At 52.9% G+C, this 142,556-nt stretch overlaps 1 protein-coding gene across 1 annotated transcript; it reads right to left on the bottom strand.

Annotated features, from left to right (window-relative positions):
• Positions 1 to 64,005: 64,005 nt before the first annotated feature.
• On the bottom strand, positions 64,006 to 141,555 carry MGAT5B (alpha-1,6-mannosylglycoprotein 6-beta-N-acetylglucosaminyltransferase B). Its single transcript, XM_058561731.1, has 17 exons — positions 140,977 to 141,555; positions 136,913 to 137,025; positions 127,552 to 127,699; positions 109,379 to 109,488; positions 108,884 to 108,957; positions 107,733 to 107,903; positions 106,792 to 106,956; positions 105,912 to 106,081; positions 89,536 to 89,667; positions 87,995 to 88,128; positions 83,478 to 83,608; positions 74,107 to 74,262; positions 72,945 to 73,091; positions 72,653 to 72,769; positions 67,662 to 67,736; positions 66,237 to 66,493; positions 64,006 to 65,281 (listed from the first exon to the last, which is right to left on the bottom strand). Exons 1-17 carry the CDS (start codon positions 141,042 to 141,044, stop codon positions 65,083 to 65,085), a joined length of 2,367 nt encoding a protein of 788 aa, XP_058417714.1. The 5' UTR covers positions 141,045 to 141,555; the 3' UTR covers positions 64,006 to 65,082.
• Positions 141,556 to 142,556: the final 1,001 nt, after the last annotated feature.

The raw sequence follows: 142,556 nt of genomic DNA, 5'->3' as shown, positions 1-142,556 counted from the left end.
TGGGCAATAGAAGCTTGTACCAGTCAGCTCAGGCTGCTACAACAAAATACCGTAGGCTGCATGGCTTCAACTCAGACATTTATTTCTCACAGTTCTGGAGGCTGGGAAGTCTAAGATAAATGTTCTGGCTGATTCAGTTCCTGGTAAGAGCCACCTTCCTGGCTTGCAGAAGGTGGTTCTCCTCCACCTTCTTACTGTCTCCTCACACGGTAGAGAGAGAGAGAGAGCAAGCTCCCTGGTGTTACTTCTTAAGAGGGCACTAATCTCATCAAGAGAGCCACCCGACCCGGTGGCCTAGCAGTTAAGTTCTCGTGCTCCGCTTCAGCAGCCCAGGTTCCCAGCAGCTGGTTCAGATCCTGGGCACAGACCTACTCACCGCTCATCAAGCCGTGCTGAGGCGGCGTCCCATATAGAGCAACTAGAAGGACGTACAACTATGACATACAACTATATACTGAGGCTTTGGGGGGGAAAAGGGAAACAAAAAGGAGGAAGATTGGCAACAGATGTTAGCTCAGGGCCAATCTTCCTCAAAAAAAGAAAAGAGAGAGAGAGAGAGCCCCATTCTTATGATGTCATCTAAACCCAATCACCTTCCCCAAGCTTCATCTCCAATGCCATCACACTGGGGGCTAGAGCTTCAACAGAGGAATTTTGGGGGCACACGATTCAGTCCATAGCAGAGCCTGTGAAGGATGTTGAGCTGCACTGTGACACGACCGGGTTTGTGTTTTGGAAAGTTGCCCTACTGACTATGCAGGAGAGGTTTGAAGCGGTAAGACTGGCTGCGATACTGTGTGTGTGCGCGTGTGCGCGTGCGCCTCTCTCCTCCTATTCGAGCAGGTGTGAACCAGCCTGTGGTCATAAAAAAGGGCAGGAAGGCAGAAGACAGTTTTGAGAAAATGTTGGTAGTAAAAGCAGGAAATGGCAACCAGAGGGGGTGGCAGATCGGGCGACGTGAGCAGCCAGGGCAGACCTCCTGGGTTTCCAGCTAGGGGACTGCGGGCACCAAACCCCTCCCGAGACTTCAGGAGCGGATGTTGATTTGAGAAGGAGGAACAAGAATGTGCATTTTAGTGTGAGCACGCCCAGGCATCACAAACATCCTTCTGGTGAGCCAAACCATTGGAAGAGGAGCGCCGGGGGCAGGCCCTTCTCAGGTTTATTCACTGCTGGACCCTCAGTGCCTCCAGCTGTGTCTGGTCCCCCACAGGCACTCAGGAAATGAACGATTGGTTGAGATCTGCTTGGGCATCTGCGTCTGGAATTCAGGGAGCCACAATTTGGGGGTCATCCGGATCCGGGTGGACACTGCAACATCTGGGGACCACCTTCTCTGTAATATCCCTTCATGGTCTGGGGGACCATTACGGCTGTTGCTGCTGGTTGTTGTTTTTCTTCTGTCTTTTCTTCTCCATGTTGAAGAATCCCCACTCCTCCAGCGTGGCCCTCCTGGACCTCTATAATCTGCTCCCTCCCACCTACCAGCCCCTCACTCCCATCCCCTCTCTGCACTTCATGTCCTTTCCTCACTGTGGACTTTCCATCCCTCTTTCAAGCTCTGCATTTTCCTGCCTCCTCCAGGCCTTCACTCACGTAGTTCTCACAGCTTTGCATGCCCCTGTTCTCATTTTTCACGTCCTGAAATGCTACGCATCATTCAAGGCCAACCTTGAATGCCACCTCCTCTGTGAAGCCTTCAGCACCTCACCACTCAGAAGGAAGTGCCCCACCTCACCTGCACCTCCTGTGGTGTGAGACCCGAAGTTAAGACGCAAAATTAAATGCTGCTTCACATCTTTGAGCCTCCCAAGGCCCCAAAGGCCTAACTGAGTTCCGCTACTCTCACCAGTTATCCCCCACCCCCACCTGACCGGTTCCCCGACCAGCCAGACCAGGCTGATCCCACCCAATCCCCAGCCTTGTGGGATTATTCAAATAAGCCAGTGTGTCCTCCCGTGGGAACCAGGGGTCACCTCACCCTCTTGTTACTACAAAGCCTGCCTCCCACAGGCCCCAGTTCCTCACTCTGCTCCCGAGTACAGCCCCGTCAGGTCCTACATGGCGTATGGTGGCCTCCTCCCCAGGCTGTGAGTATCTGTTACTAATAAACTGCTGACAGTCTTGTGTGTCACGTGTTGGGTGTTGTGTGTTCAGCCGTCTCATGCTATTTAGGGTAGGGTCCCTCCCTCACGAATGGGGTGAGCGGGAAGAGCTCAGAATGCCCCCCGCCCTGCTCCCGTCAGGCCTGTGCTTGGTCACGTGCATTTGTGCCCCTGCCCCTCTTTCCCTCCAGTTCAGGGAGAGTGTGACCCCAGCACTTGCTTGGCCCATGGAGTCGGCTCAGGAAACGTGTGGGGGCTAGACGGTTCCTTTACCCCCTGCCCCACCCCTACCCTCAGCTCCAGCTCTCCCAATGCCTCTCCTCCACGTTCCCCGTCCCTCTAAGACTCATGGCACCAAATAAAAGCTTTTAACTGGGGGCTATGTCTTGCTTTCTAAGTCTTCTCTGTCCACTCCTCGGCTGAGTTTGGGAATTCTGGACAAACATTTATGGACCACCATGAGTCCTTGCAAAGACTTCCTCCAGAATCAATCCCCGGAGGCCATTTAAATATTGTCTGAAACCAAGCCAGTCCCCACTCATCTCCCTTGCTCAGCTCCAAATGGTGTTTAATTTTTCTATAAAATTAACTTGCACAGTGTCACACCACATTACTGCACCTTGGAACACTCCTACTCTGATCTGTGAGCAGCTGACACGCCGAGTAACGCCACGGTTTTCTCCAGGGACATTTTCCCGTAATGTAGCTGATTAAAATATAGCTGACTGGGAGAGACGCAGCGGCGCTCCAGCCGGCAGCGGGTGAGCCAGCGAAACCCAGAGATAATGAATAATGGTTTGTGGCAAAACTGATAATGCACCCGCTATTGTATTGACTGGGGCTGCGGTTCCAGTTAATCGCGCTAAATTGCTAGGCTGGAGCTGTGTTCCGCTGGAGGCCTGGCTGCCACCTTCCTCTTTTGAAAACGTCCATTTGTCTGAAGTTGGGTTCTTGTTTCTTTCTCCAATAACTCCATTCAAATGAGATGGCTATTTTTGCTGGCGGCCGCCCGTGGGAGTGTGAGTTTAGAATGTATTAGAGCTATGGACTCCATCTGTTGGCATGTGCACACACCCTCCCATTGGGGTGTATACCACGTGCGCTGGGAGCCAGGCATATAAACGGGGAGCTGCAGGGCCCCCTAGAAGCTTGTGGTCCAGGAGACAGACACCCCACCCATAGCTTTGGGGCTGCCTGTTAAGGGCTGCGTATGGGGCTCTGGAGTCAGTCTAGGAGTTGGTTCGAATCCTGCCTCCTCCACTTTCTAACCCTGTGACTTTGAACCTCAGCCCCTTGTCTATAAAGTGGTGATAGTCCTGTACCCACTTCAGAGCCTTGTGGCATTAAATGGGCCACAGAAGTAGACTGTTTAGCACTATATTTGACACAAAGTGAGCTCCTGCTAAATGGTCCTTGTCATTGTAAAGGGCCACAGGGTGCAGAGGAAGGGGTGACCGGCTGCCTGGAAGGTCAGGCAGCTTCACAGAGGAGGTGACTGGGAGTGAAGTTTTGCAGAGGAGAGTAGGCTATGGGGCCAGTCCTCGCCCACCGCCAGGGGCTGCCCTGACCCATCTCATCCATCAGCTCACGCTCAGAGCAGCCTCGAAATGCAGAGGTGCCTGTGCGCCCGAAGACAGTGCTCCAGCACTGGGCCTGGAGTGGCAGCCTCCTGTCTCGTGGTGGGTGAGTCTGAGGCCCAGCCCACACAGGATCCCAGCACATCTTTCACTGGCTTGTCCTTTCCTCCTGCTTCCTGGGGTCACCCTCAAATAAACTATCCACATCCACGCCCCTGACTCAGGTTTGGGGAACCCAGCTGAGGGAGAAGAGCACACTTCTCGCCATCCTGTCCCCACTGAGTCAGCCCTCCTCCCTGCCAAAGCTCGAGCAGAGGGAACTTGGAAACAAGGCCCCCTGTGACACCCACAGGGGTGGGAAGCTGTGCCCAAGAGGGTCATTGGGCATAAAGGGTGGGGTATGTCCTGCCCACCCTTCCACTCCCACCCTAAAGAAGCCTGGCTGGGAGCTCGGAGCTGCCCACATGCAGCTAGACCCGCTGACTTGGCTGTCGCAGATTCTAGTTCAAATCCGAGTGTATCAGTTAGCTATTGCCACAGTAACACTGCAGAACAACCCCGCCCTCAGTGGCATTCAGCATGGAACAATTTATTTTTGCTCACAAGGAGTCTATAGGTTGGCAGGATGGTTCTGCTGCTCTCGGCTGGGCCTGGCCCACCTTGGCTGGGCCTTGCATGCACCTGCTGTCAGCTGCCAGGTTGGCCGGGGGGCTGGCTGGTCTAGGACAAACACAACTGTCCGTCCACATCACTGCCATCCTCCCCCTGGCCAGCCTGGGCTTGTGCTCACAGTGGTGGCGGGGTCACAGGACAAAGTGGAGGCCTAGGCTTGGAGCTGGCATGCCGTCACTTTTGCCCCATCCTTGTGGCCAAAGCAAGTCATGCAGCCAGCCCAGACTCAAAGGGCGGGGAACAGGCTCCACGTTGTCACAAAGGGCTTGGCAGAGGGGAGGGTGGAGGATAGCAGCCATTTTTGCAATCAATCGACCCCACCAAAGTGTGAGGCAGCCTCTTGTGGGGAAAGAACCAGGTCTAGTCCTTGCTCTGCTCCTCTGAGCTCTGTGTCCTTGGGCTGGAGGCTGAACTCGGAGTTTCGGTTTCATTTGCAGAAGGAGACAAGCACACTGTGAGGCTTCTTGTGTGGCTTGGGGACAATTCATTCTTTTAACCAGTGTTTATTGAGCGTACACGGTGCAGGAAGTATTCTCCAGGTACCAGGATATATCAGCGAGTGCAACAAAGATGCTAGTCCTTGTGTAGCTTGCTGTGGCAGAGTAAGGCAGAGAGGAGCAGAGGGTGGAGGAGTGTGGGGCGTTTGGGGGGGAGGATGCAGTCTGAAATAGGGTATCAGAGCAGGCTTCACTGAGAAAGTGACATTCGATCCAGGCATAAAGATGACGAGGAAGTTAGCCATGCGGATATCTGGAGAAAGAGCATTCCGGGCAGAGGGACCAGCCAGTGCAAAGATCCTGGGGCAAGAGTGTGGCTGGTGGGTCTGAAAAACAAAAGGAGGCCATTGTGGCTGGAGCAGAGTGAGTGAGGAGATGAGGGCACGGAGGTGACACAGCCAGAACGTGTAGAGCTTGGATGCCCCTGTAAGGACATTTATTTGGTGACATAGGAGACCATAGAGAACACCAAGCATCTGATTGCCATGCATGAGAAGGCTCCTCTTGCTTCCGTGTGGAGAACGCACTATGGGGGGCGGTGGTGGTAAGAAAGAAAGAAACAAGATCAGTTAGGAGGCAACATCAGTAATCCAAGATGGTGGTGGCTGGGTGGCGGCAGAAGTGGGAGTTGGGGAAGTGGAGGTCGCACTCGGGGTGTATTTTGAAGGTGGAGTAATGGGATTTCCTATGGGTTGGATGGGGCAGGGGAGGGGAAAGGGAGCCGGGGCAGACTCCACGCCTCTTAACGTGCTGTACCCGGAACAGGCGAGTGCGGAGAGAGAGGAGGTAGAAGACGCGCGAGAGGCCTCAGGACAGGAGAGTGAGGTGACTGTGAGCACAGGCACTGAGTCATGTGGGCCTAGGTTCAAGTCCCACCTTCACCACTTACTAGCTGTGTGGCCTTGGTCACGTCGCTGCCTTCTCTGTGCCTCTTTGTAAAATGAGGGATTAATAATGGCGTCTCCTCACAGGTTGTCATGAGGACAAAAGAAGCTCAAGTCTGAAGCACCAAGTAGAGGACTGGGTGCCTGGTAGATGTTCAAGACATGGGACTTAGAATTGGGGACAAAGATGATGCTGTGACACGTGGCACTGAGGCCCCCAGTGGGGGTGCTGACTGACACCCCTCCCGGCCTCTGCTGCCTCCACCTCTGCACCGGCGCAGGGATCAGGAGGCCCGTGCAGTGGGCTCCCCATCAGTCTTCTCCCAGCCCCGCCCGCGGGATAAGGGCTTGGAGAGAAAGACCAGCTGCTGAGCTGCGGACATCCCTCCCCCTCGGTCTTGGGCAATTATCTATCACCTTCACAGCCTGGAGCGATTCATTCTTCACAGTCAGCTCTGTCTTTGCAAAGCCCAGTCCTGAACTCTCTGACCTCAGGGCTGGTGGGTGCGCCTGGAAGGTGCTGGCGCCCCAGGAACTGCCCCTTCAGAACCTCATCCCCACCCTCTCTTCCCTGCCCTCCACTCCGCCGTCCAGGCCAGATGTCACCCCCCAATGGTCGAGGCTTAATCCTGCTCATTATAGGTGATTCAATAAATGTACAATCAAACGTCAATTGGTGTGCACACTTTTGGTAAGGCTTTTATATAAGTAAATGGCTAAGTCAGGAAAACATCTTTGTGCAGACCATCTGTCTCAATTTGAGCTCTGAAAAATATGGTCACCCAGCAATGTTCCTGTGTCAGACTCTAAAAACAAAAAACCGGGCAGGCAAGCGAACATTACTCATGTTTGGAAACTGGATTGTCTGCCTCGGCGTCATGAACCACTGAAAACCTCCTTCCAGCCACAGTCGGCAGGGTCTGGGGCTGCCCGGAGCGGGGCCGGCTGGGGCCATTGGTGGGACCAGGGGTGGTGAGCAGCCGCACATCTGCCTCTGGGGCCTCCGTCTGGCCACAGCTGGCCTCACTAAGAGGTGCATACACAGTTTTATCAGTGCTCTGCCATTGTATATTTTCCACATCTCTGTGGCTCTCCCTGTGGCCAAACAGGGATGGCCTTTGGGGCACTCACCTTCCCAACCCGCCTGGCCCTTGTGGTGCAGAAATCAGGTGCAGCAGCTGGGCAGTCTCCAGAGAAGATGGAGGCATCTCAGCACTGGAAGGAGTTGAGGGGTGTGGGGGAGATGGGGTGGGTCCGAACGGGGGAGCTGAGTTTCAGGTATGTAGTAGAGAAGCATAAGAGGACGGCCCCTTCATGATTATGCTACAGAGGAGATTCGAGGCTCGAGCACAGACTGGACCAAGATTTACTTCTATGAGCTTCTTCTTTTGGTTATTATATTATTTGAATAGCAGTGGGGGCCCAAGGAGGAATATAGAAAACACTCTGGGTGTTTAAACCAGAGGGAATTCAATATAGGGAATGTTAGAGAAAGGCAGTCCCCGTGTGCAGGGTCACAGAAGAAAGGGCCTTGGGCCCGGAACGTGTCCTCGCAGAGAGATAAGAGCCCTCCCGACCCACGCAGGGCATCTCTCTTTCTTTGGGAATATCTTGCCCTGTTTTGGGCTTGACTGTATTTCCTTGTTCTGCTTAAGCATGTGCGTCATCCAGCACCGGCCAACCCCACTGCTAGATCCGTTCCGGTGGGGAGGGGCCGGGGCCTTCACCCGCAGCAGGAGAGGGGTGCGTGCACCAGCTGCAGGGTGAGACCCTGGCTGTGGGGACCGACGCTCACTCTTGAAGCTGGTCTTGCCTTGTCTCTTCTCTGTGTGAGGAAAGCACTGTTCCATCCGGTGCCCGCGTGAATCGTGTCTTTCTTGGCAACTTGGACACCTGCGGACCCTGCAGGGGGCTGACATCCGGGGACTGCTGCTCTTGGTGGCAGGTCCTCTAGCAGCGGGCCCCTCCCCTGGGGATGGTCACAGGTGTCACCTGTTCGAGAGTTAATGGTTGCAGGGTTGCTGGAAGAGTTGAGGATCTAAAGGGTTCAGTGAGGCCACCTAGAGGTTGGCAGCAATAAAAAGCTGCTACCACCCTTAGGGCTGGAAGGACGAAGGGCAGACATGGAGCTACCCGCACCTCAGGACGGGGGTCGCTGGTGGGACTACTCAGAGGAGACACAGCCACGGTGGCGGTGCAGCCCACGGCAGAGGAAGAGGGAGAAGCTGTCTGGTTCTCCCACCTTCCCTTTTCCCACCAGTGCCTCTCCCTGCCTGAAACCAGTCAGAAGTCTGCTGACATGGAAGCCCAGAATCAGCCAGCTGGGCTCGGAGCCCGAAGCTGGACCACGGCAGGCGAGGACTGGATCTGAGGACAAACAGGGCCAGGGCCAGCCGGTAACAGATTTACTCAGGACCAAACTCAGACGCTGTTGGGATGGTTTCCTATGGCTGCTGTAACGAACTTCACAAACCTGCTGGCTTAAAGCAACACACGTTGATTCTCTCACAGTTCTGAGGTCAGAAAACCAAAATCAGTCTCAGTGGGCTGGATTGAGGAGTCGGCAGGGCTGCACTCCCTCCGGAGACTGGAGGGGACAATCTGTTTCCTTGCTTTTTCTGGCTTCTAGAGCTGCGTGCCTGTGACCCCATTTCCCCATCTTCAAAGCCAGCAGTGTAGCATCTTCAAATCTGTCTCACATCACCTTCTCTTTTCCTTATGGCCAAATCTCCCTCTGCCTCCCTCTTATAAGGACGCTTGTGATCCAGATAATCCAGGATAATTTCCCCATCTCAAGATCCTTAGCTTAATCACATCAGCCAAATCCCTTGTGCCATGTATGGTTAAATTCACGGGATCCAGGGATGAGGAACCGGATATCCGTGGAGGCCATTATTCAGTCTTCCACAAGTACAAAAGTGTACAACCCTTGTGATATTATCTATTGCTGTGTAACAAATTATCCCCAAAATCAGCAACTCAAAACAATGAACATTTATTATCTCACGTAATTTCTGTGGCTCAGGTATTTTGGAGTAGTTTAGCTGGGTGGTTCTGGCTCAGAGTCTCTTATGATGTTGTGGTCAAACGCCAGCCGGGGTTGGAGTCATCTCAAGGCTTGACGGGGACAGAGAATCCACTCCAAGGTGGCCCGCTCACATGGCTGTCGGCAGGAGGTCCTCACCAAGAGGGCTCCTCCGTGGCTCTTTCATAGGAAGGCTCCTCCACAGGCTGCTTGCGTGTCTGCACAACATGGCGGGGGGCTGCCTTGCCCCAGACTGAGTGTTGTGAGAGAGAGAGCAGGCTGGAAGCCACATTGCCTTCTATGACTTAGCCTGTATTAGTTTGTGGGGCTGCCATGACAAAGTACCACAGACTGAGTGGCTTAAACAACAGAAATATCTTTTTTCACAATTCTAGAGGCTAGAAGTCTGAGATCAGGGTGTCCTCAAGGTTGGTTTCTTCTGAGACCTCTGTCTTTGGCTTGCAGATGCCGCCTTCTTCCCGTGTCCTCACGTGGTCTTCTTTCTGTGTGCGTCTGTGTCCAGATCTCCTCTTCTTATAAGGACACCAGTCATACTGGATTAGGGCCCACCCTAAAGACCTCATATTACCTTAACGACCTCTTTAAAGGCCCTGTCTCCAAATGCAGTCACATTCTGAGGCACTGGGGTTAGGATTCCAACATATGAATTTGGGAGGGGACACAATTCAGCCCACAACACACCCTCAGGAGCGATAGACTTCTGCTGTATTCTCTTGGTCCCACAGACCAATCCTGCTACAGTGAAGGACAGGCTACACTAGGGCGTGAGTGCCAGGAGGTGGGGCTCACTGGGGGCCGTGTGGAGGCCTCTCCCTTCACCTCCAAGGGTAACTCTTACTAATTCTTGTGCGTGTTTCTGGGATACTCTATGGATATACAGCCATGTGTGCATGTTTTGTGTATATGCATATGTATATGTACGTATATACACAAATGAAGCCTGTAAACCCGTTGTTCTGCAGCTCGCTTTCTTCCCTCAGCCAGTTCCTGCAGAGCTGCCTTATTCTCTGTGGGATCCCACCGTAGGAGTTGCTGCCATGTGTTTAACCGGCACTCTGGATATTCACGTTGTTTCCAGTATTTTGCTATTGTTCAAAAGGCTGCAACAAATATTCGTGCACCTGTGTCATCGCTCGTGTGTGCTGGTGTGTTTACAGGATAGACGGCTGCTGTGGGATTGCTGGGTCAGAGGCTACGAGCCTGGGAGAGATGTCGTCTGATCACTAAGCTGCTGTCTTGGAGGTTTTCCCGTTTACTCTCCCACGAACAATGTACACAGGGCCTGTTTCCTGATAGCCTGGGTGACTGATGCAGGTTGGGATCAACCCTGTTTCTCTTTCCATTCTGATGGGTGAAAAATGGTATCTCAGTGTATGTGTTTTTTAATTGAGATAAAATTCACATAACATAAAATTAACCATTTTTTTAAGAAAGACTTTATTTTTTTTAAAAATTTTTTTGAGGAAGATTGGCCCTGCGCTAACATCTGTTACCAATCTTCCTCTTTTTCTTTTTCCTCTCCAAAGCCCCAGTACATAGTTGTGTATCATAGTTGTAGAGCTGTAGCTCTTCTATGTGGGCCGCCGCCGCAGCATGGCTTGATGAGCGGTGAGTATGTCCGCGCCCAGGATCCCAACCTCCAGGCCGCCAAAGCAGAACACCAAAGTGAACTTAATGGCTATGCCACCGGGCCAGCCCCCAGGCTTTATTTTTTTAGAGCAGTTTAGGTTCATAACAACATGGAACAGAAGGTACAGAGATTTCCCATGTACCCCCTGGCCCCACACATACATAGCCTCCCCCATTATCAACATCCTGCACCAGAGGGTGCCTTTGTTACCATTGTTGAGCGTACACTGACACATCATGTCACCCAGAGTCCACAGTTTAGACTGGGGTTCATCCTGGTGTTGTACATTCTGTGGGTTTGGACAAATGTGTAATGACACGGATCCACCACTGTAGTGTCACACAGAGTAGTTTTACTGTCTTAAAAATCCTCTGTGCTTCTTATTCATCCCTCCCCCCTCCACTCCCTGGCAACCACTGATCTTTTTACTGTCTCCATTGCTTTGCCAAAATTAACCATTTTAAAGCGAACAATTCGGAGGCATTTAGTACATTCACAATGTTGTGCAACTGCTACCTCTATCTAATTCCAAAGCGTTCTCATCACCTCAGAACAAATTCCAGACCCATTAAGCATCGCTCCCCATTTCCCCCTCCCCTAGCCCCAGCAACCACCAATCTGCTTTCTGTCTCTACAGATTTACCTATTCTGGGCATTTCATATAAATGGAATCATATAGCATGTGGCCCTTTTAAAATGGTTTCTTCCATTTAGCATAAAGTTTTCAAGATTCATCCACGTTGTAGCATATGTCAGTACTTTATTCCTTTGCATGGCTGAGCAATAGTCCATGGTATGGAGAGACCACATCGTGTTTATCCATCATCTGTTGGTGGATGCGTGGGTCGTCTCCATCTCAGTGTGGTTCTCACTTGCATTTCTCTAATTATGGGTGAGGTTGAGCTTCTTCTTACGTGTCAGATGCTCTTAAGGGCGCCTTCCAAACCAGGGGCAGGATGAAGCTCAGGGATTGAATTGGAGTTGCACTGAACTCTCTCGTCCCCATTCTGGTGCTCCCTTGGGGCTCCAGGGCCTTCTGGGTGTCAGAGGAGAGTGGGCCTCCCTTGGGGACGGCCATGCCTGGGTGTATGGCCTGGGAGGACCCAGTGAGTTCACTGCTGAGAGCCGCCATTTACTGAGCCTGTATGGTGTGTCTAGCACTCTCATGTGCACTGCGTATACAACCTCCTTGAACCCTTGCAGCAGCCATAGGTTGATTTATTACTCTCCCTTGTAGCTGAGGAGACTGACACCAGAGGTGTTATGTAACATGCCCTCAGACAGTGGGAGACAAGCGAGTGCAGGGTCATCAGCAGGCCTGTTTGGTGTGTGCACTGATTATGTGCCCCCGCACCCTGGGAGGTCTCTCCCTCCAAAGGGCTGCCTCAGAGAAATTCAGTCCTGCCCTCCCTTCCCCAGCACCTCACCCGCCAGGCGCCTAGAGAGGAATGGCATTTCTCCCTTTCATACTTCTTATGTTCGTAATCTATTACTGCTTAACAAAATGCTCCAACACTCAACAACTTAAAACAACAAATAGTTATTATCTCACAGTTTCTGAGGGTCAGGAATGTGGAGGTGGCCTAGCTGGGGTAGGTTCTGGCTCAGGTTCTCTCCTGAGCTTGTGGTCAGGCTATCAGCCAAGGCTACGGTCGTCTGAAGGATCGACTGGGGCTGGAGGATCTGTTTCCAAGTTGGCCCCTCACACGGCTGTTGACCGGAGGCCTCAATTCCTCCCTGGTTGTCGGTGGGATGTCTCAGTCCCTTGCCATGTGGAACTCTCCGTGGGCTCCGCTAATTGAGTGGCCTCACAGCGTGGCAGCTGACTTCCCCAGAGTGAGTGATCCAGGGGAGAGTGCAAGAAGGAAGCCCCAGCGCCTTTTTTGACTGATCTTGGAGGAGACGCATCATCACTTCTGCCATATTCTTTTTTTTTTTTTGAGGAAGATTGGCCCTACGCTAACATCTGTTGCCAATCTTCCTCTTTTTTCTTTCTCCCCAAAGCCCCAGTACATAGTTGTATATCCTACTTGTAGAGTTGTAGCTCTTCTGTATGGGACACTGCCTCAGCAGGGCTTGATGAGCGGTGAGTAGGTCCACGCCCAGGATCTGAAATGGTGAACTTAACCACTATGCCACCGGGCTGGCCCCCCTTGTTGTTTTCCCATATTCTGTGGTTAGAAAGGAGTCTCTAAATCCAGCCCATACGCAAAGGGAGGAGAATTAAGGTCCACCTCTGGAAGAGAGGGTATCAAAGGACTTGGCATATTTTAAACTACCACACTTCTCTGTCCCTGGGTCTCTTTGGCCAGGTGTCCAGGGTTCAGTTTTGTGCTGAGGTGGTGACCATGGCCTGAGTGAGGGTAGTGGGTCCAGGCCTCGGACTCCAGGATGGGGTGAGACAGTCAAACATCACCTCAGTTATCTGGAATTGGGGGCGGCTGACAAATCTTCCTCCATCTCAGCACACTCTCTTCCTTGTTCTGTTTTCTGTGGAAGGAAGCAGAAGCCCACGACAGACAGACGGAGGCCACCCTCCTGTTCCCAGCTCCCTCGTCTGAGGACAGCCTGGGGAGAGCCACAGGAAAGGGGCGGGCGTTAATAGTGTACATCTGGGGTTTTGAACCTGGTGTGCAGGGACCCCATGGGGGTTGTGGATAGAATTTAGGGGGTCCATGAACTTGGATGGGGAAAAAGTTTATCCTTTATTTTCACAAAACTCTACCTGAAATTGAAAATTTCCTCCCTTTACAAATGTGGTCAATAGAACCACAGCAATATTAGACACACCCGTGACTACGTCATCGATAACAATTACAGATATCTTCCTATCCCATCACAGCTGTTGCAGAAATCTTGAAATATCATTTATGCTTATCACTATTATGAAATTACAGTGGTTATTAGGCATCTACTGGATAGTGCTATTTAATGTGCAAATAAAAAAGTACATATCTTTCTACTGTTTTTTAAATATTTTGATAACTATATTTTAATATAGTTGGAAGTTGCCTGCCTCATGGGCACAGTAAATAGTTCATTCCCACTCCCCCTCAGTATGGGTCCAGGTGTCCATCTACCTACCACCACTCTCTCTCCCTCTGTGAGCATGATGCCCAAGAAACTCAACTCACCTTCCACCGCATCCACCCCTTGACTCACCCACTCCATTCTCCCTTTCCCAGCAATGACGTTTTCCTCTTTCCTACCAGGAAACTCCTACTCATCCTTCAAAACCTAGCTCACATATGACTGACAGTGCCCCCAGACAGTGTTGGCCACTCCCACGACTCCCTCCTCTGTAGGTACATTGTGAGGGTTGTTTCACAGCCATGCCATCTCCCTCAGGAGGCTGGGAGCTCCCCAGGTGCCTCAATTTATGAAGTTTCGAAATTCTAATTCTTGGCACACCATTTGACACCTACAGAATAAATGTAATACATGTGTGGAGTTGGTTGAATAGTAAATGAACACAATGCAGCCTGCAGAAGGCAAACAGTCTGCTCTTCTTCCCCGTAAATGTACCCTCTGTGACTCACATGTCACTCATTCGGAACTTGAGGGAGATAAGAGGAGCCTAGACAGGTGATTACTTTAGCACGTGCATAATAAATGACTTAACCTTTCTACCCTCCATCTGTAAAATGGGAATCATAACCCTCTGCACAGAGGTGGTGTGAGGAGTGAAAGGGATCATGTGTGCAGAGTGCCTGGTACAGAGTAAGTGCTCAATGCAGAGGAGTTGTTATTAATCCTACAAGACAGCAAGAATCACTGACAGAAAGATGATGTAAATGAGTTCTGTGAGAGTCCAGAGGAGGGAGAAATCACATCCAATGGAGGGAAGGGAAGACGTGGGAACAGGCATTGGATCTGGGTCCTGGGAGGTGCCAGGTGGAAACAGCAAGGCCGTTTTTAGCGAAAGACCGAGCGCTCTGTCGGGTTGGGCTGGTGCGTGTGGTACGACCGAGTGGAATAAGCATTAACTTTTCCACCATCTTCAAGCACTTCATTCATACATAATGGAAATGCTGATTGCAATTTGTTTCTTTCCATTCATTCCAGAAGCCAGTGAGAAATTTGACTAGGCAAATTCTATTTTGTTAGCTATGTTGCTGTGCCTAATTTTAAAAAAGTTCTTTCAAAAATCGTCCAACAGTCTATAATGCAGTCTTTTCCCTTAGCAAGACGGAGCTCGACCCCAGTTAGTCTAAATTAGGGCAGATTTTGGAAGATGGAAGCCGACAGCCACCTAGGGGGACCACCTGCTGTTCCTGTTCCCTTCTCAGAGATTATCTGGGGAGCATGCGGGGTGATGTCCACCTCTCTCCGGGTGTAGACGCCAAGACTCTCTGAAAAACACTGATTTCTCTAGACAAATGGCTATTCCTAAGGCTCAATTATTTGTCTTTATTCCTTTTACAAGCCACAATTCCAGGTATGGGGATATAAAGGTGTCGGTGGTTTGGACCTTGCCTGCTGGGCTGGTGGTCTGTGACTGACCCAGTCCTCAGAGGGACTGCCTTTTTCCCCCTCACGCCTCCCCTGCCCACTGCCTCCATCTGCGTTCCTCCTCCTGCCCCAGGGGGTGGGACGCTGCAGCCATCCTCAGGCTCACTGGGCGGGCGGAACATGGTGGTGAGAGCCCATCAGCAGCCTACCTCTAGTCCTGGCCTCTGCCCCCTTTTGGCTGTGGGACCTTGAACAAGTCACTTAGCCTCCGTGCCTCAGTTTCCTTATCTATGAAATGGAGATAATAATGGCACCAGCTTCACTAGGTGGTTATGAGCATTTGTTGAATTAATAATTGTAAAGTTCTTAGAACAGTGCCTGGCCCAGAGCAAGCTCCACCTAAATGTTCGTTAAATTATATTCAATTTTTCGTTCCTCATTTATTATGACCCCATTCTTCCATTATTATTATTTTTTCCCTTATTATTTGTTTGGGCATTATACTTCATTTCTCCCGGGGCACTGAGCGCCTGCTGAAGCCCAGGCCCTGACTTCAGTAACGAGCACGCGAGGACGAACGAGGCAGGTATGGCTCTTGCCTGGAGAACATGATCAGGGCCGCTTCACGCATTTCATCCACCCTCTCGCAGGAAGTATTGCTCCTACATTTTCACGCTTGAGAGCGCTGGGCCTTTTCAAGGTTAAGTGATAGGCCTGGATTTCACAGCTGGCAGTGGCAGAGGAAGGTCTGGTCCTTAGTATAGTCTACCTTGTTAACCTCCCAGACTCCCGGAGACCCCCCAACCTGGGGGTTGGCAGGAGGCCTCAGAGTGAATCTGACACGTTCCCGTCAAGTGGCAGCCAGAGGGAGCAACCATCTGACAGACTCGGCACTCAGCCCAGTGCCTGGGAACGCCCCCGACCCCCCCCCCCCCCCCCGCACCCACCTGCAGGGCTGAGATGTCTTTGCCCCGTCAGGGCTGCCCAGGGCAAATGGAAATCCTGCGAAGGTCGCAGGGAGGCTGGACCGGCACAGCTCCTGGTTCCAGAGAGGTGGCTGAGAAAGCCATCCACAGCACACTTCTGGGGCGCCCTGCTGAGTGTTAATGGTGGAGACACTTGACAGTGTTGGGAGATTAGCCACCCTCCCCTTGATATTCAACACTGTAATTGCTTTGCCAAATCTTCCCTCCATGGAGAGCAGGGAGCTGACATCCATCAGAATCCTCCAAATCCCCAATGAGTGGGTAGTCCTCACGGGGGTCCCTTGCCCCCAAATCCTTCCTCCCCACCAAGCTGGCTGGGCTCCCAGGTTTCCGGAAGACTCCTGTCCTGGGTGGATGCGAATGCCACTGGGAGGCAAAGCTGCTCAAACTCCGAGTCATGTGAGTAGGGGGCGTGTGCAAGCCCCTCCTGGGAGCCGGGTTTGAGGAGGACAGAATACGGGCCCTGGGGCTCAGCAGCAGAAGGGTGGAAGGGTCAAGGTTGAGGACACTGGGGACAGTGGGTCTGGTTCTCAGGCCTGCTGGCCCCAGCCTCTCCTTAGCGTGGGAGGCTCTGCATCTTGGCTGAGAGTCTCAGGGGCCTGGGGAAGCCGGCCCCTCATCACACGGAATGTTGAGGCTTTGAGTTCTGTCTCAATTCTCTTCAGACTGACCGGAGAGGCAGACAATCTTACGATCCCATTCTGCAGACAAGAAAAATGAGCCTTAGAAAGATAGTGACCATCCCAAGATGACACAGAGCAAGGGGGGAGTGCTGGACCCCGTGCTTGGCTCCCTCACCCCCAGTACTATGTGCGAGGGGCTGTGCTGGCCCTGCAGGGGCTCCAGAAACAGGGCATGTTCCCTGCTCCCCAGAAACCCCTGCTCGTGTGTTCAGCTTGGGACAAGCGTGATGTTTCTAGGGACTAAGGTAAGATCATATAAGAAAGAAATGAGGAGGGAAAGGCAGAGTCTACAGAAGCTCAGGGAAGGGGGGCAGCTTCCAGGAAGCTGTGGCACTTAAGTGGCCTTGATGGATGGGCAGGATTCAGGAAGACAGACCTGGAAGAATGTGGAGGGTGAAGGGGGCAGTGTGAAGGGTAAAGGATTCGCATCTGGAAGCAGAGGGAGGCAAAGAGATGTGAAGTCAGAGAGGTGCGGAGGGGGCTCGTTGGGACAAGTTACATCCATACTTCAAGCCTGGTAGCTGGCCAGACAGAGCTGGGGACATTAGGCAGTGGGCAGACTTGGGGACCAGGAGGCGCTGGAAGACAGGGTCCTCAGTCCCCTTCATTCCCGCAGAGGGTTCAATAGTGTCCCCCTAAAATTTGTGTCCACTCAGAACCTCAGAATGTGACTATTATGGACTGAATTGTGTCCCCTCAGAATTCACATGTTGAGGCTCTAACCCCCAATGTGACTGTATTTGGAGATGGGGCCTTTCTGGAGGTAATTAAGGTGAAATGAGATCATGAGGGTGGGGCCCTGCTCCATTAGGATTAGTGTCCTCGCAAGAAGAGGAAGAGACGTTAGAGCACTCTCCCCAAGCACGCACAGAGGAAAGGCCACGTGAGGACAGAGCTAGAAGGCAGCTGTCTGCAGGCCAGGAGGAGACATCTCACCAGAAACCAATCCTGATCTCGGACTTCTGGCCTCCAGAACTGTGAGCAAGTTAGTTAATGTCTGTTGTTTAAGCCGCCCAGCCTGTGGTCTTCTGCTACAGCTGCCCAAGCTGACTAACACAGGGAATTTATTTGGAAAGTCTTTGCAGATGTAATTAAGTTTCAGACATGGCCATACTGGATTAAAGTGGGCCCTAATCCAATATGACTGATGTCCTTCTAAGAAGGGGAGAGGACACACAGACAGAGAAGAAGGCCGTGTGACAACAGAGGCAGAGACTGGAGTGATGCTGGCCCAAGCCAGGGATTGCCAATGAATCCCAGAAGCCAGGAGAGAGGAATGGGACAGAGTCTCCCCAGAGCCCCGAAAGGAACCAACTCTGCCCACCCCTTGATTTCAGACTCCTGGCCTCCAGAACTGGGAGAGACTAGATTTCTGTTGTGTTAAGCCCCTAGTTTGTGGTACTCTGCTACAGCAGCTCTGGGAAATGAATACAGCTCATTTCCCCTCCTGCATCTCACAGCATGAAGTTGTGCTGGCGAGGCAAGTGGTGTTGGCTAAAGAGGGGCCTGTTTGTCCTATGGACACTCTGCTCTGAAGAATGAGCCCATCGGGGTGGACCAGACTTGCAGCCCAGAGCACAGGGCTTTTTGTGGCATGGGGTGGGGTGGGGTGGAGGCGGGAGGCAACCCTCTGGGTGCTGGGGGAGATGGCTGGTTCCCTCTGGCCGTGAACAGAGCCCGTGCCCCCTGGACATCACTGAGCCTCAGAACAGATGCCAGTCCCGGGGCCGTTGAAGGTGAGGCTGTGGTTCTGCAGGAGGGGTCAGGACTGGAGCACCACACACAGGTAGGATACATGTAGGATTCTGTCCACCTGCAGCGCCTCACTTCCTGGGGAAAGGATTTCTGTTTTGAGATCCAGCAAAGAAGAGAGCAGTCTCATATCTGTTTCAGCCACTGTCAGGAAAATATCTTTCCGTAAATTTGATATTTCTTTTCATTAGCCCCTGAACAAATGTGGGAACCTCCTCAGCACTGATTTCTACGTGATTTAAAGCCCTCGGGTTCTTGCCATTTTGGTTGATGTGCATCTGTACACTTTAACAATAAGTGAGATTAGAAGGTGCACATTCCTGGCTTGTAAATAAAAGCAGAGTATAGATTATTTTATCTAAATATTCCTGTGTGCATGTTGTGATTTCTGATCGCTGTGCCTCCTTCCAGCATGCTGAAATTCCAGAATTTGCTTAGCTGTGGCCCAAGTTTGGACTAATGCCTTTTTCCAAAGGCCTTTCTGAGGGCATTGCCCGGAACATTAATCCTGGAAGAATGTGCACAAAGACAGTAGGACATGCAGCGCCCCAGGCAAAGACTGGCCTGGAACTGCGTTAACCAGTTAGTGCCCAGAAGGAGTTCCAATGAGAAATGGCAAACTGGACTTCCCAGACAAACACTGGCATACAATAGCTTCAAAATACCAAGCACTCTGAATTAACTAGCACGCGCTTTCCACAATTACTTCTGCACAATCCGGCATTTCAGCTTGTTTTGACTGAGCCTGCCCAGCCTACCATCTTGCATCTGGGCACTCAGACCACAGTCAGTGGTGGGCAGTAAATGGTTAACAGGGGACTGAGCAGCCAGCCTGGGGCCTCTGCCATCAGAGCACCAGAAGGCACTGTTAAAGGGTAAAGGCCACTAGTTAGGACACAGGACAGACCCTGGTAAAGTACCCAAATGCCACTGTTGGTGGGGTAGGTAAGAGTGGTCCCAGGGAGGGAGCCTGGGGCCAGGAGGGAACCGTGTGAAGGTCAAAAACAGTCTTTGGGGCTTCTCTGTGCAATCTATAACCAGCTGCTGGAGAAGACCCAGGTATGGTGATCCAATGACGTGGACCCCTTGATATAAACGTCTGCGAGACTGGGGGGCCGCCAAGGTATGCTCTGAACCCCCTCCTTCCTTCAACAAGCTCCCTGGCTTCCGGATGGCTCAGCCTCCCTGTGGCCAGTGCTTCCCCTCAACCCAGCCAGTGAACAGCACCCTAACCTAGGCCTCCATGGCAGGGCCAGCTTCATGGGAGGCCCTGTGCGTGGTTTAATGCTGTACTCTCACTGACTTGAAATCCTTAATAATTTTTGCACAAGAGGCCCCCATTTTCCTTTGGCACCAGGGGCCACAAATTATGTAGCTGATCCTGCTCTTTCTATATCACAATTTTTTGCTTTCTTACTTGTCTCTCCTTCTGGACTACAGGCACATAACACTCTGAGTCTCTTATTTACACCTGGGTTCCCAGAAAGTGCCTGATCTATAACAGGGACGTATAGTGTGGTCGAATGGATAAGGTTTCCAAGCAGCAGAGACTGACCATCAGAGACTGGTCAGGTGTGTTCAAAACCAGCCCTCTCCCCCATTTGAGGCCTGAGAAGAACCCTACCTTCTGGCCCCAGGTCAGCTCCTCTCTCAGTGGCTTCTGGAGGGTGGCGCATCTGTTAGCTGGTCTGGGGCTGCATTTCACGGGCAGCTAGAGTGAGTATCTGGTTCAAAACTCCACTCCCAGGGAGGGGAGAGTGTAACAGCTGGGTTGGCATTTAAATATCCTAAATTCTCTACTAAGACATTAGCCTAGGGTAGATTTTCACGCACGCAAATGAAATGTTCCTTTGCTCATGCAGAGAGCTTGGCAGAAAAATGTTTGAGGAACAAACTGGGCTGCATGTGTGAGGAGTGTGGGCAAGAGATGGAGCTGATCTGAACAGAGGGGCCTGTCCCAGAAGGGGCAGCTGTGTGCCCCCTCCCTCGGCTGACAGGGAGGGGCCTTTTCTTTCCGTCAGGCAAAGCAGGTGAAGGTGATAAGCCAGCGCTCTGGTATGCTCCGCTGGGCCTGTGTGCCAGGCGCCAAAATAAGGTACAAACAAAAATAAATTCTTGGTTTTGGCACCTTAATTTCATCCTTTTCTCCTGCAGCTCCAGACTGAGCAGCTGTTTACCAGGCAAGGAAATTCAGAGCAGTGCAATAAAAAAGACAGGGGACGGGAGCAGTAATTGGTGTGTAACTGTACTAACCCCATCTGGTTTCTGTAAAGCTGGTGTCTTAACATCTGTCCTACATGCCTTGTTCTGGACAGCTGGATGATGCGCCTAAGTCACCTTGCCTTGGCCTCCTGCTCCCTTGCCAGTTTCCACCTCCCTTCTTCCTCTCCACCCTGGGCTCACAGGGAGTCCTCCCAGGGCCACACTTTCCAAATACAACCAACAAATCGAGGGCCCACACCCCAACCGCCTCCCTTATCAGGCTCTCACACTCCAGGCCACTATATCACCCACTATATTACCTGCCTTAATCACCCCAGGTATGCCCCAGTGCCTGCTGAATTATTCACAGTAGCCAATCCTAAGCCTGCTTACCCTGCCTCCTCCATTCCTTTCCATGGAAACCACAGTAAAGGCACTTGGCCACAGTTCCCACCTCTCCCTCGGCCTCCTGACCCACCCTGGTGCTTCCCCCGGTGGCCCCCTGTGGTGTGGTGTGTACTCCCTCTCTTGGGAACTGTGAGTAATTAACTATCTTTTCAATAGCAGTCACTTCCTGATCTGTTCTCCTTACCATACCTCAAATTCTCTACTAACACACTATATTTTAAAACAGTAACAACCACCCAGGCTTTCTGCCCATTGCTAGGATAGGCAGAAGAATTCAATGTCTCTCATTCGTCCCTCCATCCATCCCTCCATGCATCCATCTCTCTCTCCTTCCCTCCCTCCGTTCATCGTTTTATTCAATATTTATTGAGCAATATGGTGGTTTTAAAACATCTCCCAGAGTGCATCTTGCCTTTAACTTTGTTTACATTGTCTTTTTAGTTTAGGAGCTTTAAATTTTACTGTAGTCAAATATACTTAATCTTATTCTGTATAATTTGTGCTTTCTGGATCTTAGGAAGTCCTTCTCTATCTTAACATCGTACAGATGTTCTCCTGTATTTTCTCCTTCAAGATTTAAAGTTTTGCTTTTTCACTTTTAGGTCTTTATTTCATCTGGAGCTTATTTTCAAGTATAGTGTAAGGCAAATACCACTTTTCTGTTTTCCTATGTGGACAGCCAGGTATCCTAACACCACTTATTGTAGGGCCCACTCTTCTCTGCACTGATTTGTGCCGATACCTCTGTCGTTGCCAAGTTTCCACAAACTGACCACTTGCCTCTGGTTCCCTCTTCTTTCCCATTGGTCTGTTTGTCTTGGATCCAAACCGTACTGTTTTGTTGCTCCATATTCCTTTACAGTAAGTATTTACATCTGGGAGGGCAAGTTTCTCATCTGTCTTCTTCAAAATTGCTTGGCAATCCTCGGACTTGCACATGTGGACATAGTGGCAGGCATGGCGGACCACGGGATGAGGGCAGCATGCTAGGGATGGTACAACAACAAGACAGGTGGAGTCTGGGTCCCTGGGCGACCTCATGGGGCACACGTGTTGGCCCTGGACCTCCTCTAGATACCGATGTGAGAAAGAAACACCTATTTTGTTTAAGTCATTATCAATTTGCATTGATATCAATTAAATGCAGCCAAATATTTATCCTAAGTAATATTTTTTTCTTATTTATTATGTTAGCTGAAGATCCTGGTAAAATACTGACTCAAAATGATGGAGCAGACATCCTTATTTTGTTCTTGGCTTTAAGGAAAATAATTGTAATGTTATACCATTAAGTATGATGCTTTTTTGGTGGATGTTACTTATTGGTTTAAGAAAATTTCCATCTATTCTTAGTTCGCTGAGAATTTTCTTTAAAAAATCATGAGTGGATATAACATTTTATTGAATGCTTTCCCTGCATCTGATAAGATAATTATACATATGGACTTTCTCCTTCAATCTTTTAATGTGGTGAATTACTTTAGCAGATATTTTAGTGTTAAATTGTCTTTACATTCCTGAGTTAAAGACTCTGTGCTCATGAGAAAGCATTTATATATAGATTGCTGGATTTGGTTTGCTAATTTTGATTTAGGATTTGTGCATCTGTGTTCCTATTTTCCCTGTAGGTACTGTTCTTGCCTGTTTTCGGCATCAAAGTTCTGCCGTCCTGATATAAGGAGTTGGGGATCCCCTCCTTCTGCCCCCATCCCAGGAAATTTCTATGGAACAATTTGTATTTGATAGGAGTTATGTGCTCCTTGAAGGTCTGGTAAAACTTCCCTGTAACACTGTCTGATTTGGTGCTCTTTTTGCAAGCAGATTTTTGACTACTGGCTTAATGCCCTCAGTGCTTACAGGTTTTCTAATACTTTTTGAAATAGTTTTGTTCATTTCTATGCATTTGTCTATTTCATCTCTTTTAAAATTTTGACATAAGTTGTTTGTAGTGCTCTTTTTATTTTTCTAAAGAATCCTACTATATATTTGTGGCTTCTTTTGCATTCTTGATAATATTCATCTGTGATTTTCCTTTTTTGTGTGATTTTTGTTTCCAAACGTTCATCTACTCTGTCTTCTTGAAGAACCAACTTTGCATTTGTTAATTCTTTCTTTTGTATGTTTTCTCCTTCACTAATTTCTGTACCTATCTTTACTCTTTCCTTCCTCCCATTCTTTATTTAATTTCACTGGTATTTTTTTCTAATTCCTTGTGTTGAATGCTCACTTTATTAATGTTTGCTAGTAATTGTTAACAAGTGTTTTTAGTCACTCATTACTGCTTTAGGCATCTCCCATGCTTGGAAATGTGGTCCTTTCAGTGCCATTCAGTTCTAAATACTTAATACTTTTATTATGCTTTATTTTTCTTATTTAGTAGTACGCTTTTTAGGGATTTCTCATTTTATTATTTAGTGTCAGGAGGTGATCTGGATGATATCAACTCGCTGGTATTTGCTGAAACTTCTTTTGTAGCCTAACATCTGATTAAGTTTTAAGTGTCAATGCGTGTTTTAAGAGAATATTTATTTTCTGTGTCTGCTAGATCAAGCTTGTTAAACATGTGGTTCAAATCTTCTATATTCTTACTAATTAAGCTATGATTTTCTGACAGAGATATGTTAAAATTTTCTACTGTGATTGTGATTTGTTAGTTTCTCCTGCAGTTTCGCTTTCTGTATTCAAGACCAAATAGTTAGATGCACAGAGGCTCAGGACTGGCATATGTTCTTGAAGAATTATTTCTTATAGTATCGAGTAAAGACTTGCTTTTTGTTTTAATGACTCCTTTGTCTGGTCATAATATTGCTATACTAGCTTTCTGTTTTCTTTTGTATACATATTTTTCTCAACCTTTATTTATTTTCAACCTTTCTGTGTTGTTTAGGTTCAGTTGTATCTTGAAAATTTTTGTATTGGTGGATTTTTTTTTCACCCAATCAGTTAGTCTCTGTCAATTAATAGGCAGGTGTAATACATTTACTATTATTGTAACTACTGATATATTTGGACTTACATCTATTACCTTACTTATCATGTATTTTCTCTAATTTTTCCCTCCCATCTTGCATGGTACTGTTAGCTAGCATTTTAGTTTCACTTTCTTTTTAACCCCCTTGATTCATCATCATTATCATTATTAATATCACTATTAATTATATAGTCAATGCTTATTTGGTTGACTCTCATTTAAATTCTTCTGGATTTAATTTCCACTCTAGCTGAAGCAAGCTTCTTAATCATTCTTTCAGTGAGGATCTGTGGATAGTAAACACTCTTTGACTCTGTCTGAAAATGTCTCTCTTACAATCCTCACTTTTAGATGATAGTTCACCTGGGCATATAATTCTAAGTTAACAGACACATTTCCTCAGTACTTTGCAGACATTATAGTATTGTCTTCTGGCAACCATTGGTGATGCTGAGAATTCTGTCAAACAAATTGTCATTTTATTTTAGGTAGGTAGTCTTATCTCTGTGGTTGCTTTTAAGATCTCTGTCTTTGATGCTCTCTGGTTTCTTGACAATGTGTCTAGATGCATATTTATTTTCATTTGTTGTGTTTGGATAATGTGATTTTCACTCTGATGACTCATTCCTTCAATTATGAAAAAATCCTATAATTTTTTCATGTTAAATTTGACTTCCTCCATTGTCTTTATTCTCTTTTTCTACATCATCTATTAGATGTGCGTTCAACCTACTCATTCTATCTTCCACATTTATTGTGTTTTCATATTTTTTATCTGTGTACTCCTTCTATTTATCTTTTATTTCTCTAATTCTGCATTTGGTGTTGTCAACTCTGCTATTTATCTCATGAATTTAATTTATCCTTTCAATGAAAGTTTTGCTTACTTTTAGGTCTATTTGATGTTTTTCATGTCCGCTTATTCTCTTTTCAAAATGTCCTATTCTTTCTTTACGGCTCCAATTCCTTCTTTTACTTCCCACATCATTTTAAATACACTTTAAATGTGTTTAAGATGTTTGGATGTTCTATTAGCTTCAGTTATTGGGAAGTTAATTCTCCTTTTGTTACTTCTAAAATCTCTTTTCCGTGGTGGTTTGTTCACATACATGTTTTGTAATTTTTCTATTGTGGGTTCATATTAAGAGTGTCTGCCCCCGCCCCATGGGAGTCCAATATACTCTAGGTTGTGAAATTGCCCTTCTAGAGCAATTTCATATTTGTCTCTGCCAGAGCTCAGGTGTTTAAATGGTTCAGTTTTTATGTTGCCCTCATGACTTGGGCTTCCTCCACCTCTCGGGTAATGTAAAATCACACCTTGCCCCCATTTTTGGCAGAGGCCTCGGGTTTTGATTTCTGACAGGTGGGTTTTTTTAATCCAAGTCCCTAAGTCACTGGCCCAATAGGTGGAATCTTTCCTTCCCCCGGCACCATCTTCAGGGCAACCATGAACAGCTCCTGCAGTCTCCAGGCTATAAGTGGGGGCTCCGTTCCAGCCACATCACCTTGAGTGAGCTTCAAACGTCACTTCCTGTCCCCACACTAGAACCTCGGCCCCTCTGCAAACCTCCTGACCCTCCGCTAGAACCTCGGCCCCTCCGCTTTCCTGCTCCAGTCTTTAACTCTCTAGTTCCCACCCTGGGGACTTTCCTCTCTTTTTTTCTGAGTATAAATACTCATTTAAAAAAACTTTTGGTGATGGTACTGTATTTTGTTGTGGTTATCCTTGTGCTAGAAGGGAAGAGAGAAAATCCCATTCTCTTGGTCTGCCATGTTGCTGGAAGCCCTTCTCTCTTTCCATCCACCTGCCCTCCACCTGGTTTTAACAGACACCAACATGTTTCAAAGGGCCCCTAGCTAGAGGACGTAGGAGGGAGGGGCAAGACCAGGGAGGGAGAGGGAGGATAAATCACGATGGAGTGACCACAGAGGCAGGCTCTACAGACATGGATTTGGGGATACCTGATTTTGGATCAGAGAAGGGCCTACTTAAATAGGCAACTCAGGTAGGGTGATTTGAGGGACCCCTCCAAAGAGTAGATGCCCTGTGTCTGACTCTATTATCTCTTTTCAACTTAGCATGCCCTTATGGGACTCTACACTGTGGTTGCCATAGGTCACCACCATGGTCCAGCCAGATTAGCTACCTTCCTCTGGCAGAGGTCCAGCCTGCAGACCATCCTGGCCCTGGGGGAGCACACCGAGACCCATGACTCTAGAATTTAGGATGGAAAGAGGACACTGGAGGGAGAGCTTCACAGAGAGCCAAGAAAGTGCTGGCGTGAAAGCATCAATCTCTGGTAGAATGGGAGCCTGCCCGCTTCTGATCTCCAATCAAGCAGTGGAGACAGAAGAGGTGGCTGTCGCCAAGCTGCCACCGCTCCAGAATCTCCGCTGAGTAATTGCTCGGTCCTTCAGGTCTGGGATGGGGGCTCTTCAAGCCATATTTCACGGGAGAGATATTGAGCCTTCATCGGGAGGAAGAAATATGGTTGTTAAGCAGGCAGCTAATGGTACACCATTCATCTAGTGGCAAATCAGTGAGGTTCATTAAGCCGACCAGCCCAGCCTCAGAAGAGGGTTGCAGAATTAGCCAGAGGAGGGAAGAGGCAAGAAAGAAACTGGAGGGAGGTGGGGTAGAGGAAGTTTGCCTTCCAGACAGTGATTCTGGAAAGTGGAAGGGAAGGAACTGGAAGTTTGTTTTCACCCTGCTCCTTACAAGGAGTGTTTTGACTCCGTGGCATAGATTTCCGAAAGGAATCCCCAGTCAGTTCATCTGACCAGGACCCCCCACTCCAGGATTACCAACTTCCCTTGTTAAATTCCCAGCTGCGCCACCCCCAAAACCCAGACAGCTGCTCTGCAAAAACCTGCACAATCAACCTGACCTCTGGATAATCAGAAAATCAAGAACAAACTCCCCTCATCAGGAAAAGCTGGGCACCTACCTGCCCTGGGAAATCTATATGTAGATTCAGACAGATTTGCAGTCTTCCTGGTGCATCATTTTTGGTTTCCAGCCAGAGCCGCGCTAAGACGGGGCTGGCAGCAGATTGCAGTTCAGAGCAGGGACGGTCAGGATGAGGGGCTTCTGTTTGGGCAGGGCTGGGGGAGGGCGCTCCAGGTTGCTTCCCACAGCCCTGTCAAATAAATGGGCTCTGCTTTGTCCCTGAGAGCTGCAACCTACAGCTCACTTTTCTATTCTTAAAATTGTAATTGACACACTTGAAAAAAAATAAAAGCACGCTGGTGGAAGAAAATCTGATCATTCTGGAATATTACAAAGCAAAGCTTTCTACAGCCACAGTACTCCTCCGAGGTGCGCCCCGGCCTCCTGTAACTGTCTGTGGACCTGGTCACTGGCCACGCCGGCCTTAGGGCTTCGAGGCATGCAGCCTGCCTCTCCTTGGGGTCACAGCATCTAGCATCACTCACACAGTTTGTGCAGTGGTGCAGACACCCCCCGGGTCTCGTGGCTGTTTGTGAACAAGGTTTGTTTTTAGCTCATGCTGAGCATCCATCCGGGTCAGCTACAGCCCTGCCCCTCTGTGATGACAGGCAGAGGTTGGAGCCACGCAGCCACAAGTCAAGGAAGGGGCCGCCAGAAGCTGGAGGGGGCAAAGTAGGATTCTCCTCTGGAGCCTTTGGAGGGAGCGTGGCCCTATGACACCTTGATTTCTGACTTCTGGCCTCCAGAACTGTGAGAGAACTCATTCTGCTGTTTTAAGTTCATGTACTTTATTACAGCAGCCCAGGAAATGAATACAAATTTTATCTTCACTCCGGGACTCAGGTTGATGGAGCAGCCTCCACCTAGACCACGGGGGGTTTTCCTGAAGGAAAAGAAACCCAGGCACAAAGTACGAGCTGGTTCTCAAAGCTTCCACACAAAGGTGACCCAGTCACTCTGCTCACATTTAACTGGCTGGAGCAGGTCACCTGGACCCCAGGGTCAGTCTAATCTAATCCTCTACTGCAGAGGTTGGCAAACTTCTTCTGTAAAGGGCCATGTAGTAAATGTTTTATAGGACATTTTACTGTGGGCTGCATGGTCTCTGTCACAGCTGCTAAACTGTGCCATTTTAATGAGAAAGTAGCCATAGACAAATGTAAATGAATATGTGTTCCAATAAAACTTTATTTATAAAACAAGGCAGTGTGACAATTGGCCCGTGGGCTGTGTTCTGCTGATCCTTGGTCTAGGGAGGGGCAGTGGATATTGGTGGGTATTGGGACAGTCTAGCATAGGGTCCTTTGTGCTTTTTATCTCCTCGTCTGGTTATCTGTCGCAGCGTAGCAAAGCACCCCAAAACTTAGCAGTTTAAAACAACAACCATACTTAGCATTGTCTCTCACAGTCCTGGGGGTTGACTGGGCCCAGGGGGTGGCTCTTACTGGGGTTTTTCATACGGTTGCCACCAGACAGTGTCTGGTGCTGGAGGCATCTGAGGGCTTGCCCACACCTGCATGTCTGGAGCCTGGGCTGGCAACACCCAACAGCTGGGGCCTGGATGCTGGGGCTCCTGGGCTTCCTTCTCTTTATGTGTCTCTCCACATGGTTTCTGCAGCACGCGCCTCTTACTTGGCAGCTCAGGGCTCCGTAGGCCAATGGAAAGAGAGAGAGAGAGTAAGTGAGAGCACCATATATGGCTATTTCAATGAAAATTAATTAAAATTAAATAAAATTTAAAGTTCAGTTGCTCAGCCACACTAGCCACATTTGAAGTTCTCCACGGCCACTTGCAGATGGTGGCTACCATGAGAGAGAGCGAGCCAGTGCCCAGCCAAGTGGAAGCAACATAGCCTTTCATGACCTGGTCTCCAAAGTCACACGGCATCATTTTCAACTCATTCTGCTCACAAGCCCACCCAGGCTCAAGGGGAGGGTAAGTAGACCTCACCTCCTGATGAGGAGTGTCAAGGTTCTGGAAGAGCACGTGGGACTGGAAATATTGCTGTGTCCATTTTTGGGGAAAAAACCCCATCAGGCAGGACATTGCAAGAGCCCAGAGAGCACTTCCAAGTAGCCGAGGGCCGAGGCCTGAACTCTCTTTGGGTCAGACCCATTGTGGCCTGAGGTTGAAATGACCATCATCTCTTGCATTCTCCTCCAATCATCCCCAGGGGTCATGGGAGCCCCTTCGCTTGTCTACGCAGTGTCTGATTCCTGAGGCTGTGAGCGTTCAGTGAGGGTTCACTTTAACCCCTGTAAAGTGTTTATCGTGGCACCTGACACACAGTGAGCACTCAATAAATGTGGCTGCCATTGTGTCCCCATTTTACATGTAGAAAGAATGCTGTGGAATAGTGCTCTACACTGAATGTTTGTGTCCCCCTCCAAAACTGTATGTTGAAACCCTAATCCCAATGTGATGGTATTATGAGGTGGGGCCTTTGGGAGGTGAGTAGGTCATGAGGGGGGAGCCCTCATGATGGGATTAGTGCCCTTATAAAAGAGCCCCCAGAGAGATCCCTTGGGACTTCCACTATGTGAGGACACAGAGAGGAGATGGCTACCTAGAAAGTGGGCCCTCACCAAACACCAAATCTGCCGGCATCTTGATCTTGGACTTCCAGCCTCCAGAATTGAGAAATAAATGTCTGCTGTTCATACACCACCCAGCCTGTGGTGTTTTGTTACAGCAGCCCAAATGGACTGAGACAAAGAGGCTGTTAGAACAGTGCTCTTCCCCTGAGTTTGACTGAAGACTTGGTGCCATACATAGTGTGAACCCATCCCACCACATGCAGAATTTACAGTGGGAATAAAGGAGAATCCGTCCCTTTCTCTTAAACCCCCTCAGTCTCTCCAGAATATTAGAAGGGAGAGAGCCAGCAAGAGCACACGGCCAGAGGAATGGATGGAGAGGAGACGGCTTTGGCACAAGCTGTTCCTCTGCTGTGAGTCCCATCCACCCTTCTGTTGGTGAAAGGGCCTAGGGGTAGATCCTTCCAACCCCAGGCATCATGAGAATTCAGGGGACCTCTAAGAGAGCTTGAAATGTGTCTCTCGCAGTTGAGAGGTGCAAAGAACAACACCTGGCCCAGCCTGAAAAAGCTCCAGCGAGTGAGGATGGGGGTCTGCCCCCCTGGAGACATCATGGCAAGGAAATGGGCTTTGGCTGTTCGGATGGTAGAGTCAGAAAAGGGCTTGGGAGATGGGAGGATGGCCCACAGGCCCAGGTTTTGTGGGTCCAAGCAAGGAAGTGCAGTGTTCCTTGTGGACCAGAGAGAGATCCCACAAGGGGCCTCCCAGGGACCTGTCCAATGGGGCCATCTGATGGGGGTGTGGGCAGTGCCCCGCAGGATACTGGAGGGGCTCCTGATGGATGTCCAGAGTGAGGAAGGGGTCACCTGGGACCACTCAGAATATGAAGAGCACACCATGGGTCATGGGAGCCCCACAGTTGGGCAGGGAAACTTGAAGGAACCCATGGGAGTCAGGAGAGTAAGTCATCCACGTGAGTGAGAACCATCCTACAGGTTACCCACCTCTCTCCCCACCCTTCCTTCCCTTCCTCCTGCCTCCCCTCCCACTGCAGGCCTCTGGACTGGAGTGGGCTGAACTGGGGGGGAAAGATTCAACCCCAAGTCCAGCTTGGGAATGTGATTAATATCATGGGCTCAGTATCCTAAGGACTAACTTAAGACCGTTTGCACCTCAAGTGGCGATGGAGCTATTGCCTAAGAGAAGTTGCTGAGAAGCCATGGCATTTCCGGTGTTTTCATCCTGGGATGAGAGAAGATGAACTTCCTCTGCCCCATAGATTAAGGGGCAGAAGGAAACAAAACTAAAGTGGTACTTCCTCAATGTCACAAGTCAACAAGGCCGTTATGCAGGACTGGGGAGATCTACGCCAGAACGCTATCATAGTTATTTGGTGGCAGTGGGGATTATAATTGGCTTTGCTTTATTCCTTGTGTTTTTCTCTATTTCCCAATTTTTCTAGTGGGGATCTGAATTACTCATGTAATCGGAAAAAATACTTTTTCTTTTTTTGTATAAAAAGGGATTCATGTGGAATAGGGAGCTTTTCTTTGCAGCCGGGTCCTGCAGTGCTGTTACAAACGGGCGGAGCTTGTTTACCATCCTGCCTGCTTGGAGGACCCCCCATGCCCCCCTCAAGGAGACCAACGGTTTGGGGCTCCCAGATTTTCTGCAGTTGAGCCGCATCTGTTCTCCTGCACGTCGCGCTCCTCAGAGAGACAGGAACCAGTAAAGGCGATTTGAGGTGGGAAATATTGAAGTCAAGCCCAAGAGAGTGAGCGAGAAGGAGAAAAATGAAGCCTCACTGTCTTTGACATTTCTGGGGGGCTTTGGGTTAATTGCAGCGCCAGGAACTGTGTGTGGGATCCACGAAGCGCGCTTCTCCACCGGGGTCAGAGCAACCTCTGTAATATTCCTTAATTAATCGCGTCCTTTTCTGCAGTGGCTTCTGGGTCTCTCATCAGCCAGTTGAACTGTTCTCCTGGAAACAAAGACCCGATCGGAGGTGCTGGGCTTCCGGTAACTTCTTTCTTCCATCAATTTGTCTGGAGAAGACTTCACTGAATGGCACTTGCAATGAATTCCATTTCATGATCACAAAAGCACTGGGGGGAGGTTACTATAGCAACCGGGGATGGGCCGCTCTATTAATTTGTAGAGGAACAATGACGGATGTCGCTGACCCTCAGCAGGAAGCCTGAGGTTGAAATGACCATTGTCTCTTACATTCTCCTCCAATTATCTCCGGGTGAGGGAGAAATAAGCCTGTGTGGACAGTGCAAGCTCAGGGAAAGAAAACTGCCCAAGATCTCTGGGGCCCCTGGATTGGCGATGTTCCCTGCACCCAGTTCTTTCCAAATGTGCTTGCATGATGTATACCGTTCCCACCAACTCTCCTGGGAGATGGCACACAGGTGTAGGCTGTGCATTTAAACAAATAAACGTCCACCAACCCCAAAGAACAAATTGGGAGGAAACAGCTCCCTAGGGCAAGGGCTGGGAGGAGGCGGGATAGGGAGGCCTCTGCAGGATTTCCTGGTATTGTTACCGGACACATACATGAATTCTTTACCCGCCATACAAGAGGGGCCAAATAAAACTGGAACGCCAGGCTTATGGGAAGGAAAGAGTTTTTATTTCGGGTGACATCAGTCGGGAGACGAGAGCTCTCAAATTTGTCCCGTCTCCCCGAAAGTTGGGAAGCAAGAGGTTTTAAAGTCTGTGAGGAATGTGGCTGCTGGTAGGGAGGGGGAGCCTGTGGCCTTGCTGGTTGGCGCTTTCCTACCAGCCTGCATTTGGCCTTGTGAGGCTGCTTGGAGGGAGGAGGAGGGTGAAATAAGGGAATTGCAGGTGGGTGTCCTTCAACCGTCTCTGTCTCCATGGTGGCTGGTGGATTCTGGCGCCAGGAAGCCAAGGAGTTGAGGTCTGAGAAGCTTTAGCTTCTTGATATTAGTTTCCTTGTAACAAACCTCAAGAACTGGTAATTAGCTAAAACTTCAGAGTGAGCCCAGCTTGAGGCCACCTGGGCCTTTAACAATTAGTAACGTCCGGGCCAGCCCCGTGGCGTAGCGGTTAAGTGCGCGTGCTCCGCTACTGGCGGCCCGGGGTTCGGAACCCGGGCATGCACCGACGCACGGCTTCTCTGGCCATGCTGAGGCCACGTCCCACATACAGCAACTAGAAGGAGGTGCAACTATGACCTACAACTATCTACTGGGGCTTTGGGGAAAAAAAGGAGGAGGATTGGCAATAGATGTTAGCTCAGAGCGGGTCTTCCTCAGCAAAAAGAGGAGGATTAGCATGGATGTTAGCTCAGGGCTGATCTTCCTCGCAAAAAAACAAAACAAAACAATTAGTAACTTCTATCTGCCTTGTGAAGTTCAGGGATACAAATGTTTAAAAAAACCAATAGTTACATATGAATGTAACTTAGAAGCAGGGAAAGAGGATGAGTGCTTTTGGTTTTAACCCCATATAATCTGGGTTTAATATAGGGGAACCCATGAGAGCCAGTATCAGTATCATTAGCTGCCTTCACAGTCATGCAAAACTTACGGCGATTTTCCTTTTATCTGAGGATGAGGCAAAGTAAAAAGGAAACGGCGCAAAGGAAAGGCAGGAAGGAGCCCTCTGCTGATCCTGAGGTGGGACTATGGCCTGGGGCTCAGCCTTGCAGCCTAACTGGGGCGCCTGGCCATGCCCTCCATCCACAGAGCCCACAAAACTTGAATCAAATTCCCTCTGATTCAGGAACGGCCTGGGAGCCAGTCACAAGGTGTCCTCGGCAGAATAATGGCCCCCAAAGTTGTCCACATCCTAATCCCCGGACCTGTGAATGTATTACGTTACATGCTATGGTATAATAAGAAATATATTTGGTCTGTGGCCCCAGTTCCAGGCACAGAGCTCCTAAAACCTTCGGAATTTCCTGAGTGTCAGCAGTGTCTCTGTCATTCACAAGGAGCCCCTTTTGATCACACCTGAGTTTATGCTAATACGGTGACTTAGGGTGGGGACTCTCGATGGCCTCAGCATGGGGCTGGTCACCAGGAGGCCCAAGTGACTGGAGGTTGGAACTTTCAGCCCCACCCACCTCCAGGGAAGGAGCCTGGGCTAGAGATCCAGCCCTATAAAAACTCTTGAACAACAGAATTTCATGAGCTCCTGGGTTGGTAAGTTCATCCCCCCCCCAGGAGGACGGTGCACCCCAGTTCCACGGAGGCAAAAGCTCCTGCACTCGGGGAGCTTCCAGACCTTGCCCTGTGGACCCCCCCACCTGGCTGCTCGTCTGCGTTTTTTATAACATCCTTCATAACAAACTGGTAAACATAAGTAAATGCTTCCCTGAGTCTTGTGAGCCCTTCTAGCAAATGGTTAATACCTGATGAGGTGGTCGTGGGAATTCTGATTTATAGCCGGTCGGCCAGACGTACTGGTGACAATCTGTGTGGGGGAGTCCTGTGGGACCGAGCTCTTGAACTGTGGGGTCTGACACTACCTCCAGATAGATAGTGTCAGAACTGAGTTGCATTACAGGACACCCAGCTGGTGTGGGCTGAGAATTGGAGACTTTCTTGGTGTGGGAAACATCCCCCCATACACATCTGGTGTCAGAGGTATTGAGAGTAGAGGAGAAAAAGAGTTTTCCCTTACACGTGGTAAAAGGATTTTGCAGATGTGACTCAATTAAGGGCGCTGAGATGGGAGATTATCCTGGATTATCTGAGTGGGGCTAATCTTTTCACAGGGCTCTTAAAAATGAGGAAGAGGGAGGTAGGAGAGTTGGAACCAGAGAGATGTGCTTGTGTGAAGGATTTGACAGACCGTTGCTGGCTTTGGTGACAGAAGAGGCGGTGAGCCAAGGAATGTGGGGGCCTCTAGAAGCTGGAAAAGGCAAAGACATGGACTCCTTGGCAGAGCCTCCAGAAGGAACACAGCCCTGCCGACACCTGATTTTGATGCTGGCCCTGATATCAGTGCCCCTATATTAAACCCAGAGTTATGGGGTTAAAACCAAAAGCACTCATCCTCTTTCCCTGCTTCTCTAAGTTACATTCATATGTAACCATTGTTTTTTTTTTTTGTATCCCTGAACTTCACAAGGCAGATAGCAGTTACTAATTGTTAAAAGCCCAAGTGGCCTCAACCTGGGCTCACACTGATGTTTTGGCTAATTACCAGTCCTTGAGGTTTGTTACAGGGAAACTGATATCAAGAAGCTAAAGCTTCTCAGACCTCAACCCCTCGGCTTCCTGGCACCAGAATCTGCCATCCACCACGGAGACAGAGACGGTTGAAGGACACCCACCTGCAATTCCCTTATCCACCATTCTCCTCCCCGCAAGCAGACTCACAGGGCTAAACGCAGGCTGAAGGGAAAGCACCGACCAGCAAGGCCACAGGCTCCCCCTCCCTACCAGCAGCCACATTCCTCACAACATTTAAAATCCCTTGCCTCCCAACTTTCAGGGAGACGGGACAAGTTTGAGAGCTCTTGTCTCCCGGCTGACATCACCCAAAATAAAAACTCTTTCCTTGCCATAAGCCTGGCATTCCAGTTTTATTTGGCCCTTGTTGTATGGAGGGTAAAGAACCTGGGTAGGTATCCGGTAACAATTTTAGTCCAGTAAGACCCGTCCTGGACTTCTAACCTACAAAATGGTGAGAGAATAAATGTGTGTTGTTTTAACCCACTAAGTTTGTGGTCACTTGTTACAGCAGCAACAGGGAACTCATACACAGGGCATGCTGCCGGAGTCCCTTGAGGATCTCAGCTAAAGCTCCAGCCCCTTGAAAGAACAGAGACTGAAAGACCCAAGCCCTAGTTTGCAGGAAATGGATGCGCAAGTGTCCTCAGAATTCTTCCTCCCTCCCCTCATGTCCTCCTCTTCTCCCTTCTGCCCTCCATGAAGGGAACGGACGCAGAGCACCACCCACCAGCACCCAAATGGAGCTGTGCACACACAGGTGAATGAGACCAGTCTCCTGTCCTTGGGGATTGCTGGTCAGACCTGTAGATACGGGAGCAACAGAGGACGGTCAGAGCCCAGTGGGGGCCACCCGAGCCAGTGGCTGCTTCTTTGTGTGGCCAGGAGTAGCTGGAGGGCTTCCTAGCAGGGGGCACTGGGAGAAATCAAGAGCCTTGATATCTTAGTGCTCTGGGGAAGCTGCTAGGAATTGAGTATGGCTGCAGCCAGAGTGAGAGCTGGAGGGGCGTGGTGAGAGATGAGGCAGAAAATTAAAACAGGAGCCTGGTGCGTCACTCAGAGCTTAGACTTAATCCTGAGGTGAAGGGAACCACTGAAGGGTTTTAACAGGCCCAGCCCTGACATTTGGGGGCCCCAGGACAAGAGCATAAGGCAGGTGCACATACCACATGTCAAGTGTGAACATTTACAAGTTCTAGGTCCAGCTAACAAACTCTTCAATAAAATATGTTCAAGTCTTTCTACTTCCCTGACAATATGCCTTTATAACACCTCGAAGGCTGGGTTCAAATTCAGACTTTTCCAACTGCTGGAGTTCTGTGCTGGAACACAGGGGTCCCAGGAGAGGCAGTTGGGGCCTTCCTTCCCCCTGCCCGAGCCCCACAGCCCAGCCTCGTCCAGCCCCTTGCAAAAAGGGCTGTGCACGCCATGGTGCTGACCACCTGCAGAAGGGTGGGCCTGGGGGATGGGCAGGGGTTCTGGAGTCCCAAGTTCCAGAGCATGCTCTAGATGGGGGGCAAGGGCATCTCCCCTTGGACCCATGGACTCTGTGTAATAAAGAATTGTCTGACCTTTGCCCCTGGGTCCTGGGAGGTCACCTCTAAACCCTTGGAATTTCCTGAGTAATAGGAATGTCTTTGCTATTCATGGGGGGCCCCTCTGACCACCCCAGACAATTTGCCCTGATGAGATGACTCAGGACACGGGCTGGTCATGCCAGCATGAGATTAGAGGGTGGGAGTTTTAGCCCAACTTCTGGGAAGCGGAGGGCGCTGGAGATAGCTCTGCCTCCGTAATGAAATGCCAATAAGAATTTTGGAAACAGAAGCGCAAGTGAGCGGCCCTGGCTGTCAGTACTCTGCATGTCGTCTGTCATACATCAATAGGCTAGGAGGGTGATGTGTTCCCGAGGGCGACAGAAACTCCGAGTCTGGGACCCTCACAGACCTCACTCTGTGAGTCTTTCCTGTGGCTGGTTCTGCTGTGTATCCTTTTGCTGTAATTAAACCCTAATCATAGGTTTAGCTCTTTCCTGAGTTCTGTGAGCTGTTCTAGCAAATTATTGAATCTTAGAGGGTAGTGGGAACCCCTGAATTTGTAGCCAGCTAACCAGAATTGTGGGTGTCCTGGGGACCCCCAGACTTGCAGCTGGTGTCTGAAGAGAGAGTAGTCTCATGGAGGATGAGGTCCTTACCCTGTGAAGTTTGGCCCAATTCCAGGTAGGCCCCTTGCGCTGGAGGAGGGTGTCCTCAGGGGAGGGCCAGAGTGGGGCCTTCTGAAGTGTGGGTCTCAGGGCAAGGGTCCCTCTTGCTGGTATCTAAGGGTGGACCTGAGTTTTAGGGGATGGTCTACTCGGGGTAACTCACGCTGGGACAGTGCACAGAGGATGGGTAGGGAGCAAACTGGTCTAGGCAGCCGGTAAGGGTCTGGGCAAGGACAGCGAGAACAGAGACGAGGGATGCTAAGGGGGGCGCCAAGGCTCTGCCAAACCGTCACACGGGGTAACCTGGGGTCACAGGGCAAAGGCCACTTCCACCGAGTAGCCAGCTCGTTTCCCTTGACCTGAGGGGTTAGGGCTCAAAGTCCTTGCAGCTCCTTCCCTGTAGACGTGCAAACAGGGCCAAATTCTCCCTACGTCCCCTGTTGCCCTAGAACATCCAGCTGGACTGTCACTGATGACGACCGACAAGCTCGCTGTGGCCGCCCCGTGCTCTCCCTCACAGATATTCCTCCCAGCTCTAAACACAGAGACAAGTCAAAAATTAGATTTACCAAAAAAGGATAGAGTGGAGAGGGCTGCTTTTCATTATAATAAGTTCTTTTTAGCACTCCTAAAGTTTCCCTTTTAAGTAGCAAGCACCCCTGGGACATCAGAAATAGAATGCAACTCACAAAATCATGACTCCCTCCCAGGTTTCAGAGCCCCCCTCACTGCACTGGGGAAGTCCGCCTGGACCCTGGAGATGATTTTGGGGAGTAAGGGGTGACGGTGGAAGAGGGTTGCATCTTACCCCTCAGACAGTGGCCCTGAGCAAGATGACAGACGTCATTCTTCCCAGGTTTTCCACAACCCTTGCCATTTCAACTATCATATTAACGGATATATACTTTTGCAGGATTTTCTATTTCTGCTCATGAGATTTTATTCTTTTCAATAAAGAAGAGTTGTTAAATGCATAACAGAACGTGACTTAACGTTTATGGCTGTTTTGGTGACACTCCAGAGACGCACTGTGGTTACCTGGAGTCATGGGGGGCGGGGTGTGGTTCTTAGAAGGAAAACATGCAGAGGAACGGGGAACAGCTGAGCCCCCAGACCAGGGAGAGCTGGCCTGGGGCGGGTCACGTGGTATGGACCTGGCCCCTGTCATCTTTTTACTTAACTTCACTCCGGAGTTTCAGGAGGAAATCCAGGGCCATAATTTTTGGTTCAGAAAATATAGGGGTGTTCGGTTTGTTTGTTTTCCTTGTGTGTTCTCTGCCTTCTCCAAGATGGACCTGTCTTGACTTCTCTTTGAGTTTGCTCCGGAGGGCTCTGACTCTCCCTCGCTTACGTGGTCACTGCAGGGCCCCACTGGCCCTGCACGGCAAGGTGGCCAGGGGGCCTCTTTCCCTGTCTCCAAAGGAAGGTCTCCGCTATTTGCAAAAGCCTGCCTGTGCTTCTGTACCATGACCTGTTCAAGCAAAAACCTTTTCTGACCACTTGGTTGTGAGCACGTGTCCAAGTTGAGCACACATGAGGGGCGTTCCCTCCCCCCCCAAGTTGATAATCACTCTGTGAGGGGGTGGGGTCTCCCGGGGCCGTCCCTGGGCATGAAGTGCTGAGGCCAGAGCAGGGATTTCTCTCCCAGCTCCAGCTGGGGTCTCCCGAGGGGATGTGCGTGGGTTTGTCTCCCATCAGCGCACCCCGCCCAGCCCGTGTGCGGGAACACCACGAACACACTTCCCCTGCTCGCGTTCGGCCCTGCGTGGCACACACACACCAGTGTGCACGATGTGACAGGTGTTCTGGGGTTCGGGGCAGACTGTTTAGAGGGAGTCCCACCTGCCATGCGCTCTCAGGCAGCCCCGAGTGTGCCATCAACTGGGATTCATTGCAAAGGATGAAGGCCAACCCCTTCTCCGCAGAGCCTTGTTCCCTTCCATCCTCCTTCATCCGAGAGTGGCCCCATACTGATTCCTCCGGGCTGAGCCTGTCTGTTAGTCAGTTCGGGCTGCTGTAATAAATTACCATAGACTGGGTGGCTCATCAACAACAGACACATATTTCTCACAGCTCCAGAGGCTGGGAGTCCGAGATCAGGTGCCAGCACGGGTTCTCGTGAGGACCCTCTTCCAAGCTGCAGACAGCCACTTTCTCATTGTGTCCTCATGTGGCAAAAAGAGCTGGCTAGCTCTCTGGCTTGTTCTTAAAGGGCACTAATCCCATACATGAGGGCTCCATCCTCATGACCTAATCACTTCCCAAAGGCCCCACCTCCAAATACCATCACTGTGGGATTAGGGTTTCTACATATGAATTTGGGGGGACACAAACGTTAGTCCATTGCACTGTCATTTAAGGCAGTTTGTCATGGCCTGAAGTCCTGAATCCAGTGACGTGCCTGACTCCAGCCTCACCTCGGAGGCTCTGCCACTCTGGACGGCAGCGGAGCAGGGAGGCTGAGGGGTGGGGTCTGTCCTCTCAGCAAGGAGGGAGCATCAGGAGCACTATTGAGGGGCAGGGTGGAGGGGGCAGCGTCCCCAGGAACTGCAGCCACCAGGAAGAGAAGTGTCAGACTGTGGAAGAGTTGTCACTGGGCTTCAGTGGAAAGGACTTGGAGATGGGAGTCAGAGTCCAATGAGTCTAAATCGTGGTTCAGGGGATGGAAACGCAGCATAAATGCATAACTGTTGCATCTAAGGTCCATCCCGGAGTTGGACACAACCAATCTCAACAAACTCTTTTGTCATCCTCTTCAAACCTCAAGGTAAGTGATGGGGAGATGTCTGATCCTGGGGTCCCAGACAGAGTCTCAAAGCCCAGGTTCTGATGCTCAGAGGGGAGACAGACAGGCAGCCCCCTCCCGTCCTCAGAATTCTGCCCTCATCAGACTCACCTCTATCTGGGATGCTCAAAACAACAGGAATGATGATGACAGTGACGTAAGGAGGGGTGTTTCACCCTGGCTGGCCTCAGGGCAGCTCTCAAGCTGGTTCTATTCACTCACGCCCTTGCGACAGGTGGTGGATGAGCAATGAATTTCCTACATGAAGAAAGGGTGGTTGCCCCCCCCGGAGCACATCAGATAGGGCTGAGCAAAGTCTCAGGGCACACGTGAGTGTCACTCCTGCTGACAGGTTGGTGAATGTGGTCTGTGGGAGGTGACGTGGTTCCCGTGGGCGCTCCAGGAGCCTGTGATGGTGGGGGAGTGCCTGCTGCTGTGGCTGACCCCCACCAACCTCTCCCTGGCTTCTGTGTGTGTATGTGTGCACATGTGATGTGTGCCTATGTACATACATAGTATGTATGTGTGCACGTGTGTGTGTGCGTGGCAGGAGGGGTGGCTCTTCATCTGCTCCCACCAATCTGTTATTCATGGCATCAACTTTAGATCCTGAGTCCTTCAAGACTGGCTTAAAAAAACCAGCTTTATTAAGCTATAATTGACACACAATGAACTGTACATATTTAAAGTATACAACCTGATGAGTTTCACGCATGAAACTATCAGCACAATTAAGATAATGAATGTATCCATCACTCCCAAAAGTATTCTCGCTCTTTGAAATCCTGCCCCTGTTATCCATCCCCCAACCCCAGGCAACCCTGATGTGCTTTCTGTCACAATAGATTGCTTTGGATTTTCTATAACTTTATATAAATGGAATCATACAGAATGGACTCATTTTTGTCTGGATTCTCTCACTTAACATAGTTATTCTGAGATTCCCCCCTTATCATAGCAGGTACCAATTCGTTCCTTTGAATTACTGGGTAGTGTTGGCTGTACTACTGTGTCCTGCTGAGGGACATTTGGGTTGTTTCCAGCATTGGGCTTTTACACATAAAGCTGCTGGGTATTTGTGTACAAGTCTTTGTACAGGCAATGCTTTCATTTCTCTTGGATAAATATTTTCATTTCTCTTGGGAGCGGAATGATGGGTCCTATGGTAGAGTCCCCTTTAACTTTTTGTGAGACGAATAAGCTATTTTCCAAAGTGGTTGCGCCATATTGCATTCTCACCAGCAGCATCTGCGAGTTCCACTTCCTCCGCGTCCTCCCCAACGTCATTCTAATAGGTGTGTAGTGCTATCTAGTTGTGGTTTAATTGGTTTGCATTTCCCTAATGACTAATGGTGGTGAGCATCTTTTCGTGTGCTTACTTGCTATCGGCATATCTTCTTTGGTGAAGTGTGTGTTCAAATCTCTCGTCCATTAAAAAATAATTAGGTCATTTGTCTTATATCCTTGCAAGAGGACTTTATGTATTTTGTATCAGGAGGGGGCGATGCCGTGGCTGGCTCTCCATCTCTTCACACCAATCTTACTTAGGGCATCAACTTTATGTCCTGAGTCCTTCAAAACCAACTTTTGAAAATTCAAAATCAAATTTAATTCAAAATTGAAACTCAGAGGCACTTTCTCTGTTTTTCCGTTATATCCTCCCTTCCCTCACACAGTCTAGCTTTGACAAGATGAGGACGAGTCGTTGGCCACGTTTTGGTTAGTGTTCTATCAAAACTTGATTAGATTGCTGTCATGGCTCCCACTGACCATGGACAGCCCTCAGAGGGCCAGACCCCATGCTAAGGTCTGTGTCTTCACTCACCGTCCTGCTAGGTCCTCCAGGCAGCCCCGTGAACGAGGAACCATATGTGGTTTTACAGATTAGAGAAACACCGAGTTTCAGAGAAGTGAATTAAGTTGCCCTCCCTGCTGGCACATGACAGAGCTGGGGCTCAGGCTGCCTTCCAACCTTATCTATTGTACTACGCGGCAGTATTTTTCCACTGCCAATTATGACTCATGATTGGGACGTTGAATCAATTTGCTGGGTTGCAAACATTTTTTTAAAATGTAGAATGTTAAGGAACAGCTTGTAAATATCAGAGTATATCGTGCATAGTAAGGGTAAGTATTGCTGCGTGTATTTCTGTTCTGTTAAGTATGTGTGAACGCGTGTCCTGGATTGCAATGTAAAATTGCTTGCTGTGGATTAGTCACGAGTCTGAAAAACACCAATGCATGTGGTATTTTGCGGACTGGAGCCCTCGAAATATCACCTCTGGTTCTATAACAATTCTATTTGCCACCAGTTGTACTTCTCTTCAGGCTCAAGGAGACAATAGGTGGTGAATTTACGTCCCACTGTTAGGTCAACAATTCATTAATGCACTCATTCATTCATTCATTCCAGGCACTCTGCCACGTTTGGCTTGGCTCAGAGGAAACATCTTTGAGACCCCTTTTCTGTCCCATTCACCCTCTTTGGGAGTGGGCCCTGTGGCTGCTGCCCCCAGGCACTCTGAGGAGGGCACAGTCTGTGTCTTCAAGGTCATTGGATCCTGGTGACTTTTGGGCTAGGGCAGCCTCGGAGTTCTGGCCCTGTCCTGTTTGTTCGGTAAATCCAAGCAGGGCTCTGCGCCCGCTGAGCACCTGGGTAGGGTCACTAGATTCAGCAAATAAAAATACCAGGCGCCAGTTAACTTTGAATTTCAGATAAACAACTAATGCATGCAATATTTGGGACATACTTATATGGAATTTGTTTATCAAATTCAAATTTAACCGAGTCCCATATCAAATGTCCTAAAAGAGCTCCGGAGTCCCTCCCACAGCTGGGGAACAGACAGGGCAGGTGGCCCCTGGGGCTTTAGGTTGCTGGCAGGGACGGGGCTTCTGGCTGGAGGTATCAGGTAACCTGCCTGTCTGCGAGTCCAGCGAGGGAGCCAGTGCCTACTCCTCGTCACCGATCAGGAGCAGGTTGATGGGTGTGGCTTCCCGGGGAGACACCTCCAGCTAGCCCAGGGTCCTGGAGAGCTTTGGGGCAGGAGGGCAATGACTCGCTGGGCCCCCCTGGGAAGCTCTCCGGGGCTGCCAGCCCACTGCAGGCTGGAAGGGGCATCAGATAGAGCCAATGTTCTGCTATCTTCTCAGGCTGGTGGCAGAGGCAGCTGGGGTGGGTGTGGAGAGAGGAGGAAACAGTGACAAAACACTGCAGATGGTGGAATGCCCGAGGCCCTTTCCCCCACCACTGCCTCCCTGCAGAGCCTGGAGCAGTTCCTGGGACTCGTAGCATGCCTGAGTGTGCGATTCTCAGAGCTGCTCTGCTTGCCAGAGGCCCCTGCTCCCCTTCTCTAGGGGCATGTGCCAGGGGAATGGGCAGGAGAGGGCTCTGGCTGCTGAGAGGAGCAGAGGGAAGGTCCAGTCTAGTGACCAGGGGCAGGTGTCCACTGGCATCATCGCCCTTAGACCCTGGCAACTGGGGACCCACGCTTGAGACGACCTCAACATGGCCCACTTCTGCATATGCCTCTCCTCAAAGGTGATAACCTGGGGTCCAAAGGCCCTGCAGCCTTCTGTATACAGCAGACACAATATTTTTTATTTATTTTACTTTTAAAAATTGTCGTAAAATACACATAAAATTTACAGTCTTAACTATTTTTAAGAGTAAAGTTCAGTGGCATTGAGTACATTCTTATTGCACAACCATCACCACCATCCACCTCCAGAACTTTCATCTTCCCAAACTGACACTCTGTCCCCAGTGAACACTCACTCCCCACCCTCCTACTTTCTGTCTCTATGAATTGACGACTCTGGGTACCTCACATGAGTGGACTCTTACAGTATTTGTCCCTCTGTGACCAGCTGATTTCACTGAGCATAATGTCCTCAAGGTTCATCCATGTTATATCACATGTCAGAATTTCCTTCCTTTTTAAGGCTAAATAATATCCCATTGTATATATACACCACATTTTGTTTATCTAAATCTGCTGATGGACTTTTTGGCTATTGTGAGTAACGCCGCTAAGAACACGAATGTAGGAACTTATATTTTGAAATATTTTCAAATTTATAAAAATGTTGCAAGAAGTATAAAGAACTCCTGTCTATCCTTTACCCAGATTTGCCATTTTTTAAAAATACACTTTTTATTTTGTAATAATTTTGGATTTGCTGAAAAGTTGCAAAGAAAGTGCAGAGTTTCCACGTATGCCTCACGCAGCTCACCCTGATGTTAGCATCTTACCCAGCTATGGTACCTTTGTCGAAACTAGGAAATTAACATCGGGGCCACACTGTTCACTAAACTACAGACTTTATTTGAATTTCACCAGTTTCTCCACTAAAGTCCTTTTTCTGTTCCAAGATCCAGTCCAGGGTCCCATGTTGCATTTAGCCAGACACCAGTGTGGTGAAAAGTTAAGGGATGATATAAACCAGCAGAGACTGAGATGCCATTAAATGGCAAATTTAAGGCAGGGCTCTAAGGAGGATTTGAGATTGGAAAGGCAGCTCCCACCTAAGGAGGTGGAACCCACCCGCCCCCACAACCACCACACAGGGAAGAGAGGTGAGCACCTTGACTCCCTAAGGAGAAGACCCGACCCAGTCCTGGCGCTCTCCTCCCAACTCAGGGAGGCTCTGAAGGGTCATCCGTCTTCAGAACTCCCTGCAGGGTCAGCTGCGGCTTCTGTTGGGACTGCGTCGCGGCCTAGCTTCTCCCTTGGCCCGGTCTGCTTCCTTTCCTCCCTTCCCACAGGCAAGATCCCAAGAGCACCCCTAATCAACCTTATGATGCTAATCTCTGACTCAGAGTCTGTGTCCTCGGGAACACCACCTGTGGCAGTGGGTGCCAGAAGTGGTCCGAAAATGCCCACACTGGGTTGGATTTTGGAGCTGGGGTCATCTACAGTCTTGATGGCAATGAGAACCCCAAGAGTGGTGTGAAAATTTTACCTGTGGTGAACTGGTATGGTGGGGGGAGAGAATGCACCTGCTGGTAAGATCTATCTGGCATTTGATAAATATAGAGGAAACACTTATCAAATAAGGACGGCGATGTTTTGGGAAAAGATAATGAAAAGCTGAGAGTAATTAACTGGCAATTAAAAGCTAAGCATGAAAGATGGAAGGCCTCCTTGGTAAAACCTAAGAGATTTTGGTCTCTTGGGATGAGACCTAAAAAGTGAGGTCAAGTCCCAAGATTTGACCCTAAGGATAGCAGAACCCCATAGCAAGTTAAACTCCTAATCCAGAAAGATCTGTCATGCCAAGGTCAGGGCCCTGGTTGGGAAGAATGGGACCACGATCCATGGGATAGGGACAACCAGGTTGACATTCCCCAAAATCTTGAATCCCAAGAGGTCCCAAACTCTGAGCCTGCAGAGAGGCCCATGCCTACTTGCAAAGGGCCAGCACCACCATCCACTCCACACCCCCCTCCTCCCACTTGGAAGCAATGTAGAGGCCTCTCCCCTGCAAAACAACACGCATCTCTTTCAGAAACTGCCCCCACCTGCCCTCCTGGCCACCAACAAGCAGGGTCAAGTTGCGGCGTAGCTCAGCTGAGGATGCACTGGGCCTGATAAAAGAGGAAAAGGACCATACCCCAGGGAACTGGGGGAGCTGGCCAGGAGCCAGACAAACCCATGTGGAACTGGGTGCTGAAGGTGCTTGATCGAGTGGGTGGAACATACGACTGGGGAGGGGAACACTCTTCCGGGGCACAGGAATCAACTGCCCGGCAAGGGCCCCAAGAGATGATGCAAACATGCTGTTAGGACAGTCCTGGAAGCACAGGAAGGTGATGGCCCAAACCAAGTGAGGAAGAAACGGCAGAATCCAACGGCAGACAAGGGAAGGAGGGATCAAAAGGCCAGAGAAGTGGGTGTGTTAGAGGAGGTATACTGCTTAAGGCCAGAAAACCACCAGAGGAGCATGTACCACGGAAGGGCCCAGAAGACACACCATTTACCAAAGCACAAGGAATGTGCTGGGGAGCAGGCACCAGTGTCACTAGAAGATGCAGTGGTGACTCGTCTGTAAGACAAGGCTAGTAGTGAGAAGTGCCATTGCCCGACCGGCAGTGGGAGGGAGAGGACCCCATCGCTCCAGTCTCTATCTCCCCCTCCCTGAAATAACAGAGGCCACGTGGCATCACAGTGGATGCAATTATCACAACGAGCAGCAAGGTCACAGGGGCAACCCTTCTGGTACAAGCTCGATAGGGCTCCAAGGCTGCATCCATGGAAATTACAAATGCGCACACCCTAGGACCCAGCCAGTCTCCTGGGAATGTATCCCACAGCTATGCTACACTAAGAAAAATAATCCCAAACTGGGAAATAGGTAAGATGACGACTACTTGTGCTTTCAGTGTCCCCTGGGGCATGGTCTACAGACCCACACATGGATCCTCTAATTATAGAGACATTTGCACCTCGGTTTGACCTACTTTTTCCTATTGATTAGGGTATTTTACAACTCTGAAGGGCAGATGTCAACTTGTAGAAAACTGTTAGCGACGCAAATGACTCTTGTCTAATAACAATGCAAATGAATTTTATCTGAGAGAGATGCAAATGACTTCTGTCCTGTAGAAAAGCTAATCCCAGAGGTCACAGTTTTATTGCCCTGGAGTTTAGACATTAACCAGCTTTGTATCTAACACAGCTGTCTTATTCCAGATTTCTCTCAGTGCCTATATGTATCCAGTCTCTCGCATTCTCTGAACCAACTTTACCATCCTGCTGGTTCCTTCATTAATGAGTTCAAAAGTCTTCGACACATAATCACTTTATGTTGGTATAAGAATCATGCTTTTCATTTTTTGAAAATTAAACTTTGACACCCAGCACTTATACATAAAAGGCATTTGTGGCATTGTTGCTTGTAAGAGAAGAGTATTGGAAACTGTTGATCAGTAAGGATCTGTTTAAATTAACTATGTTGCATAATGACATCATGGCATCATGGCATACCGTGCAGTTTTACAAAGGCTGAGGCAACTGTGGATGCATTTATACGGAACGATCTCTGAGACTTAATGTCAAATTAAAAAATAGCAAGGTGCAGGAAAATGAGTATAATATAGACTCATTTGTGTAAGAAGCAAACACCCTCGCCTTCTCTCTCCAGATAGATGGATGCGTGGATGGATGGAAGGAAGGAAGGAAGGAAGGCAGGGAGGAAGGACAGATAGATAAATAGATAATCTCTAGATATGGCTATCTATACATCTATACATACACACACATGCATTCTTCTAAGTGCATCTCTGCAAGTCTATCTAAGACACTGGTAACGGTATTTACCTCTGGAGAGGAGAATGGGAGACTGGGAAAGGGGTAGGAGGAAGATATACTTTTTACTGCATAACCTTTGTACCTGTTAAATTTTGTATCATTTGTATGTATTACTTATTCCAAAAAACAAATTAATAAACATTTAAATAGACAATTAGGGGAAAAGGGTGCCCAGGAGAGAACGCAACATTCTAGACGTGATAGAACAGTGCAAGGGGCTTGAGACCACAGCCCCTGAGATCTGGATTTCTCTAAATGTAGACTAAGTCTATAATGGCTTTTTTTCTAAGATAGGTTATTAAAGTATAATTAAATACAGTAAAATTCACACTTTTTACATGTACTGTTCTATGAGTTCTGACAAGAATATGCAGCCACATAACCACTACCACAACAAGATATACAGCATAATGCTTTTGAGGTTCATCCATGTTATTGCACATGTAACAGTAGTCCATTCTTTTTGATGGCTGAGTAGTGTTCCATTGTGTGAATGCACCACAGTTTGTTTATCCAGTCACCTGTTGATGGGCATTTGATTGTTTCCAGTTTTTGGTAATTATGAACAAAAGCTGCTATAAACATTCTCATACAAGTCTCTGTGTGAACACAGGTTTTCATTTTTCTTGGATAAATACCTAGGAGTGGGACACCAGGTTTGTGCTAAACGTATGCTTAACTTTCTAAGAAACTGCCAGACTGTTTCCAGAGCAGCTGCACCATTTTGCACTCCCACCAGCAATGTATGAGAGTTCCTGTTGCTCTGTATCCTCGCCAACACTTGGTATTGTCAGTTTTTTTTAACTTGAACCATTCCAATAGGTGCATCAGGGTATCTCGTCATGGTTTTGAGTTTCTGTGATGATGTGTGATGTTGAGCATCTTTTCGTGTGCTCATTGGCCATTTGCACCTCTTCTTTGGTGAAGTGTCTGTTCAGATCTTCTGCCTGTTTTTTATCAGGCAATTGTTTGTTTTTTATTATTGGGTTATGAGAGTTCTTTATATATTCTAATACAAGTTCTTTATCAGATACGTGCTTCACAAATATTTTCTTCAGGTCTGTATCAAGACTTTATTGGCTTCCCACTATGAACACAAGGATTTGGCTCACTTCCTTCTCTTTCCCCTCTGCCTCTCACAGTTTGGAAGTTATTGTTGTTGTTGTTATTATTATTATTATTTTGGTTCTATTGAGTACCTGTTAGCATATGAACCTCTATTTCATGCTGCATCAACTTTTGACAGTATCTCCTGACTCCTCCCTTGTCACAAGGATATATTCACATGCACCCCTTTCCCCAAAAAGCTTTCCCACTCCGACAACCACATTTTAATTTTTACACAAAGTTCTTAACACATATAATCTGTCTCTAAACTACAAGTCTTGTCTGCTCTATCCACAGTTGGACTTGCATCATTTCTCTATCTTACTATAAATTCTATGGCTCCCCCTTCCCCCAGGAAACCTCACTCTCAGAATCTTTATACCTCTTGCTCTAATCTTGACTGATTTCTAGGCCTGGGATGACCAACCATCCTGGTTTCCCAGGACATAAGCCTTTTAGTGCTAAAAACAGGAAAGTCCTGAGCAACCCACAGTGAGTTGGTCACCTTATATTGAAACTTCCCTTGAGTCCTCAGGTTGGATCCAGTTTTCCAGATCCTGTATCTTCCTCTTTCTTCATCTATTTCCTGATTTCTCTGGAGAATATAATCCAGCAACTTTCTTAAAATCCTTTTAAGAAAGGATGTGTTGAAGATAAACTGTGTCCTTCCACGTCTGAAATGTCTTTACTCTGCCCTGAGGTGTATTGATAGATAGTTTAGCTAGATATAGAATTCTAGGTTGGAAGTAATGTTCCATGTAACTCGGCAGGGATGTTCCTTCTTCTTTGAGCCTCCAGTGTTACTGACAGTAGTGTGGTGCTCAGCTGACTCTCTTCACTGAGCCTGCTTCTCTTCTCTCCTCTATTTCCCACCTCTGTTTCCTTCAGCTCTGCATTCTGAGATTATTTTCTGGTGCTTCTATTGGACCTTTAATCTCAGCAAGCATATTTCTTTAATCTCAAGAGCTGTTTAGTTGTTCTCTGGTTTTTTTCCCCCTAACAAAATTGAGTTCTTGGTTTATAGATGGAACATCTTCTCTAATCTCCCTGAATATGTTCAGCAGAGGTTTTCAGTGCTATCTTCTGTTCCATGAATCATCTCCGCTTCCTCTGGGCCAGTGTTTTTGCTGTTTTCCTGAGTCTTCTCCTTTACGCTAGCGGCCCTCCTCAAATGCCTGGTGGTCCTTTGTGGCTCGTTTATGTGTAAGAGGACAGGACTGGGTGCCAGGTCAGTGTTTCCTCTGCTATTGTGTCACTTGGCCTCCCATCCTCCAGGGTGAGAATTCCATACAGGCAGGGTGAAAGCAGCTTTATTTTAGAGAGAGCTAGCCCAGCTCCCCACCACCTCTCAGTGCTGGATGGGTAGCGCTTTATAATATCCTCCCAGGTGCCACAATTATACTTGGTAGCCTTGCAGCTCAGTGGTCTTAGCTTTCCCAAAAATTGTTTCAACTTCTTTAGCAAGGAGCCTTCTAGGGTTTGGCTGGGTGAAATGCCCAGGGGTGTCAGGGTGAGCTACTACAAGTGCGATTGTCTCATAAACAGACCTCCAGCGACTCTCCTGTCCTCAGCAACCTCCCTTTTGCTCTTGTGTTCTATAAGTGTCTATTGACCTGAGCCCAGTGTCTCTGGGGGGTTCTGTCTGTGGCCAGTCGCCGTCCCCTCTCTTTGCATTTGTGTCACAGCGTATTGTGGGCTGCAGCGCTCTCCACCTGTGTAGCCCAACAATACCCTCCATCTGCTGTCCCTTCCAGGGACCAGTGACAGTGACCCCCACCCCAGGGCTCTCTTTGCTGTGTGGGTGTATTCCTTTTATGCATTTGCATTTCAGAGGGGACTTTGAAGATGCTCATGTGCATAGCCCTCAACGTGGAAGCCTCATCCCAAGATTGACCTGGGGCTTGGCAGGAAATGGAAGCTCTCGTAATACGAAGGAAATTGGACATTTATCAACGCTTGTAACACATCAGGTGCAGTGCTTCCCATGCTGTGTCTCATTTCTTATTAATACTATCCCCATTTTAGTTTAAAACTGAGACATAGAGAAATTAAGTAGCTTGCTCCCATTCATGTGGCTAGGAAAGGGTGGAGCCAGAATTCCAACCCCAGCCCGTGACTCAAAGGTCTAGACACTAATGGCTCTGCATCGTCCCTGTGGCCCTGCAGGACCACCGTCCATTGGGCAGTACAGCCCCAGCCTTCAGAAATCAGCGAAGCCCACGCCAAGCAACAGGGGAGATGTTCCTGCACACCCAGCGCCCGAGTCCTGAATCCCCACCCACATTTGTGTTCCGGGAAAATTGCAACCAGGCTTCCTCCAGGGGCCTGGACCCCCTGAGAGGGTCCCCTGGGAGCCATCTGACCAACGCTGGGGCAGCTCCTTCCTCTCTCCCGTGTGACTAATGCCCTACACCTCCTGCTCTGACTGCTGTAGGGGTAAGGAAATGAGCTCTCCCCCCAGGGAGGGTGCCTGGTGGGGTGGGAACATCTGAGCCTAAGGCAGAGCTGTTCCTCATCATTCCCCCACCTGGTCCACAGGTAACACGACCTGATGAGTTGCAGAGTAATAGCTACTGTCTACTGAAGACCTACCATGGTTGCGTGCATTAGCCACGTCATCTCTGGTTTCCCAATAACCCTTGTAGGTAGGGACAATCATCCCCATTCTTCTGGTAAGGAAACTGAGGCTCAGAGGTTAAGGACCTTGTCCAAGACCACTAGCCGGGAAGTGGCAGAGCTGGACTTTAACCCAGGTCTGAAAGGTGCTCACGGCCGTGTGCGCTATACACAGCGACGGGATTTCCACCTCAGCCACAGCCTGGCACGGCCCTGAGAGGAAGCCACGCCTGCAAGGCTGAGCTCATGAGGCCCCCAGCCTGGGTGTTCCCAAGGTCACTGGGGTGTGACCCTCAGGAATTTTGGAGGTGAACCCTGGGCACCCACCCCCCCACAGCCATTGTCCCAGAGAAGCAGCTACATGGTTGTTGGTCAAGATTCTGGCTCAGTCTTTCCTTACCCGCCTGGCCTTGCGGCCACATAACCCTGTGCTGCTGCCCCAGCCAGGAGGCAGCCTCCAGCCCTCGCAGCGAGCAGGGCTTAATTCAGCAGTTAATCACATTTGCAGAGCAGGCGGTCTCGCAAATGTAGCCGTTACAGAAGGTGGAAAAAACCCAAGGAAGGGGGAAAGGGGTGTGATGAGAAGGAAAGGAAAGGATTAAGAAAGAATGGCTAGCTTTTAAAGGGGAATGGACCCCAAAATTGATAATCTGAGAGAAAACTTCTGAAAGCATCTAGTTCAATGCCCCCCTCCACTTCGCTTTCCCAGCAGACGTGTGCCACTGAGCCCAAAGGGGGGCGGGGCCTGCGTTCAGAGTAGGCACAAGGCGGGGCTGGAGGAAGTGGAGGGGCCTGGGGGCGCAGCAGGTTTCTGGGCGGGGAGAGGCTTACATGGAGCTGCTGGGTGGGTGGCTGGAACCAGAAAGGAGCTCCCACTTCGTGCCAGGCGCCTGCGTGCTGAGCTCATTAAATTCCCTCCAAGCCCCAGGACAGTGGTCTCATAGTCTCCACTTTACAGAGGAGGAGGGGACGCCTCACTCTAGGAAATTTCCATTCCCACCACCAAAGGGTGCCCTTGGGCTTTGGTGATCATCCTGCCCCCTGGGAACCCTTACCCCTACCCCTCTCCTCCTTCCCCAACTGGGATGAAGGGAAGGAAAGGGTGGGAGTGGCGAGTGGTGGGGTCCCCTGGCGGCCCCTGGCGCAGCTCTTCATGCATAAAACAGGAGGGACCTTTTCCTCCACAGCTAATCAAAACCTCTGGGCTGAAAGATTGCAGATCAAGAGCCCCTGTCAAGTCATTTCCTTTGCAAATGAAGCCGCAGCTCCAGCGTTTTTTCCTCTTTAATATCTCATCAACACTGCAGTCGACCCAGGAACCCGGCTGCTCTCCTCACGCGGCCCCCGGGCAGCTATTTGGCACATTTCAATTAGCTTGATGAGTCCTTGGTAAACAGATGAGGCCAGCGGTGGGCACCTCCGATCCCTGACCCCCGCTGCCCTCGCCGAGGCCCAGGGAACTGGGGCTCCCCCCTCAACGGTAATTAGCAGATTTTCTAGGCCAGTGCCCCAAAGCGCAGCCCAGCTGGAGAGATCAGCTGCGCAGGTCTGGCTGCTCCGCCACCAGCCTCTCAGAAGTCAAGGGACTGAGCCTCCGTGGTGGAGGTGGGGAGGCCTGGTGGCGGGAATGAGGAGCCTGGGGCACACACACCAGATCTTCAGGCAGACCCCGCGGGGCCCTGGTGGAGGCACCTCGGCTTGCTGGGCTCAGCCCCAAATAAACCACAAGAAAGACTCGATTTACTCACCCTCTGGGTGCCCCCAAGTCTCCCTATCTGTAAAATGGGATAATAAAATTATCTTCCTTGTAGGGCTGTGAGGAGCAAATGAGACGATCTGGGTATGGCTCTCGGCACAGCATCTGGCACTCAGAAAGCACTCCGTAAACGTTAAGCCCCAACGCCAACGTCAGCCACCACGACCGAGGACAGCTGTCATGTTGTCGCATCCGTCACTCACCAAGAGCAGGAGCTGGGATAAGTTCCTCAACCTCTCTGCTTCCCTGTTCTCACCAGTAAATAATGTCCTCATTTTGTGGGATTAGCGTGGGCACTCACTCAGATAATAGAGCTCAAGCACTCTGCCAGGCGGGCAGACTCGAGAGCCAGATTCCCGCGTCCAAATCCTGGCCCCACCTAGCTGTGTGTCCTTGGGCAAACTTCTTAACCTCTCTGTGCCTCTTGTTCTTTCTCTATAAATGAGGGATTATAGTACCCGCCTCAAGGACTGTGAGACATTGCTAAAGGATAATTTTTATAAAGGTAAAATTGTGGCTCAATCAAATATAAAATGAACATGTGTCAAAGATTTTCTTTAACGCATTAATTAATGAGGGAACCAAGATGTTACAACCAGTTCAGATGAGAATTCAAGAATGATACCAGCTCAACACAAGGTTGACATGAGGGAAGCTATATTGTAGAAAAGAAACCTATTGCAACTTTGAATGACCTCTGACTAACCAACCCAGCTGGATGTGGACCCTCCAGGAGACCTAACTGCTCTGTAGATTTTATGACCCTTGCTTGTGCATGTACCTCCCAGCTGCGATAAGATGATAACTTTGTTCTTTTGAGTCCCTTAGGAATGTGATGACCCCTGAACAGAGAGTCTATGCTGATAGCCATCATCAACAAAACCGAAAGATCTGGTGTGGCAGCTCCCAGTCTGTAACACCAGAAGGTCATCATTCCTAACCTCCTCCCCTATAACCCACCAGCCTATATAACTGCTGGAAGATTTTGTGCCCTTTCAGATGGTTCTTTTGGACATTAGTCAGCCATCTTCCCTCTTGCTAGCAAGCTGTAATAAAATGCCATTTCTCTGCCACCATCTTGACAATTGGCGTTTGTCTCACAGTGAGCAGATCGTGCCCTTTGTGCAGTAACAAGAACACAGGCAGGTAGGCAGTCAGGAATGCTGAAATGAATTCACAAACAGATGCAAAACTGGCCACAGGGCAATAATTAATTGCATTCTGCAGACTTAGTTTATATGCATTCCTCTGGACAAGAATTATTTTCATCATTGTTGTTTTTCTACAATTTATGGAGTTGTAAAATACCTCAAAGACAACAGGAAGCGGAGATGCTCATCCTCCAAGATTCTGTGGTCCATCCACAGACAGGCCGCTCCATCCCTGGAGCTAAGCCTGGGTGTGGGGACTCCTTTGCCAGGGTTCCCGAGGCCAGAGCTCTTGGGATCCACCCCTTCATCCGTGTGCCATCCCTTCTGAGGGCCTGTCACCTTGCAGGGATCCCCATCGGCCTGGGACACAGGTTTCTGCACCCTCAGAATCATCCACCCCCAAAGCTCCGCTCCTCTTCCTTCCTGGGGAAGCTACCTCCCTTGGTAGCTCCTCCACCCGCTCCCCAGGGTCTAGAGCTGCGCGCCCACAATAATTCAGTCTTCCGGACTCAGAGGACAGCTGCCCTTGGGGGTGGACGAGATAAAAAGAGCTCTCCGAATTCTGCTTCTTTTCCAGGGAGGACAAATTACACATGCCACAAGGGTGAATTCTCCTGCCCCAAGTGGTCATCAGGACCTAAGAATGGTGCCTTTGTTCAAGGGGTTTTTTTTTTTTTAAGTACTTTGTAATTTTATTTATTTATTTTTCCCCCAAAGCCCCAGTAGATAGTTGTACGTCATAGCTGCACATCCTTCTAATTGCTGTATGTGGGACGCGGCCTCAGCATGGCCGGAGAAGCGGTGCGTTGGTGCGCGCCCGGGATCTGAACCCGGCCCGCCAGCAGCGGAGCGCACGCACTTAACCGCTAAGCCACGGGGCCGGCCCAAAGGGGGGTTTTCTGAGTTCACTCAGAGGGAGAGACCGTGAATTCTGCCAGGAATCCCCACCTTGGGGATGTACCCACTCCTTTCTTTCCCCACCTCCCAGGGCCGTCCCCAGCTGGCTGAGCCACCCTGCTCTGTGTTTCTATAACACCACAGCCGCGGGATGGGTGAGTCACCGAGCTGTCTCCCCCAGGGGCCATGAGCTTCCTGAGGGCAGGGCCGGGCCTATTCATCTCCCCAATGGCCAGCATGGCACCCGGCAGAGATGGAGCCCCTCACATTCCCCATCACCTGCCCCCAAATGAATGACCCTGGTCCCCACCCTCGGGAAGCTCACAGCCTGGCTGGGTTGGGGTAGGTGCTGGGCCCTTGGCCTTCCGGTTCACCCCACTTTCCCAGACTCCACTGTATGCAACTCTGCTCTGCCCACGCCCACCCCGCTGGTGAGAGAGGCTCCTCTGAGATTCCTCCTGCACTTTCATTAATTTCTATTGAATAATTAAAACCAGGAAATTAATACTTTCAACCTAAACCTGAATTGCAGTGTGTGTGCTTTTCATAACTGTAATTCCACTGGAGCATTAAACATTCGTGCGAGCCCTCCTTCTCCAGGGACAGAGGGGACAAAGCTGTGTCTCGAGGGCCTAAAACAGTACTGGGCTCCAGCTGCACTCTGCAGTGCTTTTTAATTAATGGATGGTTGGAAGCAAGGACACCAAAAGTCAAACCAGCTGTTTGGAAGCTTCCAGAATCAGGGATGACTCCTACTACTTTCTGGGCTACAGCCAACTTTGTTTCTTTTACCAAAGTGAAATGGAAATTTCAGGACACCAAGAGGCCGAGAACCTGGCCACAAACGTTTTTTCTTTTTTTTCCTATCCCGTGCCAGGTCATCGCACATCCAGATGTTACCTGCCCTGCTTCCAGCCTTCTTCCAAGGGTAGAAGTCTCGAAACGTAGCACCGTCCTGGGCCCTGGAGCGTGCTTGCTGATGAGAGGGAAGCAGCAAGGTTTGGTCTGCAGCGCTCAGCGTGGCCCCTTTGGGGACAGCAGGTGTGGACACCTTTCTAATCTCTTTTACTACTTCTCTTGCCCCTTGCAGGAACTGGGGGTCCTCAGTGTCACCCCAACGCAGCTTTCATTAGCCTTTTTTGGGACACAGAGAGTTAAGTGTCTCCTGATTTTAGAGAAACACACAGAGCAAGCGAGCAGAGCAACTGCAGATGGTCCACGCTGTCGTGGCTGATCTGCAGCCTGCCGCTGGGAGGGGCCCCGGCACCCTGACGCGCCCTGTTAATTCCCTCCTTTCCCCCAGGAGAAGGGGAAGGATGCGATCATTATCTGCAGTCAGCAGTGACTCAGCCACATGTAAGGGTTTCCCAAGGGGGTCTCAACAAGAATAGAACAAGGCTGATGCAGCCAGGGAAGTGAGGAGAGGACCTGGTTGGAGAGAAATGGGAAGCTGAGTGGGAGGCAGGCCCCACGGGGAAGCCACCTCCCGGGCCCAGCTGGAGAGGTAGGAGATGCAGAGGGAAGGCTCTCCAGGCCCCCGCCTGTCCGGGGTTAAGCCTGAGATGCCCAGGCTCCAGGGTGGGGTCCCCCACCTGGCTGATCATCAGAAGCCCTGGCAGGTCAGTGTTCAATTGCTACATTTCTTCTGCCGTCTAACTGCGTTTCCATTTTGGGGTCCACTGTACTTCAAGGGTCTAGACCAGCACAAGGCACCAGGCTGGAGTTTAGGACTCTCTGTTGAGAGAACGGAGTCTGATCACCACTCACCCTTCCCTGTCTTTGCTCCACCCACATTAGCCTCTTTCCTCCATCTTACACCTGCCTCAGGGCCTTTGCACACGCTGTTCCCTCTGCCTGGGATGCTCTTCCTTTTGGCTCACTTCCTCCAGCTTCCTGACCACATGTCATCCCAGTGAGAAGTCTTACCGGCAACCACGAACCACCTTCCCACCTTCCACACTCCCTCTCCTTCTCATTGTAATTTTCTCCATAGCAGGTATTAAATATTTGTTTACTGTCTGTCTTCCACCACATGCAATATAAGCTCTATGAGAGCAGACGCCTTCTTTTGTGCACAACTGTATCCTCAGAATAGTGCTTGGCACACAGTAGGTTCTCCATAAACACTTGCTAAATGAATGAATGAATGAATCACTGTCGCTGGCTAGGGAAGGAGCATGGGCGCTGGGTCTAAGAAGGAAAAACCTTCCTTTGGACTCAGCTGGCTCACAGGGGCCAAGTGGTCTGAGCTTGGCGTCAGTGGCTTTGTCCTGCCCCTTTGTGGAGGGCGGCCACCGGCTTGTAGGCCGTCTGGTTCGCTCCCTGCTGGTGGCCACTGATGCAGCAGCCCTCTCAGGCTTGAAGGCCCACCCCACTCCCCGGACCCTCGCCACACTCTCTGGCTACATCTTTACCTCCACGTCAAGGCCCCTGCTCCCACCTTCCCAGGCCCCATCTGCAAAGTTGGGATCAGAGGGAGGAGTGGGGGACCCGCGCTGGGCACCAGAGCCAGCTTTCCATTTCGTATCGAAGTTTAAAAGATGCCACTTTTAATTATGTGTAAGGGCAGTGTACCCTGAGGCTTTCTGTGGTAAATGGCTCTCAATAAATATAGTCATTAAGCATTGTTAATTATTTTCCCGAGCAGTGGCTAGGGGGAGGCAGGGCCTCGCTCAGCCCGCGGTCGGCTGTCAAATCCTGGGATGAGCGGGGCTCTGAGGAGCTGCCCGTGTGGGCTCTGATCAGGCTCGCCTGGGCCTGGGGCGGGAGAGAGCAGCCTGGGCGGAGCAGGCCGCCAAACTGCGGGAGGAAAGAAGGCCGAGGGGCGGGGGGAGGGCCTTACTGGCCAAAACACCTCCCCCTGGGCGAGACTTCACCTGCGGGCAGCCCGTCCACTGGGTGGTGAGGACTTCTGGCTTCAGCAAAGGGGGAAAGAGCAAGAATTACCACTCACTGAACCGTGGCCGAGGTGCCTTACATGTGGATAAACCCACTCTCCGGAAAACAAAACGCAAATAAAAACCGTGATCCGCGGTGCATGCCAATTCTCACAGCATAAATACCCCCACCACGGCCAGTTTCAAGCCACCAACAATTTAGCAACTGGCTTGTAAAATTCCTGAGAATTTAACACCCATCTCTGCAAGCCAATGCAAGCTAGCCCTAGCACTCTGGTGTCTGATGGGATTCAGAGCTTACCTGCAAGGAGCTGTGAGTGTTACTTTTATGTGTCAATTCGACTGGGCCATGGGGTGCCCAGATATTTGGTCAAATATTATTCTGGGTATGCCTGTGAGGGTGTTTTCAGATGAGATTGATTTTGAATTGGTAGACTGAAAAGCAGATGGCCCTCCCCAATGCAGGTGGGCCTTGTCTAATCAGTTGAGAACCTGAATAGTACAAAAACGCTGACCCTTCTGTGAGTATGGGGGACCTCCCCTTGCCTGACTGCCTCGAGCTGGGACATCGGTCTTTTCCTGCCTTCAGACTTCAACTGAAACATTGGCTCTTCTAGGGTCTCAAGCCTGCTGGCTTTGGGACTGGAACTTACACTGTTGGCTCACCTTGTTCTCAGGCCTTTGGACTCAGACTGGAACTACACCATCAGCCCTCCTGACTGCCTCCATAGTCACATGATATATGTCTCCAACCTATTGGTTCTGTTTCTCTGGAGAGCCCTAACTAATGCAGTGGTAGTCGTGGTCGCCAGAAGAGATGGACTTTGAGTAAAGCAGATTTTCCTCCATGGTGTGGGTGGGCCTCATCCAATCAGTTGAGGGCCTGAGTAGAACAAAAGACTGATCTCCCCTGAGAAAGAGAGAACTCTGCCAGCAGATGGCCTTCAGACTTGAACTGCAACGTCAGCTCTTCCCTGGGTCTCCAGCTGGACAGTCCACCCCAGGGTTTGTACTAGCCAGTCTCCACAGTCATGTGAGCCAATTCTTGATATGAATCTCTTTCTATGTGTATACACACCCTGTACATGTAGATGTCTATACAGTCACACACCACATAATGACATTTCGGTCAACAATGGACCACATACACAACAGTGGTCCTGTAAGATCAGTACCATAGAGCCCAGGTGTGTAGTAGTCTACACCACCTAGGTTTGTGCAAGTACACTCTATGATGTTCGCACAACGACGAAATCGCCTAACGAGGAATTTCTCAGAACGTATCCCCATCAAGTGACGCGTGACTGTACATATATATATACGTCTATACATATATATATACACACATCTGTTTCTTTTGGGAACCCTGACTGATACACATGGCAAGAAAGAATTAAGGTTGGAGAATTAAAATAGTTAATCAGCTGACCTTAAAATAAGGAGATTATTCTGGATTATCCAGGAGGGCACAATGTAATCACAAAGTCCTTAAAAGTGGAAGGAGGAGGCAGGAGAACCAGTGTCAGAGGAAGAGATGGGAGAAAAACTCGACCGGCCATTGCTGGCTGTGAAGATGTAGTGGGGCCGTGAACCAAGGAATGCAGGTGGCCTCCAGGAGGACATGGATTCCCCCCAGAGCCTCCAGAAGGAACCAGCCCTGCCGACACTTTGATTTTAGCCGTGAGACCCATTTTGGACTTTGACCAAAAATAAATAAATAATAATAATAAAATAATACATTAGCGTTGTTTTACGCCCCTAAGTTTGTGGTGATTTGTTAGAGCAGCAATAGGAAATCATAGTAATCGTATTGTCTGCGCTTAACCAGATGATGGGCCAAAGCTCAGAGAAGTGAACTCCACAGGGTCGCAGCTCGTAACAGTGTCAAAGTCCGGGTTTGGGCCCAGGGCCAGCGGATTCCAAGCTCCAGGTTCTTTCTTCTGTCCCACAAGAGAAGCCATTCTTTAAATGTAGACCCCAACTTTGTCCTATTTCAGCCCAGGTCACTGGAAAGCCTTTCTTTACAAAACACCAGAAAATGAAAGAAACCACTACAAACAGCAATGTCCAGGCGAAGGCAGAGCTGAGAGGACCAAATGAATCTGGAGACTGAAAACCAGATGGTCAGCGTGTGAGCGTGGCCATGTGGTTGAGAGGTGTTACCAGGCCCTGGGACCGAGGGGCTTGGATGTTGATCCCTCTGTGGAGATAAGGGGTGTGGCCTTGGGGTTGGCATGGGGAACCAAGACCCCTAACAGACGATGGCCTCCAGCACAGGGAGACGAGGAGGCTGGTCTACCTTCATGGAGACACTGGCTGAGCAGTTTCCAACACTGATGATAACCAAGCATCATCGGATTCAGGAAGCAGGGTGAGTCCCAAGCCCTGGACGCTGGTGCCCAAGACACAGGCACTGGATGGGAGACTTTGTACCTTCTGGGCCAAGCGCCACACCAAGCCCTTGCACTGGGGGAATGTTTGTTGAATGAATGAATGAGGGGTAGAGGGGAACAAGACAGGGAAATGAGGATGTCTAAATCCAGCTTTAGACAAGCCTGGGAATTCGCAATGGGGTGGGCACAGGTGAGGGATTCTAAGGGACCGAGGGGGATCTAGGGCAAAGGTATCAAGCATCCAGGAGTATCTCGTGCAATCCCAAGAAGCCCTCACATGGCCTAGCCCCCAGCCTGAAACTCCAAAAGCCAAAAGCCCAATCCTACCCCAGCCCTTGGTTCACCTGCTGGAGAAGACCCCTCCACAGAGGGTCTCGAAGGAAGAGGCGGCCGATGGTCAAGTTTGGGCAGCCAGGGCCAACTCGGGGAGCTGACAGCTGAACCAAACGGCCTCTGTTCTGTTCGCTTCACATCCAACATAGGCGGAATCAGCTGCACTATTTCTCCAGAATCACAAGTCTCTTGAGCCCAATATTCAAACAGATGCAGAAGTCGGGCCTGGGCTATTTTTAGCAGTCAGTGAGAGGAGATCTAAGGCTGAATCAAACAAGAGGGGTACAGTCCCAGCATCAACCTGGGAAGTCAGGCTAAACGGACTGGCCCCCTCCTGCTGTAAGCGCCAGGATGCTGGTCCCAGGTGCCCTGTGGGCTGGTGTTTAGGTGTTTGTTTGGGGGGTTGGGGAGAGAGTGGTGTGGTCCACAATCTGCCTGCGTCCCTGGGGCCGACGCTCTTTTTCCTTTGGGGCTTTAATTGAGCATGCACCACGCTTTTCTGAGAAGGGATGGACTGGGCTGTGTGCTGGGGCCAACAGCCTGGCCAGGGGGCTGTTCGGCTCGTGACTCTGAGGACACTCAGCTCAGGCCTCTGGACTGGCGGTTACCTCCCTCTTCTGTTATTATCTTTCAAGGCAGCAGAAACCTGACCCCTTCTGTATTAGTTCCTGTGGCTGCTGTAACAAATCATCACAAACCTGGTGGCTTAAAACAACAGAAATGTATTCTCTCATGGTCTGGAGGCTAGGAGTCTGAGGTCAAGGCGTCGGCAGGCCGCGCTCCCTCCGAAGGCTCTGGGAAGAATCCTTCCTTGCCTCTTCCAGCCTCTGGTGGTTGCCTGGTTCCTTGGTTTGCAGCTGCATCATTCCAATTTCTGCCTCTTTCTCCTCATGGCCTGCTCCCCCGTGTGCGTCTGTGTCAAATTTCCCTCTTCTTATAAGGACACTGGTCACTGGATTTAGTGCCCACCCTAATGCAGTAGGACTTCATCCTAACCAATTACATCTGCAAAGTCTCTCTTCAAACAAGGTCACATCCACAGGTACCAGGGTTAGGACTCTGACATATCTTTTGGGGGACACAATTCTCCCCACAACACCTTCCATCTCATTCCACCCTAGGACAACCACCCCCCAGCAGCTGCGGCTGGAGTAGGCCCTCGGGGTTTGGGGTCAGACTATCTGGTGTCCGGTCTGGGCAGAGCAAGCTGGGAGCGGCTCTTCCCAGAGCCTCACTGTCCTCACCTGCCAGGAAGGGGCGGGAAGCCTGGCCCCCTGGAGGCACCTGGGGGCAGTCCTGAGCCCTCACAGCCCAGGGCTCCGCCCGCTTCACCTCGCACCTCACACCTGGAGCCATATCTGCCTGGGCTGGTTTCCTCCTCAACCCCCGTGTGTCCTGGGACCGTTTTCCTTATTTCACAGGAGGAAATGGTGCAGAACGAGGTGAGGTCCCGCAGCGGCAGGTCGAGGTTTTGAGGGGCCTTTGAAGTCAGCCAAATGGAAGGGGGGCACCTGCGGGGCCAGGCCCTGGGAAGGCACATCCTCCCCTGAAGGCCCAGCCCCAGCTAAGAGGGTGTCTTGGTGACCAAGAGAAGAAATCAGAGTTGGGGTGACTCCCAGGCCCCGCAGAGACCACAGGAGACTCTGCCCCCTCTGCCACCCACCCGCCTCCTGGTTCTGGGGCAGAGGGCTCGTCAGCAGCCTCCAGCACTCTCTCTCCCGCCCTGGAACTCGGGATTCTGTCTCGGAGCCAGCTGGGGCCTGTTGGTGCGTTCTTTGCCCCAGGCCAGACCCAGTCTCTTCCCTCCTCATTTGGGGGCCCTGGGCTGTAGGGAGGAGTCCCTTGGGGCATGGGGGTGGGAGGGGCACGGCTTCACCTGAGGCTTCCTGTAGCTGGTCCTCAACCTGATCCCATCCCTCTGAGAGCAGTGCTGGGGGAGCAGGGAGGAGCCGTCCAGGCACGAGGCGATGTGGAAGCTCGACGGTCCACACTGGAGGTGCTTTAGAAACCCGGAGGAGTGCTTTTGAAAACCTGATGCTGGGCCATTCTCAGAGACTTTGGCTTAATTGGTCTGGGCGCAGCCTGGGCGTGTGTGTGTGTGGGGAGGCGGGGGTTGGCTAACGCCCCCCAGGTGATTCCAAAGGCTGGCAGGGGCCTCATCAGACCTGTCTCCTCACCTGTACGTGGGGAGGATGAAGCCGCCTTGCAGGGTGGAGAGGAGGCCAGGCCCTGTGGTTTCCTCCGCTGTTCAGCAGTGGGTGGGAGGTGGGGGCCAGCTCCCTGCAGGCGCTGGCAGCTGGCCTTATATCCGGGCTTCCCAGGGTCCAACTTCTCTTTCTCCTGCTGCTAGCCTGCCCTCCAGCTTCTCCCTCCGCCCTGCTCCACCTCGTTAAAAGGTGAAGACAGGATTCAAAGTGAGGCTCCGATACAAAGAACTCTTAAAAGTCAACAACAAGAAAACAAACAATCGATTAAAAAACGGGCGAAAGACCTGGAGAGACACCTCACAAAGAAGATGTATAGATGGCAAGCGGGCACATGAAAAGATGCTCCACGTCCTATGTCATCAGGGACATGCAAATTAAAAATCAGTTACAAACAGGCAATATACCTGCTAGTACCCACTTGGTCTAGACCCGTGGTTTGCAAAGGGCCCTGGGCCTGCAGAAGCAGCATCACCTTATTAAAGACTCAAATTCCCAGGCCCCACCCCAGACCTGCTGAATCAGAGCCTCGGGGTTGGGCCCAGCACCCCGTTTTAATAAGATCAGCATCTGGTGCCAAACTTGGAGAACCACTGGCCTAGGATGGGGGTCTCCTCCCCGGCATTGCCGACACTTCGGGCCGGATCATTCATGCTGGTGGGGGCCGTCCTGTCATGGTGGGATGTTGACCAGCATCCCTGGCCTCTACCCCCTAGATGCCAGCAGCATGTGCCACCCCCCAGTCGGGATAATCAAGAATATCTGCAGACAGTGCCAGTTATCCTCGGGGGGCTGAACTGCCCCCAGTGGAGAACCGCTGGCTGGAAGGAAGCCCCTGACTGCGGAGCGCCTCGGAGGATCACATCCTGTGGGCTGGCACCATGCCAGGACGCCCCTCGACAGGGTCATCTGATCCTCACAGTAACTTGGAAATGATCACTCGCCACCTCCCCCCTTCCCAGCCCTGTCCCCGACCACACTGCTTACAAGCTGTGTGACCTTGGGCAAGTTACTTAAACTCTCAACTGTAAAATGGGGATATAACACTACCTACCCGAGCACAGAAAATGACAATCATGTGTCAAATAGCCCAGTGTCAACGCCTGGTCAATATTAGCGAGTCTTCTTATCCTGATCTGCTCAGGCTCTCATCAGAATGCATCTGTGTTCTCTGACCTCACACTGCCAGGGCCAGCGGAGGCCAGCCTGACGGGGACAGAACCGGGTACAGCCCTGCTTGGCAAGCAGGGTCCCTGGAGTCACAGTACCGGGGGCAGCCGGGAGGGGCCCATGGGTCTGCACCCACAGGCACTTCCGTCGGGCAGCCCAACACAGCACCAGCCTTGCAACCCAAGCCCCCCGTGTGCTCCGAGTGACAACGTGGAGCGGGGGCCGGGGGGCCCCAGATATCTACTCCCCCACCCCGGGCACTCACATCCCCTCACGCCTCCAGCCCTGGACGTCCCAGGAAAAGACAAGAAACAGCACAGCTCCTCCTCTGCACCTCACATCCCAATAAAATATTTATTATTTCAAGAAATAAATCTTTAAAAAAAGAGAGAGAAAAGAGTGTCTCTATTGCTTTCCCCCGACAGGTCAGGTCCTTGGTGACCATCGAGTTTCTGTGGCCGCAGGGGCCACCCAGGTCAAGACAGGGAGGCGTCCTGCCTTCAGCCCCACCGTGGGGCTAGCCCCCTCTGCCAACTCGCAGGTCCTGGGCTGCCTCCCGGGAAGGGTGAGGGGCAGGCCTAGGTGGCGGGGGGGGGGGGGGGGGGGGTCGCCCGGGGCGGGGAGTGGGATTATAAAACCCAGGGAGGGGTGGCAGTGTTTCTGAAGGCCTGACTCGTTCAATCAGGCAGGGCTCTGGGGTGGAGGGGAACGGGGCGTCCTGGGGCGGGGCAGGCATGCTGTACAGAGACAGACGGTTGGATCCAGAAGGGGTTTGAGTCTGGAGGAAGTTGGAGGTAGGGACACGAACGCAGCATTGATGGGGGGGCTGGCTGGGGGCTAGTGGGCCTGGGCAGCCAGGAGCTGGGCCAGGTGTGCCATGGGGCTGAAGCTCCATCCCAAGCTGGGGGGAGGGGGAGAGTGTTCAGCACCTGTGGAGGTGCTGCCCCCAGAGTGGGGTTCCAGAGCCTGAGGCTCTGGGAACAAATCCACGGTCTGGAGTCACCGTCATGCCAGGATGGGCTTTAGGAGAAGCCCAAGGTGAAGAGAGTCGGAACAGGCAGGAGAGGAAACAATTCAACCCAGGGTCTAGGTGGTCCCTGCATCCCAATGTGCTCCCCAAGTGTAGAAGGGGGGGAGTTTGGGAAAGCGGAGGGTAGGACTAAGAGGAGGCATGAACAGGCTCCCCAGCCTGACCTGGCCCCAGTCCCGTGCTCCTTCTGCCCAAACCCCAAACAGCCCCAGAGGGACAAGGCTGACCCCTCATACCTCACTCCCCACTCCCTGGACCCTTCAGGGGGCCGTTGGGCAAGCATCGCCCCTGATCCCTCTCTCGTACATCCAGAGCCCCATCCTGGGCCCCAGAAGGACCAGGGCCCTCTCTCCCTCTGGTCCAGAATTGGCCTTGCACAAAGCAAGGGGCCTCCGACCACCAGCTCCTGCATCAGTGGGACCCTCTGGCCAACACCACATCTGCTTGGCCACGATGTTGCCATGAGCCCCCAGATGAGAAGGAGGAGCCTGCTCAGGGTGGGCACCGGGCACTCGGATGAGTTGCCCTCCCCTAACCCTGTGCACGTGTGTGCTCTGCCCACTTCCCGGCCGAGGAAGGCAGCTCCAGCGTGGAGGCATCAAGGGGACCGCGGGTGCCGGGGCTCAGAACCTGCTGGTGCTCTCTCCTGCCAGCCGGGTGGGCACCCTCACAGACAGTCCCGGCACAAGGCCACCTGGCCCTTGCGGAAGTCCCGGCAGGGGCAGAGCCGCTGGTACTTGGTGCTGGAGCCGGCACAGCTGAAGAGCAGAGGCTCCTTCTGCAGGAAGCACTCCCGGCCGGGCTGGGCAAAGGCCGGGTACAGGTGGTTCATCTCCGACTCGGTGCTGTCACAGGGCACCTGCAGCCTGGGTGGGCACCATAGGCAGCGGTCACTCTGTGGGCAGGGCCAGGCGGGGGCTGCCTAGGCCTGACACTGCCCACTCCCCCTCCCTGGCCCATCCCCTCCTAGACCGCTAGCCTGGGAAGGAGATGTTTCTAGGAGGCGCCAGGACAAACCCTGGCTGCAGTTCCTTCTCCTACCTGCTGAGAAGAGGAGAGGAGAGTGGCCAGGAGGGTGGGGCAGCAGGCTGACCCATCAGGAGGAACCCTGGGCAGCTTTCACGGCCTAGACCTAGAGGACGCCCAGACAGGCTGGGCAGGAGCTGAGGGAGGGATGGGGAAGGCAGGGACTGGGCAGGGAGCTTCCCCTGGTGGCTTGGGGCTGAGGCTTTGCCAAGAGTATGGCAGCCGTGACATGGATACCTGCCTGGAAGGTCCCTTCTGGATCCTCCTTGACTCACTTTGTTAGTGCCACGAGTCAATTCCAACTCCTAGTGACCCTGTGCACAGCAGAGTGGAACCCTGCCCGGTCTTTTTGCATCATCCTGTCATCTTCCGGCGCTATATTAAACAACAGTCAGCTGCTAACCATACGGTTTTCATGGCCAATTTTTTTGGAAGTGGGTGGCCAGGTCCTTCTTCCTAGTCTGTCTTAGTCTGGAAGCTCCGCTGAAACCTGCTCACCATGGGTGACCCTGCTCGTATTTGAAATACTGGTGGCAGAACTTTCAGCATCACAGCCACATGCAGCCACCACCCAGTATGACAACGAGCAGATGGGTGGTGTTCCCTGACCAGGAGGAACCCTGGCCGCAGTGGGGAGAGTGCCGGACCTTAACCACTAGACCACCTGACTCACTGGACAGCGTTAAGTCCCCCTCACTGCTGGCAGGGCTGGGGCCAAGCAGTTATCGGAGTGAGGAGTGACAGCTGAGCTGGGCTGGGCCAGTCGAGGAAGGGGCAGGGCGGGGGCTCACTCACTTCTGGAAGGCGTCCTGGCTGTTGAGGAAGGGGAAGAAGGAGGGCTCGCAGATCAGCCCGTGGTCCAGGCAGGCGTCCGTGCAGGCCCTCCCAGCCGCGGCCAGCCAGGCCCGGAGGGAGTGCGCTGGGGGCCAGGCGCCAGGGGCCAAGCTGGTGTTTCGGGCCCACTCAAGGTGGGTGGCATTGGGGGCCAGGATGAAGGGGCTCTGCAGGGCTGGGGCCCCGGGAGGGGCAGGGCCTGGGGCTGCGCAGAAGTCCTGCCCGAAGGAAAGCAGTGTTAGAAGGGGAAATGGGACACAGATGCCGCTGGCTGACACTGGGGGGGTGGCCTTGTGATTACAGTAATCGTAATGGCGTGGTTACTGGGCGTTCACTCCATGAAGGTAGCCTGCCAGGCATCGCTGCATCTAGTCCTCACAGCACCCCATCAACAGGGACGAATACGTCTCCAGCTTTTTACGGGGGGTCCTGCCCAGCGCCTCACGGCTGGACGGCGGAGGCCTGTCTGCATGCTGTCCACCCTGCGCTGTCTCGCTGCTGGTCACACTTGGCTTAGGCTTCAGGGTTTCCAGCCCGGGGCCCATGCACCCTGCCTGCGGTGGGCACAGGGACGGGGCTGGCCCGAGGGGCTCTCCCTGCAGGGTCTGTGAGCTTCCTGACATCCCTACAGGTGGCTGGGAGCTGAGAGTCCCCAGTTCTGGCGCTGGCCCTGCACCACTCACTCTGTGACCCCAACAAGCCCTCCCTTCTCGGGGCCTCTGTAGTCCCGTCTGTCAAGCGATGGGCTCCCTCTCTCAGTCCCTAATGTTTGTGGGGCTGGGGGCAAGGTGCAAACAGAGGCCATACACTATCTGTCTGAATACCTAACAACCTAACCTGGTGCCACAACCCGCAGGCCCTGCCCCTCATTCCAGGCATCACCCAGAGACCTGGGTGATGAGCCGCGCTCTGCCCGGGCCACCTATGCACCCTTGTGGCGGCTCAGGTCCCTCGGGGGGTTCAGGACTCCTGCTCTCACAGCAGCAGGCCCCTCCCCTGGTTTCTCAGGGCAGAGCTCTTAATTTCACCCTGCAGTATCACCAACTCATCCTGGGGGTGGGGGTGGGGGTCTTCCACACATCTCATTCACTACGTCAGTTACCAAACTTTGAAACAACTTTGTTATGAAAGTGAAAAACGCAAGTCTTTGTGTTTCCATGTTGTGACGTGGGGCTGGGGGCCCCGGAGCTGGGGGCCCAGGACTCCGAGCAGCACTGCTCTCCCTGCCCATCTCCAACCGCTGCGGGAAAGGGGACAGGAGAGACTGCAGGAGGAGCAGGGGGTTAGTGGACGCGGCACCCCGGGCACAGGCGGCTCCTCCTCTGGTCTGATGGGGTCGGGGTGGAGGCCCCCATCCCAGGGGCAGAGAGCGGGGCACCCCCCTACCTGGTGCTGGATGTAGGCGTGGATTCGCTCCAGCATCCCCTCACAGGTGTACTCGTAGGGCAGGTAGGGGTCTACCTGTGGGAGAGACAGGCAGACACATGGGGCAGGAGGAGCCCTGGACCCCCAGACCTGGCTGCCAGGGCCCAGCCATGCTCGGCACTGGGAAGGAGATCTAGGTGGCTCTCACACCACTGGGACCCGAGAGGCCGGCTCGTCCCTCCCCACCTCCATCCCAGCCGCCCTGAGCTCCATCCCCTCCTCGGCCAGGATGCCTGCTCTTCCCACATCAACCCAGTGGGTTCATCCTCCCCTCTTAGGCGACACCTCCTCCAGGAAGCAGTCCTTGAACCCCTCCCCCCGACTCCTGTTACTGGACCACTTTCTCCCAGCATAGAATTAGCACACGTCGTCATTTCTGATTTCTCCCTCGTGTCTCTCAGGTTATGAGCCCCTGAAGGGCTGGGACTATGACCTGTTCACCATTGAATCCCTGGTGCCTGGCACAGTGCCTGGTATACAGTAGGCACTCAGGAAATAGTCACGGAATGAAAAAACAACCCAGCTCTGCTTGTATCCTGCCCAAGATGTGGAATGTTCACGTGAAGGGACACAGGGGTATCTCCCAGTCAGATGGAATGAGATGACATTTGTAAAGCTTCCTGCCCAGGCCAGGCACCTGGGAACCACACAAGATGCGGACCCCCAGACAGAGGCCACATACCGTCCGTTTAAACATCTAACAGCTACAAAGCAGCCCATGCTGGGGGTGGATGGGAGTGGACGGATTGAGTAGGTGGGGCCCGTGGGGAAAGGAGGATAGGGAGAAGAGGTGACAGAGGGGGTGTCCACCTCCCGTGAGAGGGCACCCCACCTCCTCTCCACTCTTCTCACCTGACCGCCCCACCATTAACGCCCACAGGCCCAGCACACACCATCCTGGGGGGATCTGTCAGCAGGATGGGCAGGAGGCAGGAGAGGGGCGACATAGGGACACGCGGATGACCCATCCCAGACTCAGAGGAAGGTCTGTTTTGGCCTCCGACCTCCCCACTCCCCGACAGCTGTGTGTGTTGGCACCACACCCAGCCCAGCCCGTCTCCTATTTATGCCATTTTCCTGCCAGCAGCTCTAGAAATCGGGAGTTTTAGCCCAAGAAGTGAAATCTTATAGTCCTGCCCAAGTCCACATCCCTCCTTCTCCCTCATCAGAGATGGGCAGTGTCAGAGGTCCACTTGGGCCACACTGGGTCCTGCTTCCCGTAGACCCCACTTTGAAGGGCTGGAGGCCCACCCTGGGCCCTCTGGCCAAGGGGACATCCCGACACTCAAGCTGAGGGTCCCAGGGAAGCAGCAGCCGCTGCTCCCCTTCAAGCTGGTCCGGGCCACCAGAACTGATTCTGGGGACAAGACCCCACCGATCTGACCTTGTCCCCGGTTCTGACTTCACCCGCACTGTGAGCAGGTATTCTTAATCCGGGGGCAGTTCCGGATTCCCAGAGAATCCCGGGTCCGGCATCCAGCCACCACTTCACAGCCTGTCACCCGGCACAGCCTTTCCAGCCCTGAGCTCTGCACGGCCCAGTTCCAACCAGCTCTTGGTCCCAAGGCGATGGCCCATGAAGTCCCCGGCAGCCAGGGTGTCTCTCGGGGACAAGCCTTCAAGCCCTGCTTATAAATAAAATCCCCTAGAGAAGAGACTTCCCTCCAAATGTCACGCTGTCTGCTCCACGGCAACCACCCCCCACCGGAGTTGTTCCCCCTCGTGGTCTGAAGCCGTGTCACGCGGTAATTCAAAGGCCTCTGTGCGAGGGGAGCATTCTCAGCCAGCCACGTCCCACCTGCCGCGAATCTCTCGCCGGGGAGCAGGCCGGCCTGGAAATTACCCCCATTAGGTCTAATTACAGGTGTGCGCGCGGCAATCAGTCTCGACAGAATGACAGGTGCTGGGCCTGCCAGGACGGCTGGCCTGCGGGGAGCGAGCGGGGGAGGCTGGCGCTGGTGTCGCCTTCTCCTGTCTCCAACGGCCTCGCCATGGGGGGAGGGTTGCCAACGGGCAAACCCACCGAGGCCCAAAGGAGATGGAAAGGGCCCCCCTCCGGGGTTGGGGACAGCTGGGGTGGGTGCCCGTCTCTCTCACCTCCTCCTCCTCCTCACCTCTCCCCACTCCTGGCCTTCCCTCCCCCTCTCCCAGTGAGAGGCCCATGACTTGCAGAACAAGCTGTGTCCCCTGATGGTGGCCCTCATTCGCTCTCTCAGCTGCTGTCAGCTGCCCCGAAATCAGTTTTCTAAAATAGGATTATCAGAAGTGCCCAGGTGCTTGTTTAATGCAGATTCCAAGGCCACACCCTGTCCTTTTAAATCAGACGGCGGGGAGGGCCCAGGAATCTGCATTTGAAACACCTCCAGGTGATTCTTGGGTTGGGGTGAAGCGTCCGGGAGGAAGGCGGGCCCACAACGGGTGGGGCTGGTTTGGGGTCCAGCTTGGTGGACCTGCGACACCCTGGGCCCTTGACTCTCCTCTTATTGCAAGTTTTAATTAACTAATTAACGAAATTAGATGTTCACGTAGAAAAAAATCAAAAGGAAAAACAATGAAAAGTAAGCTTTCCTTCCACCCCAGACACCCAGCCCCTTCCCCAGGGCAGCCCCTGTTACCAATTTCTTGTGTGTCCAGCCAGAAATAATGCACAGATGGATGAGCACATCCATGTGCACAGCAGCCCACCCCCAACACACCCCGCGTCTCGTCCTGCGGATGGGAACGTGCTCTCCACAGGGCTGGGCATCTTGCTCACTCAGCTTAGCCGTATATCTTGGAGGTCAGGCCAGACCTGAGCTGGGGGGGATGGGCAGAAGCCTTCCCCGTCCCCCTTCCACTCCGGCCCCTGCCCTCCTGGGACAGAAGTCTTGAAGGACTGCTTTTGCCAGGGGAGGAGAGAAGGGGCAGGAGGAGAGTGGGGGGTAGCGGTCCCCGCCAGGGCAGCTTCCCACAGCGCCCTCCCCCACACCATCTGCCGTGTGGGGGCCTTCGGGAGGCAGTGTCCACCTGGGAGGCAGAGGGCAGAGGCAGAGGGTGGTGCCACTGCTTGGGGCTAGGTGGTCAGTCTCCACCAGTGACTTCTCTCTTCTGCACGAAGGTCCCCTGAGGAGCCCCCCACCTAAGGCTGTCTCTGGCTTGCTCAGCCTGAGAAGGGCTAGGCCAGAGCGTCGAGAGCTGGCACCCCCAGGTGCAGCCCTCAGCCAGCCACGGATGGGGTTGGGGGATAAACACCCCGGTTTCCTCCCTTCTTGGGCAGGACAATCTGGGATGTGATCTACCCCACCTCTCAGGGGTCCCTACCGGCATGCAGCGTCAGGTGCCCGCGCCCCCTGTCTCACTGTCACTCCAGGACCTTCCTTCCCGGGATTACCTCCCAAATAAACTACCTGGTTTACATCCCTGCCTCGGGGTCACCTCCTGCTGGAACCCAGTCTAAGATGGTCCTTGACCTGGAGGAACCACAGCAGAGGAGGTGATGTACTTAAGCCGATTCTGAAGAGGGGAGCGGAGGGCTCTCCCCACCGCTGACGGAGGGTCCAGGGGTTCAGCCTCTTTGCAGGTCAACCTGGCGGCGTCTGTTACAACTAAGGATGGGCGTGGGCTACGACACAGCAATGTCCTCCTTGGCGCTTTCACTGGAGAAACACTCACACTCAGACAGAGGGAGGGAAGGACGAGGGTGTGATCAGGAGAGGAACGATGTGGGTGGGGTGGGTAGGGATTTTCTGGGGCCGTTGCTGAGGGGGAGCTAAGGCTGGGGGTCCTGAGATGGAGTGACTCATAGAGGGAATGCAGGGGGGTGCGAACACAATGCAACCCTGCCTCAGGGTGAGGATAGCCTTGCAGGGCTCCAGGCCAGGAGCTAGCCCCCCAGGGGAGGTGCATCCCTGCTGGCCTCTGCCTTGAGCACGGCAGTGCCCCCAGCTCCCGGGGAAGCAGCCCGCCGGGCAGCCCTGCGTCCTCTCTGGGCAGGGCTGTCCCTTGCTGAAGGAACACGTCCTTCATGGCCCTGCCCCACCAAGTCTAACTTTCTGTAGTTCTGCCCCGGACCCACAAGTTCGTCCCTAGCAGCACACCCTCCCAGGGAGGGCACGCTCGGGGACCGTGGTACTGCACAGGGAAGGGGACACCGGGCAGGCGTGGTTCTTTTCGCTCAGCCTGGTGTCTGAGCTGCAGCAAAAAGAGGCTCCAGAGGGATCACGGGGAGCAGAGCCCCCTTCGCCTGACCCTCCCCCAGGTGAAGGGACCGGAAGAAGACAAGGAGCTGTCAAAGCCACGAAGGGGCCAACCGAAGAGATAAGCGGCACACGCCCCTCCTGACTCACCGCCCCCCACACGTGTGCAGCCACACACTCCAACACTCACACTCACTGAAGGAAACCCTGGAGGCTCTACCCTCTTGCTACTCAAAGGGTGGCCCCTGGGCCAGTGCCCTCCGCACCACCCCAGACCTCGTTAGAAATGCAGAGTTTCAGCCCCGCCCCAGACATGCTGAATCCAAACCTGTGTTTAACAAGATCCCAGATGATCTGTATGACGTCATAGTTTGAGATGTGCTGCTACCAGGCCACAGACCCACACCGACACCAGAGTTCAAAGAACCTCCACGCATTCATCCTGAAACACTTACTCAGCACCTAACTCGTGCTAGGAACGTTCACAGGGCCTGGCCCCCAAAGGCACTCAGTAAATGATTCTGGACCCAGGGCTGCCATGTAAGGTTGTGCAGGTTGCTCATTGCACAAAGGCATTGTTCCCCCCTGTCCCCCGACATACACACACACACACACACACACACACACTCACCCCCAAGTTGGTGAGTGGGTGCCCATGCTCAAATTTGCCAACCCAGGCCTGCGAGTCTGAATTCACCATGAGGGGCATCTTTTTCTAACTCTAGCAAAGGCCCACAGCATGGGCTGGTGGCCGTCCTGACTGGATCTGAGGCTCACCTGGGTTCTCATGATGGCCTTGATGGCTGCTTCAAACTCCTCTGAGTTGTTGTAGTCGACGGTCCACACGTGGGGCTTGCCAATGAAGTTCTCTGCATAGGGATGCTGGGAGAACACCTGGGGGGCAGAGAGGCGGCTTCTCCCAGCGCCAGCCGGGCCAGGCCGGGCCAGGGGAGGGCCCTCGCCCATTGTCCCATCTCTCCCCTACCCTATGCCTCAGTCTCCCTCCTCCAGGAAATGCGGGGTCCCCAGCTCAGACCCTCGACGTGGGGCCAGGGTCCTTCCCACTTACCTCTCTGGAGGTGGGCTTGCCTCGGAAGAACTCGTGGTTGAGGGAGCTGTGGGGCGGGCTGAAGCGGGACTGCAGGAAGACACAGCCGTTGGCGATGGCCTCCAGGGGGGCGGGGCCCTCGTAGGGGAAGCCGAACCCTATGAAGAGCTGACGGAGCCAGGCGGCCCAATGGTCAGGAAGGCGAGGCACGACAGCCCAGGAGCCCCAGGGGGGAGGCTGGGGTTGGGATTGTACAGGAGGCAGCTGGGGCAGTAAAGAGCCCAGCCCAGCTGTGTACTCTAGGCCTTGGAGGTCCGATTAGGTGATATCAATGGCCTCTTCCTGCTCTAACAGGGGAAAAGAGATGAGCGAGGGTCTCAAGCTTAGAAGGCTTCAGACCCGCACCGACAGCTGACCTCAAAGGACTGTTACTCACTCTTCCAGAAAACATTTATTCAGCACCTAATTTGGGGTAAGAATGCTCACAGGGCTGGCCCTTGGAAGGTGCTCAATAAATGATTCTAAATTCAGGGTTGCTGGGTAAGGTTGTTCAGGTTGCTCACTGCACAAAGATACCCTGCCCCCCAACACATACATACACACACATATACATCCAAGAAGCCTGAGGAAAGAAGCTATCATGAGATCAGCAGAGGGCCTGAAAGCTGGCCGGAGACCCTCTGGCCTCAGCTGACACTTTAGGGCCCAAGAGTAGGATTGTGCTCACTGTGCCAGCCACTGCTCCAGAGACTTTCAGAAGCAGTCAGTCAGAACTAACAGCCCAATGGAACTCCAGCCAGGACCCCCCTCAGCCTGCCCTACCACCCCCTCAGTGCTCTGAAAGCCAGGCCTGACCTGGAGTCTGCTGGGCTGGACTGGTGCTGAGGGGGGACAGGTGGGCAGCCTGACTCTTCTTCCTCAACACTGGGCCTCAGGGCCTCCTGGCCCCGCCCAGGCCCCTTCACTGTGGGGCCTCCCCTGCCTGATGGGCACCCCCATCTCTGCCCCTGGCTCTGACCAGCCCCCAGGAGGCCTGGACATGAGGCTCAGGGCAGCAGAGCACGCTGGGCGGTGTCCACACGTGGAAGGGGCCATGAGCGACGGTGGCAGGCGTGGCGGGCATGTAGGGGCAACCCCCGTGGCATGTCCGGCCAGGCTGGGGGAGGAAGGGGGCGGGGCTCACTTTGGCCTTGCGCAGCAGCTGCTGGAACTCGGGCTGCGGCAAGAGGCCATGGTTCTTCACGAAGGCCGGGACCTCGGGGGGCCGCTGGCTCTCGTAGTACACAGTGCCGTGGATCTCCATGTACTTGTTCAGGATGCCCAGGAACTTCTCCTTTCCCTGGAAGAGGAGGAGGAGACGGGAGCCTCGCCCAGCCGCAGAACAGAGCCAGCCCAAGAGCCAGCCCTGGTCTGGAAGTCAGAAAACGTGCGGCTACTCTCAGCTCGGCCATTAACCAGCCATGTGACCCTGGGCACGGTCCCTATCCTCTCTGGTGCTCGATTTCCTAATCTGTGAGTTGTGGAGGCTGGACTAGACCAGAGGCTTCAGGGCTATTTTTAGCCATGGAAGTGTTTCTTTCCAAAGGAACCCTACGAGGACCAACATTTAAATGCGTCCACGTGGAGCTGCTTGGCCTCCCCTGAACCCCTGACGACTTCCAAGGACCTCTGGGGAGGCGTGGAGCTCTCTGGAGCCCAGATCATCCACCTATCCATCCCTCATCCATCCATCCCTCCACCCTTCCCTCTATTCATCTCTGCTTCCCTCCCTCCACCCACCTACCCCCCCACCTAGCCCTCCATCCACCCATCCACCTACCCATCCCTTCCCCTCCCCCCCATCCCCCATCTGTCCATCCATGCAGCACGTATTGACTGGGCACCTGCTATGTGTTGGCACTGAGCTCGGTGCTGGGAACGCAGCAGGGACAAGACAGAGCACTTGTCCTCATGGAGGACCCCCGTGTGTGAAAACCACCCCCAAACTAGTAAAGGCTCAGCCCCTCCAGACCCAAGAGTCCCAAATCCAGGCTCCACTTCCCCTCCAGCCCATGGGGACTGGAAACAGGCCCAGCCTGCAGGGGAAGGGGACCAAGGGAGGCAGAGAATAGGTAAATGGCTAACCCTCAGCCCCTGGGCACCCGTCTGACCCTGGGGCCGGGGCCCTGAGTGGGGAGCTGTGTCAGTGTAGGACTCAGTGGGGATAAGCATGTGATCTGCTGCTGGGTTCTGCTTCTTGGGGCTGTTGGAGGCTCGTAGAAGAGACGAAAGGGTAAACTGAGGGGAAAGTAGCTTCGAGATCACGGAGAAGGGTGGACAGGGGAGGGGCTCCTTTCAGGGAGGGCGAGTTCCCAGCAGGCCAATGGGTCAGAGAAAAAGAACCCATGGTTCTCCCACATCCTGCTGGCTAGCCACGAGGCCAGAGAGCAAGGAGCTGCAGCCCAGTTGTAGCATGTAAACACAGCTCTTGAAGGATGTTATCAATGGACCTCAGAATAGCTGTTAACGATTCACATTTTGAAACTCAAAGTGTGTAAGTTTTTCATAAGGAGCCTTCCACTCCGGGGACTGGCACACCAGGCAATGCGGATGGGCCCTGCCTCTGAGAACAACCAGGAACCAGCGGAAATGTAAACAATCCTGTGAAGGCCTGAGAGTCTAAAAAGAGTGAAGAATTACAAGGCCGAGATCCAGGAGAAGAAGGAAAGGAGATTGTCGAGGCCAGTGTTGGGGTCAGCTTTCCCCCTGGGGCCACCTGCTGATTCCAGGGGCAGCATCTAAGTGACCGAGCAGAACTTCTAGTCACCTTGCAGAGCTGGGGACAAGTCAGAGTTCAGGGCCTGCCAAGTAGGGGGAGCCCTGACAGAAAATCCACACTTTGGGTGGGAACTCTCAGGAATTACAGTCTGGAAGAAAGGGTAGATCGGAACCAGGGCAGCCCTTGTTGAGGCTGAATCCATTTTAAATCACCTCAATCACTATCATTGATTAAGGTGATCTGGGATTGCTAGGGCCCCCAGCCACAAGCCAGGAGTAAAAGTAAATCCTCTCTGGAAGAAGATAGCATCATCCTTGAGCTCACATTATTTCTATAATTTTTCATATTCATTTTCCAGAACTTCCAAAAGAAGAAAAAGGAACCAACGAAATACCAATCAAAACCCCAGCAGGCTTTTTTGTAGAAATTGACAAGCTAATTCTAAAACTCATCTGGAAATGCAAAGGACCGAGAATAGACAAAATGACTTTGAAAAAGAAAAAGATGTGTGCAGACTCATATTACCTGATTTTAAGACTTATTATAATGCTACAGTGATCAAGACAGTGTGACATTGGCAAGATAGATCAATAGAACAGAACAGAGAGTCCAGAAATAGACCACGTGTACGGTCAATTGATTTTTGACAAAGGTGCAAAGACGTTTCAGTGGAGGAAAGATGGTCTTTCCAATAAATGATCATGAAACATTGGCTATCCATACAAAAAAAAAAAAAAAAAAAAAGGAAAAGAAAAAGAACTTCAATTCATACTTCATATCATATTATAAAAGTGAATTCAGAGTGGATCATAGACTTAAATGTAAAACCTAAAACTGTAAAACTTATAGAAGAAAACATAGGAGAAAAATGTTTCTGACCTTGGGTTAGACAAAGATTTCTTGGATACACCAAAAGCATAATCCATAAAAGAAAACATTGGACTTCATTAAAACAAAGAACTTTTGCTCTTTGAAAGGTGCTGTTAAGAGAAAGACAAGCCACAGACTGGGAGAAAATATTTGCAAAGTATGTATTTGATAAAGAACCTACATCCAGAATATGTAAAGAGCTCTAACAACTTAATAATAAGAAAATAAACAACCAATTTATTAAATGGGCAAAATTTTTGAAAAGGCACAGCACCAAAAAAGATATATGGAAGATAAATAAGCACACAAAAATATCTTTAACATTGTTAGGGATGTTAAGGGACTTACAAATTAAAACCACAATAAGATACCATTACAAGTCTGTTAGAATGGCTACAATGAAAAAGACTGACTATGCCAACTATTGCCGAATTTGTAAAGGAACTGGAGGGGCCGGCCCAGGGGTCGCAGTTAAGTTCTCACGTTCCGCTTTGGCGGCCCAGGTTCGCCGGTTTGGATCCTGGGCGTGGACCTACTCACTGCTCATCAAGCCATGCTGAGGTGCCGCCCCACATAGAGGAGCCACAGCTCTACAACTATGATACACAACTATGTACTGGGGCTTTGGGGAGAAAAAAGAAAGAGAGGAAGATTGGCACCAGATGTTAGCACAGGGCCAATCTGCCTCAAAAAAAAGAAAGAAACTGGAACTCATATGTTGCTGGTAGGGTTGTAAAATGGTACAACCAATTTTCTTAAAATATACAATATGACCCAGCCATTCCACTCCTAGATATTTACCCAGGAGGAAGGAGAGCATATGTCCACACAAAGACTTGTACATGAATGTCCATAACAGCTTTATTTGTGATAGCCAATGCTGGAAACAACCCAAATGTCCATTAACAGATGAATGGATAAACAAAGGGAGGTAGAGCCAGACAATGGAATACTACTCAGCAATGAAAAGGAATGAACTATTGACACATGCAACAACACAGATGAATCTCAAAATAATTATACTCAGCGAGAAAATCCAGACAAAAATGAGTATATACCATATGATTCCATTTATGTAAAATTATAGAAAATGAAAACTAATCTATAGTGACAAAAAGCAGATCATGGGTTGCCTAGAGAGGAGGAAGAGAGGAGATATGGGAGAGGGGATGGAAAAGGGAAGAAGGAAACATCTAGGCGAGGTGGATGTGTTCACTATCTTGATTGTGGTGATGGTTTCACAGCTATATACGTATGTCAAAACTTATAAAGTTATACATTTTAAACATGCTTAGTATAATGCATCTCAATTATACCCAATAAAACTATTAAAAGTAGATTTTTTTTTTTTTGCTGAGGAAGATTGTCCCTGAGCTAACATCTGTTGCCAATCTTCCTCTTTTTGCCGGTAGAAGATTGTTGCTGAGCCTACATCTATGCCAAGCTTCCTCTACTTTGTACATGGGATGCCACCACAGTGTGGCTTTATGAGCAGTGTGTAAGTCTGCACCTGAGATCCTAACCTGCGAACCCCAGGCCGCCAAAACAGAGCACACGAACTTAACCACCACACCACCAGGCCAGCCCCTAAAAGTAGATTTTTAAATTAGAAAATTTAAATACCTTTGGTTAATAAAAATCAAGTACTTGAGGAGACAAGGCTATATGATCGAGGGAGCCAGCAGTAGCCTAGTAGTTAAGTTCACGTGCTCTGCTTCAGTGGCCTGGGGTTCGTGGGTTCGGATCACAGGCACAGACCTACACACAGCTCATCAAGCCATGCTGTGGCCGCATCCCACATACAAAATAGAGGAGGATTGGCACAGATGTTAGCTCAGGGCCAATCTTCCTCAGCAAAAAAAAAAAAAAGACTATATGATCGAAACTCAAGAGAAACAGACAATAAAAACAGGCCCATAGGAGATCTAGATGCTGGCGTTACCAGAAACAGACTTTAAGATAAAAATGCTGAACATAGCCAAGGAAACAGAAGATAAGATTTGAAACCAAATGGAAATGCTAGAAATAAAAAACATAATGGCTGAAATTAAAAACTAAATGGATGAATTTAACAGCAGATCAAACACAGTTGAAGAGAGAATTCATTCAGTGAAAGAACAAAAGAAAATATCCAGAATGAAGCACAGAGAAACTAAAGTGTGGAAATTACAGAAAAGAGACAAAGGGATACAGCAAAGATCTAATGGACGCAGAAAGGAACGGAGAGATTGGGCAGAAGCAGTATTCAGAGACAACAGCTGGGAGTTTTCTAAAACTAGTGAAAGATCAAACCACAGATTCAAAAAAGTTGTACAAACTCCATGTAGGATAAATCAAAAGAAAACCACACCGAGGCATGTCACAGTAAACTACTGAATACCAAACAGCCTTCTTTACAGCAGGCAAAGAAAAGAAAATACCTTTAAAGGAACAAAAAGACGCACATTGACTCCTCAACAGAAACCACAGGAGCCAGAGACAAGCTAGAATTTTGTACATAGTAGACGCCTCCCCTAAGGTGTTTGTAGAGAATCAGAAACAGAGCAGACAGACCGAGGTTGTTCTTTATGTAGAAGGATAACGATCCCACATGGAAGCTCAGAGACGTAAGAAGGAAGACAGGGCAGTAAAAAAGGACAAATGTGGCTAAATGTAAACAGATACTGACTCTATAAAACAATAATAGTAATATATTGTGGGGTTTAAAACACACCCCACAGAGCCAGCCCTGGTGGTCTAGTGGTTGAGACTTGCTGCTCTCACCCGCGCAGCCCGGGTTCGTCCCGGTCAGGGACCCACGCCACCCGTCTGTGGGCTGTCATACTGTGGCGGCTGTGTGTTGCTGTGACGCTGAGAGCTATGCTGTTATTTCAAATAGCAGCAGGGTCACCCACGATGGACAGGTTTCAGCGGAGCTTCCAGACTAGACAGACTAGGAAGAAGGACCTGGCCACTCACTGCCGAAAAACTTGGCCAGGAAAACCCTGTGAACAGCACGCAGCGCTGCCTGATACAGCGCCGGAAGGAGAGAGGGTGGCGAGAAAAGACGGGGCAGGGTGCCGCTCTGCTGTGCACAGGGCCACGAGGAGACGGAATCCCCTGGACGTTACCAATAACAACAACATATATAAAGAGAATCAAAATACAACGAGAGGGTATAAATTGGGGGGATGTAGTTATAGCATTTTAAGTTCTTTTATTACCCAAAAAAAGGTAAAAGTATTGATTTATACTAGACTTTGAGTCATGGATGAATGTTATAATCTTTAGAATAGCCACTAAAGAATATAAGAGAATATAATTAGTCAGCTAACAGGGAGTACATTTAAAAATATATACCAGTGTAGAAGAAGGTAAGAAACGAGAGGAAAAAGAACATAGAACAGGTAAGAAAAAGAAATAGAAATCAACTAGTAAGATGGTAGATTCAAAGCCAAATATATCAGTAATCACACTAAATGTAAAAGGACTACATATTATAAAACTGAATGATGCTCAAGGAAATAAAACCAAATCAAGGATGTAAACTGTGAAGAAAATGCTGCCGACCCCTCAACTAACTTCCTAACCCCATTACCAGAGGCGGCTACTATTAACAGCTATTATTTTTTTTTTTTTTCAGTGAGGAAGATTGTCCCTGAGCTAACATCTGTACCAATCTTACTCCATTTTTTTTGTATATGGGACACCGCCACAGCATGGCTTGAGGAGTGGAGTAGGTCCTTGCCCAGGATCCGAACCTGCGAACCCTGGGCCGCCAAAGTGGAGCACGAGAACTTAACCACTATGCCACTGGGCTGGCCCCTATTAACAGCTATTATTAACGGTTTCTTGTATACCTTCCTCAGATCTTTGGTGCATTATGTGCATCTATACATTTTCTTCAAAACACACACACACAAATGCACAAACGGGTTCATGTTACATATACTGCTCAGCAACTTTTTTTCACTTAATCATATGTGTAATATATATATAAACACACACACATGTGTATTTATGTATGTAAATTTAAAAGTTTCACAAAACAATATTTACTCAATACATATAATATCCTCTGATATTCTTTTATTCTATTGTTTCTAAGTTATTCTATTTCATTTAAAAAAGGCTAATTAAGACTCTGAGTTAGAAAAAGACAAATACTGCATGATCTCACCAATATGTGAAACCTAAAAAAATTGAACTCATAGAAACAGAGGATAGAATGGTGGTTGCCAGGGGCTGGCGGTGGGGAAGCGGGGGAAGATGTTGGTCAAAGGGTAAAAACTTCCAGTTATAAGATCACTAAGTTCAGGGATCTACTGTACAGCATGGTGACCGTAGTTAATAATTCTGTATTGCATACTCGAAATTTGCTAAGAGAGTAAATCTTAAATGTTCTCACCGCACCAAAAAAGAAAAAAAAAGATAACTATGTGAGGTGAGGGATGTGTTAATTAGCTTGAACGTGGTTCTCATTTCACAATATGTATGTACATCAAGCCATCATGTTGTACACCTTAAGTACACACAATTTTTCTTTGTCAATTACACCTCAGTCAAGCTGAGGAGAAACCCAGAGCTCTGAGTTGATTTCACAATTTATCCATGGTTGCAGCCTGCAGTCTCAGAAGCCCCACTGGGCTCCCCCAGACGGCTCTTCTGCTGTCTGGAACGTCTCCTTCCAGCAGCAAGGATGGGTTTGCCCTGTGCCTGAACAAGTTGCCTCCCCCACCTCACTCCTGCTCCCTGGGACCACACGCTCTAAAAGCAGAGCAGCCTCTAAGCCTCAGCCTCGAGCTCTGCTTTCCAGGGACCCAGAACGAGACAGGCCTCCGAACCCTTGCCCTCATCCTGGCTGCTGCTCCCAGAACCATGCGCTGACCTTTTGTCATCCTCCCTGCCCCCTCCTCCCCTTCTCTGCCACCTGGTCGCCTGAACTCTGGGCATTTGTCCCAGAGTGCTCTCATTCTTCTTTTCATCCAGACACTCTGACTTCCTTTGGTCACAAAGACCAGAGCAAAGACATCTTTTTTTGGAAGCAGCTTCTTTGAGGTCTCTTGCTGAACAGCATGGCTCTCGGCTATCACAGAAGCTCCTGAGCTGGAGATAAAACCCTTCTCTTCCAGACTTCATACCCTCTCCTTCTCTTGGGGCAGTTTCTCAACAGTGTTTTCTGGTAAAGCAGACACAGTCTGTGCTATCCCCCTTCCCAGTGCCCCGGGCTTCTGTGGCCGCCAGCTCATATGGCATCATGTGAGGGTGACCTCTCGTCCCTCTCCCCACACCCATGGTGGGCAGTGACATCTCAGCCCAGCTCGTGGACCTTTAGTCCTGCCACCACAGCTTCTCTCTGCCACGATCTGAGCCGTCATAACCGGGGATGCTCGGGAGTCGGAGTTCAGTGTCCTGGCTCTGGAGTTAGATGTGGGTTCGAATCCCAGCTCTGCCACTTACTAGCTCGTCACTCTAACTTTCTGTGCCTGGGTTTGCTCACTTGTAAAATGGGCCTGACAGCACATAGGACCTACCTCACAGGGAGACGGGTAAGTGAGAGAATGCAAGCGAGCACCTAGGACATGGTGAGCTCTGGGAAACGAATATCAGCTATCGCCATCACTTCCCCGACCACGGGGTGACCCCGTGTATATCTGTTGTCTCCTCCGTCCTCAGTCACAGAAGGCCAGAGCTGAGCTGGGCACAGGGCTGCCTGGGGCAGAGCCGCTTCCAGCGTCCCCTGAAACTGGGCACGGCCATGCGAGCAGGGTCTAGCCAAGGGGCAGCACGGGGAAGAGATGCGTGTAACCTTCAGGAAATCTCCCTAAACGTGGCTCTTCTTTGCCCCTCCCTCCTTCTTGCTGGCTGGAGTGCAGACATAACGACTGAAATGTTTGTGGCCACCTGGAACCATGGGGCAAGACTGGGGTTGGGAACAAAACGAGGGGTCAACACAGTGAGAAGATCCCGAGAAGGTCCACATCAGCCCTGGACGGACACCTCGGGGTTTGCGAAAGGGAAAGGAAATATACTCTTGTAAGTCACTACTATTCGGGGCTGTCCTTTGACAGCTGGACCTAATCCTGACCAATGCCGGGTGAGAATCATTGACTAAGACGATCCTGCAACAAACAGGCCTGACACAGGGGACAGGTGCTGCTCCATGTTCCCCACAATCAGTACCTTTATTATTCACCTTTACCTCGTGTCGCCTGCCTTAGGTCCATGACCCGTCCTGGGAGCTGCCCTGCACCCTGCCAAGCCGGACCCTGACCTCTGGGCCTGCCTCTCCCCCAACAGAGGGCCCCAGGGAAGAGCCCTCCTGGGACCCCACTGTCTCCACGGCGCTCCTCCCCACCTTGGTCCATCCACAGGAGCCACGAACCGCAGAGAGCCTGACTGGGGAGACCCCCAGGGGAGACCCTACGGAGGGGGGGGGAGCAGGAGGCGGCGTGGCTAACAGTCACCATACCTGGAGCTGCCTCGTTGCCGGGGGCACAGAGAAAAGAGGAGAGAGAGCAGGTCAGTGACCAGGTGAGCGGGCAGCCTCCCACACAGGCAGCGCTGTCTCCGGGGACCCCGCCCTGAAGGTGGGGTGCTAATCCCTGGTCCTCTCCTGCCTTCTCCACTGGCTCCCATCCCACAGATTCCAGCTCTAGCCTAAGCTGCGCCCCCGCCAGGCTCACAGTGTTCACTGATCGCCCTACGGAGGGTGGAGGGTTAAGTCACAGTCCTGATAAAGGACATTGGGGTTTGTTGCAGAGAGTGGGGGCGGGGAGGGGGACAAGTGACCAGCCCCCAGCCCGGGTATTTCCAGTGGCAGTAGGGACCTCTTTTCTGACCACTACCGGGGGATGTTTTCCAGGTCCAGCGCTGGGGTCGGCAGAGGGGAGCGGAATCCTGGAGGCGGGAGGCCCCGGGGGCCGCGGGCGGCGGGCCGCGCTCACCTTCCAGACGCTGGCCTCCTTGCCGTACACCACGGCCATGTTGCTGGCCTTGCCGCCGATGACGAGCTGCTTCTCCGTCTCGCTGAGCTCCTCGGACACGAAGCCCATGAAGGAGTTGTCCGGGGTGTGAGCTGCAGCCAGACCACAGGGTCAGGAAGGAGGTAAGGACACACCCCGGGGCTACGGGGACCGGCCCCGTGGGAGGGGTCCCCGTTCGCAGGGATGGGGAAAGAGTCTGGCGGGAAGGGGTCTGGTGGAGGGGGGGAGTACCCATCAGGGCCCTGGCCCTGGGCGTCTCCCTCTCCCGGAGACTGTCACAGGGCCTTGGAGCAAAAGGAAACCTGAGAGGTCACCTGGTCCTCCTTGCTTGTTTTCTGACGAGGAAGCTGAGGCCCAGGGCCCGTGTGACCCAGCCAGGACCCTGCTCTCATCACAGTCCTCCTCCCTCGCTCAGGCCCACGGCTTTGGCTCCTCCTCTGCTCTCACTCCAGGGCGTCCATCAGCAGAGCCCCCACCCCAAGTGGGGTGTCTCACATCGCCTCCATCACTGCCGCCCTGGCACCCGCTCGAGCATCTCTGTCCTGGGCCACTGTGACCGCTGCCCCCTCTTCTGTGGTTCTCTTGGCATGGTCTTTCCTCCTGAGCAACCCTCTCAAATTTATGTCCAATCAGATCCCTCCTCTGCATAAAACCCTGCAGTGGCCCCAGAAGCCGAAGTCCCCCCACCAATCTGCGGGATCTGCCCCATCCCCCTGTGACAGCATCTCCCCACCCAGACCCTGCTGGGTGCCCCCTTCTCTCCATATAGGCCTTTGCTTACGTGGCCTGCTGAGTGGTCTTCCCGACCCTGGTCACTCTCTGTCCCCTTACCCTGCTTTATTTCTTGTCACGGCCCTCACTGAGCAGAGTAATAGTATACGTTGATTTGTGATGCATTATTGTTAGAGTATAAGCCCCGTGAGGGCAGGAGCTCGGTTTTGTTCCCGTCTGTGTCCGGGCACCTGGGAGGGCCTGGCGTGCTGGTTCATGAATGCACGGACACATCTTCACTTTCATACCTCCACGCTTCTGCCCCTGCTGGTCCCTCTGCCTGGAGTGCCCTCCTCCCTCTCCTCGGATGAGAAAATCCTGTTCAGCCTTCACAGCCCCACTCCCAGCTCACCTCCTCACGGAAGCCCTCCCTGGGGTCTGCGTGCCCTCCCTTTGTGCCCCTCCATGTGGTTATCTCTCTGTTAAAGCACAGGCCATGCTCTGACTCCTCACCCGTCCCCAGAGTCCACCGCACCAGGGGCAGGAGACGCGTGTTAGCTCACGCTCCAGTTCCCTGCGCCCACCGCTGGGCCGCGGTGGGGACCGGGCGCCAGCACACGAGGCACTAGGTCCGTCCCTCCACGCAGAGGACTCCACGAGAAGGTTCACGGAACCCCATTACATCTGCTCCCCCTGCCCAGGTGGGAGAGGCTGCGGAGGGCAGGGGGGCGGCAGCCACATTTCCTTGATTTCCCAGAACAGCCCTGCTTCCAAATATGCTATTTCTTCATTTCAGATGCACATTTTTCACATTTTAGCGTTTCTGAAATTGGGATTTATACTCTAATCCAATGTGCAGATATAATGTAGTATTTCTACCCACTCTCAACACCCACAAAAAAGCCATAATCACTATCTGGTGCATCTTAGAAGAGGTGACGGTTTTCTGTCAAACTGCCCCAGAAAGCTCACGGATTCTTGGGTCTGAAAATCCAGCCACTGTATGGACCGGTGTATGCTGGCTGCAGAACAAAACCATCTCTCTCCTCTAGAGCTACAGGGGCAAAAAAAGGAGGGGCCCTGGAGGCCAGGAATTATTTCTGCAGTGGTCGGGGCACAGGCAGCTTCCCGTCTCAGGAGGCTCAGCCCAGGCAGGGGAGAGGCCCCAGGAGGGCAGACCGGACCCTGCCTGACCCTGCTAGCCTGCCCAGCCTCCACCTTCTCTCCCTCTCCTCTGGCTCCAGCTAGGGCTGCCACCGAGGCCTCTCTCCCCAGTTCCCGTTTCCTCTCTGTTCTCTGAGCTGAAGAATCCCTCATTCTACCAACTCACCAGAAGGGACAGGTTTAGAACACAAGTAGCTAAACTCCTGGGCGTGGGACAGGGAAGTATCGCAAGCAATTAAAATAACAGGGACCATTAAGCAAAGAGCTCCTGGGGGCAGCAGCAGGAGAGGCGGCCAGCCTCCCAGTTAGCTCACTGGGGAAATCAACTGGCTGAATGGGAGGGAGGTCTGCTCATGAATTCCTTCCTGGACGTGGTATGTCCTTAAAACCGGCAGGCCTCTCTGTTTTTTCTTCTCTCTTTCTTCAATTTATTCAATCAATTAACATTTTCTGAGGACCTGGATAGGCTCCAGGGAGATAAAGACAAATCAGTCCATGGCCCCTTTTTAAGTGTTCATAGTCTATCAGAGGAAATCAACGTATAAGCAAACAAGTCTAATACACTTCAATATATGCTTTTACAGAATTGGGTTTAAGAGTTATAAAAAAAAGAGATGAAGGAGCAATACATTCTGCCTGGAATAGGAGATGAGGGCATCAGTGAAAATGACAGTAAAAAGAGACATTTGACCTGGGGTTTTGGAGGACGAGTAGGAGTTTGCCAGGTTTGGAACTCCACACCCAGTGTGTTCCACCTCAGGACAAGTCCTCATTTTCTCAGTGGAGATTGTTGCAGAAGCCTCTTAACCCACCCTTGTTTCCCCTTCCTCCACCACTGCCCCTTTGGCCATCTGCAATCTGCCAGAACAGTGTCCCTCAAAAAACTTTTTCTCCATGACATGCCCTAGCTCAAGAATTTACAGTGAATCTTGAATTACGGTATCCAGTGTAAACTCAGGAACCTTTGCTAAAAGACCCCACTCCTCCGCTCCCAGATCCTCCACATCCCTCTTCAGCCTCATAGCTCACTGCTTCCCTTCTAAGTAGGCTAATTACCCAAGGCTCTCAACTCCATAGTTCCCCTCTCTGCTGTCACGTATGCTGTGTCCACAGCCTAGAGCGTCACCACCACTACCCCCCAGTCCTTTCCCTCCAGAAATCTGCTCCTTGGGCCCCATCCCACACCAGTCGCTCTCCTGGGGGCACAATGTCATCAGATGAGCTGTTAGGACAGTCACTCTTCTCTTGGAGAAGCCTCACGCAACCTTGAAATGGGCCCTGGGGAGGGAATCTGGTGCCCACAGAGCTGTGTGACCTCAGACAGGACACTCTACCTCTCTGGGCCTCAGTTCCCTCATCTGGGCTCCAAGGAACCTTCCCAACCTTCTGGGATCCAGTCAAGCCATTACTTGTATATTCAGAAATCGCATCTGCCTCTAATACAGCCTAGAACATGGAGAGTAAGACAAAAGAAGACCTAAGCACCCAAAAGATGCATTAATCTGATGGGCTCAATACAGATCAGACGCTTTACTCACGGCAAGTGCCTCAGGACCCTGCTCAGAACCTCGCTTGCTTTTAATTGAGATACAATCCTAACGAGCGTGCTCACTGGCTTCCTGACCTGCAGCCTTCAGAGAGCTGCAGATGAGCCGCGCAGGACGCCGCTGGAGGCAGAGGCGCTGACAGCGATTAAAAGCGACAGCCAATGGCCTCCAACGCGGAAAAAAAGCGCCACATCAAACAGTGATAGGAGAAGGACCATTTAGTGAGAGGACACAGCTCTGCACACCTCTGCCGTCCCCAGAGGGGCAGGCCTGTGCACCAGAGAGACAGGGAACTGACCCTGAGTTGTCAAGAAAAGGTTACATTATTTTCGGCACGCTTCATTTAAGAGGGTAGGTCAGCATGTATATATATTTTAGAGTCTCATTAAAAATAGCCAAAGCTCAGCTCTAATTGCGTTTCTTGGTGAAGCCCATCATCCGAGTTTCACAGGGGCCCCAGCCCCTACCTACACCCTCACTTCCCATTATCCCCAATGCAGGAGCCTACTGGAGCCCTTGTTTCCAGAACCTTCTGGTTCTCTCCGCATCCATCTTCACCACATCTGTCCCCTCCGCTTAAAAAGCCTGCCTGTCCTGCTCCTTTGCCACCCACTGAAGTTCTCAGGTCCACGTTGGAATGTCTCTCTTTCTGGAAGGCCACAGAACCCTCTTTGTTCTGGAACTCTGTGCTCAGGCGCTCTCTGAGAGCAACATGTGCTCCTGGAGGGCAATGGCCACACCCTCCTGGTGTTGGGAAGGTCACCACGTTTCTCCCAAGCCAGGCTGCAATCCCCCCAAGGCTGCTCCCTCCACGTCTCCTGCTCCCTAAACACCACCAGAGGCTTCCTTTCTGGCTCACACATTCGCTGAGAGGGGAACAAGGCTTTCCCGGAGAAGGCAGACACCTGGGCATGCCCCATTCCCTGCACCGGCCCGGGAGGAAAGAGAGGGAGGAATGAGGCCCAGCCTCCCCGCACCCCCACCCACCCCGTGCCCCCCTGAGAACCACGGGAGGCCCATCTGCCGCCCCGCCCCTCCCTGCAGCTGGACACTCACGGAACATGGTCATGAACTGCTTGGGGTTGAGGTTCCAGTAGCCCCAGTTGGTTCTGTAGCCATGCAGCGTGGCGTACTCCTCATGGTTGTACGCGGGTTCTGTCCCAAAGGTATCGATGACACGGATTCGGCACCTGCCCCCCGGGGACCAGGAACCAGGGTCAGCCGTCTCCCTGGGCTGGGGCTGGCCCAGCCATGGGCGCTGTAACCGGCCTGTGGCTGGGTCAGGGTAGTGCCATGTGTGGTCAGAGCTTTCGCAAGGACACTACCTAGCTGTGTGACCGCAGGCAAATGCCTTAACCTCTCTGGGTCAGCTTCCCCATCAGTCAAGTGCGGATAACAACAGCCCAACTATCTCAGGGCCATGTGGATACACCTAAACCATGGACTAACTCAGAAACCGTTAGTTATTACCACTGCCTCAAGGGAGCAGAGAAGGGGAAACACTGCCTGGAGTGGGGGTCCCTCCCCACTGCCCCAGGGGTCATCTGTAGGATTTGCACTTTCCTGGGCAGGGAGCAGCGAGTCCACAGCCCTTCTGCCCAGGGTCTGACACCCCCAATGTGCCTGGCCTATTGAGGGTGAGATGCAGACAGGCAGGGCCCCGGGGGGACTAGCCACTGCCACGGGACCACCTTTGGGAAGGCAGTGCCTTGAAGTCTCCTCTGCAAGCCTGGCCACTCCAGTGGACCTCCCAGCTGGGCAGAGGCTCTGTCCCACTCTGAGGCCACTCTCGATGGGCCGCAGCCCCAGAACTACCCCCTCCGCCCATCCCACCCCCCGGGAGTGGGCACCTGAAGAAAACCACTGAGACTCAGATGCCCCCCACAAGGAGCTCCCTCACCCATGTCCTTCCAGGTGACCCAGGATTGTCCAGACTGCTGAGGTCAGCACTATTCCCCCAGACACGGGGCAGGGGTAGGAGGAGGAGGCACCGGGTGCAGGGAGAACATGCATTAATAATAAAAGCAATAACGCTGCCTGTCACTTTTTTTTTCCTAATAAAATCACGTGGGATAGTCAATGGGACTGGAGCAAATGTAATAAATAGCAGAGCTCTCTGTGCTAAATTAAACCCTGTATCTGCTGGCTGCAGAGACTGGGAGCGATGGCATTGGTCTTCCTCCAGACCAGAGCTGGAGGGGGTAGAGGAAGGGAGAGGGGAGGGGGTGCTGAGGTCCCACACAGCAGAGGTCATGGCCTCGGCCACTTGTCCCGTTCCTCCTGCAATTCCTCTGCCTCCCATCTAGGTAACCTCTGACCCCCACCCCTCAGCCTGCCATGCAGCAGAGGGACACTGGAGCCACTCGCTGTGGTTTATTGATTGTCAGCTGAGTTAGCCAGGAGGCAGAGCTCCTTGGAGAAGGAAGGCGGTGGGGGAGGGAGGGGACAGAAGGCAGGAGAGCTCCCCCTCTACTGCAGAACCCGAGACAATGCAAGTCTCCCACCTGGGGACCAGCTGGCAGGGCATGAGCAGGGTGGGCAGCTCCGCTGAGGGCGGGGCTACCGTGTGCCGTCCCCGCCCTCCCCCGCCCTCTCACCGGTACTTCTTGAAGGAGAGTCCCATGTGCTGCTTCATCTGCTGCAGGCCGTGGTAGTCGGTGTAGACGAGGTCGAAAGGCAGGGGCGTGGTGAGCGGGCAGCTCCCCCGGCCTGGCGGCACCCCTAAATTACTGAGAGAAGAGCCCTTCAGAGTCTGAGCCCCAAGAGGGACCCACAGGCAGGGAAGGGAAAATTTCCCCAAATTCACCTTCCCACAGGGCCCTGCATGTGGAGGACCTGGAGTGCGCCCTGGTGATAAACATGGAGGGATACTGTAACTGAAAGTGAGGTTGGCGCGTGAGTACTGGCAGACTCTTGGGAAGGAGGTGAACAGAATGGCCATGTACAGTCATGTAGGTTTTTCACTGCACAAGAGACTCCAACGAGGGGCAAGTGGGACCGAGATCCAGCCTGGCCTAGCTTGCTAAGCAGTGCACCTGGCCTGGGCTACCTGCCAGGTGGAAGGGGCACCTTCTGTTAACTCACACAAACATGCTCCCTGCAGGGCTGTGTCCGCCCAGAGAGGGCGCCTTTATCTAACCTTCACAAAGCGGCACGAAGGCCCGCTATGGTCCTTGGTGCGGCTTCAGTGTTTGGAGCTGAAGGGTCCCAAACCTCTCGCCTCAAAAGATATAATCCTGCTCTGCTTTCTGGCTCCTTGCCCACGAGCTGCCCAGCCCAGTCTCACAGGCGGACCCTGCCTGGCTGGGTCATTTACATGGGGTTTTCATCTGGGAAGGGACTCGTCTGCTAACCTAGTGCTGGAGCCCGTGGGTCATCTCACTGGTGCCTGAAGGACAGGGCCTCGTGGCCTCCTCCAGAATCGGCTCAGTCCCCCTCCCTGGAGCCGGGCTCAAAGCCCCCTGCCCAGCACCCACAGCCGCCCATGTAAATCCCTTTGCCCAGGCCCCCTTCGCACCATCCAGGAGCCCTGCTTAGCTTGATGCCACACCCTCCTGCAGGGGGTCAGGAGGCGTTTAGACAGCTCACCCAGGAAGTCTATACCAAGCCCCTGAGCCAGGTGGGCAGTGGTGTCGGCCCCCAGAGAAACCTCCCTTTCTTTGGGGGCCCCACAGCAGCCCGATCCCCCCAATTCACACCTCCCTTGAAGGCATCGGTGAGACCTTCCAGTGAGCCCCTTCAGGGAGCCATGGACCAGCAAACTCAGGTGACGAGTTCATCAGCAGCCAGGGGCCATGACTGACCGGCTCCCCAGGTCACATCTCCAGTTCCCTGAGACAATTCAAGCCAGGTGGAAAAGTACCGGCCTGGACAGCTTTGCGCTCCTTGCTCACGCTCAGCCCGTCATGGTCAGGAGCTGGCACAGCCGTGCTGTGTACCCTGTCCCCTGAGCACACTGCCCACAGTGGCACCTTTTCAATGAGGTTTATGGGAACCTGATGCCATGCCGCGAGGTCAGGGCAGCTGTGTGCCACAGGGACTGAAGCAGCAGGTCGGCCTGTGCCCTGCAGAGAGGGGCTGCAGGAGGGGAGGGGCTTTCTCTGTGCCTGCCCTCACCAACCAGGGCATCCCAGCCTCACTCACCTCCCCCCACCCCCACCACTCCCCTGGCCATGATAGAACCTTGGCTGCTAAGTGCGGAGAGGGAAGGCAAAAATCTAATAACCGTTTCCTCCTCATTTCTTATCTATAAACTTCATGGCCAAGAGCCCCACCCCCTTCCATCCAACTCTCCAATGACTCCCTTCTTTCCATGTGAACTGCCACACAGGGTTCTCAAAGCCAGGGCTTCTAAGGCAGGCATACTTCTTAAGTTTCTTTGTTGAAATACCCAGGAAGCAACGGAGAATGAGCACAGAGCCCAGGGGTCTGGAGCCATCACAGGAAGCAGCCCCCACAACCTGGAGACTTCATGAAATACTCGGTGGTATTTTCAAGCGCCGAGCAGATTTTGCATCCTAGTCTGTAGGACGTCCCTATTGTTTTCTTTCAAACGTGGGCTGTCTCACCGCCAAAATCCTCCAGGAAGGAGCATCATTTTGTCCCAGTCTATAGAAGCTCCAGGTAGATGACACTCCCTCGCCCCCTCCCCACTTCCCTCCTCTCAACTGAGAACCACAGACAGAAGGACAGAACCATGATTCCTCCGTCCCTTCCCTGCAGAAACGAGGAAGCGAGTGGCTGCTCCTCCCGCATGGAATCTGGGTCTGGGAAGATTAACAATTCTGAAAATATAAATTGTAGGTGGGGCTAGTTGTGCTACCTACACAGTAATATGGCTGACTTCCCACACTGCCTTTCTGGTTGGTTTCCAGGCAACATGGTGTTCCTCTGTGGCCACGTGTGGTGCCAACAAACTCACGGGGGCTTCCTTTCGTTGCCCGAACACTGATCACACCCCTGGCCCCCGCCTCAGACCCCAGGGCCGCTGAGAGGTCAGATGAGCAAGCCACAGCTCTCAGTGTGGAGAATGACTCCACACTGATGTTCTAGGGCGCGTACCACCCTCTTCACCTTCATGGCTAACATTTTGAACACAGGCACCATTCATTCTACGTGCTTTCAATTTATTAATTCATCATCCGGGCAACAACCCTACGAGATCAGACCCTTTCTCATCCTGCTCCCCTCTTTACAGATTAGGAAACAGAGAGGTTTAGTAATTTAGCCAGGATCACACAGCCAGGAAGCAGTGGAGCTGGGACTGGAACCCAAGCAGTGGGGCTCCGGAGCCCACACTTCCCCCCCGGGCCAGGCTTTCCTGCCTCCTCCAGCCCACTCGACATCAGACAGTACAACAGGGCATGGTGGGACCACAGCGACAGCCCCGAAATCGGGGCCCGGGGCTGCCAGCAGAAATTCGGCAACAGTCCCAGTTTTGTTTCTAACCTTGGAAGAGTCATAAGCCACTAGGAATTTCATTTTTCTCATCAGCCAAAGACAAAAATGCCCACCTTGCAGGGTTCCTGGTAGGATTAAGTGAGGCCAGGTGAAGGGAAGTCCCTCGAATTATTACTTTTAGTCGTCCGTTTCACCTTCTGAATTCCTAACCACCCCCCAACACACACACGCCCCTCACTTAAGGCCCCGTCATTTCTCACCTATAATCTTAGATAATTTCCTCTCTGTTCTGCCTCCCTCTAGTCTCGCCTGCCTCTTTTCTAGAGAGATCTTTCCACCTGGTCACATTGCCCCTGGGGTTCTGATCCTTTCCAGAAGACTTCTCACTTCCTGATCCTAACGCAAACCTCACCTCCTCCTCCAGGAAGCCTTCCTTGGACCCATGGACAGAGTGAGAAACCCCTCCCCCAGCAGCCAGTGCTCCCTCTGCCCCACCCCCAGCCCTCCTTCAGCCCCTCCCTCTGCATGGTCGTGAGTCACCTCCTCGTGACTGGCGCCCCCTGAGGGTGGGGCCAGGTCATCTTGGAAAGCCCAGAGCGGGGACAGGATCTGGCTCAAATACGTATATCCCTTGTATTCATGATGGAATAAACTGACCCATGAACCAGGTGAACTCCCTGGGAAGAAATGGTATAAAGGTTGAAATTTGGTCCAGAAAGGCATACTAGGAGAGAGAAGGCGGGTGAGGAGAGGAGCCCAAGGATGATGGGCATCTCGGAGGGTCGTCAAGCTCCCGCCCTTCCAAAGAGTGAGCAGTGTGCTGGTCTAGAGTAGACACAAGTAGCCCCATGAGCAGGGTGCGGTCTGAAAGGACATCACGCAGGAAGCAGAGAAGGGACAACTGGCCCAGAGACGACAGGGCCCCTTCCCAGGAGTTAACGAGGAGTCCCGTGGTCTCCCCAGCCTAGAAAACAACGATTCTCAATTTAAGGTGACGTCACTGGAGACCAGTGTCTGCGGATCCCTCATTTCTCTCGTCACAAGGAATCTGTGCTCACCCGAGGAGAGCCGAGAGGGTCAGCCACGGGGAGAGGGGGCTGTGGTTTTATCACTTGTAATTCAAGTTCACTTTTGAGCTGGCCCCGTGGCTTAGTGGTTAAGTGCGCGCGCTCCGCTACTGGCGGCCCGGGTTCGGATCCTGGGCGCGTACCGAGGCACCGCTTCTCCGGTCATGCTGAGGCCGTGTCCCGCATACAGCAACTAGAAGGACGTGCAACTATGACATACAACTATCTACTGGGGCTTTGGGGGGGAAAAAAAAGGAGGAGGATTGGCAATAGATGTTAGCTCAGAGCCGGTCTTCCTCAGCAAAAAGAGGTGGATTAGCATGGATGTTAGCTCAGGGCTGATCTTCCTCACACAAAAAAAATAAGTTCACTTTTATGGGCAATTTTACGCTAAGTGGCTGGTTGGAGCAGTGACATGAAGTGAAAACGCTATCTCCTGACAGCCTTCAGCCAAAGGCACCCAGGGAGGCTCAGCTGTACAATTCCACCTTCCAGCTAACTCCTCAAAAGGCCCCAGTCCAGGTGTTTTCATAATTCCAAAGCCAAGTTCCTCATTTCCCTCCGGACTCTTAGCCCGGGGCTGTGTCAGGGGGTCTCGCGGTGCCTCTCCCGCAACCAGTGCACCCCCAGGTGAGTTGGGAAGAGGCAGCATCTCGGCGTGAAGGGAACTTAGACGCAGCCACTTAGCACCCCGGCCCGTCCACTGCCTTACCCAGTGCTTGGAAGGATGCAGGAGTTTAGGTGGACTTGACAAATTGGGTGGTTGGAATACATTTCTGAATGTCCCCAGGCCACCTGAGGCGGAGTCTAAATACAGATGAAAGTGGTGAGGGAAGGGGGTGACCTAGGGAAATGGAGCTTTTCTGCAGGTCACCTGGTTATCGCCTAGCCCCTGTGCCCACCCCGAGTTCATCCACCCATGAAGGCGAACCTGTGGGGGTCAGGGAAGGGAGTGTTCAGCGGGGACAGAGTTTCAGCTTGGGAAGATGAAAGAGTTCTGGAGATGGATGGTGGTGATGGTTGTACAACCATATGAATGTACTTAATACCACTGAACTGTACACTTAAAATGGTTAAGATGGTAAATTTTATGTTATGTATATTTTACTATAATTAAAAAAAAAAAGCCAAAAGTCAAACTGTCCACACTCATGGGGCCTGTGTCCAGCCCCACAAGACATGCCCAGCACCCTGCCTCCCAGAGGCGCCCACATCCCATCTTCTCCAGGGCCCTGCCCTGGACTCCCAGCTGGCCCCAATGTGGGGGCTCAGCAAACACCTGGGGTAGGATCAACTCAGTCACTGTCTGCTAACAGATCAAAAGGTAGGATGGTTACATGGGACAAGCGGGGAGAAAAAAATAATGTATGCTCAAGAGGGAAAAAACCCTCAGCTGGGAATCAAAATGCTGAGTTCTGGCACAAGGAAAAGCATTCCTGGGCATGGGCTGCAGTGTGAACTTGCCTGGTGGCTGTGCACACGCAGAACCATTCTAGTGTCCACCTCCACACCCATAACCTGATGCTCGGACGGATCTCCACGGTCCCTTCACGGCTGCAAATTCTCCGGGTTTATTTCTCCCTGTGCCTTTGGTCTGAGGCTGGAAATAATCTCTCCAGGTACTGCTCAAACTCTGGAACAAATTATTCTCTCTCCTTGTCTCTTCTCTGTGTGGGAAGGACCTAATTAAAAAGAATTCTCACAAAATGCTCAAAGATTTTTGGCTCCAGGTGTAGAGAGCTCCCAGGGACTCCAGCCTCCCTAGATCCATCTCATTACTGGGAGCACACGGGCTCTCCCCGGGGGCCTGTTAGCCTCTGACCCCATCCAGTGCCCATCTCCTGAGCACCATGGCATTGCCCCGTCTCTCTCCCGTGGCCATAACTGGAGCAGGCCGCGGCTCTTCCCCAGAGCACAGGGGGCATAAAGAAGGGGCCCAGAGAGCCACCTGCGCAGCTAACGAGCTGCCTGAGGAAGGGAGGTTAGGATCACTAGCGAGGAAGGGATTCTATTCTCCTGCAGTGTTTTCTTCTCTTGCCCAGGATGGGCTGACCTTCCTGTGCCCAACAGAAGCAGCCTTTGCTGCCATCATGATGGGCCCACGCTCGGCTCCCGACCACAGCTAGGGAGAACTGCCAGGTCCCCAGCGGCGTTAGGGCTCAGAGGAAAAGGGAATTCAAAGGAAAAGCAGATGGGAGCACATTCCAATTGCGCCTTAGCCAAAGCCGAAGGGAGCATGGGCCGGAGGGTTCCGAAAGGCAAACGCAGGGGCAGCTCCCCGCCTCACGGGGGGGGGGGGGGGGGGCGGCGGGGGCGGGTTGTCCACAGTGAGCTTCCTTCCCCAGCATTCCTTCCTACTAAGGAAACGCGGCTAAGAATAGGGCCGCCGCTCCCAAGAGAGCTGGATGAAACCACAGACTCATCCTCCAGCTCCCGGGGGCTGCCGTGCCGCTGCTGCAGGAAGAGAAACGGGAACACATCCCTTCGGCTGATCCCTGCCTCCTCCTTCCTTGCCGACAGGCCCCGATTTATATAACAAATGCCTGTGGATGCTGAGCGCAAATCCAATCGAGGCTTCTCTCATCCAAGCTGTGCTTTCAGTGTATGAGGACGGCGGTTCTGGGTGCAGGTCAGGATCACTGAGATGACGACGTCATGGCCCAACGCCTAGGCCGGCCCCAGAGGTGCTGCCTCATCGCTCTGGGGTGGGGCCTGGGTGTCGGGATGTTGGTTTTTCAGTTCCTTGGGTGACTCTCATGTACCAGGGGCTCTCTCTATTCTGTTTTTTTTTTGTGTGTGAGGAAGATCAGCCCTGAGCTAACATCGGTGCTAATCCTCCTCTTTTTGCTGAAGAATACTGGCCGTGGGCTAACATCCATGCCCATCTTCCTCCACTTTATATGGGACGCTCCCACAGCATGGCTTGACAAGTGGTGCGTCAGTGCGTGCCCGGGATCCGAACTGGCGAACCCTGGGCCGCCGCAGCACGCGCACTTAACCGCTTGCGCCACCGAGCCGGCCCCGGGGGCTCTCTCTATTCTATCCATTTCCACCAGCCTTTGTTGAGAACCAACCTGTGCAGGGGCCTCAGAGGCCACACAGATGGGTGTTTGTTCAACCTAGTTAGAATAAACCCTGGAGAGATGTGGATTAAGGAAGGACGCAGCCCTGGAGTACTGGATGCAAAGGGCGAGGGGCCCTGGGTCCACCCCAGAACAGCTTAGCAAAGACCAGTCTGGCTCCCAGGAAAAGGCTGCCCTTTCACCAAAGCCCCTTTGCACTTTCAGGGAAAGTTGGAAGGAGCGCTAGGGGTTATTCGTACCATCCTATGATTCCACCAGCTTCACCAGGAGCAGAAAAGTCCCAGGCCAGCCCTGCCCTTCTTCTGAGGCCAGAGCAGCAGACTTCTCCCCTCTCTGTGGGGCACTCTCGGTCTCCAGGAAGTTCGTCCCACTGTCCGCCCTCCTCCTCTCCAGCTGCCATTGGACGAGACCTCCTCTTGCCCTGTACTTGGTGGGCAGAGAACACTGGACCCACCTCCCTCTGCAAGAACCCCTGGCCCCTGAGATTTGAAGACGTACTGATGCTTCCCAAACGAATCCCGCCTCCTTACCCTTCCTCCTAGAGCCTTCAGAAGCCAGCCCTCCTCCTCATTTCTCACCTGACTCCCTCCAAGTCCTTCCCACCCAACTTGGGTTGCACAAACCTTTCATGGGAGCCTGCGGTTTCCTTTAAAAGTCTCTTCCTTTGCAGCCCTCCGGCCCCAACGTGGACCAGGCCAGAGCCAGGAAAGGTGACTCAGCCACTGCAACGTGAGGTCGTGTTTATTGGCCAATATCAAGACTTGGTCACTGGCTCAGTGCAGCATGGAGCAGGAGATGGGGGGCGGCCTTGCAAGGAATCGTCCCTCCTGGGTCCGAGGAAGGATGAAGGGCAGGGACCAGTGCAGCTCTGGGCCCCCAGCAGCAGAGGTCCCCAACCTTCCATGGCGTTCGGCTGTACTGAACATGATCCCACCACACAGGAGATTAAAATGCCTCCTTGGAGCCCAAGAGGATGCAGTGTTTTAGTGTAAATTAATCATTGGCCTCTCATGCCTCCTCTTGGAAGGGGGGTGGGGAGCCTCTATTCACAAGAGTCTGCCAAGCGCCAAGCAGATCCTAGATGCAGCTCTCCCTTCTCTTGCTCTGATCTATGTATTTTATATATTATAAAATATTTCAAGCATCCCGAAAATTATAGGAAATAATATAATGATACAATCGATACCTGTGCTCCCACTTCCTGGCCTTGTCAAAACTGCCATATTTGGTTCAAATCTTGTTTTTAAAGGCTATCACACTACAAATCCGGGGGGGGCCTTTGGGGTGTGTTTCAGTCTTGTCCACTCTCCTGCCCCCTCCACCTCACTCGCAGAGGATGCTCATCCCTCCTCCGTCAAAGATAAGATAAAGACCAGTCCCCTGCCCCACAGCACCGCCACCACATCCTGCTCTCTTCCTCTTCCTCCCGGGGCCGTCCTCTCGGGCTGCCACGCACGACGCTGTCTCTTTCCTGGATCTTCCACTGCTCCCTGTTCTGGCTCCTTCGCACGGGATTTAAACATGCTTACAACTCCCCCATCGTGAAAAATACGCAAGCATACTTTCTGTTATGGGTTGAACTGTATCCCCCCAAAAGATGTTGAGGTCCTATCCCCCAGCACCTGTGAATGTGACTTTATTTGGAAATCCGGTCTTTGCAGATGATCAAGTTAAGATGGAGTCACTGGAGTGGGCTCTAATCCAATATGATGGTGTCCCTATAAGAAGGGGAAATTTGGACACAGAGACAGAGGGAAGAGGATGTGAAGATATCAGGAGAAGATGGCCATCATAAGCCAAGGAATGCCAGAGGCTCCTAGAATCTAGGAGAGAAGCCTGGAACAGATTCCCCCTCACAGCCTCAGAAGGAACCAACTCTGCCGACATCTTGATTTTAGACTTCTGGCCTCCAGAACTGAGAGACAATAAATATCTGTTGTTTAAGCCACCCAGTTTGTGGCATTTTGTTTCAGCAGCCCCAGGAAACTCGTACATCTTCCCACAGTTCTACTGTCCGTGGACTCCTGTCCCCTTTCTCTCCCCTCCTCCTCACAGCCAAGCTCCTTGAAGCAGCACCTAACTCATTGCGGGTTTCCGCACCAGCCCCTCATCCTGCAACCCACAAACTTCTGACTTTTGATCCCACAACTCAATCAAAACGATTCTTTCTAGATCAAGAATGACTTCCACGTGGCTAAATTTGTTGGACATCTCTCAGTCTCCTTACTTTTTGTGAGCATTTGACATCATTGGCCACACTCTCCTGGCCACTCCTGAGTCTCCTCTGCCAGCACCTCTTCCTCTAAGAGGCCTGTAAATGTTGCCATTTCTTAAGACTTTGCTCTCAGGCCTTTTTTCCTATCATTTGGCAATTTCATTCACGATTGTGTCCAATTACCATCGGCTGCCAAGATGCTGTCTCCATTCTGAGCCCCCGGCCCATCACTCAGCTGCCTCCACTTGGGAACCGCTAATTCAATGGTCTGAACCCAACCTCAAGGTCTTCCTCAAGTGCCCCCCAAACCCAATGCTTTTCTCTCCCCCCCCTCAGAGAATGGCAGCACCATCCACCCAGTGGCTGCTTCAAGCGGGCTAGTTCAGCCTGCTTCAGGCCAGCTGGAGCCAGTCACAGCCAGATCGGAATGGGTTCAAACCCCGAGGCCTGTGCAGCTGGCTCCTGAGAGGGTTCAGCTGAAAGAGCTCCGTCAAGCTGGGCTGAGCCCGAGGAACAGGATGCGGCCCCTGCCTCCATCATTCTCCCGGACCCTACCCGGTATTTCCCTTGAACAAATGTTGAACGAGCAAAAGGGCCAGGAGACGGATTTCCACCCGGCCGTGCGCTCAACAGCCAAGAGTCTCTCTCCTCGTCCTGCTTAAACATTCTCCTCTCAGCTTGCACCATTTGCCAGTTAAGTCAAATAATTTTCTACTAAACCCAATTTCACTCATGGATGGAGGAAGAGCTCAGTAATTTTTCCTCATGCCATGTACTATTAATGATGCTTGAAATTATGCAAATAAAATTGATGAGCACAGCCAATTCTGGGCAGGCGGGAAGGGAAAGGCTTAACTTCAAAATGCCCACTGTGGATCTGGGCATTCATGAGGACGACAAGGGGTGCAGCCTATGGGGACTCTGGCTTTCCCTCTGCTTCTCACTCTGTGCACGTGGCGGGGCACAGGCAGGGACGTCTGACATCACCTCACTGCAGGCTTCGCACGGAGCGCATTGTTCCCGCACACCCCGTCTCTCACCCCGGAAACATCCTGCAGCGGCAAAGGCAGATGAGGATTCTGTGCATTGCCCCAAACGTCACTCCAGTGAGCCAGTTAATTAAAACACCAAAACACGAGGAGCAGAGAAAAGCAGCTCATCCGTCCAGCCTTGTTGCTTAGTCAGTGGCCAAGACATCTGCCATGAACATCTGTGAATCAACTACAACAAATGTACCAGCAGCGTTTTTGTCCTGCTGCCTTCCCCACACGGGTCATGTCGCCAGCCCAGGGAGACGTTTCTGCTGCAGAAGCCAAGACACGACTCTCAGAATTCAGATTACCTTCACATCTCGTTGACCTATTTTCAAATTAACCTGGTACCACTCGTGTGGAATGACTCCCCAAGGCTGGGAGGCGAGGCCTCCGGATGATCCTGCCTCCTCCTGCAGAACCCACGGCAACGCCGTGCACGTATTCAGTGGTATTTCTGCCCACCACCCCTTTCCAGGCTCCAACGGTCACCATCTTGTTACAGGTTGCATTGTGTCCCCCAAAAACTCATATGTTGGAGTCCTAACCCACAGTACCTCAGAATGTGACCTTATTTGGAGACAGGGTCTTTATAGGGGTAATCAAGTTGAAATGAGGTCATTAGGGTGGGCCCTAATCCACTATGACTGGTGCCCTTATAAAAAGGGGAAATTCAGACACACACACGTACACAGAGAGAAGGCCATGTGAAGATGAAGGCAGAGATTGGGGTGATGCTTCTACAAGCCAAAGATCACCCACAAACCACCAGAAGCTAGGGGAGAGGCCTGAGACAGATTCTCCCTCACAGCCTCAGAAGGAGCCGACCTTGCTGACCCCTGATCTTGGACTTGCGGCCTCCAGAACTGTGAGGCGATAAATTTCTGTTGTTTAAGCTGCCCAGTCTGTGGCACTTTGTTACAGCAGCCCGAGCAAACCAATACACATCTGCATTTACATCTCTGCTTCGAGGAAAGGCTGCATTTACGTAGTATCAGGATGGCCCTGGCAGACAATGAGCTTGAGGAGCTCACAGCTTACATCTGTCACGGGAAAAAAGTACATCAAGAAATGGCATGGCTCAAAGTACATTCCAGGTCAGCAGGTTCCCACTTGATGCCCCGGGTCGGGCATGAGACACCCCACTGTCTGGGCCACCTCCAAGGGTGTCTCCTTGGCCCGCTCCCTCCAGTCGGCCCCCACCCCTGCAACCAAGGGTATTGTCGGTGCTTTCAGATGTACAAATACAGGCTTGGGAGAAATCTGAGCACTCTTTCCACAAATCTTCTAGGACACTGAGCCCCCATCCCAGGCCCTAATCCTGCCCCTCAGGACCTGCGCTGGAGACACAGAGGACAGCTCTTTTGAACAAGCCATGAAGGCCAGTTCACACAGTCTACAATGTCCCAATCCCACAGCTATCTCCCAGCTGGACTGTGTGTGTGTGAGAAACAGGTGATTAGAAAAGGCACAGCCTCAACTTTCCCACTTCTCAACCCTTGCTGCTCATTAGATCACCTGGGAAGCTTTGAAAACTTGATACTTGGCCCCACCCAGACCAGTTAAATCAGAGACGCCCAGAGGGGCCCAGATGAGCAGCTCTGCTGCAGCCAGGGTTAAGAATCCCACCTGAAATGCTGTCCAACCACAGCTGATGCTGTTAATTTTATAGACTTAACTGTATTATGTCTCCTGGGGAAGTTGATTTTCTTTTTTGATTTTTATTCTTTTAGTTGTTTTAAAATTGCATCTGGTAGCAGATTTAGAGAGCACCTTCCCAAGGCTGTTCCCTGAGGTGTCTGGGCTGTTTACACAACTCTGCCCTGTCTGAGCAAGAGTGGTCACTCACACCGACACCCCGCAGGGGACCAAGGCAGAGCCGTCTGGGCACAGCCCTGGGCCTGCCCATTTAATGAAAAGCAAATCAGAGATGGGGCGACCTCTCCCTGGAGCCCCTGCTACTGGGAATTTCAGAGCTGCATGAGCCTGGCAGGAAGTGACATGTTGGCGGGAAGATCTGGATTCTCTGTGGGATGTGTGAATGTGTGTGTGTGCACATGTGTGCATGCACCTGTGTGCAGGGATGTGCATATGTGTGTGCATGCATAGGGCACATGTGCACACGCATGTGTGCACACATACATGTGTGTACATGTGTGGTTGTGCACAGGGGCATGCGTGCATGTGCACACATGTGGGTGCATGTGTGTAGTGAAAGCGATGGCAGCCAGGGGTATTTCTGATCTTGATACTTCTCACCAGCGCCTCACTTTCAGGGCCTCCCCAGTGCAGTGACCCTCATCTTCACTGCTCGGGCCCCGTGATGGGCAATGGCAGCCTCATTGACCACAGGCTCAGCACCAGACACAAAGAGTGGCCAGAGGAGAAAGAAGTGCTCTGGGCAGGTAAGGACTCAGGGTGAAGGTTGAGAGAGGAGACACCCCAGTACAGGCTGAAAAGCAGAATCAATGAGTTAAATTTTCGCCTCTTGAGGAGACTTGTCAAATACCTGCTCTGTCGTGGAAGGATGACTCTCTAAGTATGGGGTTGGACAGTCACAAATGCATGGGAGAAGCCTTCCCATTCCCTGAGGGAGCAATAAAGGAAGGAAGTTCTCACCTCTCCGGCCCCAGAAGAAGCACAGTCAGAAGGGAGGAATCAAGCTGAATGCTGTTTGATAAACATGAATTCACCTACCTTTGAGGTGGGGCGAGGTGTCAGTGACACTGTTACAAAGACGCTCCACACTCACAGGGGACTTTGTGTGTGGCAGAGCCTGGAATGAGGGCTCTGGACAGCCCCCAGTCCCAGAATTCTTCCCACTGCATCTTGGCGTCTCTAGTGGCCCAGCAGACAGGGGCCCCCAGACCCATGCTTGCTGCTCTACCTGGGGCAGGTCTGGCCCGTGACTACCCACAGCCGCAGCTGTGCCATCCACAAGTTGCCCAAGACTTCTTTGGCTTCCCACACACCAGGTCCCTTTTCTCCTTCCTCCTCCTCACCCCGGCCCCATCTGACTTTCCTGCAGGAAGCTGTGAGGCCAGGCGAAGATGCCTCTTTTCATTATTTGCAAACATTAGCTGCCTCTGCAGCGTTCTGCTCCACAGACCCAGGGTTGATGCATCTCCTGAGCTCTCTATGCAGAGGGAGCTGGGGGTGGGCACAGCATGGTGAGCAGCAGTGTGCACCGGCGGGCGGTAAGGGGGCAGACCCGGCTCTGAACTGGTCTGCACAACTCGAACAGCTGGATCTGACAACAAAATGCCACAGGGGTGAGAGCCAGAGTTTGAGACGTGCTGGTTCCCTCTCTCCCAGCACTGGGTAGCGAGTCTGCAGGTTCAGCACCAGCTCTCGGGGACAGCTCCCAGCCCAGGTCCTTCCAGCTCAGGGAACAATCAGCCAGATGGGGTGGCAGAGGCTCTATTTCAAGGTGGCCTTGAAACCAGGCTTTCACCTCCTCCCCCAGAACCCGCCACCCCCGACCTGAGACTGTGCTTTCCAACACTGCCACAACCGTGCAGCCCCCTCATTAGTCCCTGTCACCTCTTCCCCTTCAAAGTGGACCGTGTTCTACATTTTCACTTATATGTGCTGTTCTCTCTGAAGACACTTTTCATCTTCACTAGGCCTGCCGCAGACAAGCGCATCAACCCAACAGAAGGATTCAGTGGTGTGACTTTCAAGCCATGGGGATGAAAATCTCCAAACCACTAGGTTGTTTAGTGGCCTCACAGCACAACCCCGTCTCAGCCTCCTTCTCCCCCTGCTCAATAAGGCTGGTCCTGGTACCTCCCTCTGGCTGAGGTCATGGGAAGTTCTACCTGAGTTACTGGCAGATTCCAAGTCTCAGAGAAAAACTGCAGAGGCTGAGTAACTGCCCAAGACCTAAGTGACCTAAGATTGTTGATGGCTCTGTGCCCATCAGCATCCTCCTCTCTCCAACACTCCTGTGCCACAGAGCATCAGCATTCATGCCAATCAGAAGGAAAGATACCTCTAGAACCCAGAGACCATCAAGATGGTGGGCAGGCTCTGGACAGGATCACCTTTTAGCTTGAAAACCACCTAAGAGTAAGTTAATGGGCTGATGAAGAAAAGTTAATTCGCAGGCAAACAAGGTAGGGGGCCCTTCCTTAGTTGTGCCCTGGGGCCAAGTTAGAACAGTCTCATCCAGATACCGATGAAAAGGAGGAATAGAAATCCATGAAGCACAAAATCCCTAACCATAAAGAAAAAGATTGATGACTTTGATTACATTAAAATCAAGACCTTCTGTCCCTCCAAAAAATAAAACACATAAAGAATTACAAAGACAAGCCACAAATCAGAAGATTTTTAAACACATATAACTCACACAGGATTTATATCCATAATATATAAAGAACTCTGACAACTCAATAGGGAAAAGATAAACCATCCAGCAGAAAAGTGGGCAAATGACGTGAATGGGCATTTCATCAAGAAGAAAGAAGCAGAGACAAACATGACAGGATGCTCAGCCACATTAGCTGTCGGGGAAATGCACGTTAAAACCACAACTGAGATATCAAGATCCACTTCACACCTCAGTTAGGGAGCCTGACAACACTAAGTGTGGGTGCGAATGTGGCCCCCTGGGAATCTTCACCCGGCGGGAGTGAATCAGTGCAATCACTTAAGGAAACAATTGGCATTATCTTGTGAAGGTGAATTTTCACACACCCTAAGTCCCAGCAGTTGTGCACCTAAGTTTATACCCAAAAGAAACTTTGACACAGGTATACCAGGTGACATGTACAAGAATGTCCACCACAGCATCGTCCAAAATAACTTGTAAAAACAGGAAAAAATATCCACGCACGATAAATTGATAAATAATTATGGTACATTCACACAATGGAATATCATACAGCAGTGAAAATGAATGAAAGAGAGTTGCATACAACAACATGGATGAATCTTTGAAACATAATCATGGGTGAAGAAAGCAAGTCTCAGAGACTACACACAACAGATGCCATTTTTTTTTTTTTTTTTTTTTTGTGAGGAGATCAGCCCTGAGCTAACATCCGCCAATCCTCCTCCTTTTTTGCTGAGGAAGACGGCCCTGGGCTAACATCGGTGCCTATCTTCCTCCACTTTATATGGGACGCCGCCACAGCACGGCTTACCAAGCAGTGCGTCGGTGCGCGCCCGGGATCCGAACCAGCGAACCCCGGGCCGCCGCAGCGGAGCGCGCGCACTTAACCGCTTGCGCCACCGGGCCGGCCCCCAACAGATGCCATTTTTACAAAGCTTAAAACCAAAACAAAATAGAACTAAACCATATATTGTTTATGGAGACAGGATCATGGGAAAAACTAATCTTTTTAAAAAAGCAAAGGAGTGATAAAAACAAAATCCAAGTTACAGCTTTCCTCCAGGGGGAGGCAGAGGGATGGGTGAGAGACAGAGCACTGAGGCGACACAAGAGTCCTGGTCATGTTCATTCTCAGGTTGGATGGCAGAATCGTGGGAGATCACTCTAATCTTGTGCTTCGTAACACGTTACATATATTTTTGTATGTATCAAATATCATATAATAAATATTAATAAATAAAAGAAGAAAAAGTGTCTGTATTTCTACATCCCACAGATAAGTCATTAAAATAACCCTTATCATACAATCCTACCCCCCTCTAACCACCAGTGTCCCACCTCCAACAGCATCGAGGAGAAACTGGAAAGGCAAGCACTGGGGAAGGGCAAGGCATCACCAGCCACCTCACCACATTCCAGGTCTTACCGGCCTCCAGCCCCTAGAATAGGCCCAAGAAGGAGCCCAGTTCCAGAAGTGAAACCCCAAGGCTGTACCAAGCCCACTAGGACGGCAGGCAGAGGGGACACCACCTGTGTGACATGGCTCAATTCCACAAGCCAACGTGTGTCAGCCCCGGGGAGCAGACACCAGGGCCCCCATTGGCCCCGAGATGGAGAATGGGACCCTGTTTGAACAGCACCATGCAAATTCACTTCCTTGGTGCATCCCAAACACAGCCAGGCATCAGCGTGGAGGAGGAGGGGGTGGGAGGCAGACCGAGCAGGTGGAGGAGGAGATGAGGAATGTCACTATCCGACAGTACCCCAAGAAGCTTCCCAGGGACCTGCAGGTGGAGTAGACGGGTTCCCCTTCCTCCCCTCCCCCACCCGGCACTCACCTCTGCAGCTCCTTCAGGGACACTGTGACCCGCAGGCCGTGGCCCAGGACATAGAGAGTCGCCAGGATGTCTGCCCATTGCACCATCTCCCCCAGAGGCCCGCCCTTCAGCACCCTCGGGCTGAACACGTCCCCAGACTCCTCCGTCAGGAAGCCGATGTGGACGAGGATCTGGCGGGGGGACACAGAGGGTCAGCATGGAGGAGAAGTGGCACTCAGGCCTGCCACCCCAGGAAGACCTGGCCAGCAGCAGACGCCGTCTCCAGCCTGCACCTGGGCAGGCACTTTCTGGAACCAGAGCACAGCACGGGGCTAAGGGGCAGAGTGACCACACGGGGCACTGGGGATACAGGTGAACAAGACGGTCACATCCTGCCCTCAAGGCGCTGATGTCCCAATGGAAGAGGAGAACAACAGTAAACACAGACAAGAGAGAATCTCATGAAACGATAGGGGCTCTGAAAGAAATCTGAAACAAGTGATGTGAGAGTCAGGTCAGTATTGGGTGGATGATGGATAGATGGACGGATGGATGGACGGACAAACCAATGAATCTCCCCAAAACAGGCTACATTATTCCCAACATTCCAGGCAAATGCCATGACTTTTCTGCTTGACAAGAACAAATGTCTACAGAATGCAGGACCTCTAAGTGGGGGAGAGGGCTTGTGGTTCTACCCCAAAGCTGAAAAGGGCCAGGGACCACCACATGCATCTATCTTGACTCTGCCTCCCCAACCCACCCCCGGCTCAAACTCAAGTAAATTCAATAAAACTTTCCCGAGGGCAGACCCAGTGCCCACCTGGAAGCCTGGGGTCCTGAGCTAGTTTCCTAAGCTCTGTGAGTTCAGCTCCCCGAATGCACAGAGAGGGTAAGGTACCTGCTTCTGGTCCCTCTGGACAGCCCCCAGCTTCCGTGCTAGGCGCTGGGCGGCCATTGCCCACTGGGCTGTGAGCCGCTTGGTCCGTTTCTTCATGAAGATTAGAGACTCCTTCCCACTGCCCATCAGCTCCAGGAGGTGGGACAGGTTGCTCCGGAAAACTGCCTGGAGGGGAGTCCAGACCTCAGTGCTCGAAAGCTCTGACCCGCAGCCATGCCACCACCGTCATGCGCTACCCTGGGGACAGGGGCTGGCACCCTCCCCATGACGCTGGGGCCTGCTCTAGCTTCTCCAGCACTTTCTAAGAGGCCCACCAGCCCCCACAGTTGGGGAGCCCTGCTCTCACCCCCCAGCCAAGTGGTCTGTCCCAGCCCAGCTCCAATCAGCCTCCTGTCCTGAGCCCTTCAGGAGGTGGTCAGTTATGACAGTGCCCAGGGATCCCAGCTGCTACAAGGAGGGAGTGAGGGTAGTGGTCAGAGCCAGGGTCCAGATGGCAGGGAGGCCAGGCCACCTTTCAGTGGAGCCAGAATAACCAGACGCCTTGAACAAGTTAACTCAACTCTCTAGACCTCAGACTCGTCATCTGTCAAATACGATTGCATAAGGACTGCTGGGAGGTTTAAGCACATAAAGTGTCTGGCACACAGGAAGCCTTCATAAGTGACAGCTGTTATTACTATTATTTTAGTCCATTGAAGCAGTGCCTCCAGGGCCTCAGGTTGCCCCTCAGGCAGGCCCAGCTTTGCAGCATCCCCAGAAGGTGGGACGGGCACTGTCAGGCTGGGGGGCTGAGACTTGCTCATCTACCAGGCAGAGCTGGCGGCCTCATTTTACCAGGGAGGCGAAGCATTCCTCCCGCCGTCCCCCAAGGATGTCCCACCTGGGGAGGCCAGCTGACCCATCACCAGCCCCTCACTGGCCCACCTGCCTCCCGGGCCTACCTGGACTTTGGGGAGAGGCTTGGGGGCCGTCTGGGCGGCCGTCTGGTTCCTCCAGGGCAGCAGGGGGCAGAACCACTCGACCTCACTGAGGTAGATGAGGAAGGAGCACTCGGTGCCGTCCACCCCAAAGAACGCGTAGCATGGGTCAGAGGTCCAGCGGGCACGCATCCACTGAAGAGAGGGCCAGCCTGGGCCAGGGAGCCGGCGCCAGCCCACCCACACCCTCAACGGGTCCCCTCCGCATGCACGTCCCTGGGGACCCTGAGGTCCTTCAGGACGAGGCTTCTGGGGCCCACCCTAAAGAGGCAGCAAGGGCCAGAAGTAGAGAAGACAGACTGGACCAGGGCCCCAGGACCTCAGGGAAGGCAGGGCAGGACCACCATCCCCCAGGCCCAGAGAGAGGAGAATTCAAAGAGAATAAGGCCGGGTCAGGGCACACGTGGGCAAAGCTCTGGGGCAAACAGCGCGAGGCACAGCAGCGAGGGGCCTGGCTGGTCTCCCTCTCCCTTTGTTCCCCATCCGCGTTACTGAGAACAGGATTCAGCTGAGGCCAAGGTTGGGGAGCAGCCTCTCAGGGTGCAAGGGCTGGGACCAGATCACCCACAGTGATCCCACGTGGTCACCGAGGAAGGGATCTGCAGTGCTGCCGCCCCACCCCCTTGGAGAATTCAGAACCAGTTGCGAGCTAGCTTTTACGCTTGTGGACTGGCTCCCTGGACGGACAGACTTCATGCAACAGGAGGCGGGGCCAGAGGGGCTCTCCGTCCAGCTGGTTGGCTGGGCCAGGAGGACAGGAAGAGAGACTGAGTCTCCTCCTTGTCTGAACCTGTCGGTAATCAGGCTGCTGGTGGTAGTAGGCATATATTTAATAGTTCCTTTGCTGTAAGAAAGTACTGAAACATGACATCCTGGGGAATTTGGGCTGGAGGGCCAGGCAGATGGCCCAAGCAGAGAGGCTGTCTCTCTGAGGCTGGCCTCTGCCAGCTAGATCCAGGGTCAGGGTCCAGGGGCTGGGCAGAGAGAGTCTTGCTGGTGGATATCCCTGCCGGGAGTGGGGTCCCAGAGCCAGTCTGAGGCATGGCCCCCCGAGGAGGAGCCCACCCCTCCTGGTCACCCTCACCCCCACCCTCACCCTCAGCTCCAGGCCTTACCTCCACCTTCCCTGAGCAGTCAGGGAACTTGGGGTCGCTGGGCGCCTCACACTGGTCCCGCCGGCCTTCAGACACTGCAGGAGGAGAAGGTCAACTTGCTGAGGACCTGAGTTGCCCCCTTCTGCCACCACACCCACCCTCCTTAGAGGGTTCAGAACCAGTGAGGAGCTGGTTTGAATGGCTAGGAACCAGCTGCCTGGATGGGCAGACCTCATGTAGAGGGCAGAGTTAAGGCCTGTAGCCCCCAGCCTGCTGCTCCCCACATCAAGAGGAATAGAAGGGCCACCCTGGTCTCCAGGAACCTCTGCTGTCCTCAGCACTCTCATGCCAGGTCAGCGTGGGATGAGCCCGAGTCACCCCACTGAGAGCCTGAAGGAGGGCCCTGAGGAGCCAGAGGAGCTGCTGTAGGGAAAAGTCAGGGCCCCATCCCAGATGTCCCTCTCAGTACACAGGCCTCCTGAGGGAAGAGGGGTGCCCCCTGGCCCCCACCCTTGCTGTGCAGGAGCAAGCTGTGGCGCAGGATCTGGTCCACCTTCACGGCGATGTCCGAGACGTTCTGGGCGATGGCCTGGATCCGCTCCATGAGCCCGGCCCCAGGGGGAAACCTGGGAGTGGGAGAAGCCAGGGGTTAGCTGGCGGAGCCTGCCTTGGTGGCCTTCCCAAGAGGGCCTCACATGAGGAGCAAAAGCAGCAGGACTGCTGTGCTCCCGGCACCCAAATGCTGCCCTGCCATGGACTGAAACGCTGTGATGGATAAGGCCAGGCGGGAAATGGAGCCGTCCGCCGCCCCAGCCTGGGCTGGAGGGGCTGCCTAACCATCCACTGCACACGTTACCATACGGGAAAGCCCGTATCTGCATGTGCCAGGCGTGTCTGCACGTGTGTCGAAGAGCAGCCTGAGGCTGAAGAGGGCAGAGGAGTTCCGTGCAAGAGCCTGGACAGGATCTGTCCAGGGACCCCCAGGTGTCGGAGCCCTTTTCCTCGGCATAGCCGGCTGCCCTGCATCTCTTTCTCTATTTCCTCCCAGAGGAGCTGTATCGTGCCAAAATAAATTCCACCCAAAGCAGCCTGGGGACTTGGCAACTATTAAAGCTCTAGTAAATTATTGTTGGGTTCCCGAGAATGAATTCTTCCCAGGATCTTAAACAAGTATACTGCCACAAACATCACAGCCCTCCACCCCACATCAATACCTGTGCTGCCTTTATTTTGGGAGAATTTATTTCCTTGTGTTGATTACTCCTTGGCTCTCAGAGTTTATTACACATCTTATGCAGTTATTTACCTCCTTGCAAAACTGCTACTGAGACAGCTCCCTCTCTGCTGGTGTATGGGTCTCAGTGCAGGCAAGACCCAGGGGCCTTTCTCCAGGAAGCTGCTTGCTTTTTTGAATGCACTAATTCCACTTCCTTTGATTCTCACCTCATCCTCTGGCTTTGCAGGCCCAGTTTAAGCTCTGTTGATCCCTTTACAAGGACCGGGTCTTTACTGCTGCACATAATGAGAATTACACGCAGGAGGATTTTTCCAACCCGGGCTCCTCTCGGGGTTGTAAACCCCACCTGCCCTCCTCTTCGATCTGGTGACCTGCCCACCAGAGAAGGCACAGGGGTGACCCTCCGAGGCTGACTGCCCTCTCAGGCCACCCTTCCCCCCTCCGCTTTCTGTAAGGAGAGGAAGGGCAGTGGCCCCACCCACAGAGAAGGGCAGCTAGTGCAGAGACGTTGGGGGGCGAGGCAGACACAGGGAGGGGGGAAGAGGGTGACAGGAGGGGGAGATGAGCCCTCCGCACACACACATGCATGTGCACGCACATGTACACACCATCTGGTCAATCCTCTCAAAAATAAACAAGCTAAAATCTCCAATGAAAAATGGCATTGCCTTTGTATTCCCTTCCTGGGCAGCTGTATCAAGGTACCACAAACTGGGTGGCTTAAAACAACACAAATTTATTCTCTCACAGTTCTGGAGGTCAGAAGTCCAAAATCAAGGTGTTGGCAGCATTGGTTCCTTCTGGAGACTCTGAGGAGAGTCTCCCCCAGCCCCGATCCTTGGCATTCCTTGGCTGGTGGATGCATTGCTCCATCTCTGCCTCTGTGCTTGCTTGGCCTTCTTCTCTGTGTGTCCAAATCTCCTCTTCTTGGAGGGACACCAGTCATTGGATTAGGGCCCCCTGATCCAGTATGACCTCATCTTAATTTAATTACCTTTGCCAAGACCCTATTTCCAAATAAGATCACATTCCTAGGTACTGGGGTTAGTACTTCAATACACCTTTTTGGAGGACACAATTCCACCCACAATGGCCCTCTATGAGATTACTAATGAGAATGAGAAGAGACTTAAAGACGGATGCTTCTTTTGCTGAAAAAGTCCTCAGGCAGAAGGAAGTAGAAATATTTCTCCTTGGTCTTTAGTTCGTCAAGGAATGCTGTTGGGAAGAGAAGTTGGCTCATCATCAATTTATAGAAATACAAGAGGAGATGAGCTGAAGCTCTGTCTCTTACGAGCTGTGTGACCCTGGGCAAGTGACTTAGCCTCTCTGTGCCTGGGCGTTCTCATCTCTTCAAATGGAGAAGATAATGGCACCTCCCTCATAGAGTCATAGTGAGGACTGAATAAGGAAAGACGGAAAGTGCGCAGAGGAGCAGCGCCCGTGTGAGAGAAGCACTGTCCGTGTTAGTGATCGTACTGTCACTGGTGTGGTTGGAGCTGCAGCAAAAGGGATTTGGCTGGACCAGGGTTTCTCTGCCTTTTTTCATTATTGTCCCTCAAAAGAGCCTTTTTTGGCTTTTTTTCCGCTATTCACTTTCCCCCTTAATATGTTAAAACCACAGATGTTCTGCTTCTCCGTTTACAGACGATGGAGGACCACAGACCACTGTGATGTCTAAGATTGTTTCACCCTCAAGAGCCAATCTTTACCCTTTGGGGGGCGATCCACGCCCACTGAGCATGCGCGGGTTAGACCAGAGAAGGAGCGCGATGACCTTGACGTCCACGAGGCTCTGCAACAAGTTCCGAATGCAGGCTGTGGAACTGCCTGCCCCGCCGACCGACAGGGGCAGGACGGACACTCCTCTGACTGGAGGGAGCCCCTTAGATGATCGAAGGAGGCGGCCACAGCGCAGATGGCCAGGCCTCACGGCTGCCAGGTCGGGGATGGTGCGGTGGGGCCGGGGCACGACAGGAGGTGCTCCGGCAGGGAAGGACCAGGTGCCCCTCCTGACTTCTAAACAGAGACCCCAGGGCACACACAACCTGCATCGGGGACCAGCCGGGGCTCCTGCCAGGCCACCAGAGAGTTTGGAAGGGAGCCCACTCCACTCCAAGCCTTCCTGAAGGCACCTTTCCCTCAAGGCTCTGCTCCATCCACCCTTCGGGAGCCTGATCACTTCTCTGAGCCCCCACACCTGGGTGTGGTTGTGAGGCTAGCCTGAAACCTCCAATGGAGCCCTGAGTCCTCAAGGACAGGGGCACGCTTTCCTATGTGGAGCCTGGCACTGCCAAGCCTGGGCCACTTGCCCGGGGCTCCATCACTGTACTGAGTTGAATAGTGTCCCCCCAAATGCACATCCACCTGGAACCTCAGAATGTGACCTTATTTGGAAATAGGGTCTTTGCAGATGTAATTAGTTAAGGTGAGGTCATACTGGATTAGGGTGGCCCTAAATTTGATGACTGGTGTCCTTACGAGAAGGCCACATGAAGACACACAGGGAGAAGACGGCCGTGTGACAATGGAGGCAGAGGTGTGGCCACAAGCCAAGTGACGCCTGGAGCCACCAGAAGCTAGAAGAGGTGAGGAAGGATCCTCCCCTGGAGCCTTTGGGAGGAAGGAAGTCCTGCTGATACCTTGATTTCAGACTTCCAGCCTCCAGATCTGGGAAAGAATAAATTTCTGTTGTTTTAAGCCACCCAGTTTGTGGTCATTTTTTACAGCAGCCCCAGGAAACGAATACAATCACCATCTGCAGAATTGAAGGAAAATGGTTTTTAATCCATCACAAAAAGGGAGCCCAGGTTCCCCTGACCCCTGCTGTCAGGAACTTCTCTCCAACCCATGCTCCCCTTGCTGGAGCCCAAGCTTAATTCTGCTGCTGCTTTCATGGGAGATGAAGAACAGCTGGGGGACACCTTAACGTTTCAGCCCTGGGTCTGCGACTCTCCACATTATTCCGAGATTTATTGGAAGGAGTGAGGACCTTAGAGTCAGAGGTCCTGGATTCAAATCCTGGCTCCACTTGACAGCTGTGTGACCTTGGGCCAGTTACCTAACCTCTCTGAATTCAGGGGTCAGCTCCTATAAAATATGAATCATCGCAACTACCTCACAGAGTATTGCAAAGATTAGACATAAGCCTGAATTAAAGTACTCAGCACACAGTAGGCGCTCAATAAATGCTTGAGATGCTTTTGCTCCCTACCTACAGCGGTCACCCCATCCCCGAGAGGAAGTATCATAAGCCTAACTATAGAGCAAAGCACTTTACTTTTTGGGGGATTCAGCAGTTTTCATGCGATAAGCGTTTTTGCATACAACGTACCACTAGCAGGGGCTTTAAATAGCGCTGATGGCATCTATCTGATTTGACAAGTTCAACTTGCTCACAACAGAATCACGTGGCGTCACTATTATTACACTGGACTTCGCATTGGCGCAGCACTTTCTATTTTCAAATAATATATGATTAGGCTTCTCTCCCTGAGAAGCTTTTTAAAAAATGATGATAGGGCCGGCCCCATGGCTTAGCGGTTAAGTGCGCGCGCTCCACTACTGGTGGCCCGGGTTCGGATCCTGGGCGTGCACCGACGCACCGCTTCTCCGGCCATGCTGAGCCCGCGTCCCACATACAGCAACTAGAAGGATGTGCAGCTATGACAGACAACTATCTACTGGGCTTTGGGGGGAAAAAATAAAAAAATAAAAATAAAAATAAAAAGGACGATAAAAGTAGGTGCGGCGAGGCCTCAAACCAAGCCCGTCTGTGACCCGGGAAATGCCCAAGTAGAAAAGAAAAAGGCGGGATGGCTGGGGAGACAGCACAGCTGCCTCCAGCAGACGGAACCCGGAGCCATGGGGTTGTCACCCCCTGGCTGTCACCCTATGGCGGGGGGCTGACATGTCAAGAGGCAGGGCCAGGGCACGCAGCGCTTCTAGTAGTCCACGAACATGTTTTAGTTTCTCTAAAAATCAGGAAATAAACCTTGTAGATCAAAGAAAACATTTTAACATGTAATGTTAATATATTCATCTTTATACCAAGCAGCCATAAAATATAATTTTGCTACAGGTTAAATTGTGTCTCCCCCAAATTCATATGTTGCAGTCCTAACCCCCACTACCTGAGAATGTGACTTACTTGAAAATAGGGTGATTTCAGATGTAATTAGTGAAGCTAAGATGAGGTCATACTAGAGTGAGGTGGACCCCAACTCCAACATGCCTGGCGTCCTTACAAAACGAGGACATCTGGACACAGAGGCGCACACAGAGAGAACGCCGTGTGAGGTCGCAGTGATGCTGCCAAAGCCAAGGACCTGCCAGAGGCCGGGAGAGGGACTGGACCAGACCCTTCCCAAGCGCCTGCAGAGGGAGCACAGCCCTGCTCACACCTTGATCTCGGGCTCCCACTCTCTAGAAATGTGAGACCATACATTTCTGTTGTCTAAGCTACTCAGTTTGTGGTACTTCGTTACAACAGCCCTAGGAGATCAGTGCAAGTTTTAATAATTTTTCTGAAAGAAGGCCCCTGAAGTCATGATGCAGCCCAGGGAGGCCGGGCTTATCCTAGACGGCTAGGAAGACATGAGGAAAGTGTCCCGCAAATGATCGGGATAATACAACAGGCAAGACGCATTGAGCACTCACTTGCCAAGCTCTTCGTGTATACTGTCTCATCTAATTCTCATGACAACATCACGATTCCTTTTAACGGCCCCATTGTACAGATGAGGAAACTGAGGCACAGCAAGGTTGAGTAACTTGCTCAAGGTCACACAGCTATTAAGTGGGAAAATCAGGTTCCAACCAGGCAGCCTGGTTCCTGCTGAAACTGGCTGCCGTGCTGCAGAGGGGCAGATGGGGGAAGATGTTCCTGGGGGAGGCTGAGCCACAGGCACTCTGGGGGACAGGGAGCCGGGCCTTCCAGACACATGCCTGGGCACACATGCAGAGTTTACAAGGTGGTACAGGGCCCCAGTCCTTTGTCCTCGGTAAGGAGGCAGCCTGGTCAGTGCCGTTTCTGCTGGGATAACAGCCAACACCCCCTGCAGGTGGCAAAGCCTGAAAGAGTTCTGGCGAAGGAGTGTCCCTGGCAACATCCACCCTAACCCTGTTGGGCCTGTTACCAGGGTACAAACCTGGAATTCTGTATGCCTGGGCAGGGGGACAGGGAACAGTGCCCTCAGCCTCACTCCCACTGCCCAATGCACCTCCAGTCTTCCTCCAACAGCGCAAATGACTGAGAGCCCTTTAATCCTCCCACTTGTAGTATATTTTCATTCCTTTCCTTTTTTATCTCTGGTGCGTGCATTTTAAAGCAGAAAGTAGATAACCCAGATGAGCCTGAACCGGCGGGCTTCTGGCAGGGTGGCATGAGTGTGAGCAGTGAAGGCCCAGGGCCGCTTCAGGGAGAGGCGGGGAGAGAAAAGGAAGGCTGGAGATCCCAGAAGAGATGCCCCGGGAGGAGGTCCCACTGACCGTGAGCCTTCCATTCATATTTACTGTGTGCCTGCTCTGCTTTGGGCGTGGAGGACACACAGGAGGATCTGACGCAGGCCCAGTCTCAAGGTCGCCCTGAGTGGTATTAGAGAGAAGGGACAGGGTGAGGACAGCTTGGGGGGTGTCTGTTTGGGGCGACCCTCAGGCGCATCACAGCATGTCACTGCGCCCTCTAACGGCAGGGAGGGGGCAACATGTGGCCGCCCAAGAACCCTCACCCTGCACATTCCAAAGAAAGGTCTGTCCCTTCACCTACTCACGGAGGTCACCTCTGAGCCCTTGGAAGGTCCCGCCTGATAAGAGTGTCTTTGTTTACCTGGGGGTCTTGGGCCAGCCAGATAGGCTATGCTAACGACGTGATTTAGGGTGGGGGCCTTGGGCCACACAGCATCAGCTGGACCTCTTGAGGGGCTGCAGACCAAGGTCAGCCATGTGGGTGGTCAGTCATGTCTACGTGACTGAGATCCAATAAAATCTCTAGATGCCAAAACTCAGGTGAGCGTCCCTGTGGTGGTGCATCATTCTGGGAGAACTGAGCACTGTCCACACAACTCTACCAGGAGAGATGCCCGGAAGCTCACGCCTGGTCTTGCCTGGACCCTGCCCCATGCGCCTCTCCCCGTTGCTGATCTCCGTTCCCTGTAATAAACCGTTAACTGTGAGAACAACAGCTTTGCTGAGTTCGGTTCCTTCTAGTGAAGCATTGAACCCAATCAATGGTGGTCTTGGGACCCCCGAACCCACTGTGTCAGTGTCCGTGTCTGGAGCCCCATCAGGATCACCCTGGGGTCGCCCTCTCCTCGCCACACAGAGTCTGCCATTTCCCTTCTTGCCCGGCACTCAGGGCGATGTGGGGGTGCAGAGAACGCTGGCCCAGGCCCAGCACATAGAGCTTTGTTCTGCCTTCAGCAGAGGCGGGGTCCAGAGCCCCAGAGGCTCCTGCACATCAATGCCCAGCAGTCCCAGTGGCCCAGAGTATACAGACTCCTGACTTACTGACATATGGAAAAACGACTGTTGAGCAACAGATGTTGGGAATTCAGCTCGTTGGCACATATCAGGGAGAGCATAGGGGCCTGCAGTGTGCCTGGGAGAGGGTGGCTGAGGGGGAGGGTGCCCTGGCGCTTCTGCTGTGCCAGGAACAAGGAGGCGCAGAGCCACTCACAGCCCAAGTGGGACTCTCCCCCCAAGCTACTCCTATCCAGGTACACGAGGCCCACCTTGCTCTGCCCCCAGGCCCTCTGCTCCATTTGCCAAGGGGCAGGACAAGGTCAGAACTCTCCGCACATCTGGAATGTGGCTGCACACTCCAGATCTTCTTGGGTTCCAGACTTCTCTGCAACACCACGAAAGGCTTCCCACCTCCTGGCCCTGATCCCACACCCGCCACACTGAGCTGGCTTCTTTCTTGTTCGGTGGGGTGGGGGAACGCACACAGTCACATCTCGTCAACCCACTCCAAGAATCCCCCTGCCCTCCTCAGGGACTGCGAGAGCCATGAAGGGCTTAAAGGGGAGCAACACTGTGTAAGACACACTGTGAGCTTAGGAGCCAACCAGGCTGCTAGGCCGACCCTGCGCTGCATGTCCCAGCCAGGGGGCATTGATCTGAGCCCTCTGAGCTCCAGCTCCCTCATTTGTCAAAGGAGGTGTGATGGTTAATTTTATGTGTCAACTTGATGGGGCTAAGAGATGCCCAGGTAGCTGGTAGAACATCATTTCTGGGGTGCCTGTGAGGGTGTTTCCAGAAGAGATTAGTATTTGATTGGCGGACTGAGGAAGATCCCTTCCATCAATGCGAGTGGGCATCAGCCAGTTGTTGAGGCCCTAATAACATAAAGATGGAGGAGGGGCTGATTCACTCTGCCTGAGCTGGGAAGTCCATCTCCTCCTGCCCTTGGCCATAGGTGCTGCTGCTTCTCAGGCCTTGGGACTCACACTGAAGGACACTGCCCGCTTCCCTGGGCCTCCAGCTTGCACACAGCAGGTCATGGGACTTCTCTGGAGGCCCCTGACTAATATAATACAGGAGGCAACTCTCCTAGGGCTGCTTTGAGGAATAAATGATATGACGCACTTAACCTTGCCTGGAGTGCTCAATACTTAGTTTCAATGATTACTTCTATGGTCGTCGTTATTATTACTACTTGTGGTGGGCACTCCAAGTTAGGTCCCACCCCTTTCGGATAGGATGAAGCCCCCATTAGATGTGCCCCACAACAGAATGGACCACATTGAAAATGACGAGTCTCCCAACACCGAGATTGCTTAAGCAGATGTGTAAGTGGATCTGAGAGGTGAGGACAGGGTTCCGGCCCCTGCTGGGAGGCTGACCTGGAGACGTGCCTGGCACTGTTCCCTCCAGGCTGGGACTGTGTAAGGGCCTGTGCTCTTGGCGGAGGCAAATCTGGCCCCAGCCTTTGCACTTAATGCTGCAGCAGGAGGTCACTCCTGAGCCAGGCCAGGAGGCCCCCTACGGGCACCGCCAGGCAGAGCGGAGTGAGGCTTTCTGGCCCCAGCCTGTAAGCTGTGGGGCCGGGCAGGGGCAGAAAAGATGGGGACATTCTGTATTATCAGGAAGCTCTTGGGGCCAGCAGGGCTGATACATGAGCTGAAGGGTCCCACCATCCCTCCCAGCTGGGCGGAGACCCCACGCAGAATCATGGGACTTTTTCACACCCCACTCCCCACAAATGTGGCAGTCAGGTGGTTGCCCAGGCTCTCAGCACCACAGGCTGTGCAGACAACGCAGGCCAGGCCCGTTACCCTCCAGCCCTATGACCTGGGGTGGTCCTTTTCCCGTCTGAGCCCAGTTCCCTCCTCTGTGAGTGACAGACCTGGATAGGATCTTCCTCACTCGGCCGCTGGTCAAGATCAAAGTTCAAGAGAACCCAACAGCGCGTGGCGGTTATTATTATCTATGGTCATCATTAATTATTATTACTGCTACTTCAGCCAGCTCTGCAACAAAGTCCATTGGAATCCAGAACACACCCCTCGGGGCCGAGGGCCACCACAGGCGTGACACTGGCTGGAAGAGGCCCCTGACCTCTCTCTCCTGTAAAGGTGCCCATGGTGGCCCAAGCCAGTCTCTGAAACATGAGGGTCTGCAAACAGCCCCAGGCAGGGGCAGGAAGGGGTCAAGCAATTCCCCAGGATCTGTGGGCTAACAGGTGCCATCCTGGGAGCTCTGACCTGCCCTGCGTGGTGGAGCCATCCCTCAGTGTGCCCAAACCCGTCATGTTGCCCTCCTGAGAACCTCCCCCGGCTCAAGAGTCAGCACTCTGAGAGCCCAGAGGGGACCTCAGAGACCTGCCGCCCCGCACCTTACTTTACGCCCCCCGCGGAGGGGAAACTAGCCCAGAGAAGGTAAAACAACTTCCCAGGGGTGGGGCTGGGGTCAGGGCAGAGACTCAGATGCTGGCCCCCTGTGCTCCCTCCCACCGTATTTGTAAAACAGCTAAATGAGCTCAGAGTGTGAGACTTGGGCCTGTGTATTTTTTCAGAAACCCGCTAAGCACCAGGCATTCCACCAAAATGATCATTTCTTACTCAGAAAGTACAAGAAGCCAAGCCAGGCCTCTGGTCACCTGTCCACCCCACTCCCCACCCCAGGGGGCCACCCAGGTGATATTCTAAGTATCCATGGTATTCTAAGTCCTTGCATGCCTGCTCGAGTTCACGCCCACAGACTGACCACCAGCCCCTCTTGCTCGGGCACAAGTGGCCTCCTGGAGCCGCTGGCCCCCAGGCTGACCCTGGTGCAGCCAGCTCTGGGCCCCCTGAAAAGGCAGCCGACATCACAGGCCACCCGCCAGCCACAGGATGCTTGGCTCACTCCACCACCCAGGGCCAGGACCATGGGCCAGAGCCAAGCCGGGAGCTCTGCCCCCCCCCCCCCCCCCCGGCCACCAGCGGCCACTTCCCCTCAGGACACCGCTCCAGTCATCAGCTCCCCTCAGGCCAGGCCCCCAGGGGCCTGCTGAGGCTGAGCCCCTCCTCCCAGCCCCATGAGGTAATCACCGATTCCGTCCTCACTGCCCTGGCCTGTGACCGAGCGCTCCAGCACGCCTCAGGAAGGAGGTCTAATTTCTCATTCCTCTCGTGATTTATGAGGGTTGCATTCAATTAGCGGGATATCGATTTCCGAGCAGCTGGCCAGCGTGCTTCCTGGGAGTTGTTATTTTATTATGAAACTGATCACTTTCCTTTTAAAACACAGGTGCCTGCAGACACAGTACCGAGAGACACAAACACGCACAGCCAGAAACTCGAGCGTCAAGGACGGGGAGACGTGATCCCTCTGTGTCTGTCTGTCTGTCTGTCTCTGTCTCCTCACACACACCACACGGGACACAGGAAACCCCCGCCCTGGGGTCCAGCCTTCCCTGCATTTTTACTGCTCTCCTCTTTAGTTTCAGCCCCTCTTCACCCCCATCCAGAGTCCCTGATGCTGTGGGGGCTCCAAACAGATGACCAAGGATCTGACAGCTCCTCCCCAAGCAAAAGCAGAGAGGACTCCTCTCTTCTGCACCAAGAAATATATATACATACATACAGCCATGCCCCACATGACGACGTTCTACGACAGACAGCACACACGACAGTGGTCCCACAAGGTTAGTACCATACAGCCTAGTTGTGTAGGAGACTGTACCATCTAGGTTTGTGTAAGTACACTCTGTGATGTTCGCACAATGACAAAATCGCCTAATGACGCATTTCTCATAACGTGTCCCCATCGTTAAGTGATGCATGACTGTACATACATACACACATACATACACACATAGATATTTATATTAGATAGATAGGTAGATGATAATCTTCCCTTTAGTGCCAGGAACAGAGCGGGAGTTGGGCTGTGTGTGGTCTCATCACTTGGGGAAGGGATTGGTGCTCCATGAGTGGGGCAAAGCCAGGGTGTCGAAGCTGCCCCGGGGGGAAAAGGGTCCCCATCTCCACCCCCACCCCAGGCCTGCCTTCTCCTGAAGAGTTTTCTTTGATTATCTCATATGCAGCACAGTCTTCCTCTATTTTATATGTGGGACGCCACTGCGGTATGGCTTGATGAGCAGCACATAGGTCCGTGCCTGCGATCCAGACCCGTGAACCTCAAGCCACCGAAGAGGAGTGCGAGAACTTAACTGCTACACCATCAGGCCAGCCCCTCGTATGTATATTTTATAATTAAGACACATTGAGATCCTACTGTAGGTGCCTGTCTCTTGTCTCTTTTACTTATATCGTGTGACGAGTACATTGCTATTCATTAAATATTTTTTAACATATGATTTTCAGTGGTTACATTTTATTCCATCATGTATGGAATAATGTGTTCCATATAGAATAATCCATACCATATGGACCTTTTCCTATTGTCTTCTCAATAGTAGCACATAGATGTGTCTATTTGGCTGTACCCTTGATGATGAAAGTCTTATAATTAAAACATATTTGCCAGTTTGATAAGTTAAACTGTTTCTTAAAAGTGGAATTTTTATTATCAGTTGATGTTGAAATTTTTCCCACATTCTTCATCCAGTTAAATGTTCTTTTGTTCAAAATTCTACTTTGTTTGACGTAAATATTGCCATCCAAACTTTCTTTTCATTTGTGTTTTTAGATACATTTTGCCCTTCCTTTTATTTTAAATTTCTGAGTCATTGGGTTTAGGCCTGTCTTACAAACAGCAGGAATCTGTGCCTTTGTTAGAGATGTTTAACCCGTTCACGTTTATTGTCGTGTTTGATAGGTTTCTACCCCAGACGACTGACAGACCTTCTCACCCAGCTGCCAATCCCTCCCCCCGAGTCTGGTGTCTCTCCAGCCCTGGAGCCAGACGAACTCCCAGATCGTCCACCACGAGGCTGTCCTGTCAGGAGGGGGCAAATCCAGGAGCTGGGCCAGCACAGGGTCTGAGAGAAATGAGGCATGTCTTTTAAAATTGAGCCCAAAGTTGTCTTAACAGGTAAAGTGTCCCGGGCCCGCCCCCCACACTTCCTCACAGGCCCTCAGGGAAGCTAGTCTCCCAGCCACGTGTCCCGCCAACACAGACATGGCAGCAATGTCTAGAAGTGTTTTTGAGTTTTTAAATAAAGCTTTTTTTAAAAAAATTTTTTACAAACAAAAAACCTTCTCTCATTACCCACAGACAAGAATTTTGATGTATGTCCTTTCTGCCATCTTTTCTGCACTATTTTATCTTTATTGAATTTTACACTCTATGTAATCCCACTCTATTTATAATTACATAACTTGCTTTTTTCACATTTTCATTTACTATTAAAATCCCAGCATTTCCCCATCAACATACTTTTTAACGGCTGCATAAACCCCACCGAGCAGGGTTGATGTAATTTGTCTGTTTCCTCACTGGTGGGCATTTAAATTGTTGCTCAAAATTTGGACACTTTAAAGGCCACAATGACCAAGATGATCATAGAAATTAAGCCTCTTTTCTTAGACGGATTCCCAGAATGAAATGACCAGGTCCAAGGGTGTGACCCTGTTCGAAAGTCTCCACCCACGCAGCAGCCAGTGCCCCAGGGGCTGAGCCGGCTCAGGCTCCTGGAGGCAATGCAGCAACAACTCGAGATGCCCAAGTGGTCCAACCTTCTCAGTGTACAGAACAGACCGAGGCCCAACTCGTCCGGGGTGGAGTTGGCTGGAACTACACGCGGCTTCTATCTCCCCGTCACACCGTGCACCGTGGCACACTTACAAAGCCTGGGATTTACCTTTAACAGAGACCCAAGGGCACCCAAACTACCCTTCTTTCCTTCCTTGCTCTCTCTCTTCCTTTCTTCCTTCAACAAGTACTTACTGAACACAAGAATGTACAAATTGCTGTTCTTGGGGCTGGGGTAGAGAAGTGCTGCCCTCACACAGCGGCCATTCCAGCCTGGGAGACAGACAATGAACAAGCAAATAAGGAAAACGCACAGGGTGTGAGAAGGTGATAAGGGAAGCAGGACGGGGAGTCCCAGAGAGTGGGGTACAGTTTGAAATAGGTCGTCAGGGAGGGCCTCATTAGTGACACATTTGAGCAAACACTGAAAGAAAGGGAGAGAGAAAACCACGAGAGGGAGAAAACTGGCTCTTTCACGCAGCCAGATCTGGGAAAGAGCATTCCAGGCAGGGCACAGCCAGTGCAAAGGCCCTGTGGCCAGAGGGAGACCACTGTGCTCCAGGAACAGCAAGGAGGCAGGTGGGCTGAATAGAGGGAGCAAGTGGGAAGACAGCAGGGAACAGCCAGAGAGACAAGGGGCCGGGCATGTCAGGGCCACAGGCCACTGGAAGGACTCCGGCTCTTAGCTGAGTGAGACAGGGAGTGGTGGAGAGCAGAGGAGGGACCTGATCTAATTGATATTTTAAAACCACCCCTCTGGCTGCCGAGTTGGGAACAGACAGGAGGGGGTGAGGTGGCAGTAGGGCAGGCGAGAAGAGGTGGATTCTGGGTGCGTTCTGAAGGTGGAGAGAATTTGCTGATGGACTGAACGTGGGTGAGAGAGGGAAGGGTCAAGTTCGACTCCAAGGTTGGGGGTCCAAGCAATGGAAATGATGCTGCTGACGTGGGCTGAGGGGAGGGCTAGTGCGTCCAGGAGATGCTGAATTTGAGTCATTCCCAGGACACAAAGGCAGGCGGGCAGGGGGACACTCGAGACTGGAGTCCAGGACTACGGCCCAGCAGGAGACACAAATTGGGGAATCTAGAGTGTGCTGGCTGTTTTTAGAGCTGTCAAGTTCGGGGCTCACTCCCACCACTCCCCGTCACTCACCAGGTCCTCAGCCACAGAGCGTGGCCGGGCTGCCCCTCCTCCCCATCACCCTCTCTCGGCCTCAGCACGTGTCTGGGTCTTCCAGGCGGTTTTGCTCATTCCCTGTCTGGACCGCCTGGCTGTGTCTCCTTTGTCAAAATGTCCCCTCCTTCCAGGCTCACCCCCAAAGGCCCCCCTCATCCCTGGGGACTTGGTCAGGTCTCCCCCGCTCTGCACCCTCACAGAGCAGGGAAAGGAGATAACTGTCCCCCTCGGTGCCGGGCGCAGGGCCAGGTGGTCCTCCCTTCCGTCAGTGTTGTCTCTAACTGACGAATGAGGAAAGCGAGGCTCAGACGTGACCTGAGTCAGTCAGCAGCCAGGGTTCAGACCCCAGGGCTCGCTCCCTGGGAGTCTCTGCGCCCAGGCCAGGCCAGGACGGGTGTGCAGTGGCTCGTAACACAGACCTGTTCTGCTTCTCCAGCTGTGCACAGGGACGGGCGCTGCCTCCCTCCCCCCGAGGGTCAGATGGTCACGCTTTGAGGACAGAGCTCCAACCTCTGGCTCCGATGTCCTCTCCACCTACCCCCCAAACTCCAGCCCAGACTCTGCACACAGGAGAGGGTCAACAAACATGGACTGATTGAATGCAGATTGCCTCATCCTTCCATCATCTTCGCTACTGCAGAGAAGCCTTGTGGAAAATTCAAAGATCATTACCATTTGGCTTTAGGATACATAATACGGTGCCATTAGCCGCAAATCAGCAAATAATTGCTAATTATGTTTTCCTAGGCTAAAAAACCAAATTTGCTTTCCTTGAGGACACACCAGCCGTGGGTGGGAGGTGACAGCCCAGAAGCTTCTAGAATGGCAGGAGGAAGACAGTGGGGTGGTTTTTTTTCTTCAAAGTGAGGAATCCAAGTGCAGGTAACTGCGAGTTTGCTGGAAACACAGCCGCACGCGCTTCTAGCTGCAGGCCAGTCAGGCGGAGGGGGTTGAGGGTAAGGAGGGGGCCGGCGTGTTTGTGCACAGGGGAGGTGTGAGAAGCAGCCTCCTGCGTGCCCTGGACACACCCATCGTTTCTCTCCCTGAAACCAGAAGCAACAGTGTCTCTGAAATTTATGGCTCTGCCTGTGGGGTTTGATGGGCTCTGCTGGTCATGATGGATTGTTGCTATTTCCCGGGATGGAGCTGGGAGGCGGCGGGCGCGTGCTCCCCCCGAGGAGAGGAAGGGCAGGGCAGGGGAGGGAGGGACAGGCCAGGACTGGAAGAAACCAGAGAGACATCGAATATGCTGGTAGTAGCACCCTCAGCCCAAAAGACCAGCCCGGAGCGCGGGCGCACGTGACCCTCGGCTCTGCTGTCCACAGCAGGACGCTCAGCGGAGAGCCAGCTGGCTCCTCTGCCCTCACCCTGGGGAGCAGACCTGTGGACAGAGGCTGGGCCCGCAGCCCAGACAGGCAGGAGCACAGCAGGAGGCAGACAGGAAAGGGGAAAGTATGAGAGAGGGCGAGGGGCTAGACCAGAGGAGACACAAGCAGCATCAGGGAAGACCGACCTGTGCACATGGAGGAGAAAATGGGCTCAGGAGGAAGAACTCCAGGGGAGCCCAACACCTCTGCCTCCACCTCCCCGTCTCTGCTACTGGCTCCTCTGCTTCCCCTCTTGTACCCCACTAATCCATTCTTCATCAGTCAGAGCAATCTTTCAAAAAAAGAAGTCAGATCCTATCACCCCCTCATTGAAAGCCCTCCAGTTACTTTCCACAGCTTAGAATAATGTCCCAACGCTACTTACCACAGCTGACAAAGCCCTCTGTCACTTGCCCTGTTGACCTCTCCTGCTCCTCGCCACACTCCACCATGTTGGCCTTCACATTGGTTCCTTTCCCCCAACATACCAAGCTTGTTCCTACCCCAGGGCCTTTGCACCCGCTGCTCTCTTTACCTCAAACTCCCTACTCCCAACTCCTCACATGGCTGGCTCTTTCCCATCATTCAGAATAGAGCTTAAATATCACCAGCTCGGAAGGGCTTCCTGAACCACCGTTTCCTAGTCACCCATCCCAGTCCTTCAGAGTGTGGAGCAGTAGCTGACATTTATTTCTTTTTCTTCATTACTGCTCGTCTCCCCACGGGAATGAGGACAAGGCTCATTACTGTGTCCCCAGCACCTGTAGCCCTGCCTGGCACCTAGTAAGTCCAATACGCATCTCAGGAGCAGATCTCTTTAGTTTATTCTGTCAGCACCGGGCACCCAGCACATGGCCACGCAGCCCACCCGGGAGGCCCGACTTCCTGCCCATGAAGAGCTCCACGAGGAGCCAAGCACGGTGGAGGGCCCTTCACAGCCACTACGGCATTGAATCCCAGGCTTCAGCACTGTTATTCCAGCACCTACATTTTCCAAACCAAAAAAACCCCAGCAAAGGTCTAACAAAGGAATTTTTTTCTGAGTTGTGAATTAATTGATACGAAAGGTCTTGCAAAGAGAAAAAACTAACCTACGTGTAGCCACATGTTCAACAATCAGCCATCAAGAGCACAGAGGTTAGAAAGGTGGGCTCTGCAGCCAGCTGGCCTGGGCCCAGAGCCAGGCCCAGCCCCTTAGCAGCTGTGCAACTTTGAGCGAGTTCCTGAACTTCTCTGTGCTTTGGTTTCCTCCTCTATGCATCGGAGATTAAAGGCTGTGGGGTTGGGCTGACGAGATCATGGAGGTAACGCAACAAGGACGATGCCAGGCACTTGGTGAGCTTTCAGTAAATGTCACCGATTATGAGGACGGTGATGCCGACATTGGCTGACCCGACTGGGCATCCAGGACATTCAATCAGCGAGGTCAGCTTGAGGTGGCCCCACGGCCGGCCGCCCAGGACAGGCAGCCTACAGGGCAAAGGATCCCATCCCAGTCCAAAGGGACGGGCCGTGTTTCAGGCCCTACTTAGCAGGGGTCCCTCAAACACCACCCTCCTCAGGCCGGCCAGGGCCCCGCAACAGTGACGAGGACTCGATACCGTCACTTTCTCTGATTTTGCCCAACTCCAAACCACAGAAATGCATGAAATTTTAGCTTGCACATCACACACAGTGGCTGAGGTATAGCTTTTCTGAAAATTGTCTAAAAGTGTGGATTCCAAACATATTTTTTAGCAGTAGAACACTTTTAGCAAATTACATTGGCCGAGGTATAGCTTTTCCCAAATTGGGCAAAAGTGTGGGTTTCAAACTACCTTTTTAGCAGTTAGAACACACTGAGCAAACCCATCGCATATAGAAGCCCGAGATCTGAAGGGCCAGGTGGAGCCCGCCTCCCTGGCGTGGGTGGGTCCAAGCCCCCACCCTCCACATCCGCGCCTGGGGACCAGGGCTCAGTCGGGACGGCCCTGACACTCCCTTGTTCTCCGGGGTTCCGGAGACCACTCTCACACCCAAGACACACGATTTGGTTGCACACCAACAAACCACGGGCTCCTGAGGATGCACGTGCGACTGCGGCACAAACTCCTGGGACCCTTGCAAATTCCGGCCTCAGTAGAGGAACAACTTAGAATGAATAAACCAGGAACTGCTTCTTGGCAAAGATGGCCCAGGTCCATGGGTAGAGGACAGATGATCACCGTGGCCATCAACCCACGTGGACATCCACACACGCCCGTCAACACGCACAGAGCTCAAAGTCGTCACGTTGAGTGAAAAAAGCTGGTGCAGAATATGCACCGTGGGGTGCCACTTACGTAAGATTTGTGAAAACCACCCACTATGCATTTACCGCGTGGGTGCATGTATGTGTGTATAAAATGCATGTGTAAAAGCATTTAGAATGGACTGAAAGACCTTATACCAAATTCAGGAAGGCACCTGTCTCTCCAGGAAGCAGTTACAGGACACTTCAGCTTACATCTATGATGTTTTATTAAAAAAGAAAAAAGATGGACGGGTTACCAATGTGACGAAATGTTAACGGTTGTTGAATCTGTGTGGTAGAAATGAGCTCTGGGTCACATTACTGTGGTTTTCTGTATTCTTAAAGTTCTCTCCAGATTAACACAAAGGGAATGACCAACAGCGCCCTCCCTCCCGCTGTGCTCTGGGAGCGAATTTAGAGGCTGCACCCCCACCCCCAGCACACCACGGGGTACCAGCCCTCCCCCTCTCTCCCTCCCGTGTCCTCGTGCCCCCTCACCTGTCCATGGCACAGTGCCCGTCGCCAGCAGCCCGCTGCGGCTTGCTGCTGTTCTGCCGTCTGGCCAGCACGTCCACGCGCTTCACCAGCAGCTCCAACAGGTCACTCATCTTGCGGAGGACGCCGCGAGACTCCGGCCCACTCATCACTGTGGGCAGAGCATGGGCACAGTCAGGGGCGGGCCGAGCAGCCTGGAGGCCACCTGAGGCCACCTGGTCTCCAGGGCAGGGTGGCTCAGACTGCAGCCCCACTCCCATCTTCCCAGGAAGAGGAGGGGTCAGGAGAGTGACCCCGCGCCACCCCCAACCCCTGCTGGGCAGGAATCCAGAGAACCCTGGGCCGACCCCACTCCCTACCAGCTGTGTGACACTGGGATGACCTTTTAACTTCTTTGAGCCTCAGTTTTGTCGCCTGCAAAATGGAGCTTTAGATGTAATCTCAGGTCTGTGAGATGACAGGGAAGGCCCGGCACGGGGACAGGAACCTCAAAGCCCCCCAGCATCAAGGTCCAGACAGAACACCTGGATCTGAATCTCCCAGCCAGGCTGTTAAAACCCAGATTCCCAGGCCATAGTCTAGCTCTGCTGACTCACATCTCCAGGGCAGGGGGCCCAGGAACCCGCACTTTGCTTGTTCCCCACGTGGCTTGGATGCATGGAGAGATCGCGAGCCTGTATTCGAGGGGCTCAGCGTCCTGCTGTTGTTCCTTCCCCATCCACTCCCCCAGACCCCACTGTAGAAAACCACTGTGAACTTGTCCTGACTCTCCAGCTGGTCTTCAGGTTCCCAAAGATCACCTCCAGGGCTGAGGGGCAAGGGGAGACCTTGTGAAGAACAAAATTAAATGAAAATAAGGTGCTTCAACCAAGATCCCGTTACCCAGCCGGGGACTCGCCACGACTTCCTTTCTAACCATTCCCGTCATTAGGGCTGCACATGCCAGTGTGGGAGAGCGAGTCCTCGCCTTCCTTTTTAATTAAACTTTGTGGAGGGTTTAAACAGCCCCTACAAATGGTCCATGAAGTACTCACTTCCAGGCACTGCAACCCCCAACCCGGCTCCCTGCAAACCCCGAGAGCCAGGCTCTGAATCTCTCATAACAAATGAGCCGAGTCAGTGGGGACTCCGGTGCTTCTAGGGGCTTCCCAAGCTGCCAGAGGGGACAGGGGGCACCTTAGGTTGGGTTCCCCAGAAGCAGACCCCGAGACAAGGGTTGAGAGCAAATTGTTTATTTGGGAGGTGAAGGAAATCCCAGTTGAGGAGTGGGGAGGTGACACATGGAAGGGGAGGCAGCCCAGAGAGGGCACGTCACCAAGCTGGGGAAACCAGCAGGTGTAGAACCCCCCTCAGAGTTCTACCTCGGGGGGGGCGAGAGAGCTGGGGGAGACCCAGCTGGAGACAGGAACCCTCCCCCACCAGTCACTGCTTGAGAGTTGCTCCCAGGAACAGCCATATTCTGGTACTTTCCACCTGCCTGGGCTGGCAGAGCCAGATCTGGTGGCTATAGGAAGCCCCCAGGCAAAGAACCACAGGCGCCAGCAGCTGCAAGTCCACACGTGTGCACGGGGATGATGAGGGCCGAGGGGTGTGAGCACCCACAGCATCTGCTTCTCAGGAGAGAAAGGGCCAGGGCCCAGCTGGCTCAGAGGCCTGGGAGGCGGACACTGGGGCTCTCGCCTGCCTCTGCCACCAGCCCACGTCTGGCCAAGGGAGAGTCATGGTAACTAACACTCTCAGCCTCAGGGTCCCTAGCTCAAGGCAACAATTCCAGCCTGGTCTGCAGCCCAATGTCACATGCCAGGAGCAGAGCGGGAGAGAGCATGGCAGGCCACTGGGAAGAAGAGGCAGAGATGGGGAGAAGTGAGGGGAGGCAGGAGGGGGCTGTTCTCCTCTGCTCCAAGCTGGGAACTGGGCCGAGGAGGGGGAGCCGAGACAGGCTCCACGTCACTGGGGCTGCACATCACATTTCTGCTTTGCTTGTCCCCCGTCTCCCCTGGCTCTGGGCCCAGTCCAGTGGCTGCCGCCGCTTCCTCACACTGACTAAGGCACCTCTCGGCTGGGGTCCCCCGCCAGCTGAGCCGCCTGTAGTCAGAAGGAGGCCGCGGGGAGCCAGGGAGGGCCAGCTGGGCATCGCATCCGCCGTAGGGAGGAGCCACGGCTCCGTGAAGAGCGGGGGCCCCTGGCTCCAGAGAAGGGAAGGGGCATGAATGGGGATGAGGGCGGGGGGGGACAGCAGAGGAAGAGGGGGTCATCTAAAGGAAGGAAGGGAGGCAACACTGTCTCCATCGCTTCCCTCCTCAGCAGCTGAAACAGCTGATGGTCTTCCCACCTACCCTCTTGGAAAACAGGGTGGATTTTTAAAAAATCAGTTGGGATAGGGAAATTTCACCATAGTTGTAAATGAAGCAAGTGTGGGTCTCTCCTGCCACTCTGCCCCTCTCCACTCACGCACTAACCCAATCAGTTAATCAATGAAGCAAGCGAGATACAAATAGCTCCCTCTCTCTTTCGGCTCCAGAGTTGGGGAATGGTTGAGTCTTTCAAATCCCGTTCATCCCCGAGACCCCCACCCCAGCCTGTCGTCCAAACGCAATACCTAGCTTTCAACCAGTGCTTGGAGCACAGGGTAAAACAAGAGGGAGGTTCCCATCATTTCAGCTCGAAAAATAGGAGAACATCAGGTGATGTGACCTGGCCGCTGTTTTGCACAACTCCAAGGGCACCGCCCGGGGTGTGGGCCGCCAGATGGGCATCCTGGAGTTGTGTAGTGCACGGCCTGCCTGGCCTCACCGGGCAGCCCTGGTGAGCCATTGCTCATAGCTCAGGCAGGGGTGGCCCCTTCCCCAAAGGAGTGGGATGAAAAAAGGAGAGCGAGACCACGGCTGAGGGTACTCTAAAGTCAGAGCCTGTTAACTGAGGCCCCCAGCCATGCCCTGGCCGGACCACTTAGGCCCGGCTGGACCACAGAGCCTGAGCAGCAGCTCAAACCTGCGGAGGCAGCACCTCAGCGATGCTGAGCCCACATCACTGCTTCGGGGGTGACACTGTGTTCCCCGGCATGCCTCAGGCTGGCACTCTGTCCTGTCACACTGCTGCCCCTCTCTCTGGGCTCATCCCAAGCTTCCTTTGCCCCTCCTCACTGCCTGCACCCCTCCCCAGGAGCTCACTGGCACAGGCGCCCCTACCCGCACCCCCAGCCCCGTTGCGCTGGCTGCAAAATAACTGACAGGGCCAACAGCTGCAAGATCTGGCCTACAGCTGCAGCGGCCCCAAGAGCCAGGCAGAGCTGCACAGAGGCTGGGACAGCAAAGTGGCTTGGGACAGGCCGAGTGGAAGTCAGAAAGCCTGGACTCTAGGCCTGTTCTGCCACCAACTGGATGGGGGAGCATGTCACTTCCCTTCTCTGGGCCTCAGTTTTCCCTCCTGTAAAATGAGGGGGTTGGACTTAGTGAACCCTGAGGTTCCGCAGGCCGGGACTCCTGTGTCGGCTCTTCCCTGCTTGCCTCTAGAGATTAGGGTAATGGGAAAGGAGAGAATGGCTCCTATAAAAGCTGGCAGAGTCCCCTTGGGGACAGCTCTGTTTTGTTTTGCTAACCCCCTGGTGGGCCAGAGCGGAGCCTAGGTGCCCAGAGCTTCAAGACGAAGAGACAGCTAAAGGACTCTGCACAGTCAGGTAGGAAGACTGGAGTGTTCCCGCTCAGCCTAGGAGACAAGGAGAGAGAAAAAGGCACAGGGACACCGTGGCATGGGTGGCCAGAGGGGCTAAGCAGGATGGGGGAACCTCCCGCTGCAGGGATGAAAGGGGGCTCTGAAAGGCAGGGATGCAGGAGGGAATTGTCATCTGCTTGCTGTGCCGAGGAGTGGTCTGAGCCCCCCATCTCTGTGCAAGGGGCTTAGGGGGAAAAGGGTGCCCTCTCCACTAGGTCAATGCGGGGGACACAGAGGAGGCAGGAGGGGAGACGCTGAACAGGAAGATTCAACAGAAGCAGGAGACCGGGGAAACATGAGCCCCTGACAGTCCTGGGAGAGATCTGGGGGTTCCGGATTGCCCTTCATAGGAAGCATTAAGCCAATTCTTAAAAAATGTCAACGGAAGGAGTGAGCCCAGAAGACTGAGGGCTCATGGATGTGGCTAAGGAGACAGATCCTCCCTCTCAGATGATCTGTAAGGCCACCTCCATCAGACTGGACCAAGACCATAAGACACGCCCCCAGCACCTGGGGCTCAGGGGCAGCTCCCATCGTCTGCAGATGGCGCAGGACTCTGGAAGCTCCTGAGACCCCAGGAGACAGACCTCACCGCTTCTCGGGGCGCTCCTGGGGCACCAAGCACACTTTCTGCCCAGGACAAGGCAGGGGGTGGGTCCCCGGGAGGGAAGCAGGCCTTGCACAGCCAGTCCAGCTGGCCCTCCCCACATGACATGCTCTTGGATGCCACTATTGACCCCAGGACTGTCAGCAGTGCAGGCTCCTGACATGGCTTTCCCTGAGTCACCTCACTGCTCTTGGTGTCGGCTAAATTGAAACGTATTCAATACGAGGCCCCAGCAACAATCTGAGAACTCACACATGTTCCCTCCACATTTCCATATAAATAAGGGAAGCTAGGATGCCGAGAGATACAGACGGCTCCTCACCTTTACAGACGGGGGTGCTTTACCACCCAGGAGGCACCGGCCCCTCCCCAGATGCGCTCTCTGTTTCTCTCTGCCTCTCCTGTCCTCCCTTGACTGCTTCTTGTCCCCACTCCCCCGACCCTTTACCGCTGGTTCCTGGAAACTGAACAAGCCCCAACCTTGCCAGATAAGAGACCTCCGTGGCACTTTAGATGGGGGCTGTGACTTGGTGTTTGCACAGCTGGAGCGATGTGCACATTTGTCTCTTTGCATACGGCCACTGCAGAAACCAGCTGAGGCCGTTGGAGCTCTGGGCTCAGGGCAGCAGAGGAGAAAAGGGCAGGCCCTCAGCCCTGGCCCATCCGTCCATCGCCAGCCTCTGAGAGGAAGAGCCCCAGAGTCCCTGAGCATCAAGGTCCAGGGCCAGAGACAGCCATAGAGCAAGGAAATATTTCTCTGGTATTCCCCAGGTTCAAAGCCTGGCCAGGGGCCAGTAGGTCTGCCAGGGCCAGGCCGTGGGGGAACCTCAGAGCAGACACATGCAGCGGAACCGAGGACCTCTAGCCTACAGACCTGTCCCCAGGGATGGCCTCCAACCTCTACTTCCTCAAGACAAGACAGAAAGCCGGGAACTGCCACACGCGCTCTGGGGAACCTGCAGCAACATTGGGAAGGAGGTCTCAGCCACACTTCATGTCCCCTGTCGTTAGGAGGTTAAACAAGTTCCTCCCAGGACAAGTAAGGGCGGCAGAGGCAGGAGGGAAGGAGGAGGGACTGGGCTGGGAAGGGAGGAGGGCTGCCCGGTGAGGGAGCGTGCAAAAAACCCTCACCAAAGCCTAAGCCAGGCCCAGTGACAGCAGAAGGGAATTAGGTTAGACCTCCTCCAAGTTATGATTCTCCCGTCAGCCTCCTTCTCCCCTGAATCTTAAGACGAATGTGCAGAATATAGAACGAGATGTCTGTCACATTTTTATCCCCATAGTAGAGGACTTTATTACAACATATAAACCAGCCCAGGGGGAACTCGGAGCCTCCCCAGCGAGACCACAGGCCATAAGAGGCTATGTCAGGCTGTCCTTCTGTCCCTTTAGAAACCCTCCTCCTGGGGCTGGCCCCGTGGCGTAGCAGTTAAGTGCGCACGCTCCGCTGCTGGTGGCCTGGGTTCAGATCCCAGGGGCGCACTGAGGCACAGCTTATCAGGCCATGCTGTGGCGGCGTCCCATATAAAGTGGAGGAAGATGGGCACAGATGTTAGCCCAGGGCCAGTCTTCCTCAGCAAAAAGAGGAGGATTGGCGTGGATGTTAGCTCACGGCTGATCTTCCTCACCAAAAAAAAAAAGAAACCCTTCTCCTCCCTGCCCTTCCCCGGCCACGTCCTCTTGGGAACCCACTTCCCTCACAGGCCTGACACGCAACGTGGGGAGAGATAGTTTTTCCCATTTGTGTTCACGTTGCTTTGTTGAGCAATGCAAAGATTTTTTTTCCTAAATGGTGGTGCCTTAGTGGGTTTCCTTCTCCTGACTCTGCCCTGGGGCTGCACAGACCCCAGGAATAAACACTATTACCCGTGACCTCCAGCGCCCCTCCCCAGACCCCTTCACAACTGCCCCCCTTTCCAACCTCAATCTTTCCCTCCAGCGGCTCCTGTGTAGAAAAGCTGGCACCTCCTAGGTTTTCTGCAGGGCTCCCCAGGGCACGGTGTCAGGGTGTCGTTTAAGGCGGGCATCTCCCGCAGGATCAGGATTTTAAACCCACCATGTAAACTTGGGGCTCTTCCAAATATTTCTCTGATAGTCCCCGGGTTCCCTGCTTTGGGTCTCTCCAAGCAAACCAACTTAATCCAAAGGCATGAAAGAAATCAAGGGGAAGACGAGAAGTGGGATGTGAACCTGAGCAGAGCCCCTCTGGGGTTCTCAGAGGCCTCCCTCCTCGCCCCCTCCTCCAGGCCTTCAATCCGTACTCCAGGCCCTCAGCTTACAGCCCAGGAGTCCGGCACACGTGAAGACTTGGACTCAGATAAACTTGGTCTGAGAGCTAATGTCACAACACGTAGGAGACCCGGCAACTCCACTCTGAGGCATACCCAACAGAACTGCCTACATGTGTCCACCAAAGACAAGTCCTAGAAGGTTCACAGCAGCACTGTGCACAAAAGCCCCAAAGTGGAAACAACCAAATGTCCGCCAACGGGACGGGATAAACATGTGGCGCCGTCACACAAAGGAATGCCACACAGCAGTGGAAACAAATATCTATGACCACACACACGAGACAGAAGAATCTCACAAATGTCGTATTGAGAGAAAGGCACACACGAAGAACACCTGCTATACGAGCCCATTCTCATGAAGTCCAAAAAACAGGCAAAACTCCTCTGTGCTATTAGAATTCAGGGTCCTGATGTCCCTGGGGAAGAAGTGACTGGGGGCTTGCATGGGGGCACTTCTGGGGGTTGATCATGCTGTTTCTTGATCTGGGTTACAGGCCGCATGGATGTGTTCAGTCCGTGAATATTATGCTACAACATCCAAGCACATGCGTGCACACACACACACAGACACACAGATGCCTCTAGTCTAACTGCATGACCTTGGAGACGTCTTCTCCGCTCTATGGCTCTGCGCCCCACTAATACACAAGATCTAGGTTGGAGTTGGACCCCCTACCCCCTCTACCAGGCAAAACTACACAGTGCAGAGCGGGGCAGGGCTCCACAGGGCTCTGGGCCACTGGGCCCACCCCCTTCCAGGACGGGACCCCAACTGCCTCAGGGAGATGAGCAGAAGAACCAGAGCCCAGCCATACACCTCTCCTCCCTCAGCCCCTGCTTCCCGTCTCTCAGATCCCGGAGCTTTCTGGAGGTCCAGCTTCTTCAAGTCCCTTGTGGCAGCCCACCCAGACAGACACACCCCCTTTCTAGGGGTGGCACCCAGGTAGCTTAAGCATTGCTCCCCACACCCCACCTCCCCACGCTCCACCTCCCTCACCATCCATCCCCCGACCCGTGACCTCCAGTGTCCCTCCCCAAGTTCCCCCTCAAGTGCACTTTCACAACTGCCCCACCCTCCTCCAGCCTCAATCCTCAGGCGTCTCCTGCATAGAAACCCCGCACCTCCCTGGTCCTCTTCCCTAAACATCCTTTTCTGCAGTGCCCCCATTTCAGACTCAACCACCCAGTAAATATTTATGGAGCTTGTACTATTTGCCAGATGCTGCTCAAGACCCTTCATATATGTTATTTTTTTACCTCCTCATGATAATCCTGGGAAAGTAGGTATTATTATCCCCAGTTATTAGAGGAGAAAATGGAAGCTCAGAGAGACTGAGGAATCTCTGCAAGTCAGAGATGGGATAAATTAATTTACATTCAGGCTTGAATGACTAATAAATGTGAAATTCCTGCCAGGAGCTTTTGCAAGTTTAAAGAAGTGCATGTTAAACCAAAAGAAAGAATCTAATGATGAGACACCAGATGGCATAACGAGTGCCCCTCAGAGCACCCGCCCTAGGTTACAATCCATTCTATTGAGGGTATATTCGTCATTGGGAACAGCGGAGCTTTCGAGAAGGTGGGCTTCAAAGAGCGACTTCCCCAGAGGGGTGGGGGCAGACCCACAGAGCCAGCCCCCTGAACAGTTACAGAAACCCCACTTGCCTCAGTTTCCCCACCATGTTCCTGCTTCCTACCATTGACCAGAAGAGCCCCATGACACACCGAGCCGGCCTCTGTACTGTTCTCCAGCCCTCCTTGAGTAGGGGAGAGGGGAGCAGGACCCAGGGTCAGAAGGAGTCTCCCAGGTCATCACCCTGTCACACCTTCCTGCCCTAAGAGCTCACTCAACTCCACCCGTGAAGACGTCATTACTTTCCTTCCCTGTGGGTGAGTCCAGTGACCTGGCCAACGGCACACAGCTGGTTGATGATGAACCAGAGAACAAACCAGGCCCATCCGGTCCCCAAAGCCGTGCTCTGAACCTCCATTTCCCTGCCTCGCAAGTACCATGTGGGAAAGGAGCAATGAAAGTCTGGACTGTGTCCTATGAGCTCAGAAATAAGACATGAAAGTCCATGGCCAGGCCTGCCCTCTGCCCCCGCTGTAGCCGCAGCCTGGGCCAAAGGCATAGAATATGTGTCTCAAAGAGACAGGTGTCGGGTGGGGCCAGCCCAGTGGCGTAAGCGGTTGGGTGCGCGTGCTCCGCTGTGGCAGCCCAGGGTTCGCCAGTTTGGATCCCGGGAGCACACCGATGCACAGTGTGGCAAGCCGTGCTGTGGCGGTGTCCCATATAAAGTGGAGGAAGATGGGCACGGATGTTAGCCCAGGGCCAGTCTTCCTCAGCAAAAAAAGAGGAGGATTGGCAGATGTTAGCACAGGGCCAATCTTCCTCACAAAAAAAAAAAAAGAGAGAGATAAGCATCATATTCAGAGACCCACACACACACTAAAGAAGCAACAGAGGCAGCCTCTTCTGGTGCCTGCGAGACCCTGGCTCAGAGGCCCTTCCCTGGCCTGAGAGTCCAGACCAGAGGAAGCCTGATGACCACAGCTGGGACCGAAGCTGAGCAGCGTGCAAGGTCACGAAGCCCAAGCCAAGGCCCCTCTCCACTCACACATCCACCGACCAGGTGGGCAGATGCCTGGGACAGGGCCCCAGAAAGCGCCCTGGAGTGCTAGGCTCAAAGTCCTCCCTCTCCTCACCCCCAGACACCTGCACATGTTCCTCGCCCCACTTTCCCCACCAAGATACCTTCTGTGCGGATGGTGAAGGGGGAGTCCCCCGGGCGCCTGGCCGAGAACTGGCCTCCCAGAGACGTCATCAGGAAGCAGAGCGAGAAGAAGCCGATGCCCAGGACAAAAAGCCTGTGGAGAGCAAGAGGGCCGTCGGGGCAGTCAGCTCGCGTGCCCTAGCCAGTAAGGGCTCCGTATGAATGAATGAGTGAAGAAGGGAGGGATGGATGGAAGATGCAGGATCAGGGGGCTGAGCTCCTGGCCAGGAGGTCTCCCATCACCACAGGATAAAGAGAACTCGCCTACCGGGAACTGGCCACGAGCCACACACTAAAACCCTGAGGGCCGACGATACACGCTTAGGTGTAAGGGTGAGCAAGTTCCAGCCTCCAGGTAGAGGCTGGCTCATTTACAGCTGTGGTCCTCAAAGCTGGTCCCCAGACCACCAGCAGCAGCATCAACTTAGAATTGTTAGAAATGCAAATTTTGGGCCAGCCCCGTGGCTTAGCGGTTAAGTGCCTGAGCTCCGCTACTGGCGGCCCAGGTTCGGATCCCGGGCGTGCACCAACGAACCGCTTCTCGGGCCATGCTGAGGCCACATCCCACATACAGCAACTAGAAAGATGTGCAACTATGACATACAACTATCTGCTGGGGCTTTGGGGAAAAAAAAGGAGGAGGATTGGTGATGGATGTTAGCTCAGGGCCAGTCTTCCTCAGCAAAAAGAGGAGGATTGGCATAGATGTTAGCTCAGGGCTGATCTTCCTCACAAAAAAAAAAAAGAAATGTAAATTTTGGGGCCCCAACCCCTGATGGAATCAGATACTCTGGAGCTGAGGCAAGCAATATGTTTTAACGAGCTCTCCAGATAACTCTGAAAAATGCTAAAGCTTGAGAGCCGTTGGCATAGAGGGAAACAGCAGGACCTGATGCTAGCCAGAGGGCAGGTAATTGGTGCAGGTGAAACCCACCTGGATCCATCCCATCAATCACCTGGGCCCCGCTCTGCACTTGTGTACACAGGCCTCGCCACAGCAATCAGTCATGAACTTACTTGAACACCTCCTTATCATGTTCAAGGGGGGTGGCATGTGCCCCTTGTCACTACTAGATGGTGAGATCTAGAAGGGCAGGGCCACATGGCCACCTTCTGTGCTCAGATTCTCCCTAACCCAAATCTTCACAGGCAAGCACACAGTAGGTTGTCAGCCTGCACCAGGAGTCTGCAGAGAACCCACCCTTAAGTCCAGCCCCAGGCTCCTGCTGCTTCCACACTTGATCCTGGGCCCCACACAGGAGAACTGAGCTCACCAGCACAGCCAGAGGTGGCGGCTGTTCTGGGATCTTGAATCTATCAGAGGACTAGATGAACTGGCAGAGCTGAAAGGGGAACTCCCCGCTCCGGTCAGGGTGAGGAACGGAACCCCACCTCCTGTGGCGCCAGGCTCACCACAGGGAGCCCCACATGTCATGCCAGAGAATTCCAGACCTCTCACCTCCACCCCCAATCTTCAAACACCACATTTGTTTGTATCTCTATGCAAGACTTATTTTATGCATTTTAATCTTCATTATTTGAAACTGGCAGAGCAGTATTTAATTAAAATTTGGTCCATTAAAGAAAATACATAATTGCGGAAGAAAATAAAAGCACAACAAAATTTCCAACCCACATTTAAAGGAAGCTGCTAAAAATTAAATCAGAGAGGGGGCAGAGCCGAGAAGCAGTGAGGGCACTGGGAGCTTCCCCCAGGAGATGACAGGGAGGACAGGAGAGATGGCACCGAAGGACCCCTCACTGAATTCCACCAACCCCAGGGGTGGGCTCAGGCCCTGGGATTCCTAAGATGAAGTCAGGCTGGTCTCAGGACAGCAGCCAGAGGGACAGTGCAGGAGGAGGGGGGTTGCACACACAGGAAGATCCTGGGGGAATCAGCTGCTTGTCCTCCCAGCCTGAGGACAAGGACGAACCCCTCAACTTTCTTGTCCCTCACTCCCCCACCCCCTTCCCAGCTATGGGGCTGTACTTAGAGCTGGGGATCTGGGCTGCCAGGGTCCAAAGAGGTGCTATGAGAAAAGCATCTAAACCTTTAGCCCAGAACCTGAAGCCCCCAACACACCTCAACTGCATCTCTCTCTGCCAGACCCCAATCCTATGGCCATTTACAGTAGACCCGAGTTAAAATGGTTTCATCCACCCATGCATCCGTTCAAGCAATGTTCCAGGAGCAGCTAGACAATAAGATCCCTGCCAGAGGCTCTGGGAACCAGAGGGAATAGGGACCTTGAGGATTAACAAACAGCGGTGATGTGGTTGGAGGCCACCTCCGCCCACCTGAACGGGATATGAAAACTCCACTGGTGGCTGTGGGTCTCTGGGCAGCCTACGGAGACCCTGAGGTTACATAATTTGTGGGGAGGGAACCTATGCTATCCCACCTCAGAATCCTGCCATCAGCTAAGAGCCACTGGCAGGACCCCAGAGGGAAGCCATGCAGGGGAGCCAGCGCTGTCCGTGGTGCTGGCATCCCGCTGCCTTCGATTGCGCCTAGAAATGTCCAGACAAAGCTGGGGTCAGCGGCTGGGCTTCCCGCGGCCTTAGAGGGCTGGGCCGACATTGGGTGGGAAAGATGGGGCAAGGACTCTTCCAACAGTCCGGGTCAGGCCAGGGATTCAAGGATTTCCCTGGAGGAGCCAGGCCCTTTCCAGAGATGCCCACTTCCCGCCCTGCTTCCCATGGGAACTTTACGTCAAGGGCTCCTGACAGCCCCCAATCACCTGCCAAACGCCCTACCCTCGGGACCCCCAGCTCTGCGATCCTCCTGCATCCTCTGGGCAGCGGTGGCCCAGCATGACCTCTGCGGTCCTGGCAGCTGTCTCCTCAAGGCCTCACAACAGGCCCGGCCCATCCGGAGACCAAAGCCATGTGAGCCATGGTCTCCCGCCCCCGTCGGAGCCCAGAGGGAGTCCAGCCGGGGCCTGGGAGGGGCAAGGGCTCTGGCCGTAGGGCTAGAGGGAAAGGGCTCAAAGGTGGCTTCTCCCACAGCCCAAGCCTCGGTAGTCTCGCCTGACCAGTTCCTGCCCTCGTGGGCTCCGTCCCGAGCCCGGACCCCACCTGTGGCCGGGTCCACAGTGCGGCCCCCACCGAGGCCCCGCGCCCTGCGCCGCCCAGCCCCGGGCGAGATGGCACTCTGACTCCGCTGGGCACCCATCGCCTAGCGCCCCCTCCCCAGCCCCGACTGCAGGCTGGGCTCCGCGGGCTCTTGGGAGGGAGGGAGCTGCCCTGGAACCACCGGGCTCTGGAGGCCCCTGGGGTGGGACCAGCAGAGCTCGGTCAGCCCCGCACGGCCAGAGACCTGCCTGGCCTGGCCGCGCGGGGGGGGGGGGGATCGGTCTTCGCCTCCATCCTGCCTCCACGCTCCCGCCGTGGTCCCGGCTCACGCGCCCTTCCGCCCCCCGCAGCGCCGCCGCTGCCCCCGCCTCTCCACTGCCCGCGATCGGAAGCCAGATCCCCAGCAGAGGGTGTCCTTGCCCCAATCTCAGGGACCCTCCCGTTGAAGGCAAGCCCGCACCCCGCCACGAGATGGGGAGTGCGCGCCAAAGGCGGGGGAAAAGGGGGCGGCACAGGCGGAGGGAGCGGGCTGGCCGACCGATGGCTCGACGGCCCGCGGGGTGGGGGTGCAGCCCGGCACGCGCCCTAACTTCGCCGCTGGGGTGGGGTGGTCCGCGAGGTGGGGAAAGACCCCGAGGGTCAGGGAAGGAGCGCCCTGGCTGGGGCAACTTCCCGGGCCCAGGACCACAACCTGAGCGCTCTCTGCCCCCGTTCCCACCGTCGCACCCCGAGTCCTCTCCAACCTACACCAACTCGAGACACGTCCCAGAATTACACACCCTCCCCACCTGAACCCGAACCCCAGCCCCAGTCCTTTCCCCAACCCCACTGGCCCTGACCAAGGGGTGAAGCACGAACTGCCCCCTCTGCTACCCGGACAGATGCCCTCGCGAAGACCGACCTCGCCCACCCCTACGTGCGCCCCCTCGGAGAAAGAGACCTCCCCGAGCCAACCGGGAGAGAACTTTACCGAAAGGGTCTCAGGGTGACCAGGCATCTTCTGACCATTATCTTCCCATCGGGGTTCACTGTGATCATTGTTCAAACTTGTCTGGGCGACGAGCCGCGGGCGAGGCCAGACGCACCGTCCCGGGCCCTGCTCCGCCGCGGGCCGAACCGGGTCCGAGCGAGGCGGGGGGCGCGGGGGCGCGGGGGCGCGGGGCTTCTCTGCTCGGGCCGCGGCCCGCGGGATCGGCTCGGCTTCGGCAGGCAGGCGAAGGGCGCGGCGCGGCTGCCGGAGGGCGGCGAGGGCGCCCGGCCGGGCCGTCTCTGCGTCTCCGCCCTCCCGCTTCACATTTTGGGGGCCGAGAGGCGGCGCGCCCCCAGACCGCCGGCCGCGCGTCTGCCTACTCGGGCTCGCTCGCTGGGCGGGACGGCGCCGCGGCGCGCAGACGGGCTCCCCGCCGCGGGCGCCCTCATCCCCGGGCCCGCGCCCTCGGTGCCGGCTACAGGCGGCCCCGGGCCCGCGCCCCGGCTCTCGGCGCCTCCGGGCCGCGCCGCTCCCTGGCCCGGCGCCGCGCCGCCCTCATGGTTCCCGGCGGGGGCGCCCTGCGCCCCCCCCTGCTGCCCGCTCGCTCGCTCGGCTGCCCGCGCTCGGTGTCCGGCGTCCGGCCCGCGCCGCGCTACACCTGGAGGCGCCGCATTGTTTCCTCGGAGGAGGCGGCCGAACCGCGGCTGGGGCGGCCCGGGAGCGGCCGCCGCGCTTCCTCGGCGCGCGGCGCCACCTCGTGGCCGCAGCCCAGCAGTGCGCCCTCCCGGCCCGGGGCGGGGCACCTGGGCGGGCTGGCGAAGGTCTCTGTGCCTCCCTCCAGCGGTGCAACTTCCCGGGGCCCTGCTTTCGGAAGCATCCTGGGTGCCACTAGCCCCTAGGGCCGAGGGCTGCTTCGGCTCCTGCAGAGCACAGAGGAGGTCAGTGCTAGGAGGAGACCCCCTCCCTTCCGCCCGGTGCCAGGGCCCTCCCGCGGACCGCTGCCTCTGCAACCATTGTGGGCTTCTGCACTGGTCGCTTCACACTCCCTCTGATTTCGCTTTGCAAGCCTCACCATCCTCTGGCCTCTCTGGTCAGAAACCGCCGCGGCTCCCTTTTGCTTACTGATCTGAGTTCAAACTCGGCCTGTGGCGCTCAGGCTCTTCCGCTGAGCCCAGAAGCAGGGGCCTGTGGTCCTGGGTTCTAGTCTGGGATCCTCCATGAACCGGCGGGGGTGCCTGCAAGTCAGGGGAGTCTCCTGGCCTCAGTTTTTCTACTATGAGATGAGAGTGCCCAGACTCTCTATAACGCGTTTATGTGCCCCCACCTCCCTCCCCGTTTTGACTTTGGAGATGTGTTTTCCATTGCAGAGACGGTTAGGGATCCTGCACGCACACCGAGGCAGCGCAGCTCCCAGAGCCAGGCCTGGATTTGAGGACAGCGCTGAGGCAGGAGTAGCACTTTTGGAGACGAGACCTTGGCCAGGAGCAGACATGGAAGCCCCTGGCTAGGAAGAGCCCAAGCCCTCAGACCACGTGTAAAATGACATGGATGACCCTGAGGGTCTTTCCATCCCAGGCAGT

This window comes from Diceros bicornis, chromosome 18 (assembly GCF_020826845.1).
Source record: "Diceros bicornis minor isolate mBicDic1 chromosome 18, mDicBic1.mat.cur, whole genome shotgun sequence".
Lineage (NCBI taxonomy): Eukaryota > Metazoa > Chordata > Mammalia > Perissodactyla > Rhinocerotidae > Diceros > Diceros bicornis.
Note: the sequence above shows the minus strand (reverse complement) of the source record. Positions and strands in the feature narration are given on the sequence as shown.

What these genes read in the sequence shown, in the direction of transcription:
- MGAT5B (XM_058561731.1), bottom strand. Translation starts at nt 141,044, where the DNA reads ATGATCACAGTGAACCCCGATGGGAAGATAATGGTCAGAAGATGCCTG. An exon ending in GCAAGCCCACCTCCAGAGAG is followed by an intron (nt 72,770 to 72,944) that starts GTAAGTGGGAAG and finishes TCTGCCCCCCAG; the next exon opens with GTGTTCTCCCAGCATCCCTA. An exon ending in AGGCCATCATGAGAACCCAG is followed by an intron (nt 67,737 to 72,652) that starts GTGAGCCTCAGA and finishes TCTCTCCCACAG; the next exon opens with GTAGACCCCTACCTGCCCTA.